This window comes from Gadus macrocephalus, chromosome 5 (genome assembly GCF_031168955.1).
Source record: "Gadus macrocephalus chromosome 5, ASM3116895v1".
Lineage (NCBI taxonomy): Eukaryota > Metazoa > Chordata > Actinopteri > Gadiformes > Gadidae > Gadus > Gadus macrocephalus.
The window spans coordinates 6,560,310-6,697,809 of record NC_082386.1 but is presented as its reverse complement, the minus strand read 5'-3'; the positions used below and the strand labels follow the sequence as shown (position 1 = coordinate 6,697,809).

The 137,500-nt window shown below is 44.5% G+C and overlaps 6 protein-coding genes across 12 annotated transcripts in view; 3 read left to right on the top strand and 3 right to left on the bottom strand.

The window, feature by feature from the left end:
* The window catches only part of alk (ALK receptor tyrosine kinase), a 294,090-nt gene extending 277,573 nt beyond the window's left edge, over positions 1-16,517 (top strand). Inside the window, exons 20-29 of the mRNA XM_060051906.1 lie at positions 920-1,106; positions 1,375-1,465; positions 1,633-1,697; positions 2,516-2,645; positions 3,378-3,475; positions 8,564-8,656; positions 11,236-11,337; positions 12,569-12,703; positions 14,182-14,272; positions 14,764-16,517. Of these exons, the coding sequence (XP_059907889.1) occupies positions 920-1,106; positions 1,375-1,465; positions 1,633-1,697; positions 2,516-2,645; positions 3,378-3,475; positions 8,564-8,656; positions 11,236-11,337; positions 12,569-12,703; positions 14,182-14,272; positions 14,764-15,930 (2,159 nt within the window). The 3' untranslated portion in view covers positions 15,931-16,517. The remainder of the gene's footprint in view (positions 1-919; positions 1,107-1,374; positions 1,466-1,632; positions 1,698-2,515; positions 2,646-3,377; positions 3,476-8,563; positions 8,657-11,235; positions 11,338-12,568; positions 12,704-14,181; positions 14,273-14,763) is intronic.
* A 23,019-nt stretch (positions 16,518-39,536) lies between these two features.
* On the bottom strand, positions 39,537-76,925 carry LOC132457633 (CAP-Gly domain-containing linker protein 4-like). 4 transcript variants are annotated; one of them, XM_060051899.1, is made up of 15 exons: positions 76,806-76,925; positions 74,305-74,466; positions 73,428-73,567; positions 72,309-72,402; positions 71,685-71,846; positions 70,025-70,143; positions 64,222-64,467; positions 62,597-62,732; positions 62,302-62,433; positions 56,800-56,994; positions 55,703-55,837; positions 47,568-47,691; positions 43,859-43,923; positions 43,473-43,551; positions 39,537-41,832 (listed from the first exon to the last, which is right to left on the bottom strand). In XM_060051899.1, the coding sequence occupies exons 2-15, from the start codon at positions 74,450-74,452 to the stop codon at positions 41,445-41,447; spliced, it is 2,163 nt and encodes a 720-aa protein (XP_059907882.1). In that variant the 5' UTR covers positions 74,453-74,466; positions 76,806-76,925; the 3' UTR covers positions 39,537-41,444. The 4 variants fall into 4 exon arrangements, with proteins under 4 accessions (XP_059907882.1, XP_059907881.1, XP_059907880.1 ...); XM_060051898.1 differs by lacking the exon at positions 76,806-76,925 and adding an exon at positions 75,290-76,240; XM_060051897.1 differs by lacking the exon at positions 76,806-76,925 and adding an exon at positions 75,294-76,240.
* A 146-nt stretch (positions 76,926-77,071) lies between these two features.
* On the top strand, positions 77,072-78,455 carry c5h2orf50 (chromosome 5 C2orf50 homolog). Of its 4 annotated transcripts, none has more exons than XM_060051905.1 (4): positions 77,072-77,299; positions 77,425-77,605; positions 77,865-77,904; positions 78,188-78,455. In XM_060051905.1, exons 2-4 carry the CDS (start codon positions 77,586-77,588, stop codon positions 78,380-78,382), a joined length of 255 nt encoding a protein of 84 aa, XP_059907888.1. In that variant the 5' UTR covers positions 77,072-77,299; positions 77,425-77,585; the 3' UTR covers positions 78,383-78,455. The 4 variants fall into 4 exon arrangements, with proteins under 4 accessions (XP_059907888.1, XP_059907886.1, XP_059907887.1 ...); XM_060051903.1 differs by having other exon boundaries at positions 77,072-77,303; XM_060051904.1 differs by having other exon boundaries at positions 77,072-77,315.
* Positions 78,456-79,029: 574 nt separating this feature from the next.
* On the top strand, positions 79,030-83,620 carry slc66a3 (solute carrier family 66 member 3). The gene is made up of 7 exons (XM_060051901.1): positions 79,030-79,361; positions 80,431-80,513; positions 80,848-80,917; positions 81,101-81,158; positions 81,541-81,661; positions 82,292-82,333; positions 82,636-83,620. Exons 1-7 carry the CDS (start codon positions 79,216-79,218, stop codon positions 82,749-82,751), a joined length of 636 nt encoding a protein of 211 aa, XP_059907884.1. The 5' UTR covers positions 79,030-79,215; the 3' UTR covers positions 82,752-83,620.
* On the bottom strand, positions 83,192-121,311 carry rock2a (rho-associated, coiled-coil containing protein kinase 2a). The gene is made up of 32 exons (XM_060051895.1): positions 120,422-121,311; positions 108,637-108,718; positions 108,271-108,371; positions 107,862-107,999; positions 106,745-107,005; positions 105,386-105,530; positions 104,176-104,314; positions 103,735-103,826; positions 103,357-103,516; positions 103,193-103,256; positions 102,510-102,598; positions 101,889-101,937; positions 100,471-100,606; positions 100,054-100,145; positions 99,283-99,529; positions 98,455-98,561; positions 97,593-97,752; positions 97,017-97,177; positions 95,984-96,168; positions 95,092-95,161; positions 94,714-94,817; positions 94,030-94,216; positions 92,874-92,967; positions 92,479-92,573; positions 91,759-91,950; positions 91,159-91,327; positions 89,943-90,013; positions 89,735-89,823; positions 89,415-89,493; positions 88,576-88,837; positions 87,198-87,411; positions 83,192-84,798 (listed from the first exon to the last, which is right to left on the bottom strand). The coding sequence occupies exons 1-32, from the start codon at positions 120,518-120,520 to the stop codon at positions 84,795-84,797; spliced, it is 4,137 nt and encodes a 1,378-aa protein (XP_059907878.1). The 5' UTR covers positions 120,521-121,311; the 3' UTR covers positions 83,192-84,794.
* Positions 121,312-122,821: 1,510 nt separating this feature from the next.
* Positions 122,822-134,709, bottom strand: sobpa (sine oculis binding protein homolog (Drosophila) a). The gene is made up of 3 exons (XM_060051896.1): positions 133,395-134,709; positions 127,110-129,219; positions 122,822-126,850 (listed from the first exon to the last, which is right to left on the bottom strand). The coding sequence occupies exons 1-2, from the start codon at positions 133,644-133,646 to the stop codon at positions 127,111-127,113; spliced, it is 2,361 nt and encodes a 786-aa protein (XP_059907879.1). The 5' UTR covers positions 133,647-134,709; the 3' UTR covers positions 122,822-126,850; position 127,110.
* Between the last annotated feature and the right edge of the window lie 2,791 nt (positions 134,710-137,500).

The following is a 137,500-nucleotide window of genomic DNA, read 5'->3' as shown; positions in this document are numbered from 1 at the left end:
TATACAAACTCAATCTCTCGGTCGTGCATAACACAACCATGAGTGGGCTCTGGAGAGCATAAGCACTCACCTTTCTAACTGCCAAAGCAAAGACGTTTTCATCGTGCTGATCAATAAAAGCTTATGTGTTGTCCCCGCTGCAATAAAATTGTTTCGATTTGTTTTTAAACTTTTGTTTCAAAAAGGCACTTGTGATTGGTCAAAACTTGGAATGCATCGAAAAGCTTGGGATGTAGAGAAAGTTTGGGAGAGAGAAAGAGGTAGAAAGAGTAAGATGGAGCAAGTAAGGGAGAAGGACAGATCAATGGAGCCATAGAGGGAGATAAAGAGAGAAGAAGTGAGGGTGATTGAGAGATGGATAGTTAGAGATAGATAGAGGAAGATTGAGCGAGCGAGTGAGGAGAGAGATAGATAGATAGATGGGCAGGGAGCTGGGGAGACCGAGAGCGAGAAGAAATGAGGGACAGAGGGAGAGAGGGAGATCCTGAAAGCCCGACGTGAACACGAAGGGGAAAAGGAAAGAGACTCTCGAGTCTACAACATTTCCCAATGGTGTTTATCAGTAGAAACTCCTACATCTATCGAATTCCATATCCCCGGCACAGACCTGTGTCTGTGTGTGAATCCACCCTACTTTTTGTGTGTGTGTGTGCGTGTGTCTCAACCCCACTCTGTGTGTGTGTGTGGTTGTGTGTGTGTGTGTGTGTGGTTGTGTGTGTGTGTGTGTGTGTGTGTGTGTGTGTGTGTGTGTGTGTGTGTGTGTGTGTGTGTCTACACGCGTGCGTGTGCATGTGATTGTGTGTGCGTCCATGTGTGTGTGTGCACCTCCATGTCCGTGTGTGTGTGTGTGTGTGTGTGCGTGTGTGTGTGTGTGTGTGCGTGCGTGCGTGCGTGTGTGTGTGTGTGTGTCCATCTCCAGTGTACAGACGGAAGCACACAGAGCTACAGTCCATCCAGCTGGAGCTCCAGAGCCCTGACTGTAAGCTGAGCAAGCTGCGGGCCTCTACCATCATGACCGACTACAACCCCAACTACTGCTTCGCCGGCAAGACGGCGTCCGTCAACGACCTGAAGGAGGTGCCGCGCCGCAACATCTCCCTCACCAGGTAACGCCGCCCGCCGGGGAATTATCCCCCGCTGGGTAAAGATCTGAATTGGAAATACTTTTCAGACTGTTTCGTTTATTTTTTTTTTTAAAGGGCCAGGGCTTTTATTTTGTATGACCTTGTGACTTTTATTTTCCAAAGCCCAGCCTCGACCTGTCGCTGGTGAATGGTGTGGTGAATTACGGAACTTCCTAAAGTGTGTGTGTGTGTGTGTGTGTGTGTGTGTGTGTGTGTGTGTGTGTGTGTGTGTGTGTGTGTATCCATCCAGGGGTCTGGGTCACGGGGCTTTCGGTGAGGTGTACGAGGGTCTGGCCGTGGGCATTGCGGGGGAACCAAGTCCCATGCAAGTAGCGGTGAAGGTAATATCTCCCTTTGACTCCACCAGCCACACTTTCAGAGACACGGGCAGACAGCATCATATAAAGTGTTTACCCATTGAGCCTTCTGTGAGAGAAAAAATATCCAATATAACAAAAAGACAAAACAAAAATGTTATGTTCTGACGTGTGTTTTTCATCCACCCTAGACACTTCCCGAGGTCTGCTCTGAGCAGGATGAGCTCGATTTCCTAATGGAGGCTCTGATTATTAGGTAGGGGAACTGCTACAAACACACAAAAACACACATTCTCTCTCTCACAGTGACTCACACACAGACACGCATTCTCTCTCTCTCACATTCAGACACAAACACACGTACACATTCACACACACACACAAACACACACATACATAGACATGCACACAGACACAGACACACACACACACTTACTCGCCTTCCTCACACATGCACGCAAAACTCACTCGCACACTTACATTAACAAGCATTCAAATGAATAAACACACACATCCTAAACATACACACCCCTACACACACACACACACACACACATATACGAGCACACCTACACATATACACAAAGACTCCTTTATTCAGTATATACTATACATCAGTGGAGAGCGGGACTTTTGAAGTGAGGCGTGCTGATGAGACCCCCAGAGAGACGAGTGATCAGCAGTGCGAATGATGGCTTTAACCCGAGGAAAACTAAATAACTGGTGAAAAGGGGGAAAGCCATCATTCAATGTACACCTTGCTTTTCCAAAAAGTAATCTATTACTTTTCCATAGTACTCTGTTACTTTTCCAAAGAAATCTGTTACTTATTCAAAAAATAATCTGTTACTTTCCCAAAATGTCATATGGGGCTTTTCATAGAAATTAATATTTTTTAAAAAAAAATCAATCCGTTACTATACCAAAATGTAATGTGTTGATATACTACAGCGTTTTCTAGAAACTAACCCATATAAGCTGCATTACCATCTTATTTGGAACGCTCGTCTCTGCTTTACATATTATTGGGTCCTTGCCAGCTCCAATGCGTCCGTTTGTTCTTTCCTCTCACAGCAAGTTCAGCCACCAGAACATTGTGCGCTGTATAGGGGTCAGTCTGAAGGCTCTGCCCAGGTTCATACTGCTGGAGCTCATGGCCGGAGGAGACCTCAAGTCCTTCCTGAGGGAAACCAGGCCGCGGCTGGTAAACCAGACACACACACACACACACACACACACACACACACACACACACACACACACACACACACACACACACAGGCACACATACTTCCTAACAGGTCAAGGACACACAAAACCACACACACACACACATAGAGGCACACATACTTACACATACCTACACACACACACTCATGGAAACACACACACACAAATACGGGCACACATACTTACACACACACACGGACACACACACACACACACACACATACCGGCACACATACTTACAAACACACAACACACACACACACACATAAATACAAACATCACATGCACTGAAATTTGTCATAGCTACATTATTCGTAACTATCTGCGTATGCGCACATAACACACCTACACACTTACAGTGTATTTAAAAGCATGCTTAGGTCGAAGAAGTTAAATAACACTTACACACTGAACCAGACCCGTTTGGTTTCCCCGTTGCTCATGTGTTTTTTTGTACGTGTGCATGTGAGAGTGGGTGGACGCGTCAGTCATTTTTCAATTTGTTTGCACGCAGATCCTGCCGGGGTTGGGGAACTTGTCATGTCAAAACTGTATGTTTACTTGGCATACACTTTTATTAGCTCTTAGGAGTCAACTTAAATTGGTGTATAAGAGGGTATTAGAGTACCCACTCACACACACATACACACTCACACACACACCCTCCATGTCTATTGCGTGACCTGTGTGTTGATACTGTGAGCAGGAGCAGCCTTCCAGTCTGTCCATGGTGGACCTCCTCAATGTGGCCAGAGACATCGCCCGGGGCTGCCAGTACCTGGAGGAGAACCAGTTCATACACAGGTACGCTCAGACACTCAACACGCCATCGGGATGTAATTTACAAATAAATATGAACAATATCTCAAGAAATTCCTCATTAAAAAAAAACACACCAATTTTCATAGGAATACACAACTGTTAAACCCAGACTGCCCCACGCCTTGTACTTAATGCTGTCTTTAATACTCTTTAGCAGTTTATGTTTTATTGAATATTGAGTCAACACACCATCGGGATATATTGTTTCAATAAAATACGAACAATATAGTCAACACACCATCGGATTATAATGTGTCAATAAAAAACGAACAATAAATAGTCGATATATAGTGGACACAAATACTATCGATTTAATGCAAATCGTTAAAAAATCGTTTATGTTGTGCAAATGTTTTGTTTAGTTCATTTGCAATCGTTTATTTCTCCAAGCACATCGATAGACGCCACGTAAAGCGGCCTAGTGACACACTAAATAAAAATACATCATTTAGTTTTGCACTGTGTTGTACCATTTAATATTCAATAAAATATAAACTGCTAAAAAATATTAAAGACAGCGTTTAAGTACAAAGCATGGAGCACTCTGGGTGTTTCATTGCTATGCTATTAAAACTCGTGTTTTGTGTTTTTTTTAATAAGGAATTTCCTTAGACATGAGGTTGTGTACAATGTTTTAAAGATGTTTGGATATATATCTTATTTAGAGATGTTTTAAAGCAGTTTTGATGTTACACATCCTTCTTTAAAATGTCAATCTTTTGAAAACAGATGTATGACATTCAAACATCTTCCAAATATTGCTTAAAAAAGTAAGCAAAGTGGGAAAGAAATTGTGATCCATGGGGGTCAACAGGATTGAAGAGGTTCAAACCAGTGGACCGAAACAGCTTTTCAACCACATTCATCCCAGAGACATTACTTAATCCCTTTGTTTTTAGTACTTGTCTGCAATGCACTACAAAGCAAGCAGACGAGCCAGAGCTCTACTGCCCCGTCAAACACAGTGTGTATTACCGCATGCAATAACAAACCTAGCAGGTTTCAAAAATGGCATGACCTGCCACAACGCAACACACGTAATTAGCCAGCGTTTAGTTACTGTTGCTAATGCAGCAATTGCATAGTGACGAAGATGGTCCGAAGGCTCATCCAGAACCCTCACAGGAGCCTCATGGTCAATTAAAACAAATGATAATCCCAGTTGCATAACTTCAAACCATAACCTCCCCTGGACTTGCAGATGAAAGGAGAGGCAGCATCCATCTTAACCATCCAAGGAACCCTCCACTGCCATTCCTGGGATTCTCCTAAGTGCCACAGATTGCTCAGCGAATAGATTTTCCTGCGTCCAAAAGAAAGACCAAAAAAAGAGGCAGAACATATGGGCTGATTGTAGCTACTGCCGTCCACAAGCTGGCGTAAAGACACCAGAGCTGGTGTTATGCCGGGCGCTGGCAGATGGAGCCCGGCCTGCCAGTCAGCAGTCTGAAACACTAACGTCAGTTGACAAATGACCTTTGAAGAAAAAAATTAAAGAAATAGTCCCATGAGCCGTGGAGATTGTCTGTAACTTTTCTCTTTCTCTCTCTCTCTCTCTCTCTCTCTCTCTCTCTCTCACACTCTCACTCTCTCTCTCTCTCTCTCTCTCTCTCTCTCTCTCTCTCTCTCTCTCTCTCTCTTTCTCTTTCTATTCTCTCTCTCTCTCTCTCTCTCTCTCTCTCTCTCTCTCTCTCTCTCTCTAAAAGACAATGTACCCTGTAAACTGAATTTCCTCTCTCCCCTTGCATTATGCCTCTGTATCTCTCTCGCCCTGATTTCCTGGTAGTACTCCAATGACCAATGGGGGCCCATTACAATCCTGTGGTGCCAAAGAGTCACCAAAGCCTGTCAGTGCGCCTTATGGGCCCTATGTGGACTGGTTTAACATATCCGGGCTGGGGCTTTGATATTGAAAAATCAGTTGGGGGGCTTTTTATTTCTAAAACTTATACCTCCTGCCACTGCGGTGAATTCAGGAACTGTCTTAGGTGTTTGCATGGACGAGTGTGTGTCCTCTCTGTCTCCGAGTTGAGTGACAACATCATAAAGCACTTGGCTGTTCTCCCGCCCAGTGTTCCCAGGGACATGCTAACACTTCAAAGCGCGCCCTCCTGATTTTAAGCCTTGTGTCAACGGTTGACAGAGCGGGCTGCTTTGATGGCAGCCAGCAGGAGACGCTTTCTCAAGTTCCCTTTTCTCTTCTCTTTTCAACATAACAGATTCGAGGGAACATATTTTATACAATCACTTGATTCAAAATCTTCCCTCGGTTATCCTGAAGAAGATCATCTGTTTTCAGGCGATCAATGTTGCCTTTTTTCAAACTGAGAGGTCTAGAAAGCGAGCTGCCTCTTTCGAAAACACATCAGATTGTATTTGACTAGGCCTCATAACACAATCATCAGCCCTGATTGTGCTGTGCGATGAGGCGTTTGTGCCGGTTATGCTCTGCTGTGTTCATCCACACTCGTTGTTCCGGGTGCGGCTGACCGTATAAAACCTTACCCAGCATTTCTTCCACCCCAAATAGACATGCATCATCTTTTAGTATGTGCATTATATTTACACATATGCTGGGGAAGGCGGGGGCCTGACACCTCCCTCCGAGGTAAATTAGCATATAAACAAGGCAATACACAAGCTGGGGCTACGCAACACCAGCCCAGAAACAATTACCGGATCCATTGTTTCTTTATTGCGGATAATAAATGATTAAAGAGCGTGACATCTATCACGGGGTTCTCCTGATATGTGTTTAATGACACCGTGCCGCGCGTACTGTGCATGCAGGCGCCGTCGCGACCTTCCCTCGAGCTCTCGTAGGCTAGCTGACTCCGACGCTGGCTGCGTTTTCCACAACCAGCAACAAACGATTTGCATAGATCCTACCCTGCGGGTTTAATGAGGAGGACTTGGATTTTGCTACCCCCACAAGAGAGGAAATGGTAGCATATATATATATATATATATATATATATATATATATATATATACACGAATATGGTTTTGGTTATGGCGTTTGCTCCAAAATCCACATCAAACGTAAAATGAAACAAGCTCCGCCCCTTTGTGCTCCTGTGATGACTTTAACTTTCAAAGGAACCTTCCCAGCCAGACTAAACGGCTGGCTTATCCGTCCATTACTTATTCCCCACAGCCTCGAGGATCACGCGTCGCGCGGTTTGGTGCGTTGCGTCCGGCTCCCCGGGTTCCCTGGCGCTCAGCGAGACCGCCGCATGCGGCGCCAGCGGCGTCGACACGCACTCCGAGATAATGAGCAATTAAATCCCAAGCATCGTCAACACGCCGTCGTCATAGAAACTTTGCGGAGAGGGGCTTCATCAAAGGAACATTTAAGAGCGTTGGCCTATTTTAAATGTGGCTCTTTTTTTGGAATCTTCATATATTTATATATAAACGTGTAGAAAGAACTAGGCTAGCAGTGGGTCTTGGTGGACTGTTTCCAGCTGTTCTCAACAGCCCTTGAGTTGTGTTGGGTCTGCTCTGGAGTGAGCTCAGTGGAGAGTGAGAGTGAAGACGCAAAAAATAAGAATCCACATCAGAAATCCCCGTGGAGGTTTATATTCCATGTCTCGGCTAATTGCTTTTTTTGTTGCTATTTTTAACTTTATTTATCACTTAACATGGCGTCACAGAAAGAGACTTTATCATCCCGGCGGGAGGGGGGGAAGAAACTTTCCCGTTGTGATTTGATGGAAGAGAAATGTCCTCCCAGGAACGCCTCTTCTTCCCTTTAGTGCTTTGTTTGAGGTGTAATGCATTCGCCGCCTCGGCAGCAGAATACAGATCGGAGCCACAATTGCTTTTTCCCAGACAGCAGTGGCGCCTGCCGTGTGAAAAATCGCTCTTTTCACAAAGAACGAGCAATCTCAAGGAATACCAAAAAATACCTATATATTGAGGCATTTTGATCATCAGCCTTCACTCTACCATCTCCATCTGTCTCTGTCTCTGTCTCTGGGTCTCTCTCTCTCTTTCTCTTTTCTCTCTCTCTCCGTCTGTCTCTTTCTCTCTCTGTCTCTGTCTCTGTCTCTCTCTCTCTCTCTCTCTCTCTCTCTCTCTCTCTCTCTCTCTCTCTCTCTCTCACCCTCTCTCTCACTCCCTCTCTCTCTCTCTCTCTCTCTCTCTCACCCTCTCTCTCACTCCCTCTCTCTCTCTCTCTCTTTCTCTTTTCTCGCTCTCTCTGTCTGTCTCTTTCTCTCTCTCTCCCTCTCTCTCTCTCACACCCTCTCCCTCTCTCTCTCTCACACCCTCTCTCTCTCTCTCTTTCTCTTTTCTCGCTCTCTCCATCTCCTTTCTATCTTAACACAGCACACCCGCCCCACTGTATGGGGTCCGCTTGGTTCCATTCTGTTATTTTTTTAGAAAGTGACTCATTGAAGCGGCGTAGGCAAGCGTGCGGGTTTGACTGGCTTGCCTCGGGGCAGCCACGCTGTTTGATTCCACTATTGATTCGCAGGGGAGCCTATTCAAATGTCGCAAACACTCAGAAACTACCGGAAAGACCTCCACTTGAGTATTTGCCTCATGATATTGTTGACAGTAGTGGCAGAGGTGTTTATGTTGTTGACTCAGAATCAGCTTCTTTAGAAAGCAGGATGGAGGTCCTGCTGAATGTAAATAGTACAACATTAGCGACAAAGGACGGACAAGTTGATACCTTTTCATGTTTGTGACCTCTGATACGTCGTAGACCTTGTTGGTTTAATTGCAAGGAAGGTATGACAAAGTTTAGCTTGAGCTAAGGATTATCTCTCATTGCAGTTTCCAACTGGATAAAACAATTTAGCAACACTTCTTGTCTTCAGTCATGAGGCCCGTGTTTTGGTAGGGTTATGTCCTGGGGTGTACATGGTCAATTAAATTATGCGCCCCCTTTAAGCATCTCAATGTTTTTTGTGAACTTCACATCATTTATGCACACACCCTTGCTTTTTTACCACACACACACACACACACACACAGTATCGCTAGGATTGGTTTCAAAATGACATAAAGATAGTTCAGCAGGCGATGTATATGTGTAACGATTCACCCCCATCCTTTCAGGGACATCGCCGCACGGAACTGCTTGCTGACCTGCAAGGGACTGGGAAGAGTGGCCAAGATCGGGGACTTTGGGATGGCCCGGGACATTTACAGGTGCGGTGAAAGCCTCGCTATGGAGCCCAACGGTGGATGGATAGGCAGAAGTTACTCACACACATCTGTTTTGTGATTCAATCATTGGGCTGAGACAGGGGTGTGTGCGGTATCTCATCTCTCCAGGGTGTGATACTGCTGCTATCTGTCCCTGCCTATTCCACGTCCACCCATCTCTAACCAGCATGAATGAACAGCCCACGAGACAATGGGACCAAGAGAATGGCTTTTATGTGGGGGGAAAGGGGAAGTTCATGAAAGTCCTTATCACCCCATTGCCTTCTTTCACGATACATATACCATATATACTGTTCATGTGCACCCATGCGCGCGCACACACACACACACACACACACACACACACACACACACACACACACACACACACACACACACACACACACACACACACAGCAACTAATTCACATGCCCAACCAAACTAAGTCACCTAACTCACCTGCATTCACCTCAGGTGACTGCTCATCTACGCAAAGACAAGCACACACACATACACACACATGCATGTTATCGGTGTTAGTGAATGGGCGCTGCTGTGTTAAAGTCAGGTGTAATCCTAGGCTCGGGCCCCGGCCTGTTTGCACTGGCTCCTGGCTGTGAGCGTGGTCCTAAACGTGGCGCATAAAGCCCATATGCATATAAAAAACGATTTATCCATCGATCGGACGGTTGTTTGTCTCGGGCCATGAAAACAGAGCAAAAATAAATAAATAATAAAAATGAAATGGTTCTTTTGGGACAGTTCTACGCCTCGGGGAAAAGGCAACACAGTTCTGTGTGAGTGCTCAGTGTCAGACCCGAACAACTCTAAGAGCGGTTCTTGTTCAAAGTCAAATAGGAGAGAGTGGGCAGCCAGGTGTGTTTTGGGAAGCTGCCAGGCATTTCTGGCTTGTTTTTCTGTGTGTCACCTCCTGATTACTGTAAAGTGTTGTGCTCGACAGTCGATGATGAATGCTGGTTCCTGTCAGTGCTGTTTTAAAGGTAGCTTCCTTTTCAAAGGCTGAACATTTCAGTGACGGCTTCGAGACAAGTTTCTCGCTTCTAGGTCCACTTAGCTCACTTCATGAAGCCCGTTTGCAACAAATTGATCTCTAATGAATTCATAAAGCATTTGGCAGCAGGCAAACATCTTGGCATCAACATTTGCCAGCTTTGCAACAAAACCAGATCATTTATTTTAATCCTGCCTGCGGTTGCGATGGCAATCATTGATGTTCTCGAGCTGTGTAGTATAATCCTCCACACTCATCCATCATCATATGATCCCTCAACCTCAGATTATACTTTTTAGTTGTTCACCCATTCTCACTAATGGTGTATTGACATTTCACAGATTTCTGCTTCTGATTCCTCTCCTTTTGTAGGGCCTCGAATCCATGCAAACCGCTTCCAGGCACGCGTCTAATGCATTCAACAGATCGAACAGTCAAGTCCACCGTTTGATGTGTAGACACACAAAATATATACTATATAGATAATATGTATGTCAGGGACGTATGTCTTGAGACACTCTTATCGTGAGCAGCAACGCAGATTATCTTGCGCGTGAGAACCAGATACTTGTTCTACCTCCTAGCTTAATAAAATAAAAGGCCTGTCAGCTGTGTTCACTGCTTTTTCCTCCTCCTTTTTAGATAAGGAATTCTACGAGCGTTGATGCTGAAATGTTGCGTTTAGTATGAAATCGTAACCAGTATATCAAGCGGGCGTGCCAGATAGAGACATTATTTGCTCAATTGTGGTGTGTCTTTTTCCTCTCACTCTGAGCCTCTACTTTTGAATGCTGCTGTTGTTGCCATGGCGACATGACTGTGAACAGGCATTTGTCTTCTTTCTATCCTTCTTCACCTTATCTATTTTTCCTTATTGTTTTGTTGCTTTGTTTCTAAATCTGTCCCTTCCATCGATTTGTTTCCACCTCTCAATGTCACCCAGGTGTGTTAATGCCTCCAGGTCCCAAGGGGAGCTTTATTGCGGTGTGCCTGCCAATGTCTGCTGAGATATACCTGCACACCTCTTGGGCAAATAAGGCCTTTAGTGAAAATATTGACGTATTTTAATCATTCTGAGGGTCCCAGTTGGTTACCAACTAGTTAGACTTTTTGCATAATTAGTGTTTTATAACGTAGAATGCGAAAAACTGCAGGCTAACTAGAAGTTGAGAAGCAGAAGTAACCGTTTGCAAAGAATGTAATAAACCCATGGGAAATTAAGTCCTATTTCCCTTGAAACTATATGCTTTTCCAATTGGAATTCCAATGGATTTTAACATATCTAATTTTGCTTTGCGCTATAGTGCCACGATTTGGTCAGTTAATTTAAATATTTTGTAAAGTGTAGGCTGACATATTGGACAGTTTAATAGCACCGTTGTAAATTGTCAGTGATCTTTTCTGTAGAGGCTGTCCATCAGAGATTAAGCATTAGACATCTGTCACTGCTTGTTCAATTACCGTGTGCATATGCACGCGTATAGAATATGTATGCATGCATATGTATATCTGAACGTGTGTGTGTGTGTGTGTGCGTGTGTGCGTGTGTGCGTGCGTGCGTGCGTGCAGGGCCAGTTACTACAGGAAAGGAGGACGTGCCATGCTTCCGGTGAAATGGATGCCACCGGAAGCCTTCATGGAGGGCATCTTCACCTCCAAGACCGACACATGGTGAGTCTGCCCATCTTACCTTTTCATTACTGGTATCTCGTTCACAAATTACCTTTGCACCACTGGTCTCACATTCACTACTTTCCTTTTCACTACTGGCCTTTGCCATCTTACCTTTTCACTATGAGACTTGTTCACGACTTCCCTTTTCACTGTGGGACTTGTTCACTACTTACCTTTTCACTGTGGGACTTGTTCATTACTTACCTTTTCACTGTGGGACTTGACAATTACTTACCTTTTCACTATGGGACTTGTTCATTACTTACCTTTTCACTATGGGACTCGTGAACATCTTTACTTTTCACTACAGGTCTCTTTCACACCTAATTTTCTATTAAATGTCTTGTCTTGTAAATGTCTTTCAAATCTCACCTTTCAATACTGGTCTCTCTTTCCTTTTCACCACTGGTCTCTCTTTCCTGTTCACTACTGGTCTCTCTTTCCTGTTCACTACTGGTCTCTCTTTCCTGTTCAAAAACTGGTCTCTCTTTCCTGTTCACTTCGGGCCTCTCTTTCCCATCTTACATTTCAACTACAGGTCTCTTTCCTAATACCAGTCTCTATTTCCCATCTCACCTTTTCCCTACTAGACTCTCTTTCCCACGGTCTCCTCTGGCTGCTGGTCTCTTCCTACACGCCCTATCTTGTCCTCATCACTGTTTCTCTTTCCTGCCTATCCCCCTGGACGGGTCTCTATCTGACTGGCTGGTCCACATCAGCGTTCACATTGACCCCCGGGCCGCTCTCTTTGTTTCTCACATCGTCTCCCTATCTGTCTCACAGTGAGCGCCTGCATCTCTATTTTCAGCCCCGATGACTCTGATGGCAGTGTTTGCTGTTCACAAAGAGCAATGTGTTTTTCATTGTGTCTTGCTCCGTTTTAGATGAGCACGGTGATTAGGTACTCGCTGATCCGGTGTCTCCCTATTGTCCCATGAACATAAATGCCTCTCCAAAAATGTTTTGTTCAGAAATTGTCTTGTCAGTAGGGAGAAGCCGGCTATTTATTGTTTTGCAGAAAACTAAATAAGAGGTGATTTTAAATGCTTTTCGAAATTCAGAATAAAATGTTTTACGAACCACATCCGTCAAGAAAAAAAAAGATTGGAGGCATTCGGCTGCTGTTCAATTATTGTGTGTTCCATTTGTTGATCATTAAACCACCTGAGTGTTCAACATTGTGCACTTACCAGAGTAACTGTTCAGTCTCCCTCCCTTTCCTCCTCAGGTCCTTTGGGGTCCTCCTGTGGGAGATCTTCTCCCTGGGTTACATGCCCTATCCCAGCCGTAGTAATCAGGAAGTCCTGGACTTCGTTACCAACGGGGGACGGATGGACCCTCCAAAGAACTGCCCTGGTCCAGTGTAAGTGAAGCCCTGAACACATACACACATGCACAGACAGGTTGACACACACACACACACACACACATCCACTGTATTCGCTTTCCAAAATAACAAATTGAGCATAAGGGTCCCATGTGCTCAAATCTGTCCTCATAAACTTTCCAATATGACAGATGCTCATTTATTTATGACAAATTCATCGAATGCCTGGCAGCCCTTTGCTGTGTATATAATATATATTTAATCAAAGTATAATCGCTGGAGGCTCTATATGTTTGTATGGCTGTTATTCAATCTTCCCAACACGCGTTCATTCGATCGACTTCACACCTGGCGGGTATATTTCTGAGGACCCAAGGAAGTGCATGGTTGAGTGTGAAGTCGTTCGGATGAATGCTTCCTGGAAAAAGCTACAAGTAGCAACGCAAGAGGCTGAGCAATGGGCTTGTTTCGAACAGGCATGTTTTGAACGGGCCCTGCACTATTCTAGATAAATATAGATACTCATTACTTCTAATGGTGAGCAAAACATAAAAAAATCAAAGTTCCTGTTGGTAAACTGCACGGGCCGGCGGCGCTACCCAGAAATGACATCATCGCGGCCCCGGGACACTCTTCCTGCGCCGGTTTGTATCGTGACGCACACCTTTGAAATGTGCTGGCTCCGCGGGGGAACTGACGTCCGCAGCGACGTTACGGCGAAACAACGACCATAAATCCCCCGGCCCTTCGTGGACTGACCGCCAGCTTCACGCACGGAGCACCACAGAGACTATAAATTCTGCTCAAATCTCCCTCTCGTCTTGTCTCTCCCCGGGCATGGTTTCACACAGCGCGGTGCGCGCAGTACATTCTACTCTGGCACCTTTGTGACTTTACCGGCTTACCGATGCAGTCCATTCCCCTGCAGTCCATTCCTGACGCACGCACACACGCTCCCTCCCTCCCTCCCCCATGCTTTATGCTTGCTTATCATTTTACAAACTGCAAACGTACCCTGGCCCACTCCACCCCTTTTAGTGAACATGGACCCTCCACACGTAGCTATTAGCACACAAAGGAATCACTTGTAATTGAAAAGGCAGCCTCGCAATAAATAAATAAATTGAAGAGGTCTGTTGAATGCATCACCAGGCTTTGTTTGCCATGTTTTCCACTCGCAGTCTAATTCTCAGAGGAAAGCTCTCCACCCTGTTGGAGGCCGCTGTTAATTTCCCCCAGCAAGCGATGGAAACAAGCTAATAAACATACCTTTTTAGTTCTAAAGAGGGGATTGGAGACTTTAATTAGTGCAAGCATATACCGCTGGGGGATGTTATATTTATTGTATTATGTTTAATTGAACTGTTCTGTTTGTTTGTTTGTGTGCGTGTGCGTGCGTGCGTGCGTGCGTGCGTGTGCGTGCGTGTGCGTGCGTGTGCGTGCGTATGCGTGCGTGTGTGCGCGTGTGTGTGTGTGTGTGTGTGCGTGTCTGTGTGTGTGTGTGTGTGTCCTAGGTACCGCATCATGACCCAGAGCTGGCAGCACCAGCCTGAGGACAGGCCCAACTTCTCCACCATCCTGGAGAGGATCGACTACTGCCTACAGGTAACCTGAGCGAGGCCTGATGCTTGTGTAAAACAGGCTCCCTTGAACCAGAGTTAACGTGCCATGAACGTGTGTACGAGTGTTCTGACCTGCTCCGGGTCGGGCCTTCCTCCTGTTGACAGGACGCCAGGTCACTTTGGCCCTCAGACGACCTCTCTGAGTGCTCTGATGTTCGTCTTTTGAAGTAGTAATGCCAAGGCTCCAGGTCATAAATTTGTGTTTACAGATTTTAACTTGCCCTATGTTCCTCTTCTACCGCATCTATTTGCTCCATTAAAAAAGATAAAAAGTCCAAAGTTTGTGAAGCATTAAAACGCGCTACTCCAAGCCGTCCAGGGCATTTCGCTCTTTAATTTGCGGAGTGATGAAGCTATAGCTTTAATGACAACCGATACCTCTAGAGACCTGCAGGTTTAAACAGATTCAAAGTAGTCCGATACTTACTGGTTGTTTTGTTGGTCAAATCTGTGGGTCCGCCTCCCCCCTCCCAGGACCCTGACGTGGTGACCACGCCCTTGCCGGTGGAGTACGGCCCGATGATGGAGGAGGAGGAGCAGGCGGCAGCCAATCCCGACGACGCCTCGGTGCCGGCCATCCTGGTGGTCGGTCCGACCCCGGACGGCCACAGCGGAGGAGGCCAGCCTCCCCCCCCCTCCTACCCCGGGGAGGAGACCCGGAGGGGGGGAGGCGCAGGTGGAGGGGACGTAGCCGGCCCTGGTACTCCCGACGCCAAAGCTCAGCTGGCTGCCCAGCAACCCTCGCTGTGCCTGCGGCAGCACCAGCACCAGATCCTGCAGACCTCCTCAAAGCCCTCCTCTGCCGCCACCACCACCGCCACCGCCTCCACCTCCTCCTCCGCCTCCTCCTCCTCCTCCTCCGCCGCCGCCGCCGCCGCCGCCGCCCAGCCCGTCTGCGAGGGCGGCCACGTCAACCTGGCCTTCGCCCAGGGCCAGCTGCCACAAGAGAAGGACCGCAACGGCAAGCCCAGCAGCCTGTGGAACCCCACCTACGGCTCCTGGTTCCTGCAGCAGCAGCAGAGGAAGCAGCAGCAGCAGCAGCAGCAGCAGCAGCAGCAGCAGAGGCAGGGCTTCATGGGGGGCGGCGGGGGCAGCAGGGTGCCGGGGGAGGGCCAGGAGCAGGTGGGGCGGACGGTGGCGGAGGCGGCTGGCGCCCTGGGGCTCCAGCACCAACACAAGCAGTTCCAGCACCAACTCCAACTGCAGCAGCAGCAGCAGCAGCAGCAGCAGCAGCAGCATCAGCTCCAGATGCTTCACCACCACCACCAGCAGCAGCAGCAGCAGCAGGGGATGTGCAGACCCCTGCTGCCCCCACCCCCTCCCCCTGCCTCCCAGTCGCCCCTGCTCCTCGACTCGGCCGGTCTTCACCAGGTGCCCCTCTACAGACTGCGGCGCTTCCCCTGCGGGAACATCGGCTACGGCTTCCAGGAGCAGGGGGTGCCCTTGGAGACGGCCAACCCCCCCCCGACGTTGCTCCAGCCCCCGGCCCCGTCGGCGGGCAGCATCACCACCACCACCTCCTCCTCCACCATGGGTCGCTCAAGCATGTCGGAGAACAGCCGCCCGCTGCTGGTAACCATGGGGACGGTGCAAGACCCCAGGCTGCCGAGGATGGAGGGGCACAATGCCACCGTGCTTTAGCCTGATTGGTCACCTTGTTTTTTTTTTAGTACTCTCAACAAAAAGGCCCCTGTATGGAAGCACAGAAGGGACCGCACGGTCAGGATGGAAACACAAACCTTTTGGAATGTAAACCAAATGTAGCATTGCTCTGAAGCCACAGACTGCGGTGGGTTTTTACAGTGAACTCAACCAAACATTGTCACAAATGATTTACCGTACATTGATCCCACGTTATTTGTTTAGCTAGCTAGGGTTAACCGCCAGCTGTGACACCAGATGTAAATGGCTTTTAAACGTTTAGCTTACATTCCAGAAAGTGTTCATACACAACTCCCCCGACCATTCCACTCGACGGGTTGCTTTGGAGCGACGGAAACCTGGGCTTAGCTAAGCCTAGCCTCATATGTGGCCCTTGCTCTGTGATACACCATCACGGATGGCCGCAGTACACGGTGTCCTTTGATTCTTTTAAATCCACTTTGTCGGTTGTTCATGTTCATGTTTACAAGGTCAGCGCTCCAAACAAGGTTGGGCTCTTTGCCCGTACATGCTCCTCAGGCATGACCATATACGACGTAAACATCAGACGACGAAGCAACACCATAATTTGATTGTAATAAGGGTTGCAGCGTATAAACGGAATTTACATTGTAAGGACATTTGTGCCAGTACTCAAGGTAATGATAAATGAAAATAAAAAATAAAAGTTTTCTAAAGGCCAATTCAGAGGAACATATGGGGCTGAGCTCACCCAAGCTTGGGAGACATTTGAAGGTAGTTATGCTGCAAAGGTCTATTACTTGGATATGGACGTGAGAATAACCTATACTTTGAAATGTGTACTTGTGCAACAAATTCACATGTGTTTAAATTTACAAACAAAATAGTTGTATACACATGGATCATTACCTATTGAACGATATATACTTTATCTTCATTCTTGTTCTTCAGTTTCACACTTAGTATTTCTGGAGTGACCAATTAAGCAATTATCGAATAGATACATATTTTTAGTTGTAGTGACAGTGAAATAAATGATTATACGATTATTTATTCAGGTCTAAAACCACAAATTTTTTACTTATGCCGATGACTTTCAATTTAAAACACAGGTGTGTGAATGTTATAATGTACACATTTCAAAATTTGAGGTTGGATATTTTTCTAAAACTTTGCACATCCTATTCTACAAGTACACAAGCATAGTAGGTGAGGACAATACATTTTCATACTGACCACCCCCCCCCCCCCCCCCCCCATTCACTGATGGATGCTAAAGCACATCAAAGTACTGAAAAACACTAGGAAAAGCGAATGATGCAGAGTACAGCATAGTTTTAAGAGTAAAAAATGTTATTTTTTTAGCTCTGAATGGACTAAGAATGCGTGATACGATGCCGTGGGATGCGTGAAAGGAAAGGCGGCAGTGGCAAAGAAAGACACGGGGAGTTCTCAACTACATCTCCCAGACTCATGTGTTAATGGACTGCTGCGGATGTCCTGTTTTGTCCTTTGTGTGACCACGGATGGGCAGGATGCTATTTTGACTTGTTCGGAGAGGCGAGATTGGCCTAAGCACTTGCTATGCCCGCCAGCAGCAAAATGCGCCAGTCTGTTCCCAAGGCAAAGCCCCTTACATTGTCCCTAATCCAGTTCCCTGTGGATTTCACATTATATCGCATAACACCTTGCCATCAGACTACTTTTCAAAGCATACCAATGCATTGGACACTGATACCAGAGACATTTTTTATGGAAACAATAACAAGAAAAAAAAAAGATGGGGAAATGTGTGTTGATGTTCACTAGCCTGCTCGTTAATTTATTCATTAGTTTATTTATTTGGAAAAAGGCCCTATTAATAATTCATGAATCTGCTTCTCTAGGTCTAAAACAAATTCACTTTACATAAGCTTGATTTCATTTAGGCCCCTTAACTGAATATATATATATATATTTTTTTTGTTCTTTTGTAACAAAGGAAAACAAATTAAAGGCGGGTAAAAAGGTCATAAATAATACAGCACATAGAATGTCAGAAGCATTATGGAAACATTCTGTAATGCACTATGAGGATTCAATTTGTGGATATGTAAGATATTCAATAAATATCAAAAGTCAATGAGGATCAAAAGCTGTAAGAGATTTTAAAAAAAAGTACCTGGAACAATATGCTTGAGTAGGTTTGCATCAACATTAATTAACATTTATTTACAGTTCAAACACAGACGTTAAAGTCAAAACACTTATTTAACCGTTGTTTTCAACTTTTAATCATTATTTTTACAAAAATTAAATCCTTTTATTAAAAAATTAATAAAAGGAGAAAAAATACAAAAACAAAGACAACAAAAGATTTGGGATATGGTCTATTTCACATATTTTGGAACCAGAGAAGTATTGGGTATAACCGAATAAATTGTTAACTTTAAATTGCTTCTTTTTACAAATGCTACGCAAGCGCCACGTGTTCCTTGAATTGCATATTGCTTTCATTATCCTGAACAAAGAATGACTGTTTTGAAACGACAAAAGTATCACAGACATTGAGCATTGAAACACAAACTATGAACTGCTTTTGTTACCGGCTTCTTCTGCCATGCCTTCTCGTCACACATTTCCACACCACATGGTTTCTGTGTTACAAGACATCTATTTTTTTTTACTTGCACAACAAGTATCCGTTTGTGCTTCATGACGTGTGTGTGTGTGTGTGTGTGTGTGTGTGTGTGTGTGTGTGTGTGTGTGTGTGTGTGTGTGTGTGTGTGTGTGTGTGTGTGTGTGTGTGTGTGTGTGTGTGTGTGTGTGTGTGTGTGTGCCGTCTTCTCTGGTAAGGCATCACCTGCTTTTCAAACTTCACTTCAGATGCAAGTTTTTCATGCACCAAAACAAATGATAACGCTCATGGACCGATTGGTGAACAGTTAATGGTCGGTCCAGTCGTCCCCACAATTTTGAGATTAATAAAAAAGGATAACAAACCGCGTTCTTCTGCACCGATGTTACATGCATAATGATGTGCTCTCCTTCACAGCTCACCTCCATTGTTTTGTGTAACAAACAAAAAAAATGAATTGATCCGAAACTGTAAAAAAAAAAGTTGTTGTAATTAAGAAGTATTGTACTATGACTCTGGTAAAAGCTGTAATTTGCCCTACAGAAGACATTCGCGAAAATGAATAAATTACTATATAAAGACTAGATTGTCCAACATTACATAACATTTACAGTGGCGACTGGTCATTAGGGGCACCTACTCTCACAAGAAAAAAAGAAAAGAAAATGAAAATGAAAAAAAAAAAATATATATATAGAACATAGAATATATATATATATGTATATATATTTTTTTTTAAATAATCTCCCAAGAAAGTACCGTAAAATAAAAGTTTGGCGCTTTTATTTAATTTTTAGTCGACCCTGGCTTGCTTCTTCGGGCTGAGTTCGTCTGGAGGGGCAAGAGGGGCTCTAGCCCCGAGACGGGTCCAGCTGCAGGCTTGGGCGTTTCCGTCATGACACAAGAACGCCCTTTAGGCGTTCCTGGTAGCGTTTCATCAACCAATCACGAGGTGTTTCGAAAGGCATACTGGGTTTTTGCAAGGCATACTGCGAAGGACAGTCGCAAGGCATACTATGCTTTCCTTCCTTAATGGCAATTTTACCTCTCTCCTTAGATTTAGCAATCATGGAGCCCCCACTTGGCTAACGTTAGTTCTATGCTACCCGTACTTGAAACTGCTGTTTGAGAAAATCTAACTGTCTAGCGAATGTTCCGGAAGTTGACAGCCTTGCGAAGAAGAAGGGGTTCGGTGTTGACGGTGAAAGTTAGGCCGGATTATAGCAGAGTTTCCGTTGTCCGTTATTACCGGTCATTGATGAAATGAGGAGGACAGACAATTCTAAATGTCCCCGGTCAGAATGACCAGTGGCGACTGGTCATTCAACCCGGTATCACGCGATTTCTTGCTCATGCGCCCAAACCTTAATCTGTGCGCATCGTGTCCCAGATCACGATTGTCAGACTTTTTTAGTGCTGCACGGAACGAAATGTAAACCAATGCATTCTGAATGGGAGCGTTCTCCGACAATTAACGTTGTTTTTGAGGAGGTCTGCTTACAAATCAGAAATGTTGACATATATATAACTAGATAATAATATATACAGATATATAACTAGAGGGTGCACTGTACTATCTGCGCTCACCCCTTCTGAAGCTTCTCTCTCTCTCGCTCTCTCTCTCTGTCCCTCCCTTTCTCTCTTTCTCTCTCTCGTTTCGTTTTGTGGAGCACGTCTATTGTTGGAGAACGCTCCCATTCAGAATGCATTGGTTTAGAACTGCGTTCTGTGTAGCACTAAAAAAGTCTGACAATCGTAATCTGGGACATGATTCAATAGATTAATAACGTTTGCGCGCATGAGCACGAAATCGCCTGATACCGGGTTGGTTCATTAGGGGCAAGTCGCTACTCTCACAAGAAAAAAAGAAAAGAAAATGAAAATGAAAAAAAATACATAAAAAATATTATATATATATATATATATACATATAAAAAAAATAATCTCCCCAGAAAGTACTATAAAATGACAAGTTCGGCTCTTTTATTTAATTTTTAGTCGACCCTGGCTTGCTTCTTCCGGCTGAGTTCATCTGGAGGTGCAAGAGGGGCTCTAGCCCCACCAGCCCAATGCAATGTGTATTGGACTGGAAACATTGAAATGCGCATGCTCAGAGTTTCTCTGTTGAAGTGAACGGAGTGTGGACTCGGGACCGTTCAATATCCCAGGATGCATTTCGCATTTTGCATTCCTGTTTTAAAATATCAGTGTGTAAGCTATAAAATAGGCTATATAGGAACATTTTAAAAGTATAACAAAGAGGGAGGTGTCGCACTAAATTTGTACCGGCTGCCAAATTTGTACCGGGCGCGTCATCCATACGTAGTCCATTCCAAACCTGCCTGTCAGCAGATGATCGCGTCGTCCGTTGCCGGGCAGGTTTCAAAAAACATTCGCGCTCATGTTGCCAAAGACGAAATAACATAATACAGTTAACGGATCGCTAGATAACACTTGTTTTTAGTTTATATTTGTATTGTATTTAATTGTTTGATCAAATTTAGCTAGTAAACTGTGTGTTTAAAGCGGGTTTCAAAAAACATTTGCGCTCATGTTGCCAAAGACGAAATAACATAATACAGAAAACGGATCTAGATAACACTTGTTTTTACTTTATATTTGTATTGTATTTAATTGTTTGATCAAATTTAGCAAGTAAACTGAGTGGTTAAAGCAGGTCAAGGACGAAATAGCACAATACAGATAACGGATCGCTAGATAGAAGGTTCGCGAATGTTCGTGAACCTTTCATGTCATTCGACGCGATCGTCCGTTGCCAGGCAACGGACGAAGCGATCATCTGTTGCCAGGCAGATTTGGAGTGGATTACGTATGGATGACGCGCCCGGTACAAATTTGGCAGCCGGTACAAATTTAGTGTGACAAAGGCCTATTCAACATATTTGCATACTATTATTTTAAAAAGAAATGATGATTTTGTTTTACATAATTTGTTTATTGTATAAGTCGCTGATCGAGGAAACCCATCGCAACGGAAATCCCGGTCTGATCCATCTGATTGTGTGTGTGTGTGTGTGTGTGTGTGTGTGTGTGTGTGTGTGTGTGTGTGTGTGTGTGTGTGTGTGTGTGTGTGTGTGTGTGTGTGTGTGTGTGTATTTCTATTCTATTCTATACAGTGTTACCCTTTACGTTTCATTTGATAAAAACGACAGTGTTACCCCTTATATTTTATTTGACAAGGACAATTATTCATTTATTTTCAAATATGTTTTTTTTCATGACGACCGATAAAAAACGACAGTGTTGTCCCTTATGTTTTTTTTCATAATGACCAATAAAAAACGACAGTGTTACCCCTTATATTTTATTTGACACGGACAATTATTTATTTATTTTCAAATATGTTTTTTTTCATGACGACCAAAGAAAAACGACAGTGTTACCCCTTATGGGTTTTTTCATGACGACCGATAAAAAACGACAGTGTTGTCCCTTATGTTTTTTTTCATAATGACCAATAAAAAACGACAGTGTTACCCCTTATATTTTATTTGACACAGACAATTATTTATTTATTTTCAAATATGTTTTTTTTCATGACGACCAAAGAAAAACGACAGTGTTACCCCTTATGGGTTTTTTCATGACGACCAAAGAAAAACGACAGTGTCACCCCTCATATTTCATTTGATAAAAACGACAGTGTTACCCCCTATGTTTTAATTGATAAACATCGACAGTGTTACCCCTTATGTTTTTTTTTCATGACGACCAATAAAAAATGACAGTGTTACCCCTTATGGTTTTTTTCATGACGACCAAAGGAAAAAACAGTGTCACCCCTCATGTTTCATCTGATAAAAACGACAGTGTTACCCCCTATGTTTTAATGGATAAATATCGACAGTGTTACGGCACCGTGCTGCCAGAGCCTCGTCCCTCTCATTGGTTCTCATTCTCCTCGACCTGTCCGCAGCATTTGACACGGTGAACCACCAGATCCTTCTTGCCACTCTTGCCAAACTTGGCATCGCTGAATCTGCTCTTTCCTGGTTCACAACCTACCTGACGAACCGCACCTATCAAGTGACATGGAATGGCTCCTTGTCCAAACCTTGCACGCTTGAAACTGGTGTCCCTCAAGGCTCTGTACTGGGGCCTCTTCTGTTCTCCCTCTATACCAGGTCTCTGGGCTCGGTAATTGCTTCACACGGCTTTTCCTATCACTGCTATGCTGACGACACTCAGCTATTTCTCTCTTTCCCCTCATCTGATAAAACCCTGATTGCAACACGCATATCGGAATGTCTGGCGGACGTCAGCACCTGGACAACTGCCCATCACCTGAGGCTTCTCCCTCTCCAACTGCCAGAAACCTTGGTGTGGTATTGGACAATCAGTTATCCTGCACTGCAAACATCACTGCGGTCGCCCGATCCTGCAGATTTGCACTTTACAACATCCACAGAATCCGGCCCTTCCTCACAAGGGAAGCACCTCAGCTTCTAGTCCAATCACTGGTCATCTCCCGCCTCGACTTCTGAAACTCACTCCTGGCTAGACTTCCTGCCTCTGCGATTAAACCTTTGCAGCGCATCCAGAATGCGGCAGCGCGCCTCGTGTTCAACCTACCGAAGTTCTCCCATGTGACCCCCCTCTTCCGGGACCTCCACTGGCTCCCTGTAGTAGCTCGCATCAAATTTAAGACGATGGTACTGGCATACAAGGCAGTCGATGGAACTGCCCCTGCCTACCTCCAAGCATTGCTAAAGCCACACACCCCAGCTCGATCCCTCCGCTCAATTACCTCAGCTGGACGTCTGGGACCGCCATCGCTAAGAGCTAGCAAAGGCCGTTCAGTAAAGTCACAACTTTTCTCTGTTTTGGGACCTCAGTGGTGGAACGAGCTCCCTACCGCTCTCAGGACCGCAGAGTCGCTCACTATCATCCGAAAAAGACTCAAGACTCACCTGTTCAGAGTCCACCTCGACACTGCATAACCACCCCCCCCCCTTCTGGCCACCATTATACACTGTATTGTATTGTATTGTATTGTATTGTATTGTATTGTATTGCATTGCATTGCATTGCATTGTATTATAGTACTTAACTGTGTAGCAACTGCAGTAGCTGCTATCATGGCTGTAACACGGGGAATTGATTAGCCTAGCGATTGTGGTAGTGGGTTAGGCAGAGTGCACACCACTGCACCACTGAGGCGCTGACAATACACAATAATCAATCATCAATAAAGAGGATGTACATGACATTAAAATGTATGTCTGTATTTCTATTATTTCCCCTATGTTTTTTTTCATGACGACCAATAAAAAACGACACTGTAACCCCTTATAATTTATTTGACAAAAACAACGGTGTTACCCCCTATGTATTATTTGATAAATATCGACAGTGTTACCCCTTATGTTTATTTCATGACGGCCGATAAAAAACCACAGAGTTACCCCTTATGTTGTTTTTCATGAAGACCAATAAAAAACAACAGTGTTACCCCTTATGTTTTTTTTCATGACGACCAATAAAAAACAACAGAGTTACCCCTTAGGTTTTTTTCTTGACAACCAATAAAAAACAGCAGTGTTACCCCTTATGTTTTTTTTCATGACGACCATTCAAAAACGACAGTGTTACCCCTTGTGGTTTTTTTCATGACGACCAAAAAAAAAACAAGTGTTACCCCCTATGTTTTTTTTCATGACGACCAATAAAAAACAACAGTGTTACCCCTTATGTTTTTTTTCATGACGACCAATAAAAAACTACTTATATTTTATTTGACAAAGAAAACACTGTTACCCCTTATGTTTTTTTTCATGACGACCACTAAAAAACAACACTGTTACCCCTTATGTTTTTTTTCATGACGTCCATTAAAAAACGACAGTGTTACCCCTTATGTTTTTTTTCATGACGACCAATAAAAAACAACAGTGTTACCCCTTATGTTTTTTTTCATGACGACCAATAAAAAACGACTTATATTTTATTTGACAAAGACAACACTGTTACCCCTTATGTTTTTTTCATGACGACCAATGAAAAAACAACAGTGTTACCCCTTGTGTTTTTTTTCATGACGACCAATAAAAAAACAACAGAGCTACCCCTTATGTTTTTTTTCATGACGACCAATAAAAAACGACTTATATTTTATTTGATAAATATCGACAGTGTTACCCCTTATGTTTATTTCATGACGGCTGATAAAAAACCACAGTTACCCCTTATGTTGTTTTTCATGAAGACCAATAAAAAACAGCACTGTTACCCCTTATGTTTTTTTTCATGACGACCACTAAAAAACAACACTGTTGCCCCTTATGTTTTTTTTCATGACGACCAATAAAAAACAACAGTGTTACCCCTTATGTTTTTTTTCATGACGACCAATAAAAAACGACTTATATTTTATTTGACAAAGACAACACTGTTACACCTTATGTTTTTTTCATGACGACCAATGCAAAAACAACAGTGTTACCCCTTATGTTTTTTTTCATGACGACCAATAAAAAACAACAGAGCTACCCCTTATGTTTTTTTTCATGACGACCAATAAAAAACGACTTATATTTTATTTGATAAATATCGACAGTGTTACCCCTTATGTTTATTTCATGACGGCCGATAAAAAACCAGAGAGTTACCCCTTATGTTGTTTTTCATGAAGACCAATAAAAAACAACAGTGTTACCCCTTATGTTTTTTTTCATGACGACCAATAAAAAACAACAGTGTTACCCCTTATGTTTTTTTTCATGACGACCAATAAAAACATCAGTGTTACCCCTTAGGTTTTTTTTCATGACGACCAATAAAAAACCACAGTGTTACCCCTTATGTTTTTTTTCATGACGACCAATAAAAAACGACTTATATTTTATTTGATAAATATCGACAGTGTTACCCCTTATGTTTATTTCATGACGGCTGATAAAAAACCACAGTTACCCCTTATGTTGTTTTTCATGAAGACCAATAAAAAACAGCACTGTTACCCCTTATGTTTTTTTTCATGACGACCACTAAAAAACAACACTGTTGCCCCTTATGTTTTTTTTCATGACGACCAATAAAAAACAACAGTGTTACCCCTTATGTTTTTTTTCATGACGACCAATAAAAAACGACTTATATTTTATTTGACAAAGACAACACTGTTACACCTTATGTTTTTTTCATGACGACCAATGCAAAAACAACAGTGTTGCCCCTCATGTTTTTTTTCATGACGACCAATAAAATACAACAGAGCTACCCCTTATGTTTTTTTTCATGACGACCAATAAAAAACGACTTATATTTTATTTGATAAATATCGACAGTGTTACCCCTTATGTTTATTTCATGACGGCCGATAAAAAACCACAGAGTTACCCCTTATGTTGTTTTTCATGAAGACCAATAAAAAACAACAGTGTTACCCCTTATGTTTTTTTTCATGACGACCAATAAAAAACAACAGTGTTACCCCTTATGTTTTTTTTCATGACGACCAATAAAAACATCAGTGTTACCCCTTAGGTTTTTTTTCATGACGACCAATAAAAAACCACAGAGCTACCCCTTATGTTTTTTTTTCATGACGACCAATAAAAAAACACAGTGTTACCCCTTATGTTTTTTTTCATGACGACCAATAAAAAACATCAGTGTTACTCCTTATGTTTTTTTTCATGACGACCAAAGTAAAACAACAGTGTTACCCCTTATGTATTTTTTCATGACGACCAATAAAAAGCAATAGTGTTACCCCTTAAGTTTTTTTTCATGACGACCAATAAAAAACAACAGTGTTACCCCTTATGTTTTTTTTCATGACGACCAATAAAAACAACAGTGTCATGTTTTTTTTCATGACGACCAATAAAATACCACAGTGTGCCACCCCTGTCGACATTTTTGCGGGGATCCAAACATGAGCTGTTTAAAGTGTTAACCTCTACCTTAACAATGCACCATCAAGACACCGGACATAGTCATCACAAAGGTTATACTTGACTTTATAATTCACATGAAATAGAGTTTAGAGTCTACCATCAGATGACTTCAACAGGACTTGAACCCCGGTCTCCAGGGGGTTAGCCAGAGTGCACTCCACTGCACCACTGAGGTGATGACAATACATAAAAATCAATCATCAATAAAGAGGATATACATTACATTAAAATGTATGTGTGTATTTCTATTATTTTCCTTTTTTTTTTTTCATGACGACCAATAAAAAACGACAGTGTTACCCCTTATGTTTTTTTTCATGACGACCAATAAAAACATCAGTGTTACCCCTTAGGTTTTTTTTCATGACGACAAATAAAAAACAACAGTGTTACCCCCTATGTTTTTTTTTCATGACGACCAATAAAAAACAACAGTGTCACCCCTTATGTTTTTTTTCATGACGACCAATAAAAACAACAGTGTCATGTTTTTTTTCATGACGACCAATAAGAAACAACAGTTACCCCTTGTGCTTTTTTTCATCCATCATGACACCAGGCATAGTCATCACAAAGGTTATACTTGACTTTATAATTCACATGCAATAGAGATTAGAGTCTTCCAACAGATGACATCAACCGGACTTGAACCCCGGTCTCCAGGGGGTTAGGCAGAGTGCACTCCACTGCACCACTGAGGCGATGACAATACACAATAATCAATCATCAATAAAGAGGATATACATGACATTAAAATGTATGTGTGTATTTCTATTATTTTCCTGATGTTTTTTTTCATGACGACCAATAAAAAACGACAGTGTTACCCCTTATGTTTTATTTGACAAAGACAACAGTGTTACCCCTTATGTTTTTTTTCATGACGACCAATAAAAAACGACTTATATTTTATTTGACAAAGACAACACTGTTACCCCTTATGTTTTTTTCATGACGACCAATGAAAAAACAACAGAGCTACCCCTTATGTTTTTTTTCATGACGACCAATAAAAAACGACCTATATTTTATTTGACAAAGACAACACTGTTACCCCTCAAGTTTTTTTTCATGACGACCACTAAAAAACAACACTGTTACCCCTTATGTTTTTTTTCATGACGACCATTAAAAAACGACAGTGTTACCCCTTATGTTTTTTTTCATGACGACCAATACAAAACATCAGTGTTACCCCTTATGTTTTTTTTCATGACGACCAATAAAAACGACTTATATTTTATTTGACAAAGACAACACTGTTACCCCTTATGTTTTTTTTCATGACGACCACTAAAAAACAACACTGTTATCCCTTATGTTTTTTTTCATGACGACCATTAAAAAACGACAGCGTTACCCCTTATGTTTTTTTTCATGACGACCAATAAAAAACAACAGTTACCCCTTTTGTTTTTTTTCATGACGACCAATAAAAAACAACAGTGTTACCCCCTAGTTTTTATTTGATGAATATCGACAGTGTTACCCCTTATGTTTATTTCATGACGGCCAATAAAAAACGACAGAGTTACCCCTTATGTTTTTTTTCTTGACGACCAATAAAAAACAGCAGTGTTACCCCATATGTTTTTTCTCATGGCGACCATTAAAAAACGACAGTGTTACCCCTTGTGGTTTTTTTCATGACGACCAAAGAAAAACAACAGTGTTACCCCTTATGTTTTTTTTCATGACAACCAATAAAAAACGACTTATATTTTATTTGACAAAGACAACACTGTTACCCCTTATGTTTTTTTTCATGACGACCACTAAAAAACAACACTGTTATCCCTTATGTTTTTTTTCATGACGACCATTAAAAAACGACAGCGTTACCCCTTATGTTTTTTTTCATGACGACCAATAAAAAACAACAGTTACCCCTTTTGTTTTTTTTCATGACGACCAATAAAAAACAACAGTGTTACCCCCTAGTTTTTATTTGATGAATATCGACAGTGTTACCCCTTATGTTTATTTCATGACGGCCAATAAAAAACGACAGAGTTACCCCTTATGTTTTTTTTCTTGACGACCAATAAAAAACAGCAGTGTTACCCCATATGTTTTTTCTCATGGCGACCATTAAAAAACGACAGTGTTACCCCTTGTGGTTTTTTTCATGACGACCAAAGAAAAACAACAGTGTTACCCCCTATGTTTTTTTTCATGACGACCAATAAAAAACAACAGTGTTACCCCTTATGTTTTTTTTCATGACGACCAATAAAAAACGACTTATATTTTATTTGACAAAGACAACACTGTTACCCCTTATGTTTTTTTTCATGACGAGCACTAAAAAACAACACTGTTACCCCTTATGTTTTTTTTCATGACGACCATTAAAAAACGACAGTGTTACCCCTTATGTTTTTTTTCATGACGACCATTAAAAAACAACAGTGTTGCCCCTTATGTTTTTTTTCATGACGACCAATAACAAACTACCTATATTTCATTTGACAAAGACAACACTGTTACCCCTTATGTTTTTTTCATGACGACCAATGAAAAAACAACAGTGTTACCCCTTATGTTTTTTTTCATGACGACCAATAAAAAACAACAGAGCTACCCCTTATGTTTTTTTTCTTGACGACCAATAAAAAACAGCAGTGTTACCCCTTATGTTTTTTTTCATGACGACCATTAAAAAACGACAGTGTTACCCCTTGTGGTTTTTTTCATGACGACCAAAGAAAAACAACAGTGTTACCCCCTATGTTTTTTTTCATGACGACCAATAAAAAACAACAGTGTTACCCCTTATGTTTTATGACGACCAATAAAAAACGACTTATATTTTATTTGACAAAGACAACACTGTTACCCCTTATGTTTTTTTTCATGACGAGCACTAAAAAACAACACTGTTACCCCTTATGTTTTTTTTCATGACGACCATTAAAAAACGACAGTGTTACCCCTTATGTTTTTTTTCATGACGACCATTAAAAAACAACAGTGTTGCCCCTTATGTTTTTTTTCATGACGACCAATAAAAAACTACCTATATTTCATTTGACAAAGACAACACTGTTACCCCTTATGTTTTTTTCATGACGACCAATGAAAAAACAACAGTGTTACCCCTTATGTTTTTTTTCATGACGACCAATAAAAAACAACAGAGCTACCCCTTATGTTTTTTTTCTTGACGACCAATAAAAAACAGCAGTGTTACCCCTTATGTTTTTTTTCATGACGACCATTAAAAAACGACAGTGTTACCCCTTGTGGTTTTTTTCATGACGACCAAAGAAAAACAACAGTGTTACCCCCTATGTTTTTTTTCATGACGACAATAAAAAACAACAGTGTTACCCCTTATGTTTTTTTTCATGACGACCAATAAAAAACGACTTATATTTTATTTGACAAAGCCAACACTGTTACCCCTTATGTTTTTTTTCATGACGACCACTAAAAAACAACACTGTTATCCCTTATGTTTTTTTTCATGACGACCATTAAAAAACGACAGTGTTACCCCTTATGTTTTTTTTCATGACGACCAATAAAAAACAACAGTTACCCCTTTTGTTTTTTTTCATGACGACCACTAAAAAACAGCAGTGTTACCCCTTATGTTCTTTTTCATGACGACCAATAAAAAACAACAGTGTTACCCCTTATGTTTTTTTTCATGACGACCAATAAAAACAACAGTGTCATGTTTTTTTTCATGACGACCAATAAGAAACAACAGTTACCCCTTGTGCTTTTTTTCATCCATCAAGACACCGGGCATAGTCATCACAAAGGTTATACTTGACTTTATAATTCACATGCAATAGAGATTAGAGTCTTCCAACAGATGACATCAACCGGACTTGAACCCCGGTCTCCAGGGGGTTAGGCAGAGTGCACTCCACTGCACCACTGAGGCGATGACAATACACAATAATCAATCATCAATAAAGAGGATATACATGACATTAAAATGTATGTGTGTATTTCTATTATTTTCCTGATGTTTTTTTTCATGACGACCAATAAAAAACGACAGTGTTACCCCTTATGTTTTATTTGACAAAGACAACAGTGTTACCCCTTATGTTTTTTTTCATGACGACCAATAAAAAACGACTTATATTTTATTTGACAAAGACAACACTGTTACCCCTTATGTTTTTTTCATGACGACCAATGAAAAAACAACAGAGCTACCCCTTATGTTTTTTTTCATGACGACCAATAAAAAACTACTTATATTTTATTTGACAAAGACAACACTGTTACCCCTTAAGTTTTTTTTCATGACGACCACTAAAAAACAACACTGTTACCCCTTATGTTTTTTTTCATGACGACCATTAAAAAACGACAGTGTTACCCCTTATGTTTTTTTTCATGACGACCAATACAAAACATCAGTGTTACCCCTTATGTTTTTTTTCATGACGACCAATAAAAACGACTTATATTTTATTTGACAAAGACAACACTGTTACCCCTTATGTTTTTTTTCATGACGACCACTAAAAAACAACACTGTTATCCCTTATGTTTTTTTTCATGACGACCATTAAAAAACGACAGCGTTACCCCTTATGTTTTTTTTCATGACGACCAATAAAAAACAACAGTTACCCCTTTTGTTTTTTTTCATGACGACCAATAAAAAACAACAGTGTTACCCCCTAGTTTTTATTTGATGAATATCGACAGTGTTACCCCTTATGTTTATTTCATGACGGCCAATAAAAAACGACAGAGTTACCCCTTATGTTTTTTTTCTTGACGACCAATAAAAAACAGCAGTGTTACCCCGTATGTTTTTTCTCATGGCGACCATTAAAAAACGACAGTGTTACCCCTTGTGGTTTTTTTCATGACGACCAAAGAAAAACAACAGTGTTACCCCTTATGTTTTTTTTCATGACGACCAATAAAAAACGACTTATATTTTATTTGACAAAGACAACACTGTTACCCCTTATGTTTTTTTTCATGACGACCACTAAAAAACAACACTGTTATCCCTTATGTTTTTTTTCATGACGACCATTAAAAAACGACAGCGTTACCCCTTATGTTTTTTTTCATGACGACCAATAAAAAACAACAGTTACCCCTTTTGTTTTTTTTCATGACGACCAATAAAAAACAACAGTGTTACCCCCTAGTTTTTATTTGATGAATATCGACAGTGTTACCCCTTATGTTTATTTCATGACGGCCAATAAAAAACGACAGAGTTACCCCTTATGTTTTTTTTCTTGACGACCAATAAAAAACAGCAGTGTTACCCCATATGTTTTTTCTCATGGCGACCATTAAAAAACGACAGTGTTACCCCTTGTGGTTTTTTTCATGACGACCAAAGAAAAACAACAGTGTTACCCCTTATGTTTTTTTTCATGACGACCAATAAAAAACGACTTATATTTTATTTGACAAAGACAACACTGTTACCCCTTATGTTTTTTTTCATGACGAGCACTAAAAAACAACACTGTTACCCCTTATGTTTTTTTTCATGACGACCATTAAAAAACGACACTGTTACCCCTTATGTTTTTTTTCATGACGACCATTAAAAAACAACAGTGTTGCCCCTTATGTTTTTTTTCATGACGACCAATAAAAAACTACCTATATTTAATTTGACAAAGACAACACTGTTACCCCTTATGTTTTTTTCATGACGACCAATGAAAAAACAACAGTGTTACCCCTTATGTTTTTTTTCATGACGACCAATAAAAAACAACAGAGCTACCCCTTATGTTTTTTTTCTTGACGACCAATAAAAAACAGCAGTGTTACCCCTTATGTTTTTTTTCATGACGACCATTAAAAAACGACAGTGTTACCCCTTGTGGTTTTTTTCATGACGACCAAAGAAAAACAACAGTGTTACCCCCTATGTTTTTTTTCATGACGACAATAAAAAACAACAGTGTTACCCCTTATGTTTTTTTTCATGACGACCAATAAAAAACGACTTATATTTTATTTGACAAAGCCAACACTGTTACCCCTTATGTTTTTTTTCATGACGACCACTAAAAAACAACACTGTTATCCCTTATGTTTTTTTTCATGACGACCATTAAAAAACGACAGTGTTACCCCTTATGTTTTTTTTCATGACGACCAATAAAAAACAACAGTTACCCCTTTTGTTTTTTTTCATGACGACCACTAAAAAACAAGTGTTATCCCTTATGTTTTTTTTCATGACGAACATTAAAAAACGACAGTGTTACCCCTTACGTTTTTTTTCATGACGACCAATAAAAAACAACGGTTACCCCTTTTGTTTTTTTTCATGACGACCAATAAAAAACAACAGTGTTACCCCCTAGTTTTTATTTGATGAATATCGACAGTGTTACCCCTTATGTTTATTTCATGACGGCCAATAAAAAACGACAGAGTTACCCCTTATGTTTTTTTTCTTGACGACCAATAAAAAACAGCAGTGTTACCCCTTATGTTTTTTTTCATGACGACCATTAAAAAACGACCGTGTTACCCCCTATGTTTTTTTTCATGACGACCAATAAAAAACAACAGTGTTACCCCTTATGTTTTTTTTCATGACGACCAATAAAAAACGACTTCTATTTTACTTGACAAAGACAACACTGTTACCCCTTATTTTTTTCATGAAAAAACGACAGTGTTACCCCTTATGTTTTTTTTCATGACGACCAAAGAAAAACAACAGTGTTACCCCCTAGTTTTTATTTGATGAATATCAACAGTGTTACCCCTTATGTTTATTTCATGACGGCCGATAAAAAACAACAGTTACCCCTCATGTTTTTTCCATGTTGACCAATAAATAACAGTGGTACCCCTGTCTACGTTTTTGCAGGGATCCGAACCTGAGCTGTTTAGAGTATTAAGCTCCGAACTTTTCAATGCACCATCAAGACACCGTTTAAACTCAACACAATGGTTATACTTGCCTTTATAATTCGCATGAAATAGAGATAAGAGTCTTCCAACAGAGGACATCAACCGGACTTGAACCCCAGTCTCCAGGGGCTTAGCTCACAGCTCTACCCACTTCCCACTGATATTTGTAATTTAAATATGTCTGTTGTTATATATGACATACAGTGTTGATATTGTGTTTTCCACAGAAATTGAGCCGCGGTCTCCAGTGGGTTAGGCAGAGTGCACGTCACTGCACCACTGAGGCGATGACAAAACACAATCATCAATAAAGAGGATATACATGACATTAAAATGTATGTGTGTGTTTCTATTATTTCCCTTATGTTTTTTTTCATGACGACCAATAAAAAACGACACTGTTACCCCTTATAATTTATTTGACAAAGACAACAGTGTTACCCTTTATGTTTTTTTTCATGACGACCAAAGAAAAACAACGGTGTTACCCCCTATGTTTTATTTGATAAATATCGACAGTGTTACCCCTTATGTTTATTTCATGACGGCCGATAAAAAACGACTTATATTTTATTTGACAAAGACAACAGTGTTACCCCTTATGTTGTTTTTCATGAAGACCAATAAAAAACAACGGTGTTACCCCTTGTTTTTTTTCATGACAACCAATAAAAAAACAACAGAGTTACCCCTTATGTTTTTTTTCATGACGACCAATAAAAAACAACAGAGTTTCTCCTTATGTTTTTTTTCTGGACGACCAATAAAAAACAAGTGTTACCCCTTATGTTTTTTTTCATGACGACCAATAAAAAACGACTTATATTTTATTTGACAAAGACAACAGTGTTACCCCTTATGTTGTTTTTCATGAAGACCAATAAAAAACAACGGTGTTACCCCTTGTTTTTTTTCATGACAACCAATAAAAAAACAACAGAGTTACCCCTTATGTTTTTTTTCATGACGACCAATAAAAAACAACAGAGTTTCTCCTTATGTTTTTTTTCTTGACGACCAATAAAAAACAACAGTAGCCGCGTTTACATGGCACATCTGATCCGCATAGATTTCTATGCGGCATAGATCTGTTCCTAAAATGTGATCTGAATGTACAGTATACATGGCAGTAACAAAGGTGTCCGTTATGTCTCTCACGCACACCTGACACATCTCTGGACCGGCGGCGACATAATGGATGTCAATTGCACTCTCTTTCATTGTTATTATATTCTGGCTGTTGTAGCCTATGCATGTTGTGCATTATGTTTTATATTTATGTGTGGTTTATGTTTCTACAATAAAATCTCCACATAATACAAATATTTGGCTTATGTTTCACATATTCATTTTAAGACAAATTACAGAATAATGAAAATATATATTAAAAAAAGTATAGTTAACTATAGTAATCTATACTGTACTACACTTTGTAGTAACTTACTATAGTATTTACCATAGTACACTACAATGTCTGGAAAATTACTATAGTAAATCCCACACTATATTGTAGTATAGTATAGTTATCTATAGTATACTGTGTAGTAACTTACTATAGTATTTACCATAGTACACTACAATGTCTGGAAAATCACTATAGTAAATCCCACACTATATTGTAGTATAGTAGTTATCTATAGTATACTGTGTAGTAACTTACTATAGTATTTACCATAGTACACTACAATGTTTGGAAAATTACTATAGTAAATCCCACACTATATTGTAGTATAGTATAGTAATCTATAGTATACTACACTGTGTAGTAACTTACTATAGTATTTACCATAGTACACTACAATGTTTGGAAAATTACTATAGTAAATCCCACACTATATTGTAGTATAGTATAGTAATCTATAGTATACTATACTGTGTAGTAACTTACTACAGTATTTACCATAGTAGGCCTACACTACAAATGCGCGCCACAACTACATGTAAAGAGCTTCCCAATGTGAAGGCTGCAGTCTTGCGAGATGAGCTAAGAGTGCTAGCTCGAGTGCTTCCTAGCGTTTGTAACGTTCGGGCTGTTTCCCAAAGTGAAGGCTGCAGCCTTGCTAGTACGCGTCCTTGCTAGTCGCGTCCTGTGGAGTTGAGACTAGAGTGCTAGCTCGAGTGCTTCCTAGCGTTTGTAACGTTCAGACTTTGGAACGACTTGGTAGTGTGGAAGCGCTTCCGTTTCCGCTTTTTAATACTGCGTTTCCGCTTGTAAACACACGTGCGCTTATGAATAAAACATGGCAGCAATCAAGCTGATCGATATATATTTGACTTTTGTCTGATGCGGTCATGTCTCCTTCGCATGGAGCCTCTTTGAGGAAGTCACAAAAGCTTTGTTGCGGTTGATCGAATCGTCTTTATTTAAAAAATAATATATTCAATTTTTATAAAACTAAGTGAAATTGTCTGAGAACTTAATTCATGCATCACATTTACCATATGGTTGATTACTATTATGCAGGGGGAAAAAGACAAAGAAAGTGATGATAAACTTGTATTTATTTGGATATATTATTTAACTGATCTGATTCATTCATTCATAATACCTGCAATCTACCAGTGCTTTGAACACATAAGTATATTATACAAAATACAATTATATATGTTCATTACAAATTACAAACATTGCAAATGATCGGTGGTGCATTTATTTGACCTCATTGGATCCCGCAAGAGCTTCTCACCGATAGTGGCAGTATTCCTTCCACCGGTAAACAAATGTTTGTGCGCCACCCTAAGGTGCATAAAAGCCTCAGTTTGCTGGGCTGACCCTAAAAAAAAAAGATTAAACACAAACATAAATAGTGTAATCTTGTGAGCGAGTAAATGGACATTGGTGACAGTGGTGTTTAACACCAGCTACGTCCATGCAAAATATAGCAACGTATCATTAAGTGGCAAAAACGTTTAAAAAATGGCACAGGTCTTTAAGCTTGATTATTTGCATTAACATGATGAATCTATAAAAACCAATACGGCACAAAATATTTCTGAAAACTTTAATATAACTTCACTTACATTTGATTGTGTAATGCCATTTTTAATATCCTGTGCAGCGTGTGAACGCAGAGGATTGTGGGTAGCTTTAGCTCGTCTAGGAATCAGCGATGCATCCTTGAGAAATCTCGGAATTCTCAAAAACAAAGGACGCGAAAATGGCGCGAATTTCGAGTGACCTCAACATTGGTAGCGTCCTTAAAAAGGCGGCCGTTGAGCATGCTTCCTTGACATTGGGAAACAGCCGCTAACAACTAGCAGAGAGCATTTGAAGTAGACAATGGAGACTCACAAAAAATAGACGCTATAGGACAGTGATCATGATTTGTCTCAATATCAGAATAACAACAATGGGTCAAATAGCAATGGCTGGTGGAATGGCCATGAAGTAGGTCTGTATATGCAGTGTAAGCTTGTCCAGGCCCTGAAAGTCAGGATGTAGGCTATGAATCTGAATGAAAAGTAGGTAAATAGGTAGTGGCCATCCCCAAAATGCACCAGAATACAGGAAATCAAATACAGAAATCAGAATACAGGAAATCAAATCAATTAAATTAAAAAAAAATTATGGGGGGGGAACCTCAGACCCCCTGTCTATTACTGTGCCCCACCAACATGTTTGATCGCCAGCCGCCACTGAACATTTACATAGCTAAATAGCTAAATGCAATCCCCTAAAGGTGTAGGTAGGGGAGACAACAGGGGAGATGTTTCAAAATGTTTATCAGACCTCTAGGGTTCAACTATGTGTTTACGTGATAAATGGTAATGAAGAGTCAGCCAACCTCAATTCATGAGCCAGGAAATAAGCGCATAGCTCCTTTCATATTTCTAATGCTCCTTTCCAACGCTTTCTATACAGGGGATTCATATGACCTGTATGAGTAAATCATGAGTGTATATGATAATCATGCAGGTAGGACAGTTAAGCCTAAATAACGAGAATCAAACCCACATAATGCTGAACTTTGGTTAACATGATACCACATTGCTTTCAATAGGGAGGTTCCTGCTCAACATGAAATCATACAAATTGAACAAGTGATATAAACGTATAGTAGTACTCCACTATCAACCATCTATCAATAGAAAACAAAACAAGGGTTAAGGTTAGGGCATACAAAATAGTCATATTTTCAGTCATTGGTGGTTGTCCCCACTTTGGAATCCCTGGACCTCAACACCTGCATCACACCAGAATCAACCGCCGAGGCACAGAAGAACAGAGTGCATGTACTCCGACCATTTCCCCCTCCAGGCCCCCCCGCACCCCGCCCCCTGACGCCTGAACCCCATCTCCCCCTCCAGGCCCCGCCCCCTGACGCCTGAACCCCATCTCCCCCTCCAGGCCCCGCCACCTGACACCTGGACACCATCTCCCCTCCAGGCCCCGCCCCCTGACACCTGGACACCATCTCCCCTCCAGGCCCCGCCCCCTGACGCCTGAACCCCATTTCCCCCTCCAGGCCCCGCCCCCTGACACCTGGACACCATCTCCCCTCCAGGCCCCGCCCCCTGACACCTGGACACCATCTCCCCTCCAGGCCCCGCCCCCTGACGTCTGAACACCATCTCCCCCTCCAGGCCCCGCCCCCTGACCACCATCTCCCCTCCAGGCCCCGCCCCCTGACACCTGGACACCATCTCCCCCTCCAGGCCCCGCCCCCTGACACCTGGACACCATCTCCCCCTCCAGGCCCCGCCCCCTGACACCTGGACACCATCTCCCCTCCAGGCCCCGCCCCCTGACACCTGAACCCCATCTCCCCCTCCAGGCCCCGCCCCCTGACACCTGGACACCATCTCCCCTCCAGGCCCCGCCCCCTGACACCTGAACCCCATCTCCCCCTCCAGGCCCCGCCCCCTGACACCTGGACACCATCTCCCGTCCAGGCCCCGCCCCCTGACACCTGGACACCATCTCCCCTACAAGGCCCCGCCCCCTGACACCTGAACCCCATCTCCCCCGTGGCTCCAGGCCCCCAGGGAAACAGAAGCAGGACCACCCTCATCAGGTTCAGCACATTAACACTTTGCCACAACCACATCATGTGATAAGTATATTGATCACTTGTTAAGTCTATAGTAAATTAGTAAGATCGCTTAAAACGCAATAGATTTAAACATACATGGGATGGTAAATGGACTGCATTTATATAGCGCTTTTTTGTGACATGTAACCAGTGGCCACCCAAAGTGCTTTACAATAGTGCCTTACATTCCGGATTCACCCATTCATCCACACATTCACACGCCGACAGCCATGCAAGGCGACAGCCAGCTCGTCAGGGGCAGTTAGGGTGAGGTGCCTTGCTCAGGGACACCTCGACACTCGGGGAGGAGCCGGGGATCAAAACTAGCAACCTTGCGGTTACCAGCCAACCCACTCTACCTCCTGAGCTACTGCCCCCGCATATTTATTATATATATATATATATAACGTATATATTATGAGATCCAGCCAGTAATATGCCGTCATCCCAAACTAGGTGTAGAACACTAAATATACCAAATTAATTTAACATTTAACTACAAAACAGTGTGTTCTCTGAACTGTAAAATGCTTCCACCTGTCCAACCGATCACAGGGACCACACCCATACTTAGGCCTACGACCAATCACACACAAACTAACTATTTAAATATAAATGAACTAGTCATTATTTCATCACTCACACAACAGGCTTGCACACAACATGAACACACTACAGACACACAAACTAAACACCACCTTTCGCCAGGCATTGAACCGGTCGGAATCTGTTTTTGACATATGGACATCGTTGCAATACCGACCGTATAGTTAACGTTAAGGACAGCTGATCAACACAACTGTTTGACTGAATCTCTCCTAAGTTCCTCTTTCGAAAAAGAACAGCAAGGCTTAGAGTGGTTTCCCACTGCAGATGCGTTTGAATTGAAACAAAACTGGAGGTATTAGGATTGACATCTCATTTTCTGCATTGGCGGAATAACTTTTGTACTTTTGTCTAGCATTGAAATAAGAATTCACCTGACAAAGCCCTTCCAGGTGTTCCAAGCTGTTCGGTAATGCACATCACGTCACCATTATGACCGGAGGACAACTTGTTTTTTCAAACAACCAAAGCAGGGAAATGGAAAGGTGTACTTTTTTTACTATGTACTTTCACACAACCCACACTTTTTACTGCACACCGCCCAAAGAAAACAAACAAAAATGATTAAATTAGAATATAATTCTTTATTGTGTAGTTTTACAAATGCTGCTTTCGGATGTTTGTTTTTTTACACTGTGTGGAAAGGCCTTGCAAAAAAATTTAGATGGATCAACATCAGCAATCTGTTGCCCACACAAACACACGCACACGCACACATGCTGTGACAGATGGTCACAGCCATTAGTGACATTTAAAACCAAAACTATACTGCTAATATGCTCTTGAATAACCAGAGGGAAAAAAGAAATAAGAAAGGCAATAGCGACAAATTATTGAAAAGTAGAGTAATAACATTGAAAACAGCAGCATTAAAACACTTGTCAATAGGCCAGGCTGCTAAGCTGTGATACAAAGGAGATGAATGCCAGCCTTTGACACATTCCCATACTTTAATGCGTTTTAATAAAATCTAGAGGCATATATTTTTGACCTTGGGCACACGGTCCTTAACAATCACCAGACAGATCCATGAGTTCATGGGAGATACACACTTAGTTTCCATGGCTGTTGTGTTCTTCATACCCTAATGGGACCTGACGTGGATGTTTTCTCTGAAGCAACAGGGCCGGGGAAGGCTCTCGCGCTAGCCCTAGGCCAGATTAGGATTTTTAGAAATCCTAAAGATTTTAGGATTTCTTTACTTTTGAAAAAGTACTTCATGCCCAGATCATTGATGCTGTACTGGTGGCGAGGTGGGGAAAGCTGTTGGTTGTCAGTCATAGAGACGCAGGCTCAAGCTTTTCCATTATCTATTAAAATGTCTCCCTTTGAGGGTGACCTATATGGCCTATACCTTTAGCCGGCCCTGAATGGGGTCATTCTCCAGAGCTAGATCAATAGCAGCCCTCTGCTGAATGAAACAATCCAGTAACCAAAGGAAACACCTTTTGAATGGCACGTGTGACGACGCCTTCCCGGTGATAAACTGCTCTAATAAAGCCTACTGCGTTCACACCATGTTCAGTTTCTTAGGCAACAGTTGTGCTTCTCTCTTGTTTACGATTGCTGCAAACACAAGGTGGTGTTCCATGCTGTTTAAAGCTATAGCTCCAGGTGCTTTAGCAGCCTTACCATTCAAGCCAGCCAAGCTATTGAGTAAGAGACTCGCGTTTAACACAGATTACAGTAAAAAAGATAACTAAAAACGCACCAAAATACAACGTCCTCTAATGAGTTCTTTGTCGTTTGTTTGCTGGTAAGCCATACGACGACCCTGTATCAAAGACCCTCATTCATTTTCAAAGTGCTCCGTTGGCTTTTTCGATATATCTCTGCACCGGGAGTTTTTCACTCTGAGATATAGTCAACACAGTGCTTCGTCTTTTGGAAAATAAACCTTACAGACGTGCTTCTGGGAAGGATAAGGTTTTAAAGGCAGAACGTTCATATCACCTAGTTTATTGTCTTAATGGTTTTCGTTGTTTTTTTGGGACACCGTTGATAGAGAGTAGTGCAGTAGGCCTATATCTCGTCTTCCAGACTTTTACAACCCGCCAAACCGAGGTTGCGTCTCCGATCTTAGAGCCAACGTGAATAAAGTGCTTCACCTCATAATGTCTTTGAATAGAAATCTAGCATTCCAGCCAAAAATATATATGGAACAATTTTACAGTGCGCTAACTCAACGCACACAGAGGATTAAAAAACAATTAGCGCAAAAAAAAGGAATAAACAAAGGTTATATAACAGCATACCCAAAATGCTAACTTTGAAATAAATCGTTTAAGGAAGTCAAATTAATTAGGTAGTCAAGCAGCACAAGAGCTACTTGCAATAAACTCTGCAAAACACTGTCTAGGTGCCTTAATTAGACTAAACACACCCTGCTGCACGCTCGCACTCACGCACGCGCACGCACGCACGCACGCCACACGCGCACACGCCCTAAACTCCCGGCCTCCCGGCGGGGGTTCAGCTGATGTCGTCGACCAGCCGGGCGCCGTTGACGCCGCGGTGGGTGACCCTGCTGGGCCGCACCAGCACGCCGTGGCCGGGCCGGCAGGTGAAGTAGCGGCGTCCGCCCACCGCCCCGTCGTTCTTCCCCCGGGGCGCCCGCAGCTCCAGGCCCAGCCACAGGCCCGCCGCAAAGTCCGCCGCGCCCACGTAGCGCACCAGCGCCGTCGCGTTGGCGCTGGAGAGCAGCACCTGGGAGCCCACCCGGAGGCGGGCCTGCCCGTCGGCGCCGGGGGGGGCGGGGCTGACGCTGCTCCGGCCGGACGTCCCGCCCCCCCTCCCCCCGCCGGCGCTGCTGTTGCTGCTGAGCGTGTTCCACCGCTGGCGGTGGGGGAGGGAGCGGCGCCTGCTGGGGGAGAGGCAGGAGAGGGGGGGAGACGAGAGGGTTTAAAAGGGGAGCGGGGGGTCGAATGTGGGAGGGAGGGAGGGAGGGAGGGAGGGAGGGAAGGGGGGGGGAGAAGAAGGAAGTACAGAGATAGAGACTGGCGGGGCTGAGGGGCATCCCTGGCAGGTGAGAGACATTCAGTGAGGCAGGGGTTGGAGGGGATTGATCCCGGGACACTCCCCCCCAGCGGTCCCCCTCATTATGCGTTGGCTATTTAACCGAAGCGCCCTGCTGCTGACTCACACTGCCAGGGCTCTTATCAGGACCAACTCTGGAGCGCCAGTGCAAGAAGGGATCAGGAGGAAGGGGAGAGAGAGGACAGCAAGGGGGGCTGTTCAAAAAGGAAGCGCAAGAGACACAGAGAGAGAGAGACACAGAGACACAGAGAGAGAGACAGAGACACAGGGAGATAGACAGAGACACAGGGAGAGAGACAGAGACACAGAGAGAGAGAGAGAGACGCAGGGAGAGAGACAGAGACACAGGGAGAGAGACAGAGACACAGAGAGAGAGACAGAGACACAGAGAGAGAGACAGAGACACAGAGAGAGAGACAGAGACACAGAGAGAGAGACAGAGACACAGAGAGAGAGACAGAGACACAGGGAGAGAGACAGAGACACAGAGAGAGAGACAGAGACACAGAGAGAGAGACAGAGACACAGGGAGAGAGACAGAGACACAGGGAGAGAGACAGAGACACAGAGAGAGAGACAGAGACACAGAGAGAGAGACAGAGACACAGGGAGAGAGACAGAGACACAGAGAGAGAGAGACACACAGGGAGAGAGACAGAGACACAGAGAGAGAGACAGAGACACAGAGAGAGAGACAGAGACACAGAGAGAGACAGAGACACAGGGAGAGAGACAGAGACACAGAGAGAGAGACAGAGACACAGAGAGAGAGACAGAGACACAGAGAGAGAGACAGAGACACAGGGAGAGAGACAGAGACACAGAGAGAGAGACAGAGACACAGAGAGAGAGACAGAGACACAGAGAGAGAGACAGAGACACAGGGAGAGAGACAGAGACACAGAGAGAGAGACAGAGACACAGAGAGAGAGACAGAGACACAGGGAGAGAGACAGAGAGAGAGACAGAGACACAGGGAGAGAGACAGAGAGAGAGAGAGACAGAGACACAGGGAGAGAGAGAGAGAGACAGAGACACAGGGAGAGAGACAGAGAGAGAGAGAGACAGAGACACAGGGAGAGAGACAGGGAGAGAGAGACAGAGACACAGGGAGAGAGAGAGAGAGACACAGGGAGAGAGACACAGAGAGAGAGACAGAGACACAGGGAGAGAGAGAGAGAGACACAGGGAGAGAGACACAGAGAGAGAGACAGGGAGAGAGAGACAGAGACACAGAGAGAGAGACAGAGACACAGGGAGAGAGACACAGAGAGAGAGACAGAGACACAGAGAGAGAGACAGAGACACAGGGAGAGAGACACAGAGAGAGAGACAGAGACACAGGGAGAGAGACACAGAGAGAGAGACAGAGACACAGGGAGAGAGACACAGAGACACAGTGAGAGAGACAGAGGCGGAGGAGAGACAGTGGAGAGCGAGGGTTTGACCAGAGGGCGTGAGCACCTGTTGACGGGGCTCCTGGGGGCACTGTCCTTCTGAGAGGCGATGGCCGTGGACGTGCTGGAGCTGCGCCGGATGCTCCCTGGAGCATATATAAACGTAAATAAATGTAAATAATGGCAAATAAGCTGAATAGAGTAAAAGAAATGCAAATAAACGTATAAAAACGTCAATAAACGTATGAAATCCGAAATAAACGTCAATATACAGAACCCTGACGAAGAGGCATAAAAATGACTCCCAACTGTATATGCAGAAACCATGATGACCCAGCACTAGGCAGGCCTGATGGGGAATTAGCACCGCGCGTGTTTGGAATACATTCCGTCACGCGCAGACGGAGGAAAGACATGAATAAACAAAAACTGAAAGGAGAAGAGATGAGTCACCGGTGAAGGGGCGGTTGAGCCTGGAGGAGGAGAGCTCTGAGAGGCAGTCGACGGACCCGTGGATCCTATGGAGAAGGAGATAAACACAGGCGGACACGGGGGCAGTGTCATTCAGAAATCCCATTCATTCTTCAGAGGTACACTGCTGAAGTCGCAGCAGGACGTGTCAATCATTAAACACGCGGTTGAACAGGGTGACTGAGTGACTTAACATCCCGATGAATATGTTGTCCCGACACTCGTCAACGCTTGACACTTGAATGGCAAACTGTTTGCTTGAACCCCTAAACATTAGAAGTACTTCCAGGTCAAATGAGCATTGCAGTCCAGAGGTGGTGGCCGGTGTAAAGTTGGTTCCATGTAAAATATTCATGACATGCCACGCGGCTGGCAGAGTGCAGAATGCTGTGCATCAAATGAATACCAAACAGCAAACTAACTCTACCCTGTGGGCGCCAGCCTTCTGCTCATGCATTACTCTCACAAGGGCAATGTTGGTTTATTTTCATCCATTTCTACCAGATTGGCCTATGCATACCTGGACACTTATGTGTTGTGTGGGAGTTGTATTTTTGATAGGCAGAGGGCAATGGGGTGTAGTTTAAATCAGGTTAGCAAGTTTCTGGTTTACATTGTATGCATGTCGCCTTCCGCACAAGACCCTTCACAATTTCATCTTGAGATGTGCTTTGGAATTCAAAATTATTTTTGGAAAGTCGAGCTCTGACAGTCTATGCTGATACATTTGGGTGTGCATGTGGCAGTGTGTGCGTGTGCCTGGCAGTGTGTGAGTGTGCGTGCGTGCGTGCGTGCGTGCGTGCGTGCGTGCGTGCGTGCGTGCGTGCGTGCGTGCGTGCGTGCACAAGCCTTGGTTAAATAGTTCAATGTTTATAAGGAAGGCGTTGTAATTCATATTACAACGCCTGTTTACATCCACCATTCTTCCAGCTGGTGTGAAAGCTCACACAGTCGACAGTATAGAGAAAAACAACTCAGGAACACAGACAGTTGGGTAATTATAAATCAGCAGATAACCATAAATTGGCTGGTTGTACAAATTGAAGGGCTAAACGCATTTCTGAATAAACAGTGATTTGCAGGGAACATTTATCACTGTTGTTTTCAGCCTGCGTGTAGTAAACTGACAGTGATAAGGTTTCATTTTCAGACCTTCCAAATAAGAATAATACGGCGGAGTGCAGGTGGCACCGAGCTCTTTATCGGAGGGCACCATCTACCCGGCTTAACTTTAGCCAGAAAGATAGCAGAGTTCATATGCAGCCGGAGAAGAAATGTCCACAACCCCCCTTCCCCCCACCTCACCCCCATGGAGAGAGGCCCGATAAATCCTGTTATTGACAACTGTCCGACTTTGTGCATTTTTCATGAGTCTCACAGTGGCGATGACACCGGCCTGCTCAAAGTCATTATATCAGCCGACAGCCCGCGCTGAGGAATGAGCACAGACAGCAGGGAGATGACAAAGGGAACAGTGTTATCGTGTTCGCTAAAGGGAAGGGAGTGACCCGCGGAACAGAGTGTCAGAAAACTAAATAAGTAAGCCAGGGCTTAATTACTTCTTTTTTTTCTGCCTCTCCCCCTAATGGGCACTGATAGGTGCTGACAATGGGAGAAAAAAGGGAGCGGAGAGCAATTCAGTGGATGGAGAGAGAGCGAGAGACTCTCCATGAGAGGACGGATCCATGCTCCGCTGAGCGCTCCCATACAGCCCCCGGTTCATTAGGAGGAAGAGAGGGAGACGCAGACCAAAGAACAAGACATTAGGGTGGAATGTGGGGACCGAGAAGACAATGTTGCCTTTGCACTCTTGTGTTTTATGTTTTTTTAGCTTATGGGGAAAACTGAAAGGGATGATAATATAGCACCAGGTGTGAGTGTGATTATGCATTACCATAGCCTTTTGCCAAAAGGCAGGATTTCAAACAGCTTGTCGCACTCACACCTGGTTGCATTACACCCCCCCTTTAAGAGCGTCTTTTTTAGGAAAAGCAGTCGCAGGGGAGAGGGCGACGGGGGGCCGAGCGAACTCCACCAGAGTGGCGCGTGGGCGCGTGGGCACGGGGCAACGGCACACATTGGCCGAGGAAGGGACGTAAAACTGATGAAACTCAAGAGGGGGGGGGGGGGGGGGGGGACATGAGGTTGATTAACAACACATCACTGTATCCCGCGGAAGTCCTTCTGAGTTCACAGTCACTTTCGGCCACGGCCGCCACATATAAAACCAAACAAACACACCAAAGTCACAGAAGCAGTAGTTAACCTACTTCAGTTCAAATCTAGAGTCATTCTTCGCCCGCGGGAGCTCGTAGAGATATAACCTGCTGTTCTGCTTGTGAATATTTGTGTCAGACAATGCTTTTTTTTGGAACACTACATCCATAGGATTAAGGAGCCTCCAAAAATAGCTGCTCTATGCTGCTGTTGAGTCTGCACTTTGTCTGGGCGCCGTGCAAGCCATATGTAACTTGAGGGAGAAACAGGGCCTGCAGCAGAATGGGCCTCTGTTCCCCGGGCATATTAATAGGTCAACAAGACTGGTGTGTGGGAGTGGCCGCAGCCAGATCAGAGCATTAACCAGAGGAGGGGATGGGAGGGGACGTACATACATACATACAGGTGCTAAGAGACGCTGTCATTGTTGTTATAGTAGGCCTTGATCATTCCACTATGTTCTGATTCCGATTGGTAATCAGATGCGCAACATTTCTTAAAAGCGCCAGCTCCATTTGATTATAATGTGTGGAAATAATTGTGAAATTATAAGTGAAAGACATTTAGTAGTTAGAGTTTGCTATTGTTGGAGTTTTACACCACTTTAGTGCAGTGGGTATTCATCTAGTTGGGGCCACTTTGTTACACAATGTGTTTCTGACAGATGCCATGGATATTTGGTAACACTTTGTAATAAGGTGCCATAATAAATAGCAAACTAGTCATTATCTAAGCCTTTGTTAATATTTGTTAATTGTTACTAAAATATATATTTGGCAAAAGAGTGTCACTGGTTAGGGTTGGGTTAGGGTTATGCAAACAACTAATATTGAATTAATGATGAAAAAACTATTAACTTTTGCCAAATATATATTTTAGTAACAATTAACATATATGGGCGTATATATATATATATATATATATATATATATATACTGTATATATACACTGAGCCGTTTTAATATTCAACAGTCCTAAACGAGGCATGCATAGTCATTAAAAACATCTCTATCCGCGGGGGGCTGCTGTGGTTGGCTCATTACAAGGGGCCGCATTACGTTTAAGTTAAGCGCCACGTGAGGCCCCGGGGCCACTGGTCTGACAACGCTGGCTCTCATTAATCACCATTTTCCACACTCAAAGTCAAACATGTGAACAATACTGCAAATTAAAGTGTCAAAGCAGCTCATTACGGCCCTCAGATGTCGGGATGAGGGGCTGTGAAGTACAAGCTGCAGCGATGTGGTGCACCAAAAACAAATCACAAACCAAAAGAGCACATCAAGGGGCATGTATGAACAGCAACGTTGAACACACACACACACACACACACACACACACACACACACACACACACACACACACACACACACACACACACACACACACACACACACACACACACACACACACACACACACACACACACACACACACACACACACACTTTTGTGATGAATTTGGGTGCACTCACCTCTGGACCCGTGATGGCGGTGCGAAGACGCCATGTTTGGGTGGGCAGCTGAAGTATCTGAGGCCCCCCACCGATCCGTCATTCTTACCACTGGGCTTGTCCAGCTCGATGCCCAACCAGAGCCCTGGGCACAGAGACACACAGGGGACATCAGAAGACGAATAGACCCCCAGCCAACTCAGACTGAGGCAGCCCTGTGGGCCAAAAGCATTTCTTAAACCACTCAATTGCCAATAGAGAAGACCCTTTTGTCTTGTAAAGTGCCCAGAGTAGAAAGATGGCTAGCATTACACCCAAGAATACACGATTGGGCAAGGTTTTATTGAGGTAGTTCTTCTCGCATTAAAAAGCAATAAAGCAGCATTTCAGCTACTGGCACCGTGGTCGCTGATCTACAGCGTTCTGCGTTTGATAAGTAACAATAGTACTGCAGTAAAAGTGTCGACACTGCCGTGATCCATTATGTTCATTTCTATAAAAGCGCACTCATTGACTTTCTCCACCTCCACACGTCCGCTGGAAGGCCATCAAAATATGCCATTGAGCCATTATTGTATCATCATCTCCTAGTTCCTAGGCTCTGGGTAACCAGCCAGCCCGAGCCCCTGGTTCAGGGGGCTACGCTGCAGGCCGAGTCCTTCAGAATAATGTGAAAGGTGGTGTACCATTTAGTGGAAACCAGCAGAATGGACTGAGCAAAAATATGACATAATATTCACGTGTTTTAAGTATGTGTTTTAAGTATAGTATAATCCCATGAAAATAAGAATCCTTGTGTTTCGGTACCTCGGGGAGAGCTCTTTATAACTACATAAGGAGAAGGTGTCTTCCAATGAGGCAGCCATCTTGCATCCGCATGTTTCTACAGCGGCCCAGAACGGGCTTACGGTTGTGGAAACTGAGTTTAAAAAAAAATGTTTTGTGCGAAGAGTAGTAGGAAGAAGGGTGCTTGCTATTCCCATGGCTACAACCTATTTGTAGTGATTTCTAGTGACGGTGTTGTGGAGGAGATTTATAATGAGAGAGGCTGCATACTTTGTGCCCGAGAAGCTTAACCCTCTCAGACGCGGACATCAACATCACCAGCCAGCCAGACGGATCTCCACCATACTTGCCAACCCTCCCGATTTTCCCGGGAGACTCCCGATATTCACTATCCTCTCCCGTTTTCCTCCCGCTGTTAAAAATCTCCCGCAATTCTCCTGATTTCTGACAAGATTTCATGTCTCCCTTTCTCCCCACTTTCGTTATCATCACAACAACCTGTTCTTCAGAAAAGGATATTGTTTGAGCGAGCCCGCTGTTACCACGGAGACGTTTGCCGCCGCTCCGTGGTAACAGCGGGCGCGACCAATCAGAGACGTCTCTCTGACGCTACTCTAGTATTCTTTCTTCCGTTATTCTACCCGCGCTCGTGAATAAACCTCAGAGTATTTAAAAAGACAACAAAGAAGACGAGAATGGAGTTCGCTTTTCTTACTACAAGGTTTAAAGGTACTGGCTATGGTGCCCTTTGTAAAGTTTGCCCGGTAGATTTTTCCGTGGAGCACCGCGGTCGGACGGACATAAAACACCATGCCAATACAGGCAAACATAAGAAGGCAGTAGCTGCTTCAGAGTCTCAGCCAAGCATCGCTGGTTTGCTGGGGAAAGGGAGACCAGATGCAGTCATATCATATATGCCGAAACAAAAATGGCAATGTTGGTGGCAAAGAATAATATTCCTCTGAGCTTTACTGACGAAATAAATAAGTCAGTAAGGGACATGTTTCCTGACTCGGATGTAGCAAAGAAGTATGCCTGTGGGAGGACCAAAGCCGCACAGATATTGAAAGGTAAGCCATTAACATACCCTTAGAAACATATAAACATTTATTTTTTCGTAATGAAAATGATAAAAACAATCCATATAAGGATAATGTTCCAAGCTTTCTATTTACTATGCGTACATGGGATAGGCTAATTTCACAGCCCATTTGCAGTGATGGTAAGAGTTAACCTACATCATGGTTCCCGCGGGTCCTTAAAAAGTCTTAAAAAGTCTTAATTTTTTTTGTGCAAAATTAAGGCCATAAATTGTCTTAAATTTACTGTAAATTTGCTCTAGGTATTACATTTTGCAGAGGGTTTTTTAAGACTGGGAAATTGTCGCGCACAACAAATCACTGTCTTTTAATTACGGCATTTTCAGGAGTTTTACGTTACGTTAACGTTGACATCAGTCATCGGGGGTCTGTAGGCTAACTTGCTGGCGCTACTTTTAGCTAGTGACGGTTGACATCATTAGGCCAACTTGCGCTACTTTCAGGATGGGACAGTGCAAATTCAATGAGAAATGGTTTGAGGAAGATACGTTTCGGGGGTGGTTGGAGAAGGCAGGTGACTACGAGGCAAGGTGTTGTTTATCCCGAAAGGCATTCATACTAGGGACCATGGGAGCAAAAGCTCTTGAGTCCCACATGAGGTCGCAGAAATATATCCGATACTCCGTGGCAGCTAGCGGGACTACAGCGATGCCCGTATTATTTGAAAGAAGTGGACTGAAAAGTTCAGCATCCGTGGCTAGTACTTCACATCAGACGGCGTTAACCGGCTTTGTGTCGCCACCAGAAACCCAGAAGGCGGAGGTATTGTGGGTTCTCCACACGGTGAGCAGACATAATTCCTTCAAATCGAACGAGGACATTAGTAACGTCTTGGCTGCTATGTTCCCAGATTCTGAGTTTGCAAAGTCGTTCACCTGCGGTGAAAACAAAACGGCCTATCTAGCCAAATACGGGATCGCATCTTTCATAAAAAGATAGCTGTCACGCAGCGTAAACGATAAACAGTACGTCCTCATGTTCGATGAGTGAACAAAACCACTAAAAGCAAACGGATGGATATCCATGTGAGGTACTGGCCCACGGACGACACCGACAGCCATGTCTTATCGCGGTACTATGGATCACAGTTCATGCTGGATCATTTTAATGTAAGTATTCCAAACAGTAAATTAATTGAATTGTGTGACGGACTTTTTCCCAAAAATCATATTCGAAGTTTGTTTGTTTATTAATATTCGAATATTTATTAATAATATTATGACCATTAAATTCCTTCAGTAAGACCTGGATTGGGCTTCGCGGGGTTTGTTTACAGGCGTTGCTATGGTTACCGGTCCTGCGTGTTCCGACGGTTTATTAGGTATCTAATAAATCGCTGTCTAATCAATACTTCATTCAATGCCTCTTCCGTGGTCATTACAATATGAGTAGACTGCGTCGGGTTCTCCGACGCTCTCCCTCTTGGCCTGCCATAACAGGTTCGAATATTAAGGGCTGCCTAATATTTGTTTGAATTTTGATTTATTTTTTGATATTCGCATTATATTCGAATAAGGAAGTTCGGCTTCAAAGTGTGTGTGTGTGTGTGTGTGTGTGTGTGTGTGTGTGTGTGTGTGTGTGTGTGTGTGTGTGTGTGTGTGTGTGTGTGTGTGTGTGTGTGTGTGTGTGTGTGTGTGTGTGTGTGTGTGAGTGATCACTGTCAGCCGTGTTTACATGGACACATCTGATCCGCATAGTTGTGGAAGAACAGATCAATCGGAATAGAAAAGGATCATATAATACGCCTCAATCGGAATACAATTATCTGTTCGTAATATAATTCTATTCGGCTACAGAAGAGGTGGTATAGTCTGCTATAATCGACATGCATACACTTATTCCGATTAGTTTGGGGTTTAATTTAGGAAAGCTGCAGTAGTTCGCATTTGGTCCACTCGGCACTCCAAACTTGACCGCTGTCAAGGACGGTGGATTTATTGCCCGATTCATGTCTTTGTTATCACTCCATAGTAGTTACAGTAGTCCGGTAACATATCAACCCCAGCGTGTCCGGTTGCTAAGCGACGGTCATGGGTGACTATGGGTGACACGGGTGGGTTAATGTGTTCGCGTATCGTCGTGTCCGCGCGCTTCCGAGATAACTTTGCAAGAGTACTGCTAGTACTACGGCTACGGTTGATGTGTATAAGTGACTCAATTATACACACCTTTTCTATCAAATAATTTTTCAGACATTTTTTGGGTCTTAATTTATGTATGTGTTGGTCTTAAAAAGTCTTAAAAAGTCTTACATTTGACTTTAAAAATGGTGCAAGAACCCTGTACATGTTAACCTACATGTAGCACTTACATGATGTAGTAGCTTACTTTGTAGTTTTGTTTATTAGAAGCTAGTGTATTTGCGTGATAACATGAGACTTATTGGAAGTTGCTAAGATAAAACCGTCAGTAAAATGTAATGAAATGAAATCTATTGATATGTAATAATATGAAATGTAATAATATGAAATGTAATATGTAATAATAACATGATATTTAATGATATGAATTATATTGATATGTAATAATAATATGAATTGTAATGACATGAAATGTAAATTAAATGAGGGTATTCAACATAAAATTGACGTTTCAATTTACTTATTTTTTTGTTGGTTTTATTATTTTAAAGTCACCAGAATGCGGGAAACAATTACTTTAAAGCTGAAAATTGTATGGGGGGGGACCCCCAGACCCCCGCTTTAGTTTGGGAATCCTCCCTATTTTCAAAGTCTCAAGGTTGGCAAGTATGATCTCCACACATCCACACACACCTTGGCGTTACACTATGCCGCTTTTCCACTGCATGGTACCAGCTCGACACGACTCGACTCAGCTCGCATTTTTTGCGTTTCCACCGCGGTACCATGGTATCTGGTACCTGAAGTGGCTGCTTTTTCTAGTACCTACTCGCTCTAGGTTCCAAGCGAGCTGAGCCGATGCTAAAAGGTGACGTCGGCAGACGGCCGGCGACTGATTGGCCAGAGAGTGTGACGAAGTCACGAGAGCGACATGGCAACCATGCTGGTAACATCCATAGCAGCGCCGCAGCCAACATGTTCCACTTCTCCAACTTCTTCAACATGCCAGCTAATAATAGTAATGTGATCGATGTCCTCCATTGTTGTTATGTGGGTTCTGTCCATGTGTGGGTTGCGTATGTGTTGTTTGCGTCGCGTACACAAATACGTCACGGCCCTTTCGCGCAGCCGACCCCGCCCACGTCCAGGAGGTACTTTTTGCGGTGGAAAAGCACCCGTGCTGCTACCGTGTCGAGTCGTGTCGTGTCGAGTCGTGTCGAGTCGAGCTACATGTGCGGTGGAAAAGCGGCATAACTGTCCTAGAAGCTGATGCCTTTTAAAAAATAATGTCACACTCTGCTGACACAATGTTCTATAAGTGTCTTGGAAGCTTAACTCTCTCGTCGCGGCCTTCAACATACATAGCCTCGTATCTCTGAGTGAAGACGAGCTTATGCCCAGTGCTTTGATCAGAATACCCTATGTATTCAGAGGATACAATTATAAGGCGTTTCACTTTTTAATCCGAATGTAAAACAGTGCAGCGGAGGGCTGCGCTCAGAGGAGGCGGATTATGATGAATGGGCTGGCCTTCTTGAATAAATCCACGTTTAGGAGACATTCGTTTTCTGGGCCGTTTCCCTGTTTGATAACCTCAAATAGGCCATCAGTCTTTGGGAGAAAGTTGGCATCCAAGATGAAACCATTGTGGTATCACCGCACACTGTCATGTTATCGGAATCAATCTGTATTCACGTACCGCAGCGCGGGTAAACACTGGCTTCTAGCGCAGATGAATGATCTATACGTATAACAGATAGCGATAGTTATAGGTCTGTGAATGTAGTTTACCACTATGGATGGAATACTCTCTACTGTGTGTAGAGAAACGTAAATAGACCTTTAAGACCATGTCCTATGACGCCTGCATCAATAAACAAAGATACCCGATTCTGATTTGGTAAACTGATTTCCATGATTGCAGCTTTTTCATCAAACAGATATACCTACTGGCACCTTACACAACGAAGGCCAGAACAAGCCACTGACTTGTTGGGAATGGGGGGGTGAGGGGGGGCGTTTCGTTGGTTGCGAACTGCAACCTCCCTGCTAGCTGCTACTAAATTCTAAACACTTTTTTGACCTTTAACTTAAGAAAATACGTAAAATGTTTTAACACAAACAGTGGCCCTTGAAAATAGTACTTAGCATTGTGTACCGTCTTATTCTCGCTATCTTTATTGTATACGGTGAATAGGTTAACCTATTACACAAAAAATGTAAGTGGTTGCCACTCTTTTCTATGAATATCTCTACTGTACAAACAGCGATAAATTGTTGATTCTCTTCCTTCTGAAAAATGTAATTATTGTAAGTCGCTTTTTAAAAAGCATCTGCTAAATGCGCACTGTAATAGAAAGGGTATTCTTCCAATATCCATGTTATAACACTCATTATTTTGGTAGTGGATAAGGTGTGTTACCCCCGACGTAAAGCACTTCGGGTATCTTGAAATTATGATATATTTTGGAATGCATAACAATTGAGCTCAGCATTCAAGCTAATCAACCCCCTCAAGTCATTTTCATTATAATCTATATCCCCCGCACAAGCCATGCAGTGTTGCCCAACAAAATAAAAAATATTTTCCTTGTGTTCTGTATGATTAAAAGAGAAACAAATTAACTAGTAGTTCATGCAAAGTTCAAGGAGAAGTTTACTGACAAAAAGAACAGGAAAATGTCAAATGAACTTATTTCACTTAACGTATAAATATTTTAGGTCTACCCTTAAATCTCCAGGTTCAAGGAGATTTTCCAGTTTTTAAGTAAGAATATGCAAATATGTTTATTACAGCCCTCTTTACACAAGCTACCTGGGACTCAAGCTGCTGTTTAGAAACACCGTTGTTTAAAGGTTGGGTATGGAATTCGCTTTTTTGGCCATTTTTGCAGAATTACTTCAAATCCTTATCATAACCCACTTACAGCCACTGAGTTAGAAGTACTGACATGAAAATTAAGCAAGTCAATCATCTGTGGAACGGGCAGGGCTCGAAAAACTCCAGCCAATGATTTCCAGAGCCACCGAGTTGCATTGGACAGTAAGTACGTCAATCAAACGGTCGTACTGCACTCCCCCTCCCCCGCGCCCCGAGCGCGACCCCTTCGTGCAGTACTCGTGACCCAGAGCTCGTGACCCAGAGCAAGCTCCTGTTTGTTGTTATCCTGCGGTAGCTACTGGAACTAGTTAATCCACATTTGGACCTAGCAGTAGAAGACAATTTCCATGGCAGACAAGACGCCACCATCCCCATGTTTTTTTTTTTTAATGTTGCCATGTTGTTTAACGAAAACCTACGCTAGCCTGGCTCGCTCTCGCGCATCTGTGTTCGCGCTCGTGCATGATTGCGCGTCCAGGTACTTGGAATGGGTGGAGTCAGAGTCAGCGTTGAAGGAGAGGGGGTAGGACCATTTGAGTTGTGTATTTTCAAAATCTGCTGGCCTTTCGCAAATCCCATACCCAACCTTTAAGGGACAATCTGTTTCTAAACGGATACCTATGCCTTGGTATAGTTATTATATAGTTACTTAACAAATGTCATATTTTAAATGCACAGTTTCACAATACAGTTCCGAGAGTTAACACAAATCCTTTTTGAGATTTAATCTGTATCTGAACAGTTCTCCTTGTTTTAATAAAAAAATCTGTCCATATTTTAAGCCTGTGCTATTAACTAAACTGCCTCAGTTATGCTCTAATCACCATTAACTCCGGCAACATGGCGATCACCAGCATGTCGATGACTTTGCCCTTGCTAAAGAGCACTGTTCTTTAAGGACACTGAAATCGACCCAATCCCAATTATATTCATTACCAGCGACCAGAGCAAACTCCAGAGATGACAGCAATATTTTATTAACAGGAGAATTAAATATTAAAACGGAAGCTCCAAGGTCTTTCTGGCTTCATCTTGAAGTTAAAGCCCTTTTAGCCAAACCCCTAAACCACAATTTACATTGAAGGCAGAGATCAAATCCAAATAATTTTTTCATAGATGGAAAAATATCAAGTTCATAGTTGGCCGGTTTCACTCCCACTTTTCAGTTCAGAGTTATAAAAATTAGTTTTCATTAGTTACAATCGGAGAAGAGCTGCCGTGGTAAGACAAACTTTATCATCATACGAACTGAATGGCTTTGGGCTGTGAACTCGGCGTCCTGTACTGAGTGAAGGGACGTCCTCTGACCTGGTGCAAAGCTGGTCTGGCCGCAGAACTGCACCACGCCGGCCCTCTGCCCCACCACAAGGACGCGCTCTCCCACGTGAACATCTGGGCCCTCGAACACGGAGCTGCCAGCCGAGGGTGTCCGGCTCCGGGGACCTGCGAAGGGAGGGGAGGGTGGTTTCATCCAACTTCTTCTTTACAATCTGACCTGGTTCAGATTTACCCTTTTTCCTGCATGTTTTCCCGGTGGTTCCCAATCTTCTTCGTCATTGGTAAACAATCCCTGCCTTCTGGATTCTAAATCCACTCACGCGTGCTCTTTGGTGACATATATCATCAACCATACAGGAAACAAAGAGCAACCCTGCCACTCGCAGCTGTTGGTTTCTGGCCCAGGTTCTGTGCCGTCGCGCCCGTGAAGTTCTGCTACAACCTACTAGGACTGCTTGATCTGAGGTGAAGTTATCTCTTGACACTTTCGCACACCAATTGCCTGAGAAAGTGTTCAACAACCAAGGTAGCATTATGAAGGACTCCAGGGCCATGGTGTTTATACGACAAAAACTTCAGGCCGTGTTGAGTTTATGTTTAGCATTCCACCACAGCATATGTGGCAGCGTGCTTTTACAACACAAAGAAGGCTGGCAAGGAGGCAGCAGATGGATAAAACGGAGACCCACAGAGGATTGTCATGCTGCTACTGTTTTTCACTTCTAAACACTAAACAGGAGGAGGACAGAAGGCACGCAGGCCTATATCATGCCATGCATTGTAAACAATATATACATATACAGTATATATATACTGTATATATGCATGTCTCACATGCATATATACAGACACACACACACATGGTATGGATGGTAGATCAACCCCACTGTCGTATATAGAATCAAATAAAACATTCTATATTAATGTTTACCAAAATTTCCGAAATTGTATGCAGTCTGGGACCGACGGCAAGAACAATAACCACCAAGTCACAATAACGGGGTAATGCAGCCAACACAGTTCCACACCACTTGGTCTCTGAGAGTCACACCTTTGAATGAAAGTCGACAGCCGATGGTTTGATAAAAAAAAATGAGTCTCACAAAAAAGTCGGCGTGGGAGCGTACCTGTCCTCGCCAGGTTGGTCGCCGTGGACGACGCAGGAAGACGTGGCAGGGCCTCGCCTATGGGGCCGGGCGACACGCGCTCCCGACGCTGTCTGGCAGGGGGACGTTGCCGTAGTGATGGCCGGGTGCGAGCAGCGGGCACATGGCGAGACTCCAGTGATGAAGACGAGGAGGAGAGCGATCGAGAGAGGCCGTCTGGGGATCGGACAGAGAAAGACGGTCGGCTGAGTGTGTGCGTGTGTGTGTGTGTGTGTGTGTGTGTGTGTGTGTGTGTGTGTGTGTGTGTGTGTGTGTGTGTGTGCAGCCAATGCGGGGGGCGCGAAAGCACTTAAAAGCTAGAAGCAATTCACACAGAGTGCATACAACTCAAAGAGGCATCTGAAATCACTTCAATAGCATGCATCAACAAGGCATGTCAACAGTGAGCCTCTAAATGCAGGAGGGAAATCTACTCTGCATATTCTACTGCTGTAATCACACTGCAGAAAAAATAAAAAGACTGAATTGCCTTTCTTATCCCTTAAAACCAAACTTCTTCCCTCAGTGTGGACTTTAACTGCTGTGTGAACTATAGCACCTAATTGGATCATTTTCTTTCTTTTTCACTTTTACCCCAGGATATTTTACTACAGCTTACTTTATAGATTACCTTTTCCCAGATCAGTTCCCATGATTCTCTGGCTTTTTTTTTTAAAAGGCTTCTATATTACATCAATGCTTTTCATGGGTTTCATTATGTGAGCTGCTCTCACAGACTGAATCTGGGCTTTTATGTTGATGGAACATTAAGGTTACTCTATGCATCTCTCATCTCTATGCATCAGACATATTAAGGAGCTCTTTCCTGGTTGGGAATCAATAAACTTAGGTTACTTAAATTATGTGAAGCCTGTTTTGATCATTATTATTTGAGCTAATCAATTCCTTTTGAAAATATTTTCCATTAACCTTGAAAGTGGTCGGAGACTAAGTGAAAACCGCGACCTGCCATTAGGGATATTTACCTTCAAATAAACCTTGGAATATAAATATCTGGATATTGATAGTTAGGTTGAGGTATTAAGGCACACTGAACCACAAGTGAGGCTTGCAGGCTTGCAGGCTGATACCTGCCTTTCCCAGAGGGGTTTCCTTCGGAACCCTGATTGGGACCAGGTGAGACTTTGTTATTATCTGGGCATTTTTGGACACTTGACGACAAACCTTTTCAGCCACAAACAGATGGGAAAATAAAAGAGAGAGAGAGACAACTATTCAGGGACTTAACGGCATTCATCGGAACGGAAAATGATATGCATAGGGTGACCTTTCAAGCCATATATACACACACATGTATCTAACCATCTCATAGTCGATGACGAGTAATAATGACAAGTATAAAACAGGTCGACTGATTTTGGATTGACATCAAGAGTTCAAGTTGTATTCATAACATTGTAAGGGAACGAGGGGAATAGAAATGAAGGTGAAAAGAAAAAGCAGTTACGATTGGATTGGTGCGATTATAAAGATATAATGGAAAAAATAAGTGATTCAAACAGGGTATACATGAGGCAAGGACAGAACATAAAACCATAGAGGCCAAACAAAATGCAAAGAAGATGAGACCTGAGAAGGTTTACCACCGAGGGCAGTATGACATTGCAGAGTTGAAACACTATTGAGAAAATACAGCTTTGTCGTGATTGGGCCAAGGCTATTCCACCGGAACACTGTGGTACAAAACAGTCTATGTCCCCAGAGGAACAGTTGCAGCCACAAAAGAACTCAGGTACCATTGAAGGGTGATAACTAAAGACAAGGACTAAAATGGCACGGTGATTACTGGTAATGAATACCAAATCCTTTGAGAGGTAAACCAATCAAGCTGCTTAATCTGCACCCAGGCCCCATCACTTATATTATGTTACTTAAACAGAGATAGATAATGGTGTGAGTTGTACTGATAATTGATCCAAATAATTATACCCAACAGCCCGAGTGAGACGATGGAAGATGCAAGCCGCTATTAACGCACGTCTTAAGATTTTACAGCAGGTGTCACAGCGTAATGCGACAATAACTTAGATCAGTGCAGTGTCTCCGAAAGAGAATAAATCGAAACACTGCAACGATACGTTTAAAAAGTGTCTATATCATTTTTGATCGTCATTTCAGCTCAGACGTCTCAAACCTCCTCCTGTCCCCAAAAAAAGACTGGAACCCGAAATCCAAACATCTCTGGTAGCCTCTCCGGTCGCTGGCAAAGACCCTCCTGCCTCTTTCCATCCCTTCTCCACACTGGCGTGGACTCGATGCGACATTGCAGTGAAGGCCGAGGCTTTCTGGGGCTCATGCAAAAAGGCACAAAGAGAGGGCCCCTTCTATTAACACACGGGGCCTTAAAGGAACCCGGTGACGTCCTCTAATAGGGGCGGGCCTGGCACTCTGCTGGACCTGTCCAAATTGATTAGGAAGACGATCGCCTTCCACAATTACCCAACAGATCCGCAGATGCATGGCAGGGCAGTCAAGCCTGTGATGCCAATGTTTATGGAACGTTGGCCCACAGAGTTGGTGCCCCGGGGGAAAACTCTTGACGAAAAGCCCCCACGGATAAGTTCTTGGTCATAAATTAGCCCGCTTCCTAGGTTATAGGCTGGCGTTTGCACGCGTGCGCCTGTACAGTCACGCCAAACAGCCACAAACCCCTGTCATGATGAATGGCTGCCTAGCTGTTCAGCCTGTCTATGCCCTAGTTATTAAACCCTACTTAATTGGACTATCAATCACGGCAATCCAGAGGCCACTATGAGGTCCACTATTCAAGTCACGTCCAGATCAATAGGCCCCCCTCTCAAAAAGCACTGAATATAACGCCCCCACAATAGAGTTAAATAGACTAGAGGGCGCGATGGCTATAAAGACTCAGCAAAACAGATTCCCTTGGAATGAACTCAGGTGAGTTGGAATCTATTTCGAGTGGACGATCAGTCAAAAGTTGTTGATGTGGATGTCCCGAGGAACTGTGAAACCGCGGCCTTGTCAGTGGAAAAGCCATATATTTTGCAGTTTGGCGCCGGTTCAGAAGCCTCTTCTGGATTCCACAAGGATTCCATGAAGATTTATACGGGCCCTGGGATCGATAAATCTGACCGTGAAGTGACACGCCTCACACAGGTTATGAGACTTGAGGACGACTTTTCTTTACACAAATGAGGCCATCAGTTGAATCCATGACTCGGCACTACAGCCCCAGGGCTTTTATACGAGCTGTCAGACTTCGGTCCCTGCGTGGATGATGATTGCGGCCACTTAAACAGCCTTTACAGCAACACCGCAGTTGGGTTCTATTGACATGTAAAACCTCAGAATACTTGGCAATAATTATGCACTAGTTACTGCTGTAAAACCACGAGCTGTCATTTTCTGGTACACATTAAAATGCCATTGTTTTAAGTGGCAAGATGGGGGGGAAGGAGGGGTGTCTGAAATAGTATTCCAACTGAGTGGTAATGTAGTATGGTAAGAATGGGGCCCAGTGCCCACTGTCACCTTTTTTTTCCTGTCATTTCCCGTACATTACCCCAAGAATAGTGAGGGAATCCAGAAGTGCACACTGCCATTTCAATTAGTGCTTGCAAGGGTGGCTGGTGTCCCAGACAGCCGAAAGTCGATCTCTACAAAGTCTCATTTAAATCCCTTGGGAGACGTTTTGGAAAGGATTTGGTTTTGCGGGGTAAGGGCAGTGTAATTCGTTGTAATGTTTTCTTAATGCTCACATCCCCAAGGAAATGACCAGAAGCGACAATGAACTCCAGTGAGCAGCAGATAGACTCTTGGCCCTGAGTGCAGTAGACTCCCACTCTGGTAGGGCAACACATTAAAAAACCAGTCGATGAGCCACCCTGTTGCTACTACACAGCACATACCACCGTGCTCGAGCGAGATTTCTCACCTTTGCGGAGCACGCTGTTGTTCTTCCAGAAAATGTGAGTGTGGTAGGGAAGGCCGGATGCATGCACTTGCGGTTTGTTTACTGGCTTTCCGTCCCGCTGTTGGCTCACCAAAGCTCTTTACGGCAAAGGTGAAAAGTCTCGGTCCATTGTACTGATGTGTTCCAGCGACCACAGCGAGGGGACGGATCGTGACTTGTTTTTAATACAAAGGTCTACTGGCTGCAGAGAAGCCCTTTAATCCGCATTCGCGAGGGAGAATACTCAGAGACACGTTGTGGGCTCGGCGGAAACGTCCGTAATACCAATAGAATTATGCATGCTTAGTCCTGAGTCATTTCCCTTGCACTCAACGACATTTGGGAAGGATTTGGCCATTTTAATGGAATTACTGTCACCATTAAATGGTAATGGCGATGCTTGCAGGAGTGAGGGCAGTGTTGTTTGGGCGTTTTCCAAGATGTGTGGTATCTAATAACACATTATTGTATTGTGATCCCGTGAATCCAGCGCTTGGGGGACAGTGGGATGCGATAAACCCTAACTAAGGGAAAATAACCTTCCCAAAACAAACCCTTATTGGCCCTGCCTCAAAACCAATCCCGGCACCGGTAAATACAGTATCTGACACGATTCTTGTTGAAGGCAATAAGTTTGAATTAGTGTTGTGCTTGTCCCCTTTACATACACCTTTTGTCCCAACTACACGTTTATGAGCTCAGAAAGCACTGTTGTTAAGCCATAGTCTACAACAAATGCTGTTTCCTCTATTTGCTGTGTAACGCCTGTGTGATGCAAGTTAGTTATAAAATGTAGGGAGCAACTTATGTTCATATTATTGGGAGTTTTTAAAACAGTAAACCTTTTGCCAGACACTATAACGTCATCTTTCTCAGTACAGCGATTCCTAGAGGGAAAATAATCGATCTGGCAAAAAGAAATATGGCTTCGTTTACAAAAGTACCTTGATTAAGTCACAGAATCTGCCCAGTAGAGAGACTTTAAAAAGCTGAAGTTATACAAACAGAGTTTTTTTAAGAGATCCCATCTTTTCCAACGCATAATGTTGTTGTGAAATCAATTGGCAATTAAAATGAATACCAAATTAATAAATCCATCCATTTGCGTTTGCAGTCAACTGTAACTATAGTATCCAATTAGGTTTCTAAATTAGTTATTTTAAAGAGAAAACATCCAGGCAACAGCCCATTCCGTGGACTTTAATTGTGTTATTTATTCTTTCACTTTTGGATGAAACATTTAGAAAAAAATATACGTAATAGAATTAGTCCAGTTATAAGTGTTCAGTAATTATGACAGCTCTTCAAGAATTTAATCAAATAACACAAAAATTATTCCTCAATTAGTTGATGACCACGTCATGGATCGTCAAATCACAGCCCTGTCTCCAAAAAGTTCTTCCTCGGGGCAGAGGTGGATTTCAGTGGACCGATACGGACCACAACATTAGGCATCCAGTGAACACCAGTTGTGTACAGAGTGCCTCATAATCCACTCAGGTGTGTGTATGACTGTCATGGCTTGCGTTGCGCTTCCTGTTCCATACCTGTGTTGACCTTGGAGGTGACCCGGGAGAGGTCGAGGCGTCGCGGGGGTCGCGGGGGGAGAGTGGCCCTGGGGGTGTGGCTCCGGCGTCGCTCTGAGCGCTTGCTGATCTTAGACAGGGGAGCGAAAATACCTGAAACAAGAAGCTACAGAAATTAAAAGGAGAAAATGGAGATAAAGCAGTTAGAGCTACGGCAGCTTAAACATAAACAGGGCAGGCGAAGAACGGAACGGAGGGGCTGTTCCGGAAGTCTCTGGGGGATTGGGGGGGGGGGGGGGGAGGGGTTGCAGCGTACCGTGTTTGTTCTGACATGTGAAGTACTGCACGCCCGCCACCGAGCCGTCGTTCTTTCCCTCCGCCAGCTCCAGCTCTACCCCGGCCCACAGGCCTCCCGAGAACTCGGTGCTGCCGCAGAACCGCAAGGTGCCCACCTGACGCGCCCGCGCACACACACACACACACACACACGCGTACGCACGCACAGACACACACACACACACACACACACACACACACACAGGGGTGATGGCGGAGGTCAATCATTCATTGTTACACTTTCTCACCATTCCAAAGTCGACCAATAGCATGGTAAAAAGCGCCTTCCATTACATGTGTTTGAGTACTTCCTTGAGTCCCAGTCGTGCAGGCATCAGATCTCAATTGAACGCGTGTTGGGAATAATCGCAATAGGGCCCCACCCACTCCCCACACCCACTGCCTCCCCATCAGCATCTCAACCATGTTCAGCGTCCATGTTTAGAAGAGCAACAGCCGACAGACATAATTAAAAGGAGAATAGTTATCAGAGTGTGGGCCTGCACCAGAGAGCACAGGAGAGATAATAAGGTTTTGATTATCCAATCTGCAGAATTCGCCACCCGCCTATTTCACTCCCAGTGTGGCATAAGAATTCATTAAGGTCTTATTCTCTCAGAGGCAACAACCTAAATAGCACAGAGTAGGTATTTTGTTTATCTGTCCATTACTACATATAGCTGTGTGTGTGTGCGTGTGTATAAGCGCGTTGGTTTGTGTGTGTTTTTTTGTGTGAGTGGTTGTCAGCAGAACAAGAGCACATTGCAGTGTATGAGTCATGAATGCCACCATGTGGATCTGCCATGCACATTCGATTAGCATACCGCCGCGGCTACGTCAATAGAGGTTAGCTTGACACGCTACATGTTTTCACTTTGCCCATTATTCCCCTTCTACAAGTACTGTTGATGCAACAAAACGCAATCGCAGATGGTCACAGCAGATTTGGGGAGCGATCCGTTACTGTATGAAAGAGGCCTAAAATGATAATACTGGGGACAGTATAATGGCGTATATATATCAAGGCTTGACAGTAACAGATTTGAGCCGCTATCGACCATTCTCTGCAGTCTGCCGATTGAGACGGATTGCGACAATAAGGTAAGTAATTACTTTCTCATACATGGCACATATTTTCATTAGAAACGACTCAAAACACCTCGGTGACCAAGTTGCCAGCCTGACAACAAAGCCGGATAATCATCCTGGATTTCTACATTGTTTCACTTCATAATTCAATCTGTTATGCCCGAGATGTTCTGGTCATTTCTATTGCTGAAATGGGGGAGATATTTCTGGATTCTTCTCCAAACAGCTTCAATAGCAGTATCCAGAGACGTAAAAAAATAAATAAAAAAAAAACTTTGAAGCCGACTTAAAACAAAAAATGTTTTTATGCAGCTCACTATGGCCACAAGGGTTCCACCAGTGTATTTTACGAGGCGTTAATTGGCAAAAATAAATCCTGCCGCGTCGAGCACCCCTCAAGCATCACAAACCAGGCCCTGAGTAACAGAACCGTATTTAAAACAGAAGAGGCCGGGACTCAGGGAGACGGAAAACCAGGCAACAGACCACCAGCTCGGTCCACACCGCAGCGCCCACCTTCTGCCCGGCGATCACCACGCGGTCCCCCAGGCGGATCCCCAGGGCGCCGAGCTGGGCGCGGGCCCTGTCCGAGAGGGCCGGCGGCGGGGAGGGCGGGCCGAGGTGCACGGGGGAGCAGACGCGAGGCAGCGTCTCCCTCAGGAGGGCGTGGAGCTCCTTGGCCACGCCTGCTGCGTCTGCCATCTCCAGGGGCATGTTGAGGGGGTCCGGCACCACGTCCGCCGGGCGCTGGCCCCTCTCGTTCTAACGGGGAGAGGGGGAGAGGGAGGGAGGGGGAGGGGGGGAGAGAGGGGGAGGGAGAGAGAGATTGTTAATATCTCACGCGTGTCTCTGGTGACTCGCTAATAAAAACAGCTGGAAATACACGAGGGCGGTGATGTAATGGTATTCATCTAAGAACCGCCGGCCACCACTCCACTGAACTTAACTTATTGAAACTATGCATAACCCTGCTCACATATTGCCTGGCATCTTAGCTCTCCTCCAGCTTTAATGTAAAAAGAACGAAGGTCTTTGTAAAAGCTGAATGAGTTACTAAGACTACACGCAGGACATGCTTGCCAGGTGTAAACCAGATGCGAAGGCGAGTTAATAGAGGAGAAGGAGGGTGGAGAGAGGGGGGGGGGGGGGCACAGAGTATTTACTTTGGTTCTTTGTGTGCTAAGAACATATATTTTTGTCAATTGCTCTGACTGAGACCGAGGACTACATAAGAATATATAATGTGGGGGGGCTATGATATTTTAAATGGCAAAGAATATGTCCTCTTGCCAAACTGTCCACACCCACATGTGCACGCACACGCACACACACACACACACACAGATGTCTTATGGTATGGAGGAGGTGCTGTCAAGTGAGAGTTGAGAAGGAGTTTGAGAATCAGGCAGAAGATGAGATGCAGAGGCGTGACAGGAGAAAGAGAGAGTCAGCAGTAGAGGCAGATTTAGAGGGATACAGAGAGCTAGCAGGAGAGAGAGAGATACAGAGAGCAGGAGAAAGAGTGAGACAAAGAGAGAGCTAGGCATAGAGGGAGAGTCATAAGGAGAGAGACAGGGAGACAGAGGGAGACAGAAGGAGAGCAAGAACGATTGCCGATGGAATATCATCCTACCATCATCCCTCTTTAGCCCCTAGTAGGTCAAAATGAATACAGAAGAATTAAAGGTAAAGAGTAAATGAAGAAAGAACTGCAGCGGTCTTCATGAAAGGAGTACTTCACTGTCATCTCAATCCAATTACACCACGCCTGTGGTTTTCTGAAAACCTTGGGCCAATGAGTATGCCTTTGTTTCCATTGTGTCTTTTCATAAAATGTTTGCATGTGAAACTTCTGAACTCTTCAATGAACACTTTTCAAGTCCAACGTAGATCCTGTAATTGAAGTGCACCCAGCATTGGAAGAACGAGTCTCAAGCCAATGTCCATATATGGCTCAATGTTGCATCAAAGCCCTGAGAGGCAGGATTCACTGAGTCTTCCAACAAAAGTAAAATATTTGGCTGAAAAGAATACTGAATAAAAAAAGGTCTCTGTGTGTTCCCTAAGCCGTTCCTATAATTAAAGTAACAGCCAAAAAAATAAGACAAACATTTTCTTGAATAAATTGACAAAATTCCAGACACATATTACCTACAATATGCAACCAACTATACAAACTGCAGAATGCAGATTTGTATACTGAATGTAAAAATGTAAAAAAATAAAAAGAAGTGAAACAACTTTTCTCAACACAGTGGGTTGCTAGCCCAGCTGGCAAGGTACACAGTCATTTAACAGGCTATTAATTAGCTACAGCTAATTAGCTTGACTGAAATTTAGAAAGTTGCTTTTATTTTAGCAGTACTGTCATTGGAATCCAAATTACCAAATGCCCATCTTACGAAACATCTTATCCCTTCCGAGCTCGTCTTGGTGTTATATAACCACATTTTGCACTAAAAAGGATAGACCATTATAAGATCAAAACCCAGGCCAAGCATGACCTTTACTTTGAAGCCGGAGAGAGATCCCAAATTGAAATTCCTGTCTCTCGGGACAAGTATTATACTTTTCATTTTTGCCAACCATAAGCATTTTTTTTACAAGCAAGAAATTTGGTATTGTGGGGTGAAAAGCGTAACTCCGGAGCAGTTCATAGGCCTTTAAAAAGGACGATGAAACCGTCCCTGCCACACTTTACAAAGTTGCAAACTTGCAGATGGTATATTTAAGGTATGGGAGGAAAGGCGGGCCGTGTGATTGAGTGGTCACCGGTGACAAAGGCACAATTCTCGTCGAAGCAAGGCTCGTTATTTCAGCCACCTGTTTTCCCCGTCTCTCTCGTCTTCGTCTGCTTGCTGGAGGCAGTGAAACAGGGGCTTTGCATTAAAAACATCAGAAAACAAGATCACAACCAGGATTCACCCTTTTCATTACAGGATGTGTCATGAAGATTGATCCGTGTAGTTGTTCCCACAGCATAATCATTTTATTAGCGTCTTGCGTTTTGAGGTCATCTGTCTGACTGTGGTTTATGCCCCTATCCAAATCATACTGACGCATAAGCTAATGCACACACACCCCCGTTCATAAAACCACTGTCCGGGGAGAGTGCTTAGTAAACGCGAGCGCACAACGAGATACAGTTGACTCGAAGGTCACGGAGGCTCCACAGTCATCATTGAGTGCGGCAGCAAAAACAACCGAAAGAACGGCCTGCTCCCAGCCGGGTGCGCCTCGCCGTCGACGGCGGTACAGCGAATGTGTCGGGAGCATATTCTCAGCGTGATCGTTGGCAGAGCGATAAACCAAACTGTCACAAATCCCCGGGATCACCCTGGCTTATGCTGGTGGCACGGAATCAATACAAACCCGGGGAACTAACCAGATGGAACTTTCTCTTTTTTTGGCCCCCCCCTCTTTATTTGCCCTTCTCAACAGTGATGAGGGCTGACAGTGATGAGGAACAAACATGCATCTCCCCGACGACGAGTATCCAAATACAGGGTGCAGAGACCAGCATGTCACTTCCATGTAAACCCGATCGACATGGGGCCCACGCCTCGGCCACGTCTCTGCACACATCAGTGCAGCGAGAGGGGCGGCGGAGGAGGCAGACACCCCGTGCCATCCCAGACTCTCAGCTGAGGATGGATCGGCGCACGCTGGATGGGGCTTTAGTGACCTCCAGTGGAGGGGAATCGCATTCGGCACACAGCACGTTACTCAGCAATCGAATGGAGATGGCTTTTTGGCAAAGCCATCAAAGCCGTAAAAATAAAATAAAAACGGACAACCACAAACAATGAATGTTTTGACTGTTTTGTCGGGAATGATGGATTGTAGCTACGTTGGATCATCAGAAAAGGAAGTTTAGTTTCCCTGACTAGAATTGACAGCCATGTTCTCCGTGTATTGGTTGCAACCAGGGATGTGTTGTACCTTGTATTGAAGGCAAATGTCAATCCTGAAGTGGAGATTCACAGCGACGCTGTCAGACGAGCCTTTGGAAATTTGAAGCGGTAAAGCACAAAGCCTTCCTCTGTGCGTGAGCCCTCACCGAAAGGGCACGTCTGGGGCATTTGTATTCAAAACAGTGTTTTATAATGCCGTCTACCAACTCTGAACACCCTATGCGGTCTTGCAGATTCCCCAAAAAGGTACATGTTTTGCAAATGAAAACACACAGTAAAAAAGGGCACATTCTGAATATGTGAATTTAAGCCCTGGGTGTGAAGTTGAACAACCGCAGTATTGTTTTTGTTTTTGTGTGGGTTGCAATCACAAAATGCCCCAGTCAAATCAATACAATTTCATCACATGCCCCTTTTCCTTTTAATGTTGTGTATAAAAGGATGAGGGAGGGCCACGCAGGGAATGCCTGGGGAATTTTTATTAGGGGAGGTAAGATGTGGCTATCCAAATGGAACTGGAGCGGTGAGACGGATTTAACGGGGGGGCCATAGATGGGGCTATCTAACTGTTAGAGTTTAGAAATAAAAAACAAAAGATTTAACAAGCCTCAGAAAATACACATCTTGAGAGGAGTGAGGTGACATGGGCTATCAAGGGAGGATTTTGATGTTAAGACATTAAAAAGCCATATGTCTGGTTAAAAAAAAAAGCAAACAGGAGACAGGAGCTTGCCAAGTAGTAACTCTGGTGCGAATATTCACCTCTGTACGGATCCGCCATAGCAACCGCCTATCCATGATAGGGAAGTATCTCAATAAACCCTATTCCCCCCCCCCCCACCCCGCCTGGCTAGTTTGATATGGACCGGGGAATGTTCTGAAAGTCTTCAGATCCTATGGGAACATTCTCTCAACTACTTAAGGAGTCAAAACCAGCGGAATAATCTCAAGCCACTCAACCGTGTCAAGTTTTTTCATAGACAAATTGCAGCAATTTAATGGCACCAACTTTGCTCGGACTACTATTTGCATGTTCCGTTTTTTTTCTTTCCATTTTCTTTGTGACAGGTTCATAAGTTATGGGAGCAGATAGCTGCGGTCGTATCGTCTGCTGTTCAGGCCGTGCGCGGGGCACCTCGATCACTGGCTGTCAAGACGACAGCATGCCCTTGCAGTGGTGAGCGATACGGAAAGTTCACCCTTTCTAAAAGTTCACTTTTACGTATCCCACATAGGCCTTTCGTATATAAACAGGACAATTGATTTTATCGTTCATCAAACTCTTTTGCATGGATGGTTTTGCATGGGGGATAGATAAAGACAAAATACATCAATCTCCCCCTTGTTGTGCTGACAGAGAGTGTGAAGTCTCCACAGATACCATGGAATGACTACCAGAGCCGGGGCTGTGGTAATGACGGAGGCGTCTGAGCGTCTGATAAGGACTCTATATGGGGTCGGAATTTGAGTTTATGAGCCCATGAGTGATTTTTTTTAATGATGGCAATTCTGCAGGAGCAGCAGAAACTAAGAAGCATTTTACGAAGCTTCAATGAACGCATCAAGAGTCGATTTCTACTAATGCACATAAATGGATTATATCATTATAATTGCTTACCGTTATCAAAATCTGACTTCGTACTGGCAAACTTTAGTTTGATTAACACGGGCTATACCGCAAATAGGCCACCAGTCGTTAATCCAACATGATGTCATTAGAAATCTTGTTAATATGAAGTCTTGTTAAAGTCTTGTTAATATGCAGTATATGTGACGGGGATGTACCAAGCCGTTCAACTGCGAAAATAGCAAAACAAAAATCATTGGCATCGACAGGAAAGTAGCAAGTTCCCCTCTTGTGGTTTTGTCCTCAAAGCTCTCCCCTTTTGTAATTATGGGCTTGGAACTGCATCACAGATTTGATTGCTGCCAAGTCCAGAGCAAGTTCCAGGACCTCGAGAGGCCAATGGACTGTGGATATTTCTTCTTTCCACTTTGCTCGGAGTGTGGGCGAGAAGAGCGATCTGTAATACATGCGGTGGACTCCCTGACTGACAAAATTGACAAATAACAACCCGGGGACAAACAATCTGCGAGAGGGTCGATGGAGAATTTAATTATAGTTAAGGGGTTTTCTCTGTGTGGGTTGACAGCAGGCCAGGGCTTTAAATTTAGTTTGAAGAGTGTAACCAGACTGAAATCTAATTCATATATTTTCTCTGCTTGCATACGTGCGTGTGTGGGTTGTTTGAGTGACTACGTGTATTTGTGTGTGTGGCGCACGCGTGTGTGTGTGTGTGTGTGCGTGTCTGTGTGTATGCGTGTGAGTGTATCCATGCAACGTGTATGCTCACGTGCGTGTGCGTGTGTGTGTGTGTGTGTGTGTGCAAGCGTGCATGTCATACTTTGAAAGCAGGGTTTGCTCCCAAGTCCAAGAGGCATCTAACAGCTGAGGTGCATAGATTGGATGCAGCGATATGTAGAGCCGTCCCAAAGTCAAAGTCACTGCAAGTCGCGTCCACGTCTATAGATATAGAAAGAAAGAAACATTAGATAAGCATGAGAGGAATACGTTCAATGGTTTTATCAAACACTGTAAGCTAAGGTGTCCCGACGCGGGTACCAGAGAGACTGTTGATCTGATCTTAAATACATTGCACTTTCTATTTTACTAATTTCTTTGCATATGTTTTCTTTTACATATCTATTATTTTATTTTATTGTATGACAATGTTTATATGTGAAGCACTTTGAGTCTGCCATGTGTATGAAAAGTGCTATATAAATAAAGTTGCCTTGCCTTGCCTTGCCTACTTCCACACCTTTTGGTGGACACATGGTCACAGTGCACTGCACAATGGGAATCTGTTTGGCTTCCACTTTGCTACGTCACCTGACTTGGACCTGGTCGCAACACATCCTAAAATGGGATTTTCAAACCCTGCAGCAAATTGGCATCACACACAAAGAGTAAATCTTCTTCCACAAAAACACAAAACCCTCCTTATGCACAACGTCTCTGTGCCATCCTGCTTGATGATATGCAGCCGTACAGCTCACCCGAGTCCCCCCCCCCCCCCCCCCCTCTGACAGACAGCCACCGAAACCTGCCGCGTTATCCCACTTCCCCCTCTCCTGCTTATCCTGCACCTCACCCCGGAAAGTCAGCACAGGGAATCATCTTTGCATAAAGCGCTTAAAACTTATCGCTGTATATCAGCCTCATACTACGTGTGACCGAGAAAGGATGAGCTCTCAATCATCTCCCCGCCGCCCCTCCCCCCAATCCCCCACCGGTCACACATATTTAACGCCCGTGTCACCGATTTCTACCTCATTTCCATGAGTCTCAATTATACCCAACACCCCCCTCCCCCCAAACGCACCTCGGGGAAGAAGTGGCGCCTGACGCCTGAGCATGTCGCTAAGTGAACCGCGGACAGTGGCAGGTGGCTGCAGAGAATCTTAAAGCCACGAGTCAATCACCGAGCGACGTCCATGAGAGCTGCGCTCATTCCCCTCCTACAGGTGACGTTAGAGAAGATGCAACAACAAAAAAAACACCCAGCGCTTTGGAACGGGAGGTTCACCGTGCACTGCGTGCACGCCAGTGTTGACGGATCGCTGACGTGGACCTAACTCAACCGTGGGCTGCTACACGTCTCTCCACGCTAATCGCACTCCATTAGCAGACTCTACGCTGCACATTTGCCCCGGCTGTTGCTGTCAGCTGTCAGGGCTGACGGATTGTATTAAGGTGTTAAACTGTTGAATGTAAAGCTGAATTTACATATCAAAGGTAGGATTTTTTTTCCTCTAAACGTGTTGTTAAAATCATTACGCAAATACAATTTATCATTGTAACAATAATAATGAGAACACATTTCATCATTAATAAGATAATATAAGAAAGTAAAGTAAATCTCCCAATGAGTATAAAAACCCTCGTTGTTATTATATTTGAGTCACTGGTGCTTGACGGTTGGAGAACAAAAGCTCTTCAGTCCCATGCTGGCACCACCAGACACAACCCCCCCAGCCTCCCCCGTCTCCCCAGGCTCCTACCCCCGGGCTGGGAGGCCTGCAGCACCACCCTGATGAGCTGTGGCACGTCGAAGTAAGCGGCGTAGTGCAGAGCCCGCATGTTGGTCCAGCGCGAGCGGAGGTTGGGTTGGCCGCCCAGGGCCAGCAGATGGCGGGCGAAGCTGGCGGCCGTGTCTGCGTCGCCTGGAGGAGGATTAGGACGTGTGTGAGTGATGGGGAGGGTAGGGTGGGGCAGGGTGGGGTAGGGCGGGGGAAATGGACAGATGTGCATCTGCTTTGACCCATCTAGTGATTGGATTTTTTTTTGTTCCCTTCCATCTCTCTAGCTCTCTGCCATGCTAGAGTGAATGCTGAGCTCGGACACATAACCAAAACAGAGGTATCACTTTCATGATAGGTTTTTACTACTATACCGTAGCCCTGTTCTGGGGTTCAGATGTCATTGCCTTCAAATAACACGCAAAGGGGTAACAACTCTCAAAAATACTAATAATTAAATAATGATTAAGTAATGCATATAAATGCACCGATATGAAAATGGAACATGAACTTTGAATAAAGTTTAAATACAAACAACTAAACATCAAGAGTCCTTTGACGTGAGGTCAAACCCGTGCATGTACTACAGCCTATCGGCCTACCTACCGATGCCCGGGGCTCCGGCCTTGCAGCAGTAGTGCAACAGACTCATATCGGTCAGGCCGTCGCGGTCGTTCACTCCGCAGCCTCGCTTCAGAATCTGTGGTTCCGCAACGCATGCAAAGCGAAGAATGGGGGATAAAAGGACATGGTTTAGTTCCCCCCCAGAAGGGAAGACGTTGGGTAAAGTCTGAAGGAGACAGGTGCTTTGTTTGACTGCAGCATTTCACTGCAATGCAGATACCGGCCCTAAACAGTGTGCTGGGTTGAAACGCATTAAACTTTACTTTTAACACCGCCAGTGTCGGGACAAACTTTGGCTGTTATGTTCTGGTAGTAGGGCATGACTTATTCGTCGAACTTACTTGGTACCATAAATAATAGAGAAACATGCCTTGTAGCACTGTGTGTTGAAATTGATTCTTATAATGAAGTTGGACTTTTAGTTGTACTATATTTCTGAACATCCCATGACGCAGATAAAGCCTTAAGCCTGCACAGGTGTATTGTTTACTAGTCTGCGATGCAGTTGGTGAGCTCCTATGTTCTTTTATGACATGGGAGTGGAGGACTAGAAATAAGCATTGTGCCCTATCGGGCCATGGGACACAAATGCCCCTTTCCCACCGACAGTACTGAACTCGCCTCGACTCGGCCCGCCTTTTTTTTGCGTTTTCATCGCCAAAACGTGGTACCTGGTACTTTTTGGTCTCACCTCCGTCGAAATTCCAAGAGAGCGGATCGGATACTTTTGTGTGACGTAAACAGGCTGCTTACTGGCGACGCCACCGGACGAATAATGATGAGAGCGACGTCGGAGCCTGACATCTGGCATCTTTAAATACTAGCATCTGCGTTCAGTCAAAAATAGTGATTGATTATTGAATATGGCAGTATCAGCGCGCAAGAAGTGGTCGCGTACGTGTCGCAGTTTCGCTCATGCGTGCTATGACGACCCGCCCCCGTTGAAGAGGTGCTTTCTAGATGGAAACACGACTTGATTGGAACCAAACCAAGTGGTGCCACGCTAAGTCGCGGCGAGTTGAGCTGGTACTGTCGGTGGGAAAGGGGCAAAAGACAGGAGCGTTCGGGAGCTGAATGTATGCACGGAGTGGCGGTGTTCACCTCACTGCCGATGAGGTCGACGTTCTTCTGGACTTGGGGTACCCATTGTCGGAGGACTGCAAAGAGTTCCGGTACGGTCGTGTTGGGGTCCAGCAGAATCTCCCTGCACTGATGGTCGCTGGGGTCGAAGAAGGAGAACTCTGAGAGGGGGAGAGAGAGGGAGACAGCAGGGATTGGGTTGGTGCAGCACGTCCCGGTGTGGCTGTGGGGGGGGGGGACATCTCCTGGCTTCCAATTGTTTCTAAACATGTGGTTTTTATGACCGTTTAAAGGCTGAGCCTATTAAATGTAGTGGGATTTCCAGCCTCTATACGTCCTCTCACAACAACCTATACTGAAACTTTTATTTTGTGGCTGTTGTTATGAATCCAAAGGTTTTATTGGATGCAGTATTAGGGGGTTGGCAGGGCGCCAGTGAATAACAATGAAACTATTGCTCTCATTTTTAGAGGCGGGGGGGAAACTGCATTTTGTGGGCAATAAATGGACAATGGATAAATGTAATGATCTCATCACTCATAGATATTTTTTTTTGGAGATGATCAAAAGGGTTCGACCCTTGCAAAGTCATTTTACCCCTAATGATGCACCATGTAAAACCGATCGTACGTTTGAGAAACTCTCTCCCTAAGTGCTTGGACTCAAACTACACTCAGGCAGATGAGCTGTGGCCCCACCAAAGCAGCGCCCAGCGCAAGAGAACACCCCACAGGGTGTCATTCATCATACACGCCAATATATGCAGCGTGTGTGTGTGCGTGTGTGTATATGTGTGTGTGAGTCTGTGTGTTGTGTGTGTGTGTGCGTTATGTGTATGTGTGTGACTGTGTGTCTGTGTGTGTACGTGTCAGCATGCGTGCGTGTCAAGGAGACTCACCACAGTCGCTGGGCATGGGTGCGGAGGCCACCTGGTGGATGACGGCCTGTTGCGGGCCACTGTTCTGCAGATGGGCAGACAGGCGTGCGTGATGGCCAAGGACAGAGTCCCGTCCTTCCAGAGGCTCGGGGACATCCTCCTTAGTCATCTCCCCCTGGGGGCCTGAGGCCGCGCAGGGAGAGGGGAAAAAAAACATGAATTAATGGTATCAGAACAGCTGGGCTATTTTGAGAGGGGAAAAAGTAGGTCTTAATCCCAGCGAAAGACACCGGCAGCACTGCGTAATGCGGCGGCACAGCCACAGAGCTGGAGGCTTTCAGGTGCCCTGCCGCCGTATGTGGGCCCTGTCTCTAAAGACCACCATTACTTGAGATATAGTGCTAGGAGATCACGAGAATCATGTTAGATAATTATATTTCGTTGGGTCTTTTTGTGGTCATATTGACAGAAATTGTAGGGAAATAGAAGGCCATGGTATTGATTTGGAAATTAAACCTGGACCTAGATTAAGACAGAGCTTTACTTCAGAGAAGACCATGGCATAGCACATTTTTCCCGTTTCAATGTATGGTAGAGCATTCATTTGGTGAAGCAGCTACATGACGTTATGAGTACCGTCACCTTTCAAGTTGTTAATAATGAGAGGGAACTAATTATGTTTGCTAGGAACATGCTAGGGCTTCTATAGCCTCCCTTATTATCTTCCATGCCTTATTGAAACACAGTCCATTCACATGTGCACAGTATACAAACTACAGCAACAACAACATTGTAAAGCTTTTCAAAAAATAACTTCACAAGAGGTATATTGGTGACAATCCGATGTAAAACAACAGCAAACATGATATATATGAGAGAGAGAGAGAGAGAGAGAGAGAGAGAGAGAGAGAGAGAGAGAGAGAGAGAGAGAGAGAGAGAGAGAGAATAGCAACCACACAGTCTGATCCTATCACCACCTAGCCCTTGCAGCTTCTCACTCACTCACTCACTGTTGGACTCTCCATAAGCCTCGTCCTGGTTCATCTCCACAAGTCCCCCAAGTCCAGCTAAGACTAAAAACAACCCTGCTAGGACCAGAGACTGGGTGACTACTGGCCACAGACAGAGGTCAGCCCTTTCCAATCCCTATACCCCACACATACACACAGCAGCCTGTCTCTGTGTGGGCTCTGAGATGATCTTCTGGCTCCAAAGTTTAGTGGCTATTTACAGCCTGTGGTCTCTGAAAGAGGGTATTTGAGCTTCTGACACCAGTCGGCTACAATGTCACTCTTGATTGCCAAATATGTGTGCTGCTGTCCACTCACCCACCCGACACCAGTTAAAGTCTGCTTGGCCACAACAAGGCACGCTATGCAGAGAATGTTGCTGTGGGGTGAGAGTGTACACAAACATTGTGCAACGGTGGCAGCAAGGTGGAATAGCACGCACGGGAGGCTTTGCAGGGTTGTGAATGCAGTGTCATCATTAAAGTGACATCTTAACTTCGGCTGTCTGGACAAGAAACTGAATCCCTGACTTATGGGCTCAATTTCCCCTCGCCCACCATCTGCTCTGGCTCTCTGAATGTGTAAGGAAAAGGCATATTCAGCCCTCAGTGGATAAAACGGTGCCTGAACACCTTGTCCTTGCTCTGAGATGGGGAAAGTAAGTTCATGGAATCCTATGCCTCTCTAATAAGGTCACTGACCAGCTTTGACAAGTCTATACCAAGATAAAAGATGGCAGAGTATTGTCCTAGTATCAATAAGCCCCTTCTTTATTGTCTGCCCAGAATTTCCACAATCATCCCGATCACTAACCATAACCTGACTATTCCAATTACGAGGCATCAATACATTGATGGATTAGTTTGAGTGGCCATATCCAATGACAACATGTCACTGCAGTTCTGATTATCTGCAGTGACATTTCATATCCCTTTGTAGTCATAAAAAATAATGTCGGGGTAAATTAGACATATATCTAAATGTCAAAGGCGGGACTTCCTCGATAGAGCTACCTTGTTTTGAGGGAGCCAAACATTGACCAGTTGCTTGCAAGAACAGCTAACAGACTCCCCCTCTCCCCCACCATAAAGCATCTTATTCTCAGAATGCCAAAAGAATAATGGAATGTTTAATCAAACCCAATCATGAATAATGAGCGGTAACGTTAAGTGTGTTGCTGGGTTCTGCTTAGACAGACGAGCTGATAGTAGCTGTAGGAGTAACATCTAGGCTGGTGGGTTGTCTACATTGTATTGTATTCACTTTATTGGTGACTGGTCGAACAGGCTTCAAGCACCAAGAAATGTCTCAACGTCAGGTTGTTTAGAACTTAATTCAATCGTAATACGTATGGTATAAATTAGCAGGAGGAAGCTAGCAGATCTACGTGGTAAGCCTGCATATGATGGGCCAAGCCTCCTGTTCTGCAGTCAAAGCCTCCAACGATGTGCTTTACAAACACTCCTTATGTCATATACATTGTTAAATACGAATAACAAAATGTGTCATTACCTCGACCTCTCTATTCCTTCCAAAACACTTCTAATCATGAAGTAATTTGCCGGGAAAATACCATCGCAGCTGTCAAGTTTGTTGTTGTCGTGACGTATAGCAACTTCCGGTTTGAAACGTTATTATCAAAACAAAAGTTTAAAAAGTGTTTTGGGCTTCAAAATAAAAGGCACAGATATTAATTTGGATTGGAATAAAAATGAGCAGATGGACCGCGATTGTGTTGCATTCAACAACAACAACAATCCGATCCTCGAGCTAATAAAAATATATGATTTGCTTTAAAATACAAGTCTTCTTTAACAGAAGGCAAATGCAAAAACTATAAAACGGTGGAGGGAAAAAAGTCAATGAATGGCACTAAAAAAACAAGGGTCATTGAGCTTCCTTCGTCACAGCTCTGTTTCCAGGGGAGATCTAAACAAAACAGGAACAAAAAAAAAGTGCATGTGGACAAGCAGTGATTTCAGAGGCGGATTTCACTTGCTGAAGTAGTAGGTGATAATTAACGTAGGCATTCTACGGTCAGAAATATTACGCGTTTACATTTGCATATTGTACAAAAAAATGGAACTTAACGATTTGCGACGTGTGTCTTCTGCTGCTTACCGGTTACCAGATCGACCAATTGGGGGCATTCCCAATGCTACAAAACATTTAGGTTTGGTGCGCAAAGCACCAAAAAACAACAGTAAAGAAGATGGCCCTTCAGTGGAACATCCATCCAAAAGTGACCCTCTTATACAAGACCAAATATGGCGAGAATGCGTGCAATCGGAAATGAGTGCAGTCCGTAAATGGTAAATAGGAGTGTTTGAGACTATTAAGAATCAAGTGTGGTCGCTATGCTGTAATAATTGTATAATTATTATGTTGGACTATATGACAATTCATGTTCAAACTGCACCTTAATTGCTCATTTGCACTTCTGTTTTGTTATCTGACTACATTTCGTTGTCTCTGTACTGGTAGGCCTATACTCCGTAGGCCTACTCTGCACAATGACAATGAAATTGAATCTAATCTAATGTCATCTATAATTTTTGTTGTTATTCGCAGGGAGAAGAATTGGAGCTTTCTCAAGAACTATGATCAATTGGTAAGGGTTAAGAGGCATGTTTCAATATAAATATTGTCTATGGGCCAGGGTCTATGATATGCAATATGAATTATAGAAATGAAGGAACTCCTGTAGCCTACATCCAATAGACATGCCATGACTTCAGTGATTACCATAGAACTAGTAATATAGAAATATAGATCTAGATTGACCTATTGTTGAGCAGTCAGTCAGTCTGTGTCACTCTCATTTCCTATCTTTCCTATCCCTCATCTAATCAAGGATCTGACCAATCTCTCCCCGGTTCTCCCCCATGTTTCAGGGGCGGCCGAGGGTAGAGGAGCCTGTCCCCATTAATATGTCTCCGTTCTCGGACAAAGTCCCCCACACCACCAACCGGATGCTGGGCAGCAGGATTGACACCCCGCTGGGCCGGGAGGTGATGAGGCTGGACAGACTGATGCTCCTGAGCAGCAGCCGTCGGTCCAAACCAGACCCGGAGTTTCTGCCCAGTTAGCTATACATTTAACGTTGTTCACATTAAATAAACAGCACTGTATCACATCAAAATATAACGCTGAATTATTTCATTGCTGCAGCCTATTTTTGAATATGTAAGAAAAAATCTCAATAAACTTGAATATTGTGGAGAAGTTGTTTTATTTCCATAATTAAATTTAAAAGTAAGACTCATATTATATCGATTCATTGCACCCAAAGTGAAATATTTCAGGTCTTTATTTGTTTTGATCTTGATGATGGCTTATAGCTCATGAAAACCCCAAATTCCACCCAAAATCGCAGAAATGTTTAAAATGTTAAAAGACCAGTAAAACCACCCTCATCTTCCTCTTGACAATACCCCATACATTATCTATGGGGTTCTTCGGGTCAGCCAAGTTTGCTGGCCAATCAAGCACTAATCCCATGGTCATTAAACGAGGTATTGGTACTTTTGGCAGTGTGGGCAGGTGCCAAGTCCTTAACAAATAAATGCTGGAAATATCTCAGTTGGGGTGTAATGAATCGATATAATATATGAGATCCACTTTTAAAATGGAATTATTTAAATGAACTTTTCTACAATATTATAACTTATTGAATCCAGCAGATGGCGCCAGAGTTCCAATAGAAAACCAGGGCTGCAGCAAAACTTCCACGGTCTGACAGTGGATGTGTGCGGAAGTGAAATTTGAATTACTGTTTTAGCAAGCAATAGAGCGCTAGAGCCGGGGGCACCGCAGCAACATCTGGGCGCGTCGCCTCTCCGCATCGACGCATTGAGTCCGTCTTCTGATCAACATCTACTTCACTTTTGTGTCGGGTTCTGTCCGCCTACGTCCGTGCACAATGGAATCGCATGAATTACTGCACATTGCCAACTTCACCACGTTATTCGTCTGTATGGTGCTGAAATTCCCGCAGATTTTCCTATTGATGCGGGCCAAATCAACCAAAGGAGTCAGCCTCAACAGCCTTCTCCTCGAGTTGATAGGGTAAACGTGTGATTGTATCTGATCAAACTTCGTAATTCTTTGTCTTTTTGTTGTTATGATGTGCACAACGTAATGAAAGTAATGTTTTAGCGTTGATTCCCATGAAGTTATCCCACAACGGTGGTACTTGGAGGGAGGGCAGGGATGGACCGAGGGACACTTTCTCAAAGATCACCAATGGTGGTTTATTTGCCCTATGAATTTAAAAAAGACATTTGCTTTGCCATGACCTCGTAAGACCTAGGAACACGCGTTTGGGTTATGCAAGAAACAGGAAGCTGCATTTAAAAAAAAAAAAAACTTGATATGTTTTCCTGCAGGCATCTGTGCTTAGCTGGTTGTGCGGCCATTGCTTGTCGATTGTGGTCCGAGCAGTTTACAACTCGTGGAATTCTGTTTTCACCGTCCCTCCATCAATTAACCCGTGTGTCGGTTCTGGTTGACAATGTGAACAATGTGTCCATCCATAAGGTTTCACTTTCACTCAGGGGGTAGTTTGTCCCTTTCTTGCGAGTGCGATGTTGGAGTTGTAGTCAATTTCAAAATATTGAAGCGAGCTGAGTCTTATAGGCGGCTTTGTGCCTACATAATTGACCAGTGTCTTGTCTCCTCTTTGTGCCTGGCAGCAGCCTCTTCTATGTTGGTGAGCCATGACCTACTAAAAGTGACCAGGGCGCATGCTCGAATGGATTACAGCCTACATAACAGTTGTTTTGTCTTGTGAAGCATTGTGCATATGTATCCACGTTTTTTAAATTTTTTGAATGTGAAGGACATTTAGGAGGAAAACAATTTACTCAAGGTCCAACTATCTGCATGGTAACCAGTTTCTCTAACCAAAGAACCTGATTTGCATGTGTGTTGTCTCGGTCAATTCTGTTTCTTAGTCTACTCATTCCCAATTTGTGATTCAGTTGAACCCCAATGGACCATAAATGCAATTCATAATCCACCTCACTTGCATTGCGGGCATGGCAGTTTAAACTTATGTTGCTTCTTTTCGTTAGCACACCTTTGTCCCACACCATATCTCATTTTAATCAGTAACGTGTCTCTACTCATCATACAGGTACCTTGTTTTCGTAGCGTACCAGATGTACTACGATTACCCACCACCAACGTATCTCGAATACCCGATCCTCATTGCCCAAGGTGAGTTAAAATGTATTAGTTTCAGGCATTTACATATCAATTATGATAATTTGACCGTCGCCAAGACTAGTCTTGTCTTGAACTTCAATTTTGAACTTCTAGAAATTTAATAAGTTAGTAATAGATAGGTACTTAAGTCATCCCCAAGGGGAAAGTCACGGATGAGGAATCCTGTTTTTTCGGCTTTTTGTGTCTTTGTAAATGTTTTAATTTGCTTGTCCACATAGTTTACTTAGTTTAAATGTAAACCCCTTTGCTTTACATTCTGATCCTGCATTACTGTTTACTGTGCTAGGGTGGCCTTAACACCTCATCGTCTCTCCCAATCCTCTAGATGCCATGCTCCTTCTGTTGATTCTTCACTACAACGGCGATCTGCGACAGAGTTTTGGCTATGCATTCGTGTATCCTTTCACATTTTATCTTAAATTTGACTACGTCACCACAAACATAAATAACACGTTACACGCACACATTAGGGACTGTGTATTCTGTGGGAAAGAAGTCAATGCCTGCAGATGAGTTGGGTATGAATGTTGTTCGTGTGACGGCACGTATCTGGTACCTTACCTTAACTTGCTGCTCAGGTTCATTGTGGGCTGGAAGCTCATCACTGTGCAGAAGTGGATCATAGACTTAGCCATGGTAAGAATCTAATTGTGGCTTCAGGCCCTCGATGTAATGCATACATTTTCTCCATTCTTCTTTTAAATATCCACTATTAAAAAAACAAAAATGTCAACTAATCTGTTAAACAAAATGTGTTTGACTATGTTAGTCAATTAATATTGTAAGGCCGCACAGATACCTCGGCATATGGGGTGGCGTTCAGTACACCTGATATATTCTTACGACATTTCCTTGTGTTTCTAAGTTTCCTTGTGTTTCCAATTTTTTTTATTTGGACTATAATGTTATATCAGCATTCATTTTGAAATGCATGTTTCTCATTGGATTGTTCCCCACTGACTGACAGCTTATAACAACTTGGTCCAACAAACTCACAAGCTCTGTGTCTGTCTGTCAGAGTCTGTGCACATTCATCAGTGCAGGCAGTAAGTTTGCCCAGCTGCAGTGCTTATGGAGAACTAAGGACTCCAACCAGGTCAGCGCCCTGTCTTGGTCCCTGGCCATCTACACAACTCTGAGTGAGTGTTCTTGCAATACAACACAACACAACTCAACCCAAACCAAGCGTGCCAGTTGATGAGTCACATGTACATGCATTGCTGCAGTTACCATGCATTGTACTGTTGAGAAAAGATAAACAAATGATATCAGTATGGGAAGTTTTAGTGAACCCAGAAGACAGGGTTATGGTTTTATCGAGACCGCCATTGTCCTTATTTGTATTGATTAATTTAGCCGTTTTTGTGTGATAAAAGTTGCGCTTATGGGGTTAACAGCAAGTCAACTCAAATGACACTGTAGACGTTTTGTAATAAATTAATAAAGTATTAGTTAAAATAGTTCTCTTGCTTTCAATTAATCTTGTTTTTGTTTTGTTTTATTCTGTTACTTGAATAATTATATATATATTTATATATTTCGTTCTATTTTGTTTTATTTTATTTCAAAGCACTTTGAATAACGACTGTCTGATACTGTGCTGTAGAAATAAATTTGACTTTGACTTTACTAGTCCCAAGAATGGAGGGAATACATGATTGTGAGAAGCTTTATTGCTACGTATAGACGTACTAACAAAATCAATCTCTCACACATTTCAACAAGTATTTGATCATATTTTAACATGAAATGGTTGCGTCTTGTTTCAGCGAGGATCTACACCACTGTCATGACCACTGGGGATACGCAGGGTAAGATCTGCTTGAATACACATCTGTGAGAACTATCATTCAAAAAGATTAGTATCACCACTAAAAACAGTTGCTATACTAGATATGCTTTTCCATTGCTGAGGTTGAGACTTGTGTGTACCATATTCAAACATAACATAATGAGTCCCGAAAGTATTGACGCCGAAACAATTCTAGGCCACTTTCGCCCCCTCTATCGATCTTTTACTGCAGTTCTAACTTAAGCCACTAGAAGCAGCTAATGGGAAAGCACAGTGCAGGTTTCACTATGTATGACGCCCTTATTGAACCTTTTGTTACAGTGTTGGTGCGCTTCGTGGTCATGGGGCTGCTGAATATATGGGTGCTGGCCACAGTGCTCCACTACAGGAAAAAGGACGGCAGTAATAATAGCAGCAGCACTAAGAAGGAAGACTAGGGGGGGGTGGGGGAATACTTTTAAGTATCAACTTTTGAAGTTGATACTTCCCTGAAGCCGACCAGGTTGTCCATGCCTGAGACCTGCATTGTATCCTTGTCTTCCACTGTTACCAAAACGACTGGTGGAACATAAATGTATCCTACAATACAAACATTTCTCTCTTTAGTATTTCGTAGTATAAGTATTATATCCACACACGGAACATTCAAACAAGAGATTTGAGAAATGCAATATTAAGAGGTGCTGTGACCAAATATTACCTCTTCAGGTGATGCAGATGTACTGTATTTTTGAGCCATGTTTTTATTCCATAAAGGATATTTCAATAAAACAGACCAACAATAATAAAACAAAAATAATAATTGCCTTTCGGCTTGTTTGGTGTTCACTGGTGTACATTATTTTTACTTGAACCACACAATAATTCCAGACAGAAGTCACATCCATGTCTTTATTGATAAAGTGGTTATTTATGTGGAGAAGTTCGGTAGCAAACATGCAATCTGGATGTAAACGCCCTTAAATACAAAGTGGACAAGCCAGTATAAATAATATACAATGTGCGTTTTATGTCACGTAAAATATATATATACTGTGTATATTTATATGTATAAAACATGCTGCTTGGTTAAGGAGGAGCACTTCACACAAAAAAACACAAGTTGCTCTCCCCCTACTAGGTGAGCCACACACACACACACACCAAAACGTGTCCACACTAAAGAGTTTGGTTACTTTTAATACAAAAATATCAGGACAAACGTTTATTTTTTTTTAGGAAAAAAAATATACTATCGAAATCTATAGTGCTGTTCGGTTCATACAATTGTGTGGCGTTATCTTGTTCCAGGGAATCAAAATAGAAAGGGGGGAAAAAAAAAAATTGGTTCATTTCATTTCAGAAAGCTGGAATGTAGAGGGCTGCACTTAGATGAGGAGAAACTGAGAAACCATTCAAGTAGATTATGATTAAGGTAGAGTCCTATGCGGTGCACAATATGCACATTGAAAACTACTTAAAAAAAAAAAGCCAGGCAACGATCATTAGGAATTAGGAACATCCAAAATGACCTCTTTTACCTTTCGTGTGGGGCGGTCCGTGAAGGTGAAGTTCATGGAATCGTGTTAATTCAAGCCGCCCCCTTGGCTGTGGTTTGTAGCGTAGGCACACACACACACACACACACGCACACACGCACACGCACACGCACACACACGCCCACCCGATGAGCCGGCTACCGTAAAGAAGCGGTGGGCGTCACATGTGAAACTGCTCCTTTGATACCTCCGTAATGTTCGTCGGCCCCTTGCCGTTGAGTCGAGTGCCTTCTCCACGACGCCGTCGCTCAAACCCACGGCAGGGGAAGAAGCACCAAGAACTTTGCAGGTGGAAGGTATATGGGGTTTGTACACATGTATACAACAGCACGGTTGAAGAAATCCAGCTTTTCTTTTTTTTTTTACTTAATCATAAGTCATGTGATTCTTTTTTGCCCTTTTACTGTAGTGTTCACCATGGGACCCATTCAACAATGGAAAAAAACAGTTTTTCTTTTTGTTGGTCATGCGTCCGAGTTCAGCTATTGCAATTGTAATCCTTGCCTGGACGTGGTGGTGCTGTGTTGAGGTAAGCCGAGGCCCATCAGCACCCTTCTTCAAGGAACACTCCTACCCTCCGACCCCACCCCAACCCCAGCAATAGCATCCTCTCCCCCAGAACTGGCCATCAGTCAAGACCCAGGGATCCCTTCTGGAAGTGTGTAGAAAACTAAATAAAACAAATAAAACAAAGCTTTCAGAGTTCCCCGAGCGAGACTCCCGAAACGGTCCTGATGGAGGAGAGTGACGGTTGTGTTCCCCGCATCGCCGCGGCGACCAGGAAAGAACTTCATCCAGGGATAGACAGTGAGGGATACCTTTGGCAGGTTGGTCGGGGTCCAGATCAGCGCGTGACGTGAACGTGGGGACGCTGAATCGGTCCCGAGGGAGAGTAGGGTGGGGGGTGGGGGGGAAACTGCACCCACATTTCCATCAACAAGGTTAACTGAAAGAAGAGAAAGCAAGATAAAGTGAGCGACGGTAAATGAAAGTACCATGACAAGCAGGATCACAATAGGGCAGAATAAGTCAGTCTGAGATCAGTGTCTCACAAGAGAAGAGACAATTATGCTGACTGCATAGTTGTAAATAGGGAATAATGTACAAACCAACAAATGAATGCGAGAACATTAGTTTCATTAAGCAGAAAGGTATTTTTCAGAAAACCTGCACATTTTCCTCCTTAGATTGTTTCTGCAATCTATACATGTGACATGGGAGTAATATTATTAAAAGCTTATAGTATAATTTGTCCACATACTGACAGTTATGCTGCAACACAAAGATGATGGCCGTTTTATTTCACATTAATGACTCCTAAAGACGGTAATGCATGTAGTGAGTTGAACAGTTCCACATCCTATGGGTTAAACAATACCATCCTGTAGTCTTCAACCGTACCGACTAGAAATGACCCAGGACAAAAGTTGCATCCTAAATACATGACAAAGTGGTCCATCACTTTTGGATACTGTACTTTCTTGGAGTTAAAAAAAAGTTCCAGAAACGCAATCAAAATGATTCAAATGTAACTTTTGCACAAAGCCGACAGTGAATATTGAAATCTGCACTGATTTATGCTCTTTTTTTCTCTCCATGAAAGAGGTAGAAGACATCCTGAGTAATACATCATTCCACCATAAGATGGCGACAGTAAGACAAGTTATAGTCTTTGCGCACAGAATCCTTTTAGACATTGTCCTATTGACGCAACAATGATGGACATGGGAGTTACATTTCAAGGTTAGGATTATCGATTTATAAACTGAAACTAATAGCTTTCAAGTTCCATCCCAATTAGATGAACCATCATTAACAATCAGGCAAACTAGATCTCCACCTGAGCCTTATGGCTTTCCTCCATATCCAAGACACAGCTCTTCAAAATGAAAGCCAAAAGGTGTTCAATCATTATATTCTGCCATTAGTAACTCCATCCCCTCATTGAAAGTATGCTCTGCACAAGACACATTTGGTTGCTTAGCGATCCGTTCACACACTGCACTGCACAGCAGAAAAAAACAATAACACTGCACACCGGTTGTCATGGTTACCCTACGGGCTCATCAGAAACGAATAGATGAAAAGTCATCATCGATATCATCCAGGTGCCAGTGCCAGTCCTGGAGACCCACATCCAGTAACCTGGAAGTTAAGAGTTTCTGCTTTGCATATCAAACACACAGGCCACAGCCATTCACGTATGACATGTCAACCCTATGTGTGACCTATAAAGAAAATATATGTAAACATATATAAATATAGAAACCCTGCTGATGATTCAGTCACAGTAGGAGATTCAGAGTCCACACTAACAGGACTAAACAATACAAACTTTCCTTTGTCTGTACTGCCATTAACATGCTGAATTTGCACACGTTATGTCACTATTGCACTTTACACTATTGCACTTTATGTCTCTTCTGCACACTGTTCCCCTGGACGACTGCTTATCTTGGCCTCCCTATGTAGCACTCTTGCACTGTATCTTATGTATTCTTATGTACTGGTCTCTGTCATTTGTGTTTTGATGGTGTTTCCATCACTAACTGTTATCTTAGTTGGTGTCTTGTTGATGGTGTGTTTGTTAATACTGGCTGCATCCTAATCTCCCCCATTGGGATCATTTAATTTTCATTTGACTTTGAAAGTGCCAACATACTGGTTACAATTTCCTTCTCAAATGATCGTATAACATTTATTTTGGAAGGGTGAAACAGTGACTTTTTGTGTGATCGTGCATCCTTTAGAACCAGAAACAGTCATCATTATCAACATGGGTACCGGACCATGACAGTTAGCAAAGTATGGCAAGTAGCATCACCTGGCAAAGCATCAGCCACTCACTAACATCTATGGCAGTAGCCAGACAGATGCTGGTGTCTCTGAGTGTTTATCAGCAGTTAGTCAATCAATGGAACGAGTTGGGGTTTGGTGGGACAAGGAATAGCGTCAGGGTGAAGCTACAATGAGACTTCTGCCTCAGCAAGTACGCGTGAATCCACCAGCCACGCAGAGACGCGCTCACGGACCAACGCATGTGCGCGAAAACAGTCCACCCAAAGGTCAACACTAAGCCGCCCGACTCTCAGGAGGTACAGGTCAACTCATCGCCCGTCGGTCGAGGTACAGGTCAACTTATCGCCCATCAGTCGAGGGGTACAGGTCAACTTATCCCCCATCAGTCGAGGTACAGGTCGACTTATCGCACGTCGGTCGAGTTACGGGTCCCCTTATCGCCCGTCGGTCGAGCGGGGAACAGACCCCCTGCGGCGTAGTGCATCGTGCGATGGCCGGACACAACAGAGTATCCAAACAAAGGGTTCCCGGCTTGTTTCCGCTCACCTGCTCTTGCCGGGGGGCAGCTGCCGACTGGGCCTCCTCATGGACTGGCTGGGCTGAACCTTCATGGAGGCGCGCGGGGACGAGCGGGCAAAGTGCTCCGTGGCCGGGGGCTTCTTGGGGATCTTCTTGACCAGCCGGCTCACCCACTTCTGCTGCTCCTCCTGGGAGATGGCCAGCAGCAGCAGGTTCTTGGCCGTCGACACGTCGTAGTTGACTGAGGGAAGGGGAAGACGAGGTTAGAGGTTGAAACCATGGTGGACCCGTTTGGATCGTCACTTTGGGTGTAGATTGTGTAGATTCATATTATGGTTCCTTTGACGGAACCAGTGGCCACTGTGGGAGGATATGTTAGTCGGGTTACATAATGGTTGCGTCCCGACGATTGGTAGAGTGGGATGATCACAAACATCCAATTTCACTCCAGGAAATTTGGCATGTTTAGAAGGGGGTTGAGGAAATATTCTAGAATTTTTTCAAACTAGATTTATTCACATTACAAATGAATCCGAAGTTTCGGCAAACATTAATTCACATTTCTATCAAACATTGTATAATTCCTTTCAGATGAGGGATAAGGGCCGAAATGGTTTAAGACGACCTCGTCTACCATTACATAAGGCGTGCCATAAGGTCATGAGCCTCCAGAGGTTGCCTCTATTCCATGACTCTTTTCACAAGGAAGGTTCCTAATAAGGAACATCTCCCAGATATGCATCAAGGTTGGAAGAAGAAACACCCCAACGCGCTTGGGACGTGGCCAACGGAATGTGTTTACAGACATGTCAAGAGGAGACGCGAACCTTGCGCCACAGGGCTGAACCGTAACATGGAAACGAGCATAAGAATACACAGCCCACGACTTTACATTCCTCTATACGTGTTGGCCGGTCTCCAGTAAACACGCCATCGTCGGCGCAGGACTCAAAGCTCTAAAGAAAGTCATTTAATTTCCAAGCAACGTTGAAGAAAGCACAACGCGGGTGACGCCAGAAATGGGAGAAAAATATAGAGCTGAGCCTATAATTAAATATAGTGGTTTATCCACTTTAGATGGCATTGTAAATACTGACTTATCGTGACAACCAGTATTTTTTTTTTCTAAATTAATTAAAAGATATCCCCTTAAAATGACCCAAACACTTTGAAACATCCTAGAATCGAAAACCAGTTAAAGTCCGATACCATACTTTACATTTCAATATATACCTCATTATGACCCCTCCACTAGACTGTTTAAAACGGTATATTTAACGCAAAAGTGTGTAGCTATATTAATCCCTGTGAATATTGCGACATTGTGAATCCACAGCAACCCCAACAAAAAGACACAAAGGAACCATCCCGCTAAAGAGACGGGCGCGGCCGGGCCTCCCCTCACCGCGGCACGGCGCGATGACCTCCTCCTTCCGGTCCATGTGGTCCTTGTGGCACTTGATGTGGCAGCGGCGGCACTCGAGCGCGGGCGGCGGCTTGAACATGTTCCACAGCGGCTTGGTGCACGCCTCGCAGTTGGTGGGGAAGTGGTAGAGCGTGGGGATGAACTCGTGGCCCTTGTGGCAGATGTAGCTGGACTTCTCCCCGATGGGCAGCGGCTCCACCTCCGGCTCCTTCTTGCTCTCGCCCTCGTTGGCGTACAGGATCTGCCGAGGAGAAGGAGAGAGAGACAGAGACAGAGACAGAGACAGAGAGAGAGAGAGAGAGAGTGATTCCTACAATGGTGGCAATCGGCGTCTCTCTCTGCTAAAACTGACTTGGGCATCGGTTGGAGGAGACGTCATCGAGGTGAGGATCATGTTCCCACACAACGTTTGCCTGCCAGTTGTCTTTTGTCTGGTTTTTGAATGCGTCAAAAGGGGCCTTGTCAAATCCGTTCCTTTCAACTAGTAATCACGACTTTGGTTCCACTACTGATCAGGTGCAAATGACGAGTTGGAAGGAGCATTGTGGTGTATTCAGTGAGAGAGCGAGAGAGAAAAAGCAAGAGATCTTTACCGGCCAAGTAGTGGTTAGGCATCTTTCCCACGGATGTTTAGGCCAAGGGCATTGGGTATCAAACCCAGAACACCCTAGCTATGGCTAGACTATTCTGCCCCTTGAATAACTAAAATAACAATAACCTAAAGACTAATAGCATATTGGCTGCTGCAGCTGAAATCCAACACATCACATATGTGCAAGTGAAATCGCTATTCTGGGAAATATTGTGTAGAAAATGACCTGGAATATCCTTGGGATTTCTTTGGCATCAGCACGGTACACATCTGTTTGAGTGACAGGCCTCACGTGGAAGAGTTTGCTGCGAGAAGGAGAAAGGACTTCATCATGTAATTCACACTGCAATCACACACAGAACACCGTGTTATTCCGCACATCACCACAGGAATGCCCCAAAACGTTTTTTGGAACGTTTTCCCCAAAAATATATAATCGGATCTCGCCCATTTCAGGGTGGATTTTTCGCGCTTATTAAATCTGACAGCAGGGACAGCTTTGTAAAAAAAAATATTCTAAGTGGGCAGTTTTGATGCTGTACTCACTCTATATCCAGAACCATGTACGGTATAGACTGCTCCTTGTCCTGTTCGTTGTTGTAGAACAGAATCTTCTTGCTGCTGACGATGACGTACTGTGAAAACGACAGAATCCAAACACATCAGGACTCTGGGAGGTTTTTATTGCGTCTATGTTCAATGTTGATATTTTGGCGCCGCAACGTGGCGTTGCGGCCCGTTTCATTTCTCCCACCTTCTTCACCCATCCAAACTTCTTCGTGTTGTTGCGGACAGGGAGCGAAAGCCAGCCCTCCAGCCTAGTTTCTAAGAAGACAAGGGAACAACACAAACATTCGTACAGAAATCATGAATATGAAAAACTTTGTATTTTTATGGAATATGGTCATACTGAGCCATGTAGGTTGTGATCTGCGCTCGTCTGCAATTCATGAACAACTCTGACCTAAAAGGAAGTGCGGTCAATTTTACAATTTACCTTCCCCTGCGAGCATGGGCTACATTCACCATTACGGAGCGGACGTTCACTCTGATATTTACTCTGCGGATCAGGGTAAACACTAAATTGTTGGTGGGGGCTTTTAACAAGGTTTATGTGTTGTTTAACATACTCTGTTGACATACTGAACATTTAGGGTTTATAGCGTAGCAAAATGTGTTTAATGATTGGTGGACTAAAGAGATATAGACGGATGGACACAGAGGTAGATTATAATATATTTTGAATTTTTGTAATTCAAAAAAGATATACTTTATATGAAGGACAAGAAAATATAAAATACTTAAAAGCTGACAAATTAAATGAATCATGTATCCCTGGCTCTCACAGGCCTGTAATAAGACAATAATTATAATTTCATTGGGATTAAAATATTGGATGGCGTAACCGCCTGTCTACCCACCTACCCGGCTACCTGCGTGCACTCTTTTCGCATGACCGAAGTCTTCAACAATGGTAGGCAGACCTATAGCCATCGTCTCATTCGTTTTGGGGGAGTGGCTTTGGGGGAGTGGCTTGGGGGGAGTGGCTTGGGGGGAGTGGCTTGGGGGGAGTGGCTTGGGGGGAGTGGCTTGGGGGGAGTGGCTTTGGGGGAGTGGCTTGGGGAGTGGCTTGGGGGGAGTGGCTTTGGGGGAGTGGCTTTGGGGGAGTGGCTCTGGGGGAGTGGCTCTGGGGGAGTGGTTTGGGGAGTGGCTTTGGGGAGTGGCTCTGGGGGAGTGGCTTTGGGGGAGTGGCTTGGGGAGTGGCTCTGGGGGAGTGGCTTGGGGAGTGGCTTTGGGGGAGTGGCTTTGGAGGGCGCCGTAAAGTGAGCGGTGGGATGTTTCAAAATCAAACGGCTTTGGACTGGTTTCTCATAATGGCCTACCCTAGCTTTAACTAACAACAATATGCACCCTTTGTTGATTTAGGTACAGAACGCACTCCGGCCCCCACTGGGGGGGTCCTCGTGTACCTGTGTAGGCGTCGTCGGTGTCCATCTCGGGCCCGCTGCACACGCTGGCCGTGTCCATGGACTGCACGCTCAGGGTCTGCAGCGTGTTCCTCAGCTGCTCGATGTCGCTGTCCTTGCTGTCCAGGGCCATCTGCAGCTCAATGCGCATCTGGTTCTCATCCGCCATTTGCTGCAGATCGGGACAGGGGGGGGGGGGGAAGAGCGTTGAGGAACCTTTTATTTATCAACATATCAAGATGCTGGGCTCGAGAATGGCAAGGCTGGCACTTAAAAATAGTACTTAGCATTGTGAAGTATCTTATCCTGGCTATCTCTGTTGTATACAGGGAGTGGTTTAACCTAGCAATTGTTAGTGCTTGGCACTTGTTTGTATTAACATCCCTATTGTACCAACAGCCACATGTTGTGTCTCTTCTTCTGACAACTTTACTTATTGTAAGTTGCTTTGGATAAAGTCATTTAAGTTGTCTGTTAAATTCCCAAAATGTAAATGTTATACCATCATCTTCTACTGATGGCACTAGTGCCACTAGCCTTTTCATTTGGGGGCCCCTTTATGAACCCTTAACACTCTAAGCAGCCCCCCAGTGCCACACTGACCGCCTGGGCGTCGTTGATCTCGCGCTGGTACTTGATGATGGTGCTGTTGAGCTTCTCCTTCTCCGACCGCAGCTCCAGCTGCAGCTTCCGGTTCTCCTTCTCCTTGCGCCGCAGCTCCGTGTCATTGCCGCGGCGACTGCCCACGCCGCGCAACTCCTTCCTGTTCATGATCTCCGCCAGCTTGTTGACGGCCTGCCGGGAACATACAACGTTTAGCAGGAGTTGTGCCTGTTTCAAATGGACCCCGATGCAATGTCTATGATGGGCTATATTTTGGGGGTATTTCATTCCTAAGCATTGATTGTCACAGTTCATACCGCCTTGACTGATATCAGGAGGAGTTGTAGGGGTTATCTCATCCATCAAGTAGCATCACACATTCAATTTCAGTATAGGTCGCCTTAGCTCAGGAGGTAGAGCAGTTGTCTTGTAAACTAAAGGTTGCTAGTTCGATCCCCAGCTCCTCCTAGATGAGTGTTGATGTGTCTCTGAGCAAGACACTTAACCCTAACTGCTCCTGACGAGCTGGCTGTCGCCTTGCATGGTTGACTCTGCCGTCTACTGTCAATGTGTGTATTAACCGATGCAAGTCGCTTTGGATAAAAGCGTCTGCTAAATGCCCATAATAGTGGTTGGCTAATATCACAGGTCTACTCCCATCTGTGATGCGAGACACCATCCATGCATCAAACGTGTCCGCCTGTAGACTGCGCTCCTCACCTGGGTTTTGAGCGTCCTCTCCGACCACAGCTGCTTCTCGAAGGTCTGCTTCACCTGGCTGATCTGCTGCTCCCAGTTCCTGATCTTCTCGCCGTCTGCGGGTGGCAACGCACGATCGTGGTTAAAAACACAAAAGTTGAGCCAAAAAATAAACAATTGTTTTACCGCGATCGCAACGCACGATCGCGGTTAAAAACACAAAAGTTGAGCCAAAAAATAAACAATTGTTTTAACGCAGCAAATTATAAGTGGCTGTAATTTTCTCTTGCTTCGTTTTTTTGGACACAACATTTCTAAAGCATTATTTGGCATCTGTCCAGGCGGCTCTGTGCTTTGGGCTTGAGGTGGATGTATAGCAGTGATGTTGATGGCAGGCAGGAGTGGGAAACGCTCACCTTCCATCATGTCCTTCAGCTTGTTGTTTAGCTCCTCCTTCTCATAGGCTAGGTTAGCCACGTCGTTGGTGAGCGTGCGGTTGGCCTCTTCCAGCTGTGTGTGTTTGTTGGTGTTTGCGGGGGACAGAAATGTTGTCACAACCGCGTTTCATCATCTTTGCTAAACATTGCCAACCATTTTTTACATGAATGGTGGCCACCTACAATGACTTAAAGGTGTGTCAGTTCTATTGACCAAACAGTGAGTGAGAAGTCAATGTTTCATCATTAAAACACTCATCCCTCATCTTATAAAACGACAACACACACACACGCACACACACACACACACACACAACAGGTCGGTCGTGTTTAAAGTAAATCCTCAGAGTCCTGCTGTCTGCAGTGTTTCATCTATATAAAGCACAACGCAATGCGATCGACACAAAGCACTCTGTAACTCATATTTCGGAGGGCTCCACATCAATCTAACCATCAAATTGCATTAAAAAGCACTCATGATGAGATTTGACATGGCACGCCTTTTTCCCGTTTGCACTCGATACCACAACGGTTTTGTTCAGAGTTCACCTAGATTCTGCATAGCCAAACCGTCCCACTCATCCTACTTATTGTACATATGTTGTACGTCCTGGCACTTAATGTACGCACTTCTTGTATAATAATAATTGATCCGTTTTTTATAGCGCTTTTCTAAATACTCAAAGACGCTTTACAAATAAGAAAGGAATACATACAGACAGTACAGACAATGTAACAAAAGGGAAAAATTAAACAAAACCACAACAATAGGCAACACATTAAGAGAGCTGCAGAGAGTGGAAGATGGCGGAGGATGATTTGTCAGATGTTGTAGGTGGTCCTGAAGAGATAGGTATGTCGTACTTAGTTGTGTGGTATCTTATCCTGGATATCTTTGCTGTTTACAGGGAATGGGTTAACCTAGCGTTTGCTAGTGCTTGACAATTGGATCTATGAACATCCTTACTGTACCGACAGCGACATATTGTTTCACTTTCGTCGGACAAATGTACTTTGATAAAAGCGTCTGCGAAACGCCCTAAATGTAAAAGTTTGACCCAGAGTGGGAGTGGCGACACGAGGCCGAGCGGGGGGGGGGGGGGGGGGAGACAGACGGCCGCCGGAGCCCACTCACCGAGCCGATGGTGACGTCCTTCTCCCCCAGCTCCTGGCGGTGGCGGGCCATCATCTCCTTGAGCTCCAGCTCCTTCATGATCTTCTCCTTCTCCAGGTCCGAGTACTGCTCCTCGGCGATGGAGCGCGCCAGCTGCTCAGAGTCCGCCTTGGTCAGCGTGATCTCCAGCTGGGCTGCCAGGGAGTCCCTGTGTGAAGGGGGGGGGGGGGGGATTTAGCATTTCATGCACCTGTACCACGGAACAGATGTCCTGATTGGTCAGAAATGAGCCAATGCTCTGTTCTCACAGACTGGTCGCCGCTCAGACGGCTATAACATTCCTGACAGATTACACTGACATAATAACTCACAAAACAGCGCCACTAACTCCCTCTCCAAGAAGGTTTAACCATACTGAGAGGGGGCTGTCAAGTGTGAATTCAAAAGAGTTAAAGATAAGGGGATGGATTGAAAAGAGTGTGCAAAAATAAAGATTACGACAGAGACATTTTTTTAAGAAAGAATCAAATGGAAGAAAGTGAATTCGATTAAAAAAATACATGGTGAAGGTAAGATAGAGAGAAAAGTATAAACTAAATGGACTACATCCATCCACTTTGTTCCCTGTGTTTGGTTCTTCCCTACAGTATATACAGTAACCCTTTAATAGCAGATGCAGTGTGTACGTGTGTACTCGTTGCCCACCTCTCCTCCTGCAGGTCCTGCAGGGACTGCTGGGAGTCTTTGGAGAGTTTGTTCCTGTCCTCACACTCCTCCTTCAGCTCACGCACCTGCGTCTTATACAGCGTCTGCGTCCAAAAAAACAAAATCCAGCCTCAACATTCAGTCATTCCCCGCAAGGCACTTATTCTTATGAATGAAAAAGATATAAACAAAATGTATTTAATAGGATATATTTATTTGTATTACATAAAAGTATTAAAGTATTACATTTTTTTCAGATATATCATTTTTGTCTTTAAAAATATATATATTTTTGTATTTTCTAAGCTATTATATATGAATATGTATTCAATATAATAAAAAAATGCAATGTAATTTTCTATAAACTACTAAACTCACCGAGAAATACTGCTCTGCTTCCAACTGGTCCTGAAGTTCCTTCATTTGGCCGTCAGAGTCTTGCCTTTCTCTGGGACGGGAGGGAGAATAACACTTCATTCAAATCCACTTTTCAGACATTATGATAAGGGCAGATCGCTTTCACATTGAGATGATAATTGAGATTAGTAGACCACTGGAACGAAAACACAACTTTAGAAAAGAAAGAAAGTGAGATCACACAAGGGGCAGATGTGTGTCACATTAAGATTATAATTTCGATAAGTATACCTCTGGAAAAACATACAACTTTAGGGAAATAAAGAAAAATAAATCACCACATGGGCAGATGTGTGTCATAAGCAGATTATAATTGAGATAGTTGAACCCCTGAGGAAAAGAAATACAACTTCAGGTCAGAAAGAAAGAAAGAAAGAAAGAAACAGACAGAGAGAGAGCCAGAGACAGCCAAAGAGCCAGAGACAGACACAGAGAGTGAGAGTGAGAGTGAGAGTGAGAGTGAGAGTGAGAGTGAGAGTGACAGACAGAGAGACAGACAGACAGACAGACAGACAGACAGACAGACAGACAGACAGACAGACAGACAGAGAGAGAGAGAGAGAGAGAGACAGAGAGAGAGAGCCAGAGACAGAGACAGAGACAGAGACAGAGACAGAGACAGAGCGAGACAGAGACAGAGACAGAGACAGAGACAGAGACAGAGAGAGAGAGAGAGCAAGAGTGAGAGAGAGAGAGCAAGAGTGAGAGCGAGAGAGCGAGAGAGCGCGAGATAGCCAGATGTGTGATCCAAATGGAGATAACTTCCACCACAGAACAATTAAACACTAGAACAACCTCTACAGCCCCCTGGACGAGACAGGGGGAAAAGGGGCCATGGGGGACGTGTACTGACTTGCGTAACTCTTGGTTCTGCTTCTCCATGCTCCTCTTGATGTCCATCAGGTGGTTGACCTCCTGCTTCAGCTGCTTCTCCGAGGTGCGCAGCGCGTTCAGCTGCTGGGTCTGGCCCTTCAGGTCGTTCTGCGTCAGGCTGCGCTTCTGGCTCTCCTGCTCGATCCTCAGCGTCAGGTTCTTCACCTGGGGGCCGGCGGGAGAAGGTTATTTGGGTCAGATGGGGGGGGACGTGTGGCTTAAGGGCTAAGGGCTAGGGTGCCCCTATGGGTACTTTGGAGTACTGCAGGGGATACTGCTATCTATTCAATTATTTTTCACCCTGAGCAAGTTTTAATTCTGAAAGCTAGACAAAAATCAAGAAAATTTATAGCTGGTTGAAATGTATGTCGGAAAACAAGGTGAAAGGATATTCCGTGAAACCTCTGCATGCTCTGACCCTCCCCTGGCATTGTGCTTCTTTTGTGGGGAGAAATTAGCCAACAGTTGCATGAAACACAGGCCCATGTTTCTCACTAAAATGTGAGAATTTGATTCCTTTTAACGTCCACGTTTACACTGCAAAGTAGAACGCACATACATTATTTATGTTAATTTGATTCATTTTTCTCCCAAAAATGTTTTGTGCCGGTGAAGAGGGGACTCAGCTGAAAATATATCTTAGAGGGGTACAATAGCAGAAAGAGTTTGAGAACCACTGATCACAATGCACGTCCTATGTTTATTGGTCGGGTTAGACATTTCAGAGTTGGTGCATATTTCCAAGTGCGGCACGAAGTGCAAAGTAGTTCTTTAGAACATAAACCTTTCGTCGCAAATACATTTTCGATGGTTTGCTTTGATTGTGCCCAACTTTACGCGCCCTCTTTGGATAAAACCAATTCCTAAATTAAGAGCTAATAACCAAGCAGAGTCCGCACAACACAACCTCTTGTCTTTATCCATTGCAGACACACACACATATAAACACAACCACAACCACACACACACACACACACACACACACACACACACCCACACCCACACCCACACACCTCCTCGGTGAGCCGGTCCTTGTGCCGCCGCAGCTCCTCCAGCTTCTGCAGCGCCTGCTTGTAGTCGCAGTCCAGCATGCTGCTGCGCTTCTCCAGCTCCAGCATGCCGTTCTCCAGGCGCAGCTTGGCCGCCCGCTCCTCCGCCAGCTTCTGCTCCAGGTCTGGAGGGGGGGGGGGGGGGGGGGGGGAGAGAGATATATAGGGGGTCATTAACACCCAACCGTGGGATGGCTCAACGTGTGTTGCCGACGGTATGACAGTCCCGCGAGGGGGTCAGCCTTGAGGACGGTGTGCCGGACTCAACGGACACTAGGATGTAATCTGAATCAATGAGAGCCACGCATTACACATTCCCTGTTATCAAATCACGTATTATTACTATTATCAGGCCTACTGAGTTCAGCACAATGCCCCTCTATCAAACCGAATAGACCTACGTGACTTTGTTAGAATCTTATTTCACTATGTTTAGCCATGATGATATAATAATAATATCAACAATGGCATTACGATGATCACATAACAGCAAAAGGCGGCAGGCCATCGATCAGAATGAAGGCCGACTGGAGGACGTACCCTTGGTGGACTCAGACTTGGCCCCCTCGATGGTCTCGGTGATCTTGCTCTTGTCGGCCAGCCGGGCCCTGGTGGCCTTGTGCGAGGCCTCCTCCTGCTCCAGGCCCTGCTGCAGCACCTTCAGCTTGTAGGTCAGGTCGATCTCCTTGTTGCTCTTCTCCTGCACACACACACAGAGAAGGACGCAGGCAGAGCCCGCGGGTCAGCGGCCGCAGGGGGTAGCAGGCCTTTAACCCTGTGCTAGTTGGACGGGACTCGGGATCTGCCCGCAATGTCTTCCATGTTTTTATGATTGGATTAATGACCCTGCATGCTGTTTATGACTGTGTGACTGTGGCACTTGGTGACACTGGAGATTTCTGAACCAATCGGACAAGATAAGGTTTATTATCGTGTCTTACACCCAAAGGATGCCCATATTTGAACAATCGAATAACTACAGACAGAAGTGGTGTTAGAGTGCTTGGCACTAGCTCTTGGAACTTGGTTCTGTGAACATCCTTATTGTACCGACAGCGATATATTGTTTCTCTTTCTTCTGACAAACTTACTGATTGAAATTCGCTTTGGGTAGAGCGTCTGCTTAACACCTTAAATGTAAAATGTAAATAGAGAAAACTGGATTTTTTTATCTATCCAATATCCAAACGGAAACAGGTGTCTGGTCAGAGATAGCCACTGCGGTCAGGCCATGGTTGGCATTATAGAGCCAAGCATAACAATTGGCCTCTGCTTGATAACCAAACAAAAGGTGCATTCGTACAAATGTGTGCCTGCACCTTGTGGTTTGATTTAAGTATTCTGAGGGGATTTTTTTCCGTATTCTTTCTACTCCTGTGGCTGCTGCTGCTGCTGCTTTTACCTTCTCCAGGTCGGTGAGCTTCTCGTGGAGGTGTCTCTTATCCGTCTCGGCCTTGGCCAGGGACTGCCTGACCGCCCGCAGGTCCTCCTCCAGGCCTGCCACCCGCCCTGCAACGCCCCACAGCACGTCAGAGCATTAGAGAGATGCACGCAACGCAGCTGGCTCCGTTTACAGTCATCGCTGGGTAAATAGAACAGTCCCCACTAGGATGCATATTAACCTGATCGTGTTTATCCAATCTCCTATGCCGTCTTAAAAGGAGATGATAAAAGGAGAGTGTACAGTTAATATCTCCTGTATACTTCCTGTAGGGTTTCCTCCATGTTTGCACTACAGTTCCCGAACGTGATTACACCCTCAGACCAATAGTCTCCATGCCCAATATGGTGAGGTATTCCTCACCGTGAGGTCGATTTACCAAACTATTCAGTTTCCGCACACACAGTGTGGCTCCTCTAGCAAAGCATCTACCTACACACCCACTCAGCCCCTCAGCCCCTTGCCCCTACCCACTAGCTAAAACCTGCCCCATCTACTCCCCCTCTCGCTCCCACCCATCAGACCCTAACCCCCCCCCACTGTCCCCCCACCCATCACACCCTCACCCCCCACCCATCAGACCCTAACCCATCACACCCTCACCCCCACCCATTCTCCATCACCCATCTCTCGTCCCCATTCCTCCACCCTTCGTCTCGTGCCCTCCCCCAAACCCCACCATAAACATTAAAGACCCCCAAGCCCGCTCACTGCCCCCTCTAAGAGGGCTGATGAACCGAGGCCCGGCCGCAGTGCCTGACCCGCCCCCCGCCCCCCGCCACCACCCACCCAGCAGGTCGGCGATGGCCTCCGAGCCCTGGCTGTGCTCGCGCCGCTCCGCCTCCAGCGCGGCCTGCAGCCCGATGCACTCCTTCTCCAGGCTCAGCTTGCTGCGCTCCAGCACGCAGCACTTGTCCTGCAGCTCGCGCCCGTGCCCCTCCAGCTGCTGCAGCTGCTTGCTGCCCTCCGTCTGGGCCTTGCGCAGCCGCAGCGACGCCTCCGCCTCCGCCCTCAGCGAGGCGTTGGCCTCCTCCAGCTGGAGCCGCGGAGGGAATAAGGGCAAGTTCAGAACGGGAACACTGAGGGACGCGTATGCACTCGGTGTAAATCAGGGCCTCAAGCAAAACCATCACGAGGCTTGATTCTTCTTGAGGACGATTGGTATAGTTTAACTTTTTTCCTGGGTTCCTTTATTTCGTTTTTTTAGGTATTTTTCATTCAAGCAGAGGGTTGTGTGGGCTTGAAGCCCTTTCAGTAGGGGTGGGACATTCAGAATAAAATAAAATTTATGATTCCAATAGTAAGATCATGTGAACAAAGAAGTGGCTGGCCAGCATTATCTATTTGCAGAATTGACCACAGATATGTCATCGAGCCGTTTTAAGCGGCAAGCTAGTTGATGAAATGTTACACATTCCGACTTTAATATGAACTTTACTTTGACAACATTCACATTTTTCCTCACTACCAGGCAAACAAAAGGACATGTTTGTTGGTCTTGTGTTCATGTGTGAGTGTGTCCTTGTGGCGTGGTGTGAAGCTAGCGGTGGGAGGACTTGCCTGTCTCTGGAGGTGGATGTTCTTTTCGTTGGAGATGTGAGAGTTCTGGTTGCGTTTCTTCATGTCGTCGAGCTGGTCTCGGAGCCCGTTCACTGCACAACACAGACGGCGTGGTCGGTGAGCAACACAACAGACATTTTCCTCTCACAAATAAATCCTAGGACAATCTTAAATCGATAAATACATAACAATTATGATACGTAAAAATATATTATGCAAAAACAGAGAGTTTGAAGATAAAAAGGGGGGGGGGGGGGGGGGGACACACATGAACAGTATATTAAGAATGTGTACATTGTTGTTAACAAAATGACAGCTTTTTCAGTTTCTAGAAGTGACACCCACGTCACCATGAAGAGTGCGTGCAGAGTGCGCACATTGACAACCCGTTATCCGCAGAGCGTGCGCGGCCCTCACCTTCGTTCTCCAGGCAGCGCTTCCTGTCCGCCTCGCTCTCCGCCTTGCGGTGGCTCTCCAGGCTCTTGTGCTGCAGCAGGGCCTTCTCCCTCTCCAGCTGCCTCACGCTGGACTCCAGCGCCTTCCGGCCGCTCACCTGAGATCAGCACCCGGCCAGTTAGCCACCGAGTGGGCACACACACACATCCACGGGGGGCGGCGTGTGGCTCAGGGGGTAGAGCGGGGTCGGCCGGTAACCGGAAGGTTGCCGGTTCGATCCCCGGCTCGAGTGTCAGGGTGTCCCTGAGCAAGAGACCTAACCCCCCCCTGACGTCTCTCTACGAGCCGGCTGTCGCCGTGCGAGGTTGACACCGCCGTGGGTGTGTGTGATTGTGTGCATGAATGGGTGAATGTTAGCTGGTATTGTAAGGCGCTCTGAGTGACCCCTGGTTAGAAAAGCAATGTAGAAATGCAGTCCTGTTCATCACTGTTAGCGTAATGATCCAGGTATGGATTCGACGGCCCGTGTTGTACCAGCCACACCTTATGGATGCATTGCAATGTTTCCCACAGAGTTCGTATTGGGACGCGATTAATAACAGGGAAAAAGACAATCGCATCATTAGACAAATGCGTACATTTCCAAAAGTAACGGGCTGTATTTCTTGGCTTGACTATATTGAACGCAACATTACAAAATCTTATTTTGCATTTTTCCCGACATACCCGTGTGCTCTGGGCTTTATGTATCAGTGCGTTCAGCAATTTGATTGGACAAGCCCGACACAGTGTGTTTTTTAAAACAGACTCAAGTTGAATCCATGTGTTACATTTCCTGCTTTCTTACATCAGCATGGCTGATGTAAAGAACTCCTTACATTACTTTTTTCAGGATTCAACTATGTGGCTGGTGTGGACTCTGATCAGCATCAGTCACCATACCAGCCGCAAGCAGACATCCGCTAAAGGGGCCCCGTACACTTGAAACAGGATGGAGAATGGTGCGTTCACACGGACAGAATATAGACCGCAAATGGAAGTGTGAAGTGAATCACAGAAGCGTGCTCTGGATTCTCAGTCACAACAGTCCAACCTTTACCACACGGCCCCTCAACACACGTCAACTACACCACATGAATGATTAAGTCAGGGTTTTTGCCATCAGTAAAAATCAGTTAAATAGCATTGACCACGATATGGACTTTCTTTACGACTATATGAAACAAGACTAGCACGCATTAGCGTGCCTGCTCAAGCAGGGACTACCAGGAGACAGAGATGGTGAGAAACGTCTGGCGCCATTACCCGAACAACCCACGCGTCACAGTGACTAGGTTGTACCCTGTGGACATTCGCGGCATTCGACAGGCCGATTTAGATTTGGATCCAAGTGCATGGGGCCCTTGAGGGGGCTAGGTGTTACAGTGTGACTGGCCTACCTCCTCCTCCAGCTCTTTGGAGACCTTGTCTAGACGAGCAGTGGCCGCCCTGCAGAACATCAGACAAAGAGAAAGAGTTGATGTTATGGTTACTATAAGAGTGCAGCAAAGCATGCAGACACCAACGCATTTTGTAAGATTGAAAAATATCGAAGAAAAGCACGTCATGTTTTTATAAAAATGTATTACCAAATATGATGAACAGGGAATTATTTGATGGGATTTTATTGACCCCACACAAAACTAAACTGTCCATTTTTTTGGACTTTCGTTTATAGCACTGGTTGTCGTTTGCTTTAGTGCTGGGCTGGCCAAGTCCTCTACCCAGTTAATGGCCGCTGACTATGCAGCCATCCCTAACTGATCTCCAATCAGAGCCTCTATTAGCAGCAGCCATGTGTACATCTTACAGAGCAACTAACTATGATGATGATTCAATATGGTTTAGAAATTATGATCATGAAACACAACCTGGTGAGTCACGTCCACGTGCTCGTTCTCCTATCCCGAGTCACATGCTCGTTCTCCTATCCGATTAATATCCTTTTGCGTCCCAAAGTCATGCCCAAATAAGGCAGTGGGGATTTGGGGATTTGCTAAAGCAGCCACATGTGTGTTCACCTGTATTTGTGTTCCAGCTCGTCCTTCACCTGCAGCTCGCTGTTCAGATGCTCCTCCATCTCATGCAGCTTCTTCTGCAGAGCGGCAGACTGAGGCAGAGAAACACAGCAATCAAGCCTCTTAACTTTATTAACAACAAAAATAGGTTGTGCTGTGGGATACAGTTATTATCTAGATCAAGTATTTATTTAGGTAAAACCTTAGGTAACTTGTTTGTTAGTGTTAAGTTGAGTCACTCAAAAATTATAAAAAAACTATAAAACTATAAAAAAATAATAATAGGGAGATTAATAGGAGGATTTTATTAACTGCAGAGAGCACTCATTTTAGAAGACCTGAGTTTAAAAGTGCACGATGAATAAAGCATCCTGGAGATTTTGATTAGACCTGTAGCTTCGCCCCCCCCTGTACTTAAGAGCTGCTTAAGATGTTTGGGTTCCCAAGAACACAGGAAATATGCCAAAAGTATGCAGTAAGTCACAGGGCTCAGCCAAGGAAATCCTCTTTGGAGTCATTAACATTTGACACATAATCTCTTCAGCTCTATTAAATTAGAATTATTACAATGCCGTAAACCATTGCTTTTGCATTATAGATCGTAGATCTGGGATCTACTCGTTAAATAGTAATGCCCCGTTACATTGCTATATCAATGGGTGTGTTACCCTGAGCATAAGACTCACCTCATCGTTCTTGTTTATCAGGTTCTGATGGGCAACCGCAGAATCATTGGAAGCACTTAGTAACCTGTGAGAAGAGACACAGAAACGCTCTCACTCACAGAACATAGGCCAGTGTTTTTACCAAACCATCATCATCATCAACATAATTATAAGGGACAACTGACTGGTCCTCCTTGAAGTAGGTGAAGCCGACAAAGGGCAACTGGTTCCCGACGAAGGCCTTGGGTGTGGGGAAGGTCTCCACGTCTCCCTTGTCATCCTCGATTTCGTCAAAGTTACTGGTGTCTATGTCACTGCTCAGCTCTGGGACCACGGGGGCAACGGCTGCAGAGGGGAGCATTTAAACAAGAGAACGAGGATTCGAGAGAGAGATCGTGACACACACACACAGAGACAGAGAAGGAGATTTCAAAAATAGAGTAGGATACAGAAATACATATCTTCCTATCGACTGATAATAACTAAGCAACAGTGCTCTGGTGAGTCAAGGCATTTCTATTTACAGGGGGGGGGGGGTGGCGTTACCATGGAAACACACTCACTGTCTCTAATGGTGTCGAAGGTCCACTGGTCGTTCTTGAAGAACGGGTGACGCTTGATCTCCTCCACGCCGCTCCGGCCTAACCGCACGTCCCTGTACAAGAACATATGGTTTTAGATTTCTACGCTATAAAATAGGTTTCTTCGCCGAGGTCATCACTTTGTGTATGTGGATTGATTATAAAAGGTCCCATAATACAGGTGTGAGTGTGATTCTAGGTGGACACGCCCACTTTTGATGTCGGAAGAGGAAGACTTTCAAAAACGGCTTGTAACGCCTTATCAAACTCGCACTTGGTTGCATAATATTGGACCTTTAAAGCCACATCATTGGCTTTAAGTGTTCCATGTAACTGCCTTTATACAAAGGGGTTGAGACATTGGCTGTGGTCGAGATGCATTGCAGAACGGGGTTTGGTTCAGAACAGCTCAAGTCCACATACCTGTCGGTGAGAAATGCACAGATGATGTTCTTGGCGTCTTTGGAGATCTCCACATCGTCTGGGAAGTTGAGGGAGTTTTTATGGTCCATGATCTTGCTGTAGGTTCCCACCAGAGAGTCGGCGTAGAACGGCGTATCACCTGACCCGCAACACATTAGCCACATTAGCATCGTCAGCACGGCTGCGTCGGAGGGGGTGGAAGTAAAGGGCTGATTATGGTTAGGGATGCACCGATCCGCTTTTTTCACCTCCGATACCGATACCGATATCTGAGGTTTAGTATCGGCCGATACCGATCCGATACCGATATAGAAAAACAGAGCGAAATTATGGCTACAAACTGTAAGTTTCATTGAGGGGAAAAGACTGGGATCATGAGACTTGAATTTTTGGAGGTGCTTTATAAGGTTTGTGGTATTAAAGCTAGAAGGTTTAGTACCACCCCTCGGGACATTTACTTTGCATATGTTGCATGTAGCCGTGGAGCTTGCTGGCTTAGGTAAAGTGAAATAGCTCCAGATAGCAGATCCTTTTGCTCGCTCCATTTTGCAATCACTGTAGGCTCCGCACGGCGTGTTGCTTGTTTATGACGTCACTCACAGCGCACAGCATAGAAACTGAATAGATCAGCCAATAGATAGATAGATACACTTTTATTAATCCCGTGAGAACATTTTCGTGGGAAATTCAATTATCAAAGCAGCAAGGTAGTAGGAATAGGATTCAAGTATGTACATAAACGAAAAAAAAAAAAAAAAATCCATATTTTTTTTTAAATATGGATCGGCCCATTTGTCACCGATACCCGATCTAGAAATGTCTTCAATATCGGTACCGATACCGATACAAATATCGGATCGGTGCATCCCTAATTATGGTTGCACGTCGACGCAACGCAAGGGGGTTTACGGACCAAAGACGTCCTTGCGGACCCTCCTTGTGACCACCGCAAAGGCCTGACATGCGCCTCCCAAAAATTTTGACGCAGCAGAAAGGGCTCCCATTGGTCCGCTAACGAAAACCCGATGCTGAACCAAAACAGGTTCACGACTGCGTCAGAACGTCTGCTTGTTCCTCGAGTTGCGCGACGTGGAACCACAATCAGCCTTTAAGCCCCAACCCCCCCCCCCAACCCCCCCCATAACCAAAATGTTGAGCATGGTGAAGTGATGGACTGCACGCAGAATCAGTGGAGGCGGTGATCACTGACCGACGAGCATTTCGAAGATGAAGACCCCCACGGACCACCAGTCGCACTCCCGGCCGTAGTAGCCGTCCCCGCCCTGGGACTTGAGCACCTCGGGGGAGATGTAGTCGGGCGTGCCCACCGCCGTGTCGCAGTGGACCATGCCGGTCTGAAACAGACACACAAAGCACACACTGTTGCCCCCAGCCATCTTTCAATAGAGATAGAGACTAGAGAGCTACAAAGCTAGCTAGCATGACCTCCACGAGGATGCAATGTGGCTGAGTTGAGTTTATCCCTGAAAATAAATAATCCCTCGTAAAAACCTGAACTATGGCAAAGACGAGGTAATTATTTACCACAGGGCACAAGACTGTGGCCAAAATGTGCAAAGTGGATGCAAGCTAAAGTATTCCTAGGTTGCATGGGCCAGAGAACCCAATCGTTGACGTCGTTGCCTTTTCCCATTTCAAATCTGAAACGGTTCAATGGGTAAGAACACATGTTTCAATGGAACACTGCTTGGAAATCAATACTAAAATATCATAAGTAAATGCTGTGTGGAGGAAGTCAGTGGCTTTCGGATCCACTTTTAGTCTTAGGCTGTCTCAATTAAAACCGGACTATCGAGCCTCTGTTTGCAGCACTGGTGTGAGTGCTCTCATTGGAAACACGAACCACTGAAGCTCCTGTCTAGAACACACGGCTAAAAAGGTGGTTTGTACACTGTGCAAATTTCAATGAAATTGCACTGGTGCTATTCAAGATTAGAGCATGGGAACAAAAACCCACACGCACAATTCTGGATAGATCACTCAAATTATCGTAACTAGAGTATATTACCTAATTACCAGCCTGTTAATATTTTCAAGTAGATATATTTCATAAATGAGGAGCGTGAATAGTTGGTTCGTGAGGAAAGTGATGTTGATGAGTAGTTAAAATGAGTCACTTTGGAAATAAATGTACCGAGATGGATGGTATTTGACAAAGGATCTGCCAATACTAGGTCTAAAGCGGCAAAGAAAGGGGTTCAACCAAATTAAAAAGTTACTGCCCCATGTGAATATGCAGAAATTCCTGTATCCACAAACCTCAGTTTGTTGGGAATCAAAAATATAAATCTCTACATGACATGCTGGCTTCATCCCTGCAGCCTCTAAAACTAATTTATAAGTTGCAGTGCATGAACTGTGACCAAAGTGTGCCAAAGATGATCACATAATCACAGCTCTCATGCACGATTTATACCGCAACATTTTGTGGCTCCGCCAGCGAATGGCACTCACTGCAACCGTCCGCACGCTTCACCGACGGAGACTATCAATTCGGCTTCACCGCTGCCAAACTAAACATAAAGACTGAACCACGTCCGCTACTCACAGTGTCCATCTTCATGCAGGTGCCGAAGTCGGCCAGCTTGAGGTGCCCGTTGCTGTCCAGCAGCATGTTGTCGGGCTTCACGTCGCGGTGGATGAAGCCCATGGAGTGGATGGCGTCCAGGGCCATCACCACCTCCGCCGTGTAGAACTTGGCCCACTTCTCGGGCACGTCGTAGGTGCTGGTGAGGTTGACCAAGTCCCCCCCGGGCATGTACTCCATCACCATGTACAAGTGGTGCTCGTCTTGGAAGGCGCAGCACAGCTGTGTCGGGACGAAGTCATTCGTTTAGGTGAGAAACAGAAGTGATGTCTACTGTACGTGAATATTAAACCACTTGTTGGATGAAACAAAAATTATACTGTGGGATAGTCAATTTTCAAAACTTGCTCTTGTCATGTGCCTAGTTTAAAACAGTTTGCATCAACACAACAGAATGTGAAGTAGATTAAACGTAGCATACTCCTGAATTTATTAACTTACATCAGAATCTGGTTCTTGGTATCAGAGCGGCTAGAGGAAACATGAGCTCCCACCTAGCGTCAGAATATGACCGTACTGCACAGACTCCTTGAAACCCTTGCCGACCACAGTGGACTACATACAGTGGGGTCGGACTCTTTAAGGTCATTGTGGTCTCAATGTATGTCCCTGCTAAATTATGTAACCTAATGTAAAAGTAACGCGAGTCAGTAACCTGGGAGCAGCAAGAAAACATATCACTATATATAGCTAGCCCTATCGAGTTTGACGTAGGTGTCTAATCTTTTGGTATCTTAAGATTAGATTTCGATACTTAGTCACAAATCAATTGAATATCAAAATCCAAAACGATTACCGATTCTAGATTCAGTTCATAGCCGGGCTAATTTTATGATTTACTCCAGTCTGCTTAGAAAGGCAACTGTGGCAAGAAGACCATTTATATATATTTATATATAAATCTATATATATATTTATATCAACTGATAACTAATCAACTAATAATGTAAGAATAATAATTAAAAATAATAGTACGTATTTTGGAAGTTGTGAATAAGTTTCAGAATGATAGAATAGAAAATGTGTGATTCCTCCATGAATCTAGGTTTTCACCCAGCACCAGTTGGACCCGTCTTACCTGTACTACCCAGGGGCTGTTGGCGAAGGCCATTATGTCCCTCTCCTCCCAGAAGAAAGCCGAATCCGACCGCTTGATCATCTCAAACTTGCTCAACAGCTTCATGGCGTAGACCTTCTGAGAAGCTTTGTGCCTCACCTGTACGGCAGGACGGGTGATGTTGATTTGTGATGCAATTTTTCATACGCAGCTAGATTAGGGTTGCACAACATCAAATGGCATCGTACAGTATTTCAGTGTGCATGAAATGGATGAAATTTCATAAACCCAGCCAATGGCTGATTGCTGCCATAAGATGATTTTTCGAAAGAGGCCACTGGGTTTATACCAAACATGATCAAGTGAATTCGGTAGATCCCAATAAAAAAACTGAAAAAAGTTTTACTCCTCCAGTCACTGGAATGCTTACCAACTGAACTTCGCCAAACGCCCCTCTGCCGATCACTTTTACCCGTTCAAAGTCTTCCATTTTCATCTGGAGATCTCGTATGCGTCCGATTACTTTCTCATCTATCATGACAAGGACAAGACACCTGGTTGAAAGCACTTCTATTATATCATCCTAATGTTGACAGAAAGAGTTCAGGGAGAAGGTAACAGACACAGCAGGAGTTTGGGGAGGTGGAACGGTTAGTCATTCCACCTCATACCCTGTAAATAACATCCTCCACAAGGAAATATTTGCTAGATTATCTGTCATTTCCCCAACGATCATGGATTGCATCACTTCCATCTCCATTCATTTTCAAACAAACACACACACACAAATACTTACATCTGTTTAAAAAGGTTTCAATGTTTTTGTTTTTGCGTAGTGCAGGGTAGTCCAGGTCTAAAACCAGTGCATTTATGGAGTCCTAGAGGGGAGAAAGCACAGATATATTTATTACCATGCGGGCCAAGAAGGAGTAGGTGGTTTACTCAAGCACATCTGTGATAGAGTTACATAATCGTCATTGCTGCTGAATTTAGCCATCAAAGACGGAATGAGGTGTATTGGTGAGATAAACATTCATTTTGCTCTGCAAGTGTGGACCAAAATCAGCACTGTATAACTTTTTCGCAGGCTAAGAAAACACACAAGCCGTCAAGGAGGTGGAGAGTCGTGCCATGAGCACACGTTCCTCAATCACAGTGCTACACTTTGGTTTACAGGTGAGCCTTACGATTCAACTCCACAGATTGTCACTAGCTTGTGCCCTTTGGCACAAACCCAGGTTTACGAAGGCGGCTAGATGTTTGCTGCACATTCCCAATCCTCCATAGCCGCACCATCAGTGGATAAAACATAATAAATGTAGCACATTTGACTCAAAACACCTTGACTGCTTCACCCCATTATGCTGTCTCCACAGCTCATGAGACATTGCTTAAGCTGCATTAGAAAGAAAGCAAGATGCAGTTACAAAGTGTAGCTTACATGGTGGATGTGAGGACATGGCCATGATAATGAGGTGATTTGTATTTTTGATCGATGGAAGCTCTTCTTAAATATTAGAATTAATTGAGATCAATCCATCCCATCATAACATTTTGGCTAATTTAGATGAAAAAATTGTTGTATATTTAAAATAGTTGGCTCTAAGCTATGCTTTGATTTCAGACTGAGGACCAGGACTGACCATGGGGGGGAATTCTGAAAAAATATTAACATTTTCGAATGATGCAACCTCCCTTAAGCCAATGAGGATCATGCTGTCCACATATAAATAACAGGTACCAATTCAAAACATAAACCATTTGACTTTATTTCAAGTTGAACCACAGGGAGGTCATCATAATGCCATTGTGCATTCCTCAACAGTTGATCCATTGCACGCTAAACAATGAGACGATAGTAAAGCGATGACAAATTGTTGCTTTCACACGCGGCAGTGTCAAGCTGACATGATGAGAAGGATCATACTCCTCCTAAAGTTGACAAAGGTTTGTCTGCCTCCCTTTTGTCCTTGTTTTCCTCTCTCTCTCTCTCTCTCTACTCACACGTTTCAACATCTAAAATCCACTTCCCCATTAAAGGGCTCACCTCACGCAAAACTACTATTTAAGGCAAAAAACGACACCAGCTGAGAGACTGTTTGCGTGTGGGTGCGTGTGTGCTTGCGTGTGGGTGTGTATGCATGTACAGACAGATCTCTCCCTTGGACTAAGCGATACAGGAAATGATGCACCGCACCCCAGAGCAGCCAGATCATTTCAATGGGTCATGAAGCCGGTCTCTGTATGCAAGTCATTTCCTCGGAGGCCACAGCGCTGCTGCAGCTGCTACTGTGCTGCTATTAGGTACCTCTGCCTTGATGAACATGTACTGTAAGCATGCATGTCCAATAAATGTACACGCAGTCAAAAGTGTGCCAAGGAAAACAAAACACACACAGAAACCTCGTCGCACATTATTAAGACGCTACAAACGATGGCTCTACTCTTAGAGAAAGTGAAGTTCACATCCATTTTGTTTAGTTGAATTGCATGCTTGAGTAGGGGTTTAAGACCGAGCATATAGGGGGAGAAGATAGAGCGGGTCGAATTGTAACCGGAAAGGTGGCTAGTTGGATCCCCGGCTCCTCCTAGCTGATTTAGTGAATGAATGGTTGGAAGCCGCTTTGGATAAAAGCGTCAGCAAAATCCCCTAAATGCAAATGTACACGTAAAATACTGCTTGATCTTACCATCTCATGATAAAAGGGCAAGATGATTTGTTTATTCAAATAACCGTTTTTCTACAAAACATGGCCTAAAAACTTTACATGTGGCATAGATGCCTGTGGTGTGTTTAGCCTGGTCGTCCTGCTACCACACAGTAATTCCACTTGATTGAATGTGGGAATTCATGTTTTATGCAACACGTGAATCAGAACCTCCTGTTGACCAATAACAGTCTCTTGACATGAGTAACAACGAGTGACCTTTAGCTCCTGTGGATGATGACAGCTCTACACAACTGTCAGCCAGCGTTAGCAGTGAAGCGGCTCAGTGATCGTCTCCGTCCACTTAATAATTCAGAGAGGCTGAACGCATTACATGGCTCTCAGGGGAGCTATGGAGGTGGTGCGAGAAGAGATTCTAAATTAAATGAATCAAACAAAAGACCTCTGGGATGTGTCGGCGCACGCACACACACACACACACACACACACACACACACACACACACACACACACACACACACACACACACACACACACACACACACACACACACACACACACACACACACACATTGCCTTCCAAAATCAAGACCGAATACTTAAGAGAATAAAGAGTTCCTGCTCCCTCCTTACTGCACGTCCTCGTTCTATTGGCTGGAACTGGTCTGCCAAGCCAAGAATAACTATTGTTCAGCGAGCGTGCTATCTCCCTCTTGGACATATAGTAGATTGTGCTCGAGGTCTTTGCTTTTATCGCGGCTATACTGTAATCAAGACAGCGGAGCAGTTTCTGTGCAGTTGCCAGGCGACAGGCGAAAAAAACAAAAAACAAAGAAAACATAAATAGAGGCTACGCTATGTGGCGGCCATAGCCGCCGCGCTAGGGCGGGCTGGGCACCTGGGGCGGGCTTCCCTCGTTCAAGCTGACCAGTCGGCGTTGGCGGCTGAGCCATCCCCCCTGCTTCCCGCCGTGCTGCAGGTACTGCCCTCTTCGGCCCCCGTGTGCACTCACAGTCCACACACACACCTCTGCAGGAATGTGGTGATGTTCAACCCGAGGCGTGTTCAGGAGGGACTAATAACAACCCACCTATTCTGGGTTAACGTGACGTCACCTTCCTCCGCCCCCCACCCCCCAGCACCACAATAAACACTCATTCATGCACCCCACTTGGTCCTGCGCGCCTCTATCGTCACTTGGCACCGAGAACAGCACACACAGTGCCCTGGCCTTTAAAAGGCTCGAAGGACAGAATGCCAATGTTTTTTATCAAATTCCAGACGTTTAAAAATAGTTGTGGGGAATAGAGCGAGAGTGGAGGAGAGATGTGGTGTGTGTGTGTGTGTGTGTGTGTGTGTGTGTGTGTGTGTGTGTGTGTGTGTGTGTGTGTGTGTGTGTGTGTGTGTGTGTGTGTGTGTGTGTGTGTGTGTGTGTGTGTGTGTGTGTCTCTCTCTCTCTCTCTGGTTAGAATGCCAGGCACTCCTAAAGAATGATAGAGACCAGGAACAGTGGAAGAGGAGAGCGGCTCAGACTTTACAACAGCTTCAGACCCTTCCAGAGGAACGTGAGACCATGTTCTACACATGCTGAAAGGACACAGGCTATGCTACTCCTATTAAGTGGCAGGGCAGCAGCATGTGTGCAGAGATAGAATTAATGAATATAATTCATTTAAAAAATTTAGACCTTACGCGACTCTCTCCGTATCATAGAACAGCCTGTCAAAGGAGGTCCATTAACCCATGTTTGAACCGGGCGGTTCTACCGATTAAAGGGAACCAAGTGACATCCTAGCGTAGATAATGGCGATAAGGTCTGTTCTTGCAGAACTTTTTTAATTTGTACATTTTATGTGCAATGTATCAACTCATGCCACTCCCATTGTCTGTTTATAACTAACGTTTGGTTATGATTAGAAATTAACCTTAGGACTGTTATTGTCTCAACCCGCTGCAGTTCACTTAATGGCCAAAGAGGTCAGTAACGAGAAGGAATTTCAGGTTTTCGACAGAGTACCTTTAATACAGTAATTGCACTTGGTACAAAAATGTATTACAATGCAAACATCGTGTCCGGCCTGGGGGGGGGTTTAGAGTGCCATCCTGATTCTGTTCTCTTTCCACCAACTTACCACCGATGTCAATGATTCATGTGAATACATTTACAAGATTGTTCATTGTTTTTGTCACACCAAATCAAATGGCGACGAAAGCCAACTACCAAACGGTGTGAAACTTGTTTTAACACCTTGTACACAGCTGCCGCCATCCCCAGTGACAAAGACAGTCCTCCCGCGTCATGTGACATTATCAAAAGCCAGCAAACACTACTAACATTTTGAGAGGATAAAAGCCGGCGTACTGATTACTATGATGACTGGTTGCTGTTCTGCACCTTCTGAATAACATGCAAATTATGCCCAAACAAACACAGGCATGCTAGAGAACGAGCAGGCAGTACCACAATGAAGACCTGTGACCAGCCAAGGGCAACATTTGAACATTGAATAAGAACACATCCACTCTAGGAATGCGCGATATAAACGATATACGATATAAACGATAAAAAATGGCCTACGATAGAGATTTTAGTTATATTGCTCTATCGCGATAATGTATGTTTGACGCGATCTATCCATGACTCGCGAAATATAAAGAGCCACGAGCTGCAACCGTCTGCAACGCATCGTCCGCGACCCGCGAATTTTAAAGAGCCACGAGCTGCAACCGGCTGCAACGCATCGTCCGCGACCCGCGGAATTTAAAGAGCCATGAGCTCCAACCGGCTTCAACGCATCATCGTCATCTAAGTAAATATGTCTGAAAGCGAAACGGAGGAGCTGGTGATTGCTCTCATTTCAAAATTATATGCGTTCATTTTGCACTAATTGTTTTATGTTTTAATAGCAAGTATCTGTGCACACACTTGGAAGATTTTTCTTTATTTAAAATAGCCATGCCTAATACTGGACGTATTTCCCTAATTCACAGTATCAGTTTCTTTATTAACAAGACACCACCAATTTTTATTTCATTAAGAGAAGTATGTCATTACACAGAAGATTTCTTTCTTTTTTAAAGTCTCTGCAGCTACAACATTATGTTGTATGATTAGTTTTGCACAATAAATGTTCTCAAAACGACATACATTTAGCAGTTTAGCTTTCCTTAGAGTCTATGTAACCTGTTCTGAAATGGTTCTATTATGATTTATATATCGTGATATATATCGTTATCGCAATAGGTTGCATGTATATCGCAATATGGATTTTAGGCCATATCGCCCATCCCTAATCCACTCTGGGACGTGAAAACCAGAAAACCTGCACGCCGGATAGGGGAATCGGCAGGGACCTCACGATGAAACACCAATAGCCATTCCTACAATATTTTCGATATACTATCAAGGTATTGGGTCCAAAAACAGCGATGTTTGATTTCGTCCATATCACCGTAACCCTAACCCCCCCCCATCTCTAGTGCACGTTTGGGAATATGCATGTGCACGTTTTGTTGACATATCAGATGCAGAGAGAGGTGGATGGATGGAGAGAGAGGGAGTGAGCGCAAGTGTTTGGGCTGCAGCAGGCAGTGGGCGGTAATACGCAGAGCCGCTGGAGAGGACGCTGTACGTGGGAGTTCTCTCTCCTCCCTTCGCCACTCGTTCACACCCCTCATCCCCTGCCCATGAAAGAAACACAATGACTTTCAGGCAACCAAAGTACTCAAAACACTGTTCCGGCTCCCAACAGCCCCGGTTCCATGCCCCATTGGGATTTAGTTAGGACATGGGCAAACAATTGCAATATCGCGAGAACGCAATGTGTTGTACAGTTTAAATGTTGCTCGTAAAGTGAACAAAACATAGGCAGGTGCTACCAGGGAAATCGATGCTACAATAAAATAGTTGTTGTGCCGTGTTCTGATTCTTGTGGTGGTTTACCACCAGCAGGAAGTGAATAATAATAATTCGAACTGTATACATTGTCTGTGATACAAGATCGGTCTACTGCCACTCAAACTAGACATCAATTCGAGGTTTATGGGCCCAATGTAATGGAACATTTTAAAGCGGCTATTTCAATTCATCGTCCGGGGAGATCTTCAACAGATGCATTGGGCAGCTGAGGTCTAGCTATGACCCATCAGCCAACGAAGTCCTACAAAGAGATTGTGACGTATGCTTGGCTGCCGCATGGAGGACACACACACACACACACACACACACACACACACACACACACACACACACACACACACACACACACACACACACACACACACACACACACACACACACACACACACACACACACACACACACACACACACACACAATTAGTGCGGTTGCTGGTTTAACCAATGCCAGTTGGACCTAAACTAAGTTCTAATTACGTAAATACTACCAGGTTGATCTATTTTCCCCTTTCCCAAAAAGTACTGTTAGTGCTGGTAATGGTAATGACTGGAACGGTCATGGTACAACATCAGTTTGAAGGCACTTCCCACAAATATAGAGTTCTCCTTAAAATGGCATCACTGGCCTTAGGTTCTCTTAAAACAGAGTATTACTTTTGTAGGGATATTTCTCAACACTGCACTTCCTGCATGTTTGGAAACACAGACAACATTTGCATGATTTCCTGTAGTTCCTTTTGCCACATGGGTGAATACTCATGTATTGTATGCACTGTACAATACATGTACTGTATTGTCTGTAAAAGACAATACAGAAGAACAGGTCCATTCATATAAGTTTAAAACACATGTAGGGGGAGGCGCCCATGATCCACGATCTTGGGAACACGACAACGGCAGGGTTCATGCCACCAGGGTGAACCCCAGGTGGTCTGAAGGCTGAAGGACGCAACGAGGTCACCCCTCAGGCCCTAACCCAGCAGAGAAGGGGAGCGGCAGCACAGCGGACTGGCTGGACGGACAGAGACAGACGGACAGAGAGAGAGAGAGACACACACAGAGACAGAGACACACAGAGACAGACACAGGGAGAGAGAGACACGGAGACAGACGGAGACAGAGAGAGTGAGAGAGACACACAAAGACAGAGAGACACAGAGAGAGAGAGAGAGAGAGAGAGAGAGACACGCAGGGACAGAGAGACAGAGAGAGAGAATTGGCCAGGGCTAACGTCCTGAGCGCCTTATAAGGCAGTGTTTCTCCTAGAGAGCGAGAGCATGCACATGGCAGCTGTAGCAGGGAGCCCTGGGGGCTAGCCGCTCACTGGGAGCCCCACAGCTGTACTCTGAGAACCAACAGGACATCAATAGCAGGCTATAGAGATGTAGGGTGCATGTGTGTGTGTGTGTGTGTGTGTGTGTGTGTGTGTGTGTGTGTGTGTGTGTGTGTGTGTGTGCATTCGTGCACGCGCACGCCCGCGCCCACGTGTGTTTATGTGTGTGGACAAGCGAAGAGTGTAGAGAAGTGTAGCATAGTAAGAGAGAGATGTACAGGAAGGAAGTGTCCTAATCTAGATTGAGGGGGTGACGTTGACGCAAATGACGTGAAGACCCTTGTCTGACTCAGTGTTCATTTGAAAATTGCCTCACATGCACGTACGTCTGGGGTTGAGATGTGCAAAATAATAATGAATGCAGGATATGTGGCAAGTCATATTTTACAGATGACTCATACAGGAATTACTTCTCGTGTTTGTCAGTGGTGTGGACAACATTGATTTGAATTTTCCCTTGCAACTCGATACTGAATCTATCGTGGCCATACAACAGGAGCCTGAGCTGACAGATCAAGATCCTCAGTGGAATAACATGAATCACTTTTGCATACCTGCTTAAATGTTAAACTTCTTATAGAAGAACGAAATTACTAAACAATTTAACATGATCCTGGGCCTCTTAATACCTGTGTGTTTGGATCATAAACTAGACCCCAAAACACTGGAGAAAACGTTTAAAAGTTCACACATAATAATGACTCTCATCAAGGAAGAATTTGTGTGTTTACCATGGGTCCAAACCAACAGCAAAGTAGGAGTCACTGGGGAATATTCTCATACCAAGATCAAATCCCATCATGTCAAAAAGGTCATGCCAATAGATCACATCATTGTGATCCAGTGTGGCCAATAAACGCATTCTCCATCAGCCGATAAGGAAATGGATAACATTTATTGGTCCTATTTATTGAGTTCCATTTGGTGCTGGCTCATTGTTCTTTATCGAGTCAATCATATGGTACTATAAAACATAAGACAAAAGTAATGAATACCACACACCTAAATAACACCATGCCATCAAATCTGCCCACGCGAGCCAAAAAAAACAATGCCACCTAAATGACAGAGAGAGCGAGAGTGGCCGAGAGCGAGAACGAGATAAGGCTAAAGTGAAACGGGAATGTGCCATTCCCAGTTCCAGAGAACTTTGAGCCTGATATTAGGCTGCCAACTATTTACTCAATGAGGTCATTTCCTTTAGGACAACAAATAAGGCAAGTCAAACGTAGTGTCTGTGCAATAGTTGCATACATTTACACACACACTGTGTGTGTGTGTGTGTGTGTGTGTGTGTGTGTGTGTGTGTGTGTGTGTGTGTGTGTGTGTGTGTGTGTGTGTGTGTGTGTGTGTGTGTGTGTGTGTGTGTGTGTGTGTGTGTGTGTGTGTGTGTATGTGTGTGTGTGTGTATGTGTGTGTGTGTGTGTGTGTGTGTGTCTTGCCATCATGTAACTGACAGCACTTCAGGAAGCATCTGTCAAATAAATACCACAGATTGCCTGGGGGCCGACAGATCCCAGAGCAGTTGATGGAGAATGCTTAGTGCAACCATCAAGTGGATGGCTCACTGCAACTAACCATCTTATCTCAGTAATAAGGTTAATTATTAATTGGTTCAATTAGCTGCAGTCCATCAGATTAAATATGAGATGATGCATTCTTTTTTTGGCTTCCATGTTAAAAGATAGCTTTAATAACAATCAAAAACCCATCAATATGGTTGCAATTGGGGTGAAAATCCTTCCATGTCCTTAATTTCAGTGTTCAGTGAAAGCTGCAGAATGCGTCATTGTGACCTTTACCATCCAATTTGCCAACCCAGCATTCTCTAGCGTCAGTGAGTGTAGCTAAATATTCACTTCACTGTCATGCCATACCATCATAATTGAACTACCCCACAGAGCTCGGCCAAATAATGATTAATAACCCCAACACCATCATCAACTCTGAAATCCAATCCTGCGACTTCCTTCCTGAGATGAATAAAATATCCATACAGCCCTCTTCAGCTTTTAATCGAATGCATCGCTACATCAGCAACATGCCTTCAATTCATGTTGTTCTTTCAAGAGAGTCTGTGCGTTCGCACCAGAGAAATGCGCCCACGTCTCTGTCCATCCCAGTGGCAGAACCTAGGGTAAAAATGGAAGCATGCAGCCTCCTCCTCCGCAAGCTTCCCACTCAACTCATCACCGGCTCCCGTCTCTCCTGGCCTGCACACCAGAGGAAAAACAATCAGCTACAGCTACACTGCTGAACTACACTACGAAAAACATGGCCTGTTCCGAACCACGCATGCAACAGAGGCCTAACAATGGACGCGGTGCACCCGGGACCCCAACACGCGTAAGGTTGAACCAATGAACGTCTGCAGCTGCAGGTTGATGCGTTTGGGGGGGTTTTCTTTTGGATTTGCCCTTACACCATGTAGCTGAAAAGTTAGCCAATTAATTTAGCTCAAAATAAAACTGCAGTGGAGCCCTTTGGGATGTGGACTAGCCAGCCCCTCCCAGCACTCCTACTTATTGTATGTTGTATGTGCTGGAACTTAATGTACAGACTTATTGTATGTCGTACTTAGTTATAGTACTTAGTTGTGTAGCATCTTATCCTAGCTATCTTTGTATACAAGGAATGGGCTAACCTAGCGATTGTGAGTGCTTGGATCTATGAACATCCTTACTGTACCGACAGCGATATATTGTTTCAGCTTCTTCTCTAAAATGTACTTATTGTAAGTCGCTTTGGATAAGAGTCTGCTAAATGCCCTAAATGTAAATGACTATGAACAGGACTCCCATACTGAAAGACGGTAGCTTTCAGGTTCTAGGTTCCCATCTCCCACTCCTACCCAAATGTAATCCACCTTGAAGGAAGAAGACGTGGTGACAGAGGTGATGTTTTAGAGAAGGAAGACCACAAACAAATTCCACCAAGGAGAAGGCGATGTGCTGAAGTTGTCATGATTCATGTATATGACAACACTGGATTCTTGGCATTTGTAGTTCGCTGGCCTCAGAGGATTAGAGTGGAGCCACATTTTGGAGACGACATGTAAACAGAATGAAAGAGGACAACAGGTCCCGCACTGCGAGTTACAAGAGCAGCAGCTATGATAGGGTTGTGTGACATTCACGGCAAGAAGCTTTGAAAGTAGGATTAAACCAAATGATATGTGAGTTTAGGGATGTACTGCCTTGCCTGAAATGTTTCACTGGAATGGTACAGAATACCTGCTACGTAAAACAAAAAAAAATGATTTTGTGGTAGAGAAAAGTACTTAGTTGTAAGATGATCTTTCATTGACAATATCTCAAAGTCTGGGAAAATTTAAAAAGAAAACATTGAGTAGAACAGGGAAGACTTTGGGGGCAGTGGGCTCTCATGAAACCAATCAAATTACCCCCTGGAGAAGTGAGACGGAGGGTCTGATGTGGTTCCCACCTAGACTGATAACTGATAACCAGAGTTAATAAAACCAACAATCCATCAGATGGCTGCCGAGGAATTTTGAGGTGTGACCAGAGCCTCAGTGAGATCGCAAAGTGGAGGTCATGCTACATTAGATTCATTGGTATGCTGATTAACTACACAGAGACGATTTAAAGCGTTTACATATCATGACCAAGAGCACAAGTGAACTCCCTTTGGATTAAACGAGCGACTGAAGCGCACATTCCACTGGCGATGGTAGACAAAAAGCAAAACAATTCCAATGCGTTCTTATTCACATTCCGATTACCGTGATTTGCCCTCAGGGCTCAAGAAAACAAGACCTTATTTAGGACGTAGACAAATAACATGTTTCCAGGAAGAACTATAATGTAATTATGATCATATCTATTAGGTATTATTGTTAGTTCCCATTTGTCATAATGTGATTACAAAAACAAAACAGCTGCCAGCTACAAACTCATTCAAGTTGCAGTACAGAAAGGGACCTAGGAGGGAATCCCTGAGAAGTTTCCCAGACATGTTATGCATGACGTCACGCAGCATAACTCGCAATCATATAGTTGGTCTGAATTGGCATGTACACGAACTACAAATCGCAGGAATGTTGCAAGTAGGGGTTCGAGAAATACGCTTCCCTTTCCATAACTACGATGGATGCCACAGCACAGGGCTATGTGTCAATCTATTCTGGAGGTGCCTGACCAGTAGTGGACGGCAGGCCTTGTCCAGGCGGGACATCGGGCCGGAAATAATACAGCCTCGAAACGAGACAAACAGGTAGCCAGTCGGTCAATGTAAACGTTAATCCTAATCTGTAGACCCCATACAGCGACACAATTAATAGACTGCAATCTGTTTAAAACGAGTTAGGCCCTATCGCGGCCATGTGCTCTTGTTTGTCTACATTTGTCCAGTATGTTGTTCGTTGTGTTGGAATAGAACATGCACTATTTTTTTGCAAGGTTGTAAATTAATCAAATAACATCACGTTGGATAGAGGGAGGTGATTTCCCTTTAGCACATAACTTTGAGCAGCATCCTTGTGGGTGGAGGTCTCTTACCAGATAACAAATCATAACACCAAGGACTTTACAGATTTTAAAATGACAACAAAATGTAACTTTAACCTCCATTGAAAGAGATGAGTGCAGCGTGATTCGAGGACAGTTGTGTTACAACGATGACTGCACTCAGGGGATACTTGCCAGTAAACTCTCCAAGTTGACGGCAGATTTGGGATCTCTGATCATCTCCTCCAGTTTCTTCAACCGGTTATCCATCCTTCTCTCCGCACCCAGAGACATGTCTGCACGATTGTTGCGCCGCTGCACAATGATCAAATTATCCTTCAAAAAAAACAACACACCGACGATCCCAAATGTTTAGGATTACATTTGGAAAACTCTTTGTCCCGGGCAATGGCCGTGGGCCTAGCTGGTAGCTTTGGTACTCGCAGCCCACCCAACTCCACTCCCAGTAGGACAGTGTGCACAATGCAAAGAAAATCCAACAAAAAGAGGGCCCGCTTCCACCCCCACCTTCCCCAAAAAACAAAACTTGTCAAGCACACGAAACGTGGATCGGGTCAAACGCGTACAACGCTACGATCCCGGAATTCCACTTTCCAGGATGCATGAAGCATTTTCCACACGGCGAATAAGTTTGAGTTTCTATCAGCAACAGGCTGCAACAGCAGCAGCAGCAGCAGGGCGTTTTCTCTGCCCCCCTCCCCTTTGACTGGGGGCGCCTCAAAATGCTTCAGACTTTAGATTTAGTAGAAGATCCCACTGGTTGTTCTCCATGCACCGCTTCAAGCCACGGAGAGCAGCCTAGCCCTGTGTGCTTTTTTAATGTAGCCTCGAGTCATTTGAACAGGCTATGGTAATGGCTTTGCTCCCGCGCTGCATTTTTAATAAGAAAACATGCTCTTCCTGGACTTCTCGCATTCTCGAGTCGGTCCTTATCGTGTGTCCTTTTCTACTCTCCAGAGTCCGCACGCCGAAATCCCAACGGTTTGATTTCGAGTCAGAGCAACAAAAAAAGTCTGACCTCGAAATTCTTCGGGCATACGAACACATCCAGCAGCAGCGAGACACCACGGAGCTCGGCGTGTCTCCGCCCCCCTGACACCAACATGCTGAAGTCCCGTTTACCCAGAAGCCTCCTGCCTCTTTCAAAAGGAAACAGGTAGGCCGTCTCTCTCTCTCTCTCTCTCTCTCTCTCTCTCTCTCTCTCTCTCTCTCTCTCTCTCTCTCTCTCTCTCTCTCTCTCTCTCTCTCTCTCTCGCTCGCTCTGTGTGTGTGCGACTCTCTCTGTGTGTGTGTCTCTCTTTCTCTCTCTCTCTCTCTCTCTCTCTCTCTCTCTCTCTCTCTCTCTCTCTCTCTCTCTCTCTCTCGCTCTCGCTCTCTCTCTCGCTCTCTCCATCTTTCTCTCTTTTCTCAACTTTTTACTCTTTTTAAAGACAGTTAAACTATGTGCGTGAAAATCTTCCAATAAAGATGAAGGAGTTGAAACTTTAATAAATTATATTATCATCATAATATTATCATATAATCACTTTTTTATTTGTTTCTTTATTACAATAATAAAGAATAACAATGATTTGCCTATGCCTCGATGTTTGATGACACTACATCAAACCGTGATGCAAATATAACCAAATTATGATTCTAACAACAGAGGATGCACTACAGAGGAATCCTTGCAACAAAATGATCTGAACCTCAAACTCAAGCCACGGAGGGATTGACCCCTATAGGGACCTGGGACGTAAACGGTGCTGTGTGTCTCACCATTCAGCACCTATCATCCACCCCTGACATGAAATAGTAGGTGGTAGGCCTAATTTGATTTTCATTAAAAAAAAATATATATATTATCTTGTTTTATGCCACTGAGTTACCTTTCATGCGGGAAAATCAGAGCATTTATTTAGCGACATGTGACCCATCCCATGGAAATTGCCTGGGGGCAAGCGCCTTCCTTTCTATCTTGTCTCCTGACAAACGTTCTATAATATTTTGGCAGAAAATTGCATGTAATGTAATTACTCCAGACAAAACCACAAGATGGCACTAGAGCACCTCTTTAGAACGATCAGAAATTATGTTTATTCCAAAATTATATCTTCTCAGAAACACAGTGCGTGAGTAATTTTAAAAAATTTGCACTCAAATAACAACTTTGGAATATGAATAGCTAAGCTTGACAAATTCATATTTGTATGTCTGGCACGATAAAAAGACATCACTGGGGAAAAAAAGGTCCAATTCACTTATTTAATTATTATTTTATCAAAGCAATACTTTCACAGCAATGATGCTTCCTGCGATGAAAAAGTTTTGAAACTTTTATTTAATTAAAGCCTGCGGTTCACAGATGTACCAATCATCCCTTCTTCATTCATTCTGCTTTTTAATCATTTTATCAAACGTGTTCATTTTCATACACATGCTACCAAGTTGACATATGGCTGATAATCATTATTTTTTTTACATTTAGACTAAAAAGTATAGGCCTATAAACTATAAAGATAAAAATAAATGTGCACTACAGCATATGCTCCTTGCACATTTTGAATATAACAAAACACATGAACCAGTATGAACAGCAAAAGTATGTGGGTCTCTCTTGTTTATTTTCTTCATGAGCAAATCACCAGATAAAACAAATACGATTACAACACAAAAAGAATGCTTTGCTGAAGCAAACAAACCGTGGCTATGTTATGTATACGTTACAACTTCATTAAGGACGACAGTGACCATCCGCCATCACTGTGTTCTCCATTTTAATTATAAAAGAAAGCGTTTCACTATTTACCGGGCGTTTACATTCAAATAGAATGCTCTGCTCAAACAACCTTGACAGCTTTTTTCAATTTGCAACAATAAATAATATTATAAAATCTGCACACAAAAAAGATGACAGTTCCACCACCAAGTAAAAACGTTGAACAGATCGGATGTTTGAGGAACAGGGAATTTGAGTTTTGTGTCTTGTTTTTTTCTTTTTTTCTTTTCTTAGCAAAAAAGTGAAGGTTGATACATGTTACAGAAAAGCGGATTATCTACACATTGACACTAGCAAGATAACAAAGTTGTCATTTTTGTGGATTTTTTCGTACAAAGAGGGGACGAGCAAGCATCATTGTCTTATCTGTAGAGATTATACAAGCAAGAGTTAAGGCGACGTCTCCGTTAGTTTCAGAAAAGTGTCACAAAGTAATTTCATGTATTTTTTAATTATCTGTGGACCACTTAATACTTAATACTCCCTTCATCATCCAGGCTCTTGACTAGGCTTATCATTCATCTTGTAAAAAGGGGGGGGAATGCTGGGGATTTGTCATGAGTCTGACCGCTGCAGTGGTCCCTCTCTAACCAGCCATGAGTGGGCGGGTACACCATTGTCCAACGTGTATATCATCCACAAAGCGACTGACACTCACAGCGGAAAAAGAGTATGCTAGCCACACCCATGTCAGCGTGTGTGTGTGTGTGTGTGTGTGTGTGTGTGTGTGTGTGTGTGTGTGTGTGTGTGTGTGTGTGTGTGTGTGTGTGTGTGTGTGTGTGTGTGTGTGTGTGTGTATTGGTGTGCGTGTGTGCAAGCGTTTGTGTGTGTTTCTGTGTTTGCATGTGTGGCAGAGCTGCTGGAGTTACACAACCAATTTTCCAAAAGCTCAACTGATCCTGTGCCTTTAGAACCACATGTTTTTAATTTGCATGACAAAAACAGAGCAGCTTGGAGTCGAGGAATTTCTACCAGAGAAGGATGAACTCAAATACAACATAAGGGCTTATCTGTTGTCAGATAAAGGACTAAGAGGGTCGGCTGCCCCTGTCGTATTCTAAGGCTCTCACAGTGAGGCGGGAGCACAGACAGACAGACAGACAGAAAGACAGACAGTTTGGAGGCAGACAGTTTAATCTGTGCTTCAAATGCCTTCAATCGATCAGCGCCAGCCTGAGACGTGAGTGTCAGCTCCACCGTCTCAATATCTTCTTCATCATAAGGTGGCTTTTTGGTTCTTTAATTTTGTATATTAAGTTGTCCTTTAAAATTGATTTGGTCAAACTGTCAAAACGACCCCTTTGACTTAGACACAGATGAATTTATAAGTAAAGCATCATGGAAAATGAAAGAGATATGCAACAAATGAATGACAGAAAAGTGAGAGACATCATATATATTAGTTTCAAGTTGTTCCTCAATAGTCGCTATGAAATAGACAAGAAGAATGAGAGAAATGCATACAGTCAGACAAAGGCCAGGCCTTGCCAAACAGTACGTTGAGGCTAAATGCAAAGCATATGTACCCTTTCTGTTGTGGTGACAGAAAGAGTAGCACAGTGTTTATGTTCTATTTAAAACATGTATACACACATCATTTTAGGCAGGTGTGTCATGCAGGCATGTCTGCTTCTTAATGTCTGTGTCACATTGAGACATATTGGGCATCATGTAAAAGAAGTATGACAAGCAATGGAAAACATCCACAAACATGGAAACAAAATATTATGAGATAATTGGGATAGGACGGACTTGCCACTCGCTTTTGTCTTGGGATCATTTGATATAAAAACAGATGCTTGTGTCCCATGTTATAGTTTTGAAAAGTATGGTATTTAGTCTGTAAGTCATCATTAGCCTATGTTAAGTGAGTTTGCTCTGCAGATAAATAGACTAATACTGCTTTTAATATCAATACATAAACCAATTCTGTCCAAGTGCTTTCGATAAGTGCTCTTTAAATTGGCAACTGTACATCGACGGGTCAAAATATTAAATAACCCTGCCACGAAAAAAACAAAACAGGTGGCATTTTTGTTGCATTGTTTGAGGGAATAAGACGACTTTGGCAATATGTCATAATAATAGTATTTCAATTATACCGGCTTCCATAGGAATCAAAACCAAACATGCAACTTTCCTTCCATGTGTACATGCTTAAGATGTAGTCATATTATATTAGACAAACATAGGATGGCTGAAAGTTGTATAGTTTAACTCTCCCAACTGTTCAAAACTCTTGAGTAGGCAAGTGGGTGACAGATGGTTTATAATAACTGTAAAAATCATATCTAAATAAATAGTTGGCAATAACTGCACATGTTCAATTTAATTGGCAACACAAATGAGTAAAATGGCATGTCAATGAAAGATCGAACAATACATTTAGAATTATACTCTCCCCTACTTCAAATTAACAGGGCTTTATTTGACTCTTTAGGGCTATTTTTATAAATGGTTTTGTTTGTTTTAATTCCAACCAGTATGCTTCAGGGTCTCCTTCATTTGCTTCATTAAAAGACTCACCCTAGAGGCCTTTTGTCTTCACCTTCCTCTTAGTTCTGGTAGTGCAATCACTTCAGAGAGCCTTACGAAACAGACACCAACTTTTACTTGTGAGATGGAAAGATGAGCCACCAGACCTGCATTACTTAAAACCCATCACACAATGGCAAGCTGCGTCAGTTCTGTCTGATCGCCGTCGCAACGACCACATGTACTAGGCTTGGAGTTTAGTCACACTTTAGTCACGTGTAGTTTTGATCTAAGGGATTTTGTGTGGTGGGGGGGGGGGGTTATTTTTGGGACTCCACCCAAATATCATGACTTGCTGGTGAATCTCAACCCTGATTGTCCTTCAATGTGCTGATTCAAGAAACCGCATTTTTTCCACACAAAACATTCTCGTTTTTTCTTGCGTCCCCTTTAACAGATATCATATGTCATCTGCACTGCTCAGGAGGAGCCTAGAATAAAAGATCAAATTGCACCGCTCATAAAATAGACCTGGGTCCCCTATCCTTCAGCGCTTGGCCCCTTTCCATCCACAAAACCATCACCATCACTCAAGACGTCTATGATCAAGTCAAGTCTGCCAACAAGCAATGGTAAAAAAATCGAAATCTTAGTGAATTCTTGCCTATCCATATATCTACACGTTGGGGAGAATCCAACAAACGACCACACATGATTGAAAGAGACACTGGTTGTAGCAGACTGAACCCCTTTCAGGGATCCTAAACCCCTTGTTCCCCGGCCGCGGCAGCAGCAACAACTCTAGGAGTGAACACAATACATCTCTCTTCATATCAGCAGGCTTAACAGAGAGTACTGGCTTTTAACAGGAGGGACGGTGGGGGAAGTGAGAAGTTAGGGGGAGGGGGGGCGGAGGGAGGGGGGGGGGGGGGGGGGGGGGGGGCGGAGGGGGAGGGGGCAGTGCAGGCTGAAGGCCTCCAGATTAGAGGAAAAGATTGGTGGCTTTGAACATCCTTCTTGTGCTCTGTTTCCTACAGTAGTGTGCAGCTCTGGTGCTCAACAGACCTTGACTTGAACATTGGCAACATTGTCCATGAGAAGTAAATCGATGAGTCTACGAGTGTCTGGTCCTCCATGTTTACAGATAAACGTCCGTCGACGGCTGTTGTGCCGTGCTGGTAAAGTGGACTGTTGATGGTAATGTGCTGTGCTGGGTGTCATTTGTTTGGTAACAGTATATGGTGCTGTTATGTGGACCAGGGTGGGGTGTTGTGGTGGGGTTTCGGCCAAAGTGATGTAGGGGCAAAGAGGACTTCCGGAGCAAGCACAAGGCTGGTTGATGGCACTTCGTTCCTCAGAGCATAGACCTGAGACACAAAAGATAGGGAACATCAGGGTTAGTAACCCCATACTGTAGGTTTTTCTGGTTAACGCCCAAAGTAATCAGAATATCTTTAGGGGTCTTTCATATCAATCAAGCAAATGTTCAGTCAAATTATACACATAAATCTTGTGTTATAGATTATTTTTGAATAGACAGGTTATCAAGCAGACCGCTTGTTGGGGGCACAGGGTTGTGGGATGTGGAACCCACGGGCCGACGACCTGTCCCGCCATGGCCCTCACCTCATTTGTTCTGATTGCGGATCCGCAGGCACCTCCTCTTCAGCGGCGGCTCCAGGTCGGGGCTCCCGGCGGCGGACAGCAGGGGCGTGCTGATGGAGCAGGACAGGATGGCCGTCTTGTCGGAGTCAGCCTTTGGCACGGGTTGAATGACCACGCAGCCACCAGGGGGCAGCAGCGGCAGGGAGTAAGGATCCTCGTCCTGGTCCAGCCCAGAGTCGGGGTCGGCCTTGCCTTCCCCCGGGACTGACTCGGCCTCCTCCGCCAGGCTCCGTGTCCCCGGCTCCCAGACGGCCACCGAGCAGCTGTTCTCCTTCAGGGCCTCCCTCTCCAGCTCCCCGTTGGCCGGCCGCACCTCCTGGCCTTCCCTCAGTCCTCCTGCGCCCGTCCCTTCTCCCACCACCCCCACCCCGTCTACGGCCCGGTCCGGAGAGGACTCGGGCGCGGGCGGGGGCGGCGGGTGCCGTCCGCTGCCGTTGATGATGAGGTTGCGCGGGGCGGCAGCAGGGGGGGCTGAGACCCGGGACAGGGGCCGGGGCGGTGTCCGTAGATCCCTGCTGAGGGAGGCTGGTTGGCCGGGGAAGCCGGGCATGCTGGAGTCACCGGGCTGGGTCGTGGCCGTGGCGGGCACGGCGCTGCAGGGCCGGCCGGATGACGCCGCCGTTTTAGAAACGGTGGAATCCTCTGCGTGCGTCGCGGCGCCCGGCAAGAGAGTCCGCACTCTCCCGACCACGACGTCTCCCCCGTCCCTCCCCGGTCCCGCAACATGTGGCGACTGCGCGTCCCTCTCGACCCTCTCTACCTTGACCTGAACCCTGGGCAACGTCTTGTGTATGACGGGCTGTTGGCCCGAGCGCTGGCCCACGGTTAAATCGATCACACCGTCCATCACCTCGGCCCCGCTCGGCGAACACAGACTCCTCAGGCCGTCCTCCGCCTTCGCCGTCAGGTCGACCGCCGGCGCTCTGCTTCTGTCCGGGCCGCTGTTCAACTGACCCGGGCTGTATCCGGGGGAGAGGGACAGCGAGACGGATTTACCTCCTTTCTGATCCACTCTATCCCCGCCGAACGAGCCCCGGGAGTGGGGCCGGGAATCGGAGGCCTCTGAGGACTCTGACGCGCACGGGACGGGGCCGCCGCAGTCGGGCTTGTCCCTGAAGAACTTGCCGCTGTAAGGGATGGGGATGGGGATGGGGATGGGCACCGGCAGGGGCACGATGACGGGGTAGGGGACCAGGATGGTCGCGGGCGGCACCAGGGGCGCCAGGGACGGCATGCCGAAGTTCATCATGGGAGGCATGGGCATGGGTCCGTTGGGCATCATGTTGAACGGAGGGGGCATGCCGGGCATCCCGAGGCCGGGGTGCGGGGGCAGGAGGCCGGGGTTGTGGTTGTGGTTGGCCGCGGGGTGGCCGTGGGGGGAGAGCATGGGCCTGTGCATGGGGCTGGAGGGCGGGCCAAAGTTCCTCGGGGGCGGCGGCGGCGGGCCGCCGCCGGGGATCATGGGGTTGGCCAGCGGGCTGTGGGGGCCGGCCGACGGGCGGAGGTACGGCGGGCGGATGTGCTGCATCATCTGATGCTCCATGAACAGCGGCAGGGGCACGGGACCCCGCGGCGTCATCACCATGGGGGGGCTGCCCGACGAGACGCCCAGGGGCCCGTGGAGGCCGTGGTGGTGGTGGGGGGGGGGGGGGAGGCCCGGGTTGTCGTGGGGCCGCGGCGTGGGGACCTTGGCGGAGGCGGAGGAGGACGGAGAGCAGAGGCCCCCGGGGTCGGAGGGGGAGTTGTTGGTGGACGTGGAGGGGGCCAGGGCAGAGCTGGTGGCGGGGCCCCCCGGCGAGGGAGCCTTGCGCCGAAGGTCCGCCATCGGGGCGCCCCAGGACTCCGGCGTGAGCATCTGCACCCCGCCGCTGCACTCGGCCTTGCCCTCGCAGGAGGCGCCATGGCCGGGGTTGTAGAGCGCCCCGGGCAGGGCGGCCTGGGTCTCCTTGTAGAAAATGTCCATCTTGTACTGGTTCAGGCATTTGGCGCTGCAGAACTGCAGTCTCCGCTCCCCGGCCCCAAAGTCCAGGTACTCCTTAGTGTGGCGGATGTGCTTGCACCAGTCGCACACCTGCGGCGGAAAACAGAGGTGAGACAGACAGCCCCTGAGCACGACCCATCCTGCATGCAAGGGAGGGACAATATGTTGTTGATGGTTTAGGATACAATCTCGGGAAACTCCAAAGCATCACTTTAAAGCACAGACTGCAAACCATCTGGAGGCAAACCAGGCGTAAGAGGCAAAGATTTGATTGTATTCGAGAGAAGATGAAAGATTGTTTATAAAAAAATACATGCGTGTGTGTTTGTGTGTATGTGTACTGTGTCAATGATTTTAGTTTTTTACAGAGCGTTAATTATCCATTGTAAGAATACACTGGTCAACTTTTAAACTCTTACTGTAGAGTCACTTTGTCTGTGCATGGTAACTTAAAACCAGTTTCTGTCATAAAAAGAAATGTTTTTTAACACCTTCTGTTTGCAATAAGCAAACACTTTACAGCTTACTCCAAAGCGGCAATCACCAAGGGCATAAAATATCTGTGCTGTAACGGTTTCTTGGTCTTGGGATTGATTGGTTCCATCTAATGGTTGCAACGCCAAAACACTGTCTATTTGGTTTGGTTAGAATGAATAATGCATAGTTTGCTTCATGTTTACATGGTAGAATAACTAACTATAGGTTGGCGCTTATATTCTGCAAATAAATGTGGGCGGATGGGGGTGATTCAAGTGTAATAAAAAATGCATCTTCAATAATATTGAAGATTCACTCCTAGTTTACCCCAACACATTTACCAAGAACGTGTGGGTTACCTTCTTTGGCATGCCTCTCTTTAAGATCCTGAACGTCTCTTAAATGACTTAATTTGTAGAGAGGAAAATGAAAGACAAAAGGCACACATGATGTAATGATATGTGTGAGATGGCAAGAAGCGCCGCGATGCTCTTATGTTAAAATGAAGAAATGGACCAAATGAATTGGGGGAGGGGGACAGGTGACCGGTAACTACTACTTCTGACTCCCCTCTCGTATTGTATTCATGTTGTGTTCCCCTCCACTCCTCAGACCGCCTCTGCCTGCGCTGTCCTTTACTCAACACAAAGAGGGCCACATACAGAAGGCCACCCAGCAGGGACACCATACCCTCCGCCCGGACGCCGTGGACAAAAAAGGGCTGCTCAAAACGAAGAAGGGGTCACTCCCGCTCACGGCTGCAGTGACCTCAGCAGCCTCTCCCACACTCTCCCACCGCCACACTGTCTGGGTGGTGGTGCCCACCATTTCCAGAACGGAGACACAAATAAATAAATAACAACGAAAAAGACTGCATTTTTTTTCCCCCTCTCCTCTCCGGAGAGGAAATGAATATGAGTGCGGTGACGAGGGAGATAGTGGTGGGCGAGCCCCCCCCCCCGCGAACAAGGCATCACTCGTTAGGCCACACACCGCTCACTCTGTCAACCACCCCTACACCCCCCCCCCCCCCCCCTCCCCCAGGCGGGGGAGTGGCAGGTCCTCACTGCAGATAATTGAGGCATTAATCAGTTGTCTGAAGCCCCAACGACATCCATCCATCACGTGGACCCTTAAATCCCCTTGCCGCATGTTATTAAGTCGCTGCAGGAAGTGACCGGAAGGAGTTTAAGCTCGCTTGGAGACCGCATGGCGACGTTTTCATTTTGCGCAATTGAGTAAGGGGGGGTTGGGGGGGCAGGAACTTCACAAGGAGTTGCTTGGGGGAATCCATCAGTCTTTGTCGTGGACAAACTGAACCTGAATTTAACTTTGGTAAACCGTTTAAAAAGGTTTAGGTCATTGCTATCCTCTTAAGTTAGAGAAGTGTAACAGTAGGGCCTGTATGGATTTAGCACAATGCATCATATTTAAAGTTAGCTCATTTGAAACATTGAGGGTCTGAATCTATATTGTCTGCATTAATGGTGTATTTAAATGTTTTATATATCAATGAAGAGTCAGAGATCATTAAGTAGCATGAATGAATGTGGACGATTTGGACCGCAAATACAAAGGGCTTAAAATGGATTGGATGATTTTCACGGATGCCTCTGTAATAATAATTATAAATGTCCTCATTGTTTTTTGGACGTATACAGACATACACATACATTAACACTAAAGCAAATGAACAATATACACAATATAACAGCATATAATATATACTGTGAACATATTTATAATATACAGGCCTACACCCAGAGTGTCAGGATTGAAACCCCACTGTACGGCAGCAGCCCTTGGGCAAAAATTCGCACCATTGAACATCAGGCCACAGGTTTCCTCCCCCCCCCTCCCCTCCAACCTTTCTCTTCAATTCCCAGGCTTAAGTCAATCAATCATGACAACGTTAAAGTAAAAAAAAGTTAAGATGGGTAGGCCTGAGATATGTTAAATAATAAATGTGCTCAAATCTTCCACAACTCAGAGAGACAGATGGGGAGCACTTAACGACTTTTGGTTTTGTTTTTTTCACCGTGAGTGAAATCTCACTACGCATTACCCTAATGGAGTTGTTTTTCTTTTTTTTTCTTGCAACATCCCCCCCCCCCCCCTCACACAGATGTTTGCAGTTAAATGTAATTATGGTCATTTATTTCCTTCAGAACCAATCAGCCGTTGCCGCCTTAGTTTTAACCGATTGTTTTACAACAACCTTATAGCTTCGCCACGGGTTCATGTCAACTCGCATTGGTGCTGGCAGCCAATCAATGCCTCTTGTCTTCACCCTATAGACATCACTTGAACCTTCATGTCAGTGATGTTCACTGGCTTTTATATCTCTTTTGAGGAGGTTTTTCCAACAGAGGCACAGGCTTGGTACCCTGGAATCGCCTTGGCTGATTTTGCGCATACCATTTATTTTCATTTGAAACTTAATAAATAGATAGACAAAGAATAGACAAATGGAAAATCTGATAAGTGGACGTCTGATACTGTGTGTTAAGAAGGTATACACTTTATAATTTTGTCGATGGTGACTACATGTCTCATTGATAGCAACTAACCTGTAATCCAACGTCTACGACAAATGTATGCTTAAGGGAATCTTATGTGAAGGCAATCACTTGTCTCACTTGTCTCAGCTACATGTTCTTCAATGTGAATACTCTTTCTTATATAGCGGGTTAAGAATACAGGTATTTTTGACACCGGTATTGGAGCCCCATTGATGTAATTGATGTTATTTGAGAAAAAAATATTATATGTAGGCTCTCTCTCTTTCTCTTTCTCTCTCTCTATCTCGCTCTATCTTATCCCTCTCCCTCTTTCTCTCTCTCTCTGTCTCTCTATATCTCTCTCTCTCTCTCTCTCTCTCCCTCATATATATCTTATTCGCTAACACACAAATATGTTTAAAGTATTTTTATATTTTCTGTATTATTCCAAGAGCCCGTAGGATCAAATATATGCAGCAACAGAGATCAGTGAAGTACAAAGTGTGTCAGTACTTGATGGTAACTTCAGATGTGAATTGGTCAACATTTGTCTGATATCACAAGTGAACCGACCACACATAAATCAAAATATATAAAATGATGGATTTAGATGAGAAACCAGAGGTCCACAAACAACAAATAGAAACGTGCACATAACTTGAATAAACACAATTTGTTTTAACTTAAAATAAATGAGTAAGAATGAGCGAGAAATAAATGCATGATTTAGTCTGCCTTGAAAATAGAGTACTGTTAACTCTATGTAACCTTTATCTGATATTTGAACAATATCTGATATTTCAATCCAGTGAAATGAATCAAAGAACCCATAACCAGCTTTTAAAGGTGCTGTAGCTAGGATTTAAGAGCTATAACCATGATGTTATTTGTGATCAATGGCCTGACCGTACGTCAGATATTAGTGAGGGAAAGAAGAGTAAGAGTATATTTTCAGAGTTGACTGCAAGCCTGCTTCGGTTTGAGCCGGTTTAGAGTTTAGAACGCTCCTGCCTCATTTCTGACCAATGAGGGCATCTCTTTCGTGAGTGGTTCGGAAAACCCATCTCGCCTGTCACTCACATGGTGTGAAATGTGAAACGTTTTTTGTTGGGCTGCTTGATTACTAAACTCTCGCTCTCTTCCACTCCACTATTTTTACTCTCGCTCTCTGTTTACAAATCTTACATCTTCCCCACAGCACCTTTAAGAATACAACATGCTGTAGCCATCAAACTTAAACTCTATGCAGTGGTGGTGGTGATGGTGGTAAAATGGGATTGTCCTTACAAGCACATCGCTGTTTGTCTTGTAGACAAGCCTGGGGGGGTCTTGAGCAAAGCTGTGCTGGGGCAATTTCCCACCATGGCCGCCGTCGTCTCTCGCCTGAGGGGGGAGGGGGGGAGGGGGGGGGAGGAAGAAATAATGGCTTCTTTTTACGGATGGACAAAATAAACAAGTGAACACAAATAACAGCAACGTAAAGAAATAAACAGAAGAATAACAAAAACAAAATGCACACACGCACACACACACACACATACACACACACAAAGAATGGGAACCATGATTTTATCGGGTGGCTGTGAAAGTGGTGAGCATGCATTTTGGCGAAGTATGCTCATCGTTTGTGTGCGTGTGTGTGTGGTTGTGTTTGCTCTGTTTGAATTTGTGTGTGTGTGTGTCTACATGTTCCAGGTGTGTTTGTGTGACGCGCATTTACATTTCAGTGTATATGTATGTGTGCATCGATGTAGATATATGTTTGTGTGTGCATGAGAGAGACTGTGTTACAATTGGAGTGGCTCACAAATACAGTACAAAGCTTTTAATGTGCACCAAACGCATGGATATAAGTTGCAGGCTGGGAGACAATTGTTACTACTATTCATTAGTGCTGTAAGGTGATCATTGGCAGCGTTCCACTTCAACACTCCTCTCTCTTCCCCACATGTCCTCTATATGCTCCATCACTCTAACACACATACATACACACACGCATGCATACACACACACACACATGCATACACACAAACTCAGGTACACATGAACCCACAAACACACAAACACACACACAACGTTCCATTTTACTGTCTCCAGTTTATGCTATGACCCTGTGGCCTTATGCCAGTTAATTTGCATATTGTACTAATGAGGTGTTGGCACTGTTAACAAGGTGTATCTGTGTGTGTGTGTGTGTGTGTGTGTGTGTGTGTGTGTGTGTGTGTGTGTGTGTGTGTGTGTGTGTGTGTGTGTGTGTGTGTGTGTGTGTGCGTGTGTGTGTGGTGTGTGTGCGTGTGTATCTGTCTGTGTACATACGTATGTGATGCGTGCATACGTGTGCGCGTCTGTGTGTGTGTGTGCGCGGTGTTTTGTCTGCGTGTGTGTGTGTGAGTGTGTGTGTGTGTGTGTGCTTTCACCAGATATAAACCCCAATTGATATAGACAGACGGGACACCAAGGTAGATAGACATAAACAGATAGATGATAAATACGCAGGCAAACCAGAACAGTAGCAGAACAGCACCTCTTTACGTCCACCTTATACTCATCCATTGTGGGCCACAGTGGGCTGTTCTTCAGGGAGAGGGGGACTGTACTTATGCTGTCTATGACACGTGCCAGTGCAGTGCCGTTAGAGCTGCTTATGGAAACGCCAGAGCAGGTCCTTGTCTGTCTCGCCCCTGGCGGCTGGCGGTCCTGAGGGGACCGACGTGCCAGCCGTCTCCACTCCTCACTCCCCCATCTGGGACACACTCTCACACCCAGGTGCGTGCGCCCAATAACAGGCACACACGCAACAACAAAAAAAAATGGTTGACTATAGAAAACATGTTGATGGGCTGGGTAGCCCTGAAACAACGACAACAGACAGCACCTCTAACAATAGACAACCCAATCATCCAGCATGGAGCTCTCTCTTCCCGATGATGAAAATCAAGGTGTTCTACCACTCCATCATGCCAAAGAGGGCGCGAGCAACTGTAGTCTTTGAGACGAGGCGAGAAACTCAAGGCTGCGGTGCACCGGAATCAGCCTCTGCCAGTAGTGAGGATAGAATGCAAAACAACACGCACTTGAGGGAGGGGATGTAAATAAATCTGTCTGTTTGCCCGTCTCCCCTCCGGGATACCTCTGTGTTGGTGTCCCCTACGTCGGAGCGTCAGGGGGGGAAACAGAACCCGGTACTGTCATTCAATGATTACATACAATGTTGAAACCTGTGCTACTACTGTTATCTAACATTAATATAGCATATTTATGCAATCAATTAATTAAAGAGCTAGACCACGAGAGAAAACTATCAGGAATTCATCTTTAAAAGATCTAAAAGATAAAATAAAAGAGCATCGGACCAAAGGACCATGATAAAAATAAAAGCTCCGGAACTGTAGTTGATGCAATCAATAAGCTTATGTTATCACTAGCATACGTTCAAAGTGTTATTTTATCAAATTATGGATGAATTTCAGTATGATATGAATTATTTATTTTTGCTCTGTATATTTAGTATAGCTTTATCTCCTACTGGAATTAATATAAAAAATGATTGAAAATTAGTTTTTTATTCTTTTGTTCTTTATCAAATCAATACATTCACAGAATGACCGTGAAATATGTATTGATCGTATAGCCCGGCTCCTGGTAAGGAGCTGGGGTAGCTGAGGGCCATGAGATAATTAGCCTCTCACTATGCACCCCTGCAGCTCATTCAACAAGGCTCCAAGCATTCTACCCACCAGTCAACCTAAGTCAAGTTAACAGGCTGCAACACACACACACACACACACACACACACACACACACACACACACACACACACACACACACACACACACACACACACACACACACACACACACACACACACACACACACACACACCATACAGGCACTCACACACACACACACATTCTTTTTCATAACGATTTCTCTTCATGCAATTGCACCAGGCAGTGCTTGTGAAATGCAATGTAATGTCAACATAACGAAAGACGTGTGTGTCGGTGTGCGTGTGCGTCTAAGTGTGGGTGTGTGTGGGCTGATGGTGTGCCCGTGGTGGGCGGATATGAAGGGGTGCTCCCTGCCTCCATGGGGCCTTGGGGGCAGATCCCGGGGAGAGACACTGATGGAGACACTGGAGCCTGGCATGCAATACTTCCTCCTTCCCTCGCTCTCGCTCACCCATCACCCTCTCTGTCCCTCTCTCTCTCCCATCCCTCTTTTCCCTCTCGCTCCCATCCCTCAATCTTTCCCTCGTGTCTCTTTCTCTCCCTCTATCACCCACTCTAGCTCTCTTTTCCCTTAAATGTATCCTTCCCTCTCTCATTTTAATCTCTCCCTTACCTCCTCTCTCTCTCTCTCTCTCTCTCTCTCTCTCTCTCTCTCTCTCTCTCTCTCTCTCTCTCTCTCTCTCTCTCTCTCTCTACCCCCCCCCCTACCTGTCAACTCCTTTACAGATTACAGGATGTAGGGACTGATGTGCTAAACAGGGGGTGAGAGGAAGGTTAAATAGTGTGCTGCTTGCTTGTATTTTTTTGCATTTCTTTCTCTCCTCAAATAGTGAATTTCCTCACAAATGACATAACAAATCACAAATCATCTGGTTCCAACAATCTGCCTGTTCATTTGTCGATAAGCAGAATGTTGCATGCAATTCACTCTATTTATTCACTTATTTTTTCTACATTCAACACCTACTTCAAGCATAAATAAATACCACATCACTCTTTCCAGGTGACGCACAGAAAACCAACACATCTCTCCCAAACACCTTGCAAGGACAACAACAAAATCAATGAATCTACATTAATACATATTTGACTGTGTCAACCTTTCCTTAATGATCCATGGCACATTTTGATCAGTGGTGCTGTGAATCACACAATCGGAAATAAACCACTTCGATGCCAATGTGACTCTTGGGTGCTAGCAGGACGACATGACAGCAAGTGGGTCATAACTCAAGACCACGGTTTGATTAGATGGGAAAGCGCTAAAGCTAAAGCAAGTCACGTTGACCAATGAACAGCCGATCTGTCCACAGATAGATATCAACGCACATGCTGGAAAACAACATCACACAAATGGAGTATCAATAAAGAACCCCACAAAAAAAAGAAAGATTTTTAATAGTGCTTCTAATGCACCAGCGCCGGAGATACGTGAGGCACACAACACACCGAGCAGGTGCTCTCAACAGCAACAAACCCTGACCTTTCTCTGCCAAGCACTATGATTAGGTAGCCTGCATACTGAGAGACACGCATCCAACACTGGACACCAGCTGAACAGAGACACACGTCCGATACACAGCAACAGCAAGACGAAACAAGACCAGCTAGCCACAGTGCCTAACGCGTTCTACCATCTGTCTATCGACGCATGCACAAGCA

Coding starts and splice junctions, on each gene's coding strand:
- slc66a3 (XM_060051901.1), top strand. CDS start 79,216: ATGGAATCGCATGAATTACTGCACATTGCCAACTTCACCACGTTATTC. Junction 80,918..81,100: donor AGTTTTGGCTATGCATTCGT/GTATCCTTTCAC, acceptor CTTGCTGCTCAG/GTTCATTGTGGGCTGGAAGC. Junction 81,159..81,540: donor GGATCATAGACTTAGCCATG/GTAAGAATCTAA, acceptor TCTGTCTGTCAG/AGTCTGTGCACATTCATCAG.
- rock2a (XM_060051895.1), bottom strand. CDS start 120,520: ATGTCTCTGGGTGCGGAGAGAAGGATGGATAACCGGTTGAAGAAACTG. Junction 100,607..101,888: donor CCAAAGAGCTGGAGGAGGAG/GTAGGCCAGTCA, acceptor TGCTGATCTCAG/GTGAGCGGCCGGAAGGCGCT. Junction 91,951..92,478: donor AGAGGACGCTCAAAACCCAG/GTGAGGAGCGCA, acceptor TGTTCCCGGCAG/GCCGTCAACAAGCTGGCGGA.
- LOC132457633 (XM_060051897.1), bottom strand. CDS start 75,327: ATGAACCAGGACGAGGCTTATGGAGAGTCCAACA. Junction 70,144..71,684: donor GCAGGCCTCCCAGCCCGGGG/GTAGGAGCCTGG, acceptor CTATATCTATAG/ACGTGGACGCGACTTGCAGT. Junction 56,995..62,301: donor CACCTCCAAGGTCAACACAG/GTATGGAACAGG, acceptor TCCGATCCCCAG/ACGGCCTCTCTCGATCGCTC.
- sobpa (XM_060051896.1), bottom strand. CDS start 133,646: ATGTGTGTGTGTGTGTGCGTGTGTGCATTTTGTTTTTGTTATTCTTCT. Junction 129,220..133,394: donor AGACAAACAGCGATGTGCTT/GTAAGGACAATC, acceptor TTTCCGCCGCAG/GTGTGCGACTGGTGCAAGCA.
- c5h2orf50 (XM_060051902.1), top strand. CDS start 77,373: ATGGAACTTAACGATTTGCGACGTGTGTCTTCTGCTGCTTACCGGTTA. Junction 77,606..77,864: donor ATGAGTGCAGTCCGTAAATG/GTAAATAGGAGT, acceptor TGTTATTCGCAG/GGAGAAGAATTGGAGCTTTC. Junction 77,905..78,187: donor TCAAGAACTATGATCAATTG/GTAAGGGTTAAG, acceptor CCCATGTTTCAG/GGGCGGCCGAGGGTAGAGGA.